The 109848-nt window shown below is 39.5% G+C and overlaps 1 protein-coding gene and 2 pseudogenes across 2 annotated transcripts; 2 read left to right on the top strand and 1 right to left on the bottom strand.

The window, feature by feature from the left end:
- Positions 1-4606: 4606 nt before the first annotated feature.
- On the bottom strand, positions 4607-85583 carry YES1 (YES proto-oncogene 1, Src family tyrosine kinase). 2 transcript variants are annotated; one of them, XM_060118113.1, is made up of 12 exons: positions 85461-85583; positions 32809-33081; positions 28901-29000; positions 24949-25047; positions 22804-22907; positions 22567-22716; positions 20392-20547; positions 20044-20223; positions 13177-13253; positions 11850-12003; positions 8526-8657; positions 4607-7663 (listed from the first exon to the last, which is right to left on the bottom strand). In XM_060118113.1, exons 2-12 carry the CDS (start codon positions 33071-33073, stop codon positions 7455-7457), a joined length of 1626 nt encoding a protein of 541 aa, XP_059974096.1. In that variant the 5' UTR covers positions 33074-33081; positions 85461-85583; the 3' UTR covers positions 4607-7454. The 2 variants fall into 2 exon arrangements, with proteins under 2 accessions (XP_059974096.1, XP_059974095.1); XM_060118112.1 differs by lacking the exon at positions 85461-85583 and adding an exon at positions 85153-85357.
- On the top strand, positions 17968-18316 carry LOC132502334 (small ribosomal subunit protein eS26-like; annotated as a pseudogene).
- LOC132503352 (U6 spliceosomal RNA) lies at positions 71230-71329 on the top strand (annotated as a pseudogene).
- Positions 85584-109848: the final 24265 nt, after the last annotated feature.

Here is a 109848-nt window from a genome sequence, read left to right as displayed (position 1 = left end):
CTACTAGAATTAACGAGTTTAGCAAGTTTTAGGATTCAAGGTCAATTTAAAATCAATTAGGGACTTCCCCGGTGGTCCAGCGGTTAAAATTCCACGCTCCCAATGCAGAGGGCCCTGGTTCAATCCCTGGTCTGTGAACTAGCTTCCACGTGCCACAACTAAGAGCCTGCATGCCGCAACTAAAATAGCCTGCATGTTCCAACAAAGATCCTGCGTGCCACAACTAAGACCCTGTGAAGCCAAATTAATTAATTAAATATTAAAAATATAAAATAAAATCAATTACATTTAATATAACTAAAAACTGGAAATTAAAATTAGAAAACAATACCTCTTTGTATTAAAAGTCTGGAATACTTAGACACAAATTTAACAACGACAACAACAACAACAACAAAAAAGCAAGATCTATACACTGAAAACTTAGACCTAAATGTACAGAAAGTTCATAATCTTGGATTGGAAAATTCAATACTGTTGAGATATCAGTTCTTCCCAAATTGAACTACTGATTTGATGCAATCTAATCAGAATCCCAGCAGGATTTTTTGTAGCTATTAAGGACTTGATTCTAAAATCCCCATGGAAATTTAAAGAACCAGAATAGCCAAAATAATCTTGAAAAGAAGAACAAAGCCAAACAATTTAAACTACTTGATTTTAAGACTTAACTATTCTAAAAGCCACACTAATTAAGACAATGTGATATTGGCATAATGATACATGTAGATCAATGAAACAAGAGTCCTGAAATAGACCCACACATATATAGTCAACTGATTTGAAAAAGATGCCAAGGAAATTCAATGTGTAGAAGTCTTTGCAACAAATAGTGCTAGAACAAATGGATAACTACCCTTGGCCGTTACCTTACATCATATACAAAAGTTATCTTGGAATGCAGACATAAACGTAAGAGCTAAAATTATAAAACTTCTGTAGAAAACAATGGAGAATATCTTTGTGAACTTGGATAAGGCAAATTTTTTTTAAGATACAAAGAGCGTAAATCATCAAAGGAAAAAAAATGATAAACTGCACTTCATCAAGATTGAAAATGTTTTCTCTTCAACAGACACCATTAAGGACATGAAAATGCAAGGTGCAGAATGGGAGAAAAATATTTGTAAAACATGTATCTGGTAAAGTACTTGTATCCAGAATACTGAAAGAATTACAACTCAGTAATAAGACAAACAACTTGGTATCAAAAGATGGGCAAAACAGACCCTCCACCAGAGAAGATATATGAATTTGAAATAAGCTTATGAAAAGACTCTTTTTTAACATAGCTGCCTTATTCATGATACCCCAAACATCCATCACTTGGTAAATGGACAAAATGAAATTGCAGTACATTCATACAAGGGGAAATTTCTAAGCCATAAAAAGATGAATCTCAAAAGCATGTGCTAAGCAAAGATGCCAGACACAAGTGACGACATACTGTGTGATTCCATTTATGTGAAAACCTAGAAATGTAGAACTGGAGTGGCAGAAGGCCCTCAGTGGTTGCCACGGGTCAGGAGTGAATGGAGAGGACTGACTGTAAAGGGGCATGAGGGAACTTTTTGGAAAGATGAAAAAGTTCTAGATCATGATTCTGGTAATGGTTTCATGACTGTATACGTTTGTCAAGACTCATCTAATTGTACACTTAAAATGGTGAATTTTATTTTATGCAATTATACCTCAATAAAACAAACAAAAAAATGTTGCGCTGGGGCTCCCTCCTCTTTTTATTTGTTGATTTTGAGTTTGAATTCTCTGAAATTGCACTTAAAACTCTCCAAGAACTTTCTCTTGTATTTATTTTGGACTGGGTTTCTTCTGGTTCCAGGAGTTTCTCAAAATTTCTGGATTGATGTCATCTTTCTAATTTTCTAGCAGTGGTAAGGATTACGAAAACAAGACAAACCAACAACCCAAGATCTTTGATCCTTTCAAAGAGTTTGGGATCGGGAGACGTAAAAGCATACATGTAGTTTGCTAATTCCACAGTATATTCTCTCAATGTTTTCGGAGACAAAGGCTGAGGCTGTCCTTGAAAACGCTAATTATAAATAGCAATTGTAAGTAAATAAAAGGACTCTCATAACATTTAAGGGACACACCACTTTAAATAATTCAGTTTTTCTATTAGGATCACTGTCACTCCTTCTGGCCAACTGCAAAGTTGTTTCTTTTTATTTCTCTTGTCCCTATTACCACTTGGGCTGGAGACAATTTTTTACTTCGGATTCTCAAAGTCCTCCAGCTTCCTCATGCTAACTTGACCTTTAAGATGTGAGTGAAGCTGTACTGAACTGCTCCCCTGTGTATGTGGGAAACCTAGTGTCTGTCCCTCCCAGTGTCTCTGAAGCGCTTGGCGGACTTTTATTTCGTCACAAGGTTTAAACTCTTTCATGTGAAATCCACCCATCCCCTTTTTTGTACCTTGTCAACCTTCTGGACATTCCCTAATCCCTTTACTTCCCTAAATGCCACCCACCCAGGGTGTGTAGCAGAGTTGAAGGAAAGTTTGTGGTAAGAGAGGAGAGCTGATCAAGCATCTTAGACATCTTGTTTCTTGAAGGTCGGCCTTCCCTGCTACTGTGGGGTTCTCATACCATTTAACTTGGCTTTTATTGTTTTACTAATTTTCTGGGTACCTCCTTTTTCTTCCATTTCCTCTTTCTCTTAGGTCAGCACTCCCACCCCCTCATTCCTATTCATTTTTCATTCTACTCATGAATTGAATGATTCATTCATTCTTGGAGTGTTACATCTAACTAGTCTGTTCAATGGAGTTTTAACATATATAGCTACCAAGTTTTGAAAAATAGAAATTTAATTGAAAAATTCTTAAAGGTTCCAATTTAGAAATTAAGAGTTTTGAATATGCTCAACATTTGGTATGTTCTCTCCATTTAATAAGGTCTTATGGTAACTTTACATTTAACAGAATATTGTATATTGCTACTGTACCAAAAATGTTACTGTTTTGTATTAACTCTCACTTTGACATATAACATAAGAGTTTCCAATTTTCTACTGATACATCTAGTGGTGGCATGATGAGCATCAGTCAGGGTCCCAGCTGGAAACAAATGGCACACTCGAATTAAGATAAATCAAGGATATTTACAAAGAGGGGGGGAAGGATAAGGGAACCACAAGAATTAATGCAACAACCAACATTAACAGAAGCACCCCTAAGGCAGAAAAGATAGGGGATGGGAGGTCCCCCAAAGGAGAGGAGGTCCCTTCAGTTGGAGGACATAGCCAGCCCAACCTCACAGGGAGTGAACCAGGGGAATAAATACCTTGACCTCTCTTTCAGATTTCCTCCGGTCTTCTGCTAGAGCTCCTCGTTGGCTCAGCCCAAGAGGAATCCAGAGCGAGGGAACCCACTGGTGAGTACAGGCCAGCCTTCCAGCAGAGTATGGCTGTGGAAGGACAAATGGAAGATACCAGGCACACATTGCTTATTTTAATCAGAAATATTCCTTTCTGTATCGACAATTTGAATGTTAATCGGGACTCTGATTGCTGTTGAAGGAAACTCAACTTGATGTCTTAAAAAAAAAAAAAGTAAAGAAAGAAAATGGAAGAAAGGCAGGGGAGGAGCTGATTTTAGGGAAATAAATGCTGTTCAGGCACTCACTCTCCTCCTCATCTCTGCATATGCTTGTTTGTTTTGTATCCAAGTGGGGACCTGGACTCCAAGAGCATTGAGCATTGGGGTAGATCTTTAGAGCAGTATAATCAGACAAAGGATGACTCATCTTCCAACTCCATGGAGAAAAGTCTCAGAGAACTTTACTAGGAGATTTATATCTTGATTAAAAGAATAAATCAAGGGATGAATAAACATTTGAATAGACAGGATGGGAAGACTGATTGGAAAGATATTATTTCTTACAAGTTAACTTATAAACATAATGTAATCCTAACCAAAATCTCACTTAAACTTTTTTGGAGTATGAAAAATAAAGTCTAAACTTCATCAAGAACTTGCCAGAATACCAAGATGAAGAAAAAAAAAAAAAAAAGAATCGCAAAGGCAACTTGCTTAATTATTAAAATGCATTATCAAGTGGTTAGTCATTTAAAGTATTATACTGACGTCAGAATGGCCAGTTAACTGGACAAAACCAATACAGTGGGCATGGATTAACCAATAATTGGTGCTGGGAAAATTAACTGTATGGGAAACAATCACGCTAGACTCATAAGTCACATTTTATACCCAAATAACTTCCAAAGGAATTAAAGAGTGATGTAAAACACAAAAGCATAAAATGTAACAGATGAGATGAATATTTAATCTTGGGATGCAAAGAACTGTTTAGGCATAAAAAAGATTTTATAACATACAAATGTACAAATTAAATGTCAAAAAAATTACATGCAAACTTAAAAGGCAAACAGCAAACTAGGAAAACATTCTTAAGTTGAGAAACTATTACTGTACTGTATAAGAAATATTTAATAAATGTTTACTAAATGATGTGTTTGTTGATTAAATGTTACTTTTCTGAAATTAGGGAAAAACAAAGCTAAAAATTTTGATAATGTAATAGTAAACGGCAATTAATATTATTACCTTATTGAAAATAACAAATGCTTTTGATTGGCCATTCATAATTTAGTATCTTATTTTCATTAAACCTATAATAGAAGTGTAAAACAGATAGAAATAAGGCTCACACATTTTTCATTTTTAGAAAATTGAGTCCCTTATGATCAAAAGTAGTTATTCTATTTTATACCCTTCACACAGATTCTTCTGTGAATAGCTTCACTTAAATCACTTAGGTTTCTCTGTATAATACATTAAAACTGTAGTTGCTGATATAATTTTTAAAAAAAACCTGTAAAAATAATGTCACTCACCTGACATGGAAAATTAACCACACAGAATGAGTTCAATAATGTTCTGAATTTCATAAAGAATTGATTTAACTCTGCTCAAGAGTCATAACTCAACACTTTTTTTCCCCAATGGAAGAAGAAACAGAATATACTTTGATTCAAATACCAATTCTTAAAACACTGATGAGAAAGTATGAGTAGTGGCTAAAAAGATAAATGGGTGCATTCAATGAAAATTTTTATTTCAATTATCCACAAAACAATATAATAACACTTTATAAAAATATTAAGTTTTAGGCTACCATTATTCATTTAAAAAAGTGTGCTAGAAGGCTGTTTTTGCCAACTTCCTCTTTTGGTAAGGAAAACACATTAAGAGGTTGAAGAAGAAAAGCTGTTGGGAAAAATCTTTAAATGTACAAAGTTGTTTATTTTTCTCAGCAATTTAAAAATACATAACCATTTAAACTGAATACACATTAAGTTAGTGTTTTATTTCCTAACTATACAATCGATATTATAAAGAACTGCTCCATTCAGTTAAAACCTAATGAATATCATCAACTTTTTCTGGCCTATTTTTCTGAGGAGAATTAGTACATAAACATATAATTTTATCCTTTTTAAAATGCTTAGAAAAATTGTAATATCATAGTTCACACAAAGCCCTTTAAAACTCTGATGTCACAGGTTGTAGACGTTAAAGGTAAGTGATGACAGCAGAATTCTTGGGAAAATCCTCTTGGAAGAGGGATTCAATACTAAGCAGGTTACGTAAACATAAGAAGCCACCACAATTTTTAGTACCAGAACTGCTGCCAACCTGCATGAAGTTCATCTGTCACATTTTAAAATGGTCTGAATCTCAACATAGATACCACAGCACAGAATTTTAAATTTAATGATCAAATCAGGTATGTGATGGTAGTCAGTAATAATATTCCTAAAATACTGGGACCTGATGAGTTGCTTTATTTAAAGTGTGACTATAAAAGAGAGTATTTTAAAATGTAAATACCAGACTTTTGTCAGATTCAGTCTCTTTGCTAGACACTTAAACCAGTGATGCTGCTATTCAAATTTGTATTTTGGAATTTTCTTTTTGAGTTAGTCATAAAAATCAGTATTATTCTGTACATTTCACTTCTGTACTTTAAATAGGCAAAATCTGTCCCCCTCTTTTCACCACTGCTATTATTCCGAATATGTTTTCCTCCTCAAATCAACTAAATTCTAGAAGGGAAAAAATGATCATCATTAAGTATATTTAAAAAGTGAATGTAGATTCAAACATGGATTTGAAAACTGGAGTTCTAAAAATGTTTTGCATAAAAAGCTGTATCACTGGAATTAGTGGGAAGCCTTAACTTAGCTATTTTGAGGCTACAGCACTCATTTAGTATTTATGTTAAGAAAGATTAGTTTTATAGTCATACCTTATAACTCTTAAAATCTCAGAAAATAAGTGAGGAGCTTTGAGTGCCAGCAAAGCCATTTTGTCACTCTGTAACGTCAACATTAAACATTACATTCCATCTCTCTATCTGTAAAACTTTCACATTTTCTTTTCTCATATTTCTTTAAATACATTTTCCTCTCTGTTAGTCTATATTCAATAAGAGCAAAAGTGCATTCAAGTCCCTGATCTAGTGATATTTTATATTTGTGGCACCCATCATTATAAGTACATATTAGCAATCTCACAGTACCAGTCTGTTTTTCAAAAAGGACTATTTAAATGCTGGGTTTATTTTTTTTCATTCTATCTAAAGATTAAAAGATTTCCCCTTGGATTGGATAGTATGATTTCAATTATATATTGCCTTTAAAAACATCAGTGCAACCTTATAAAAGATTAACCCATATTCTAGTTACCTTCATTATTTTAAACTGAGCTATTCAGAAATGATTAAAGTGAAAAATTTCTTCTACTTTCCAGTTCCATGAGTATACCGAGTATTAACATAGTGCATTATACTTTCAAATTCCACTGCTGTTGTCTGACATTTAATCAAGTTTTAGATGCTGTTTATACTCCTTTTTGCTTCTAAAGACCTGGCCCACTTCCATGCAAACAGAGGCATATATTAAGGTTGCATATTAACTGTTCAACTTAGAAAAAACTTTTAAGAATAATAAATGCAATAAATTTTTAAAAATTGGAATGGAATTGTTTGGTCCCGTTAAGTTCCATAATTCTAGATTTTATTATGGTATAACTTTTTAATCTCCCAAGTTTTGTCTATACTGATTGATAAATTTCTCTTAATTATGAGTTTGGGGAATAAAAGGTAGTGATTCATAAACAGTAGCCTTGTTGCTCTTCATTGTCATGCTATCACTCACATAGTCATCAGTATCTTAACTATACTTTCTTTGGACCCTGAAGTAAGCTGAAAAATTCATCATTGGTACTTTAGAGTTTAACACTTAGAAAAAAAAAAGCGGTTTTGTGCAACCATATCTGTAATTCCAGTTTACCATCAAAAACATGCAGGGTGAAGAAGATTTTCTTCTTTTGATTCCTGTACGTAAGGAAGCCTACACAAGTTCTTTACATTTTGGCAGATTTGTGCATATAAAATTGGCTTCTTGGATTATAAATTTTCTCCTGGCTGGTACTGTGGCTCTGTAGCAGTGAAGTAGTCTTCCAAGAAGGACTGGATATATTCAAACGTTGGTCTTTCATCAGGGTCCTTCTTCCAACAAAGATTCATCAATTCATGTAGGGACTCTGGACAGCCCTGTGGGCACGGCATCCTGTACCCTCGTTCCACCTGTTCCAGCACCTCGCGGTTTACCATACCTATCACGCAAGATTCAAACACGAAAAAACAGTGACGCCAAATACCACTAGCAAAAAGAACAAATCCCCTAACCACTAACTAATTGGAGGTATATTCGAGTGAGTTTATTTAGTGAAACGATTCTTTCAACAAAGAAATAAAGTAAATTTTAAATGTCAAAGTACATCAACAAGAGCTTAGAAAATGCTAATCTGTTTCAACATATCTTTCTTCATTCCACCTAAAATCTGGCTTTTAATACTAATGAGAATTTTAATACAATGAGAATTCAGAGTGCTACTTTGAGGTACTGATACTTTCTGATACTAACAGTTAATAATGACCAAACTTGGGCTAATGAGGAACAGTGGCAAGACAGTGTCTGAAAGAACTTTCAAACAGGAATTCAGAAGAAAGAGTGCTAGTCCTGGTTTTGCCAAATATACTAATTATGTTATTTTATATCAAGTCACTTCCTTGAAACAGTTTCCTTATCTACTGTCACCTGTTTGACTTACCTCAAGTTATTACACAGTTCCTTTCTTGTATTCCTCTGTAATCCCCACCAACCCCATCAGCAGTGCACCCTGTGTTATCACAGGGTAAGCACACCCTCAATTACCTGGGGAAGGAGAGGACTAGGATATATTTATGCTCATCTCCTAAGAGAACAGTAGAGCGAAAAGGTCCTTTTAGAAAATGCCCTAAAGGGAGAAAACTGAGCACACCTTACCCTATCTCAAGGACTGTGGCTCTCATAGACTGCTCCCCATCCAATGACAAAAAAAAAAAAAAAAAAAAGAGACAGAAAAATAAAGGTCTCCCCCAACCCCTTACACTTTTGCTCATAATAAACTCCAGTTATATGAAATGCAAACTTACCTGGATATGGCACTCTGCCCTTTGTTACCAGTTCCGTCTGCAGAATTCCAAATGACCATACATCAGACTTTATTGTAAATCGACCATATAGTGCAGCCTCAGGAGCTGTCCATTTGATTGGAAATTTTGCACCTAAAACAGTATTGACAAGCTTGCTTCAGTAATTTGTTTTTCCTCTATTTGTGTAAATATGGCATAAGCAAGGTTAATTTTTGTCACTATCCCTACTGTACATGTCATGTGTCAAATTCTTCAAAAGTACAAGATACATGGGAAAATTTTCTTTAATACTATTTAAAATTTGCATTAATAAAAATCACATTTCTTCCTGATAAGATATTCAATGACAGAATGGCTGGTGGGGATAGAAAATCATTCAAGAAAATAGAGGTGGGGGCGTCCCTGGTAGTGCAGTGGTTAAGAATCCGCCTGCCAATGCAGGGGACATGAGTTCGAGCCCTGGTCCAGGAAGATCCCACATGCCATGGAGTAACTAAGTCTGTGCGCCACAACTACTGAGCCTGTGCTCTAGAGACCGCAGGCCACAACTACTGAAGCCCATGTGCCTAGAGCCCGTGCTCCGCGACAAGAGAAGCCACTGCAATGAGAAGCCCATGCACCTCAACGAAGAGTAGCCCGCGTGCAGCAACAAAGACCCAACGCAGCCCAAAATAAATAAATTAATTAATTTTAAAAAAAGAGAGCGGTAAAAACTCTAGTAAGAAGCAACCAAATACATGGGTTATAGGATCTATAACTTTTAAGTCAGTCTAGCTCCTAGTAGTTCTAACTGTTGGTTGCCAAGAACCTATTCTATCGGTTCTAACGTCTACTGGTTTTCGACCACAATCTCCTTTCTAAATATTTTATGATATCTCTCTGGAAAATTTTATTGTACTATCATTTTTAAAAGCCTAAAAGACTAAAAAATATTTAGTCAAACATTTAGTGTATACTTACTTTTTATGCACAAGACATTATGCTAATTGTTACAGGAGACACAAAAACATAGCCTTTGTGACATTTATACACTTAAAGTGAAAATGAGATTATAGGTGTCTTAAATACTTGAAGTTGCTTGTATATGTATATAATGTTGTAAAATAGTTCTTTAGATGTTCAAACAGAAGATCAATTTTCATTAGCACAATCACAAAAGGTTTCATTTAAAAAGTGGAGGCTAAGTTTAGCCTTAAAGAATGCTTAGAATTTTTGCAGGTAAAGATTAAAGAATAGGAAGATATTTCAGCTGGAGGGAACAACACAAACATATGGAGATTGAAAAGAAAGCACTGTGTTGAAGACAGGGTTTCTCAACCTGGGGACTACTGGCATTTGGGGCTGGGTAATTCTCTGCTTGGTTGGGGCTAGCTTGTACTTTGCAGGGTGTTTAGTGGTATGCTGGGCCACCCCCAGTAGATGCCAGTAGCAGCCTCCCAGTTGTAACAACTAAAAATGTCTAAAGGGAATTCTCTGGCGGTCTAGTGGGTAAGACTCCACACTTCCACTGATCGGAGAACTGAGACCCCTCATGGTGCGTGGCGCGGCCAAAAAAAAAAGTAATAAAAAAAAATAAAAATGTCTCAAGATGTTGCCAAATGTCCCTCGGGGAGCAGTACCACCACCCCTGGTTGAGAACTGTGATTTAGGGAACAGTTCCCAGTGGTCTGTGTACCAATATAGTCAGTGACAAAAAGATACAGTCCAATGAAAAAAAGAGAAAAAAGATCACGTATCAATTCATAAAGCTAAAATCATTAATTTATAGGTATATCCTGTATTCTGAGATTACATTCTTCCCACTTGTATAGTGTTAAAATTCTCTTTCTTATATGAAATGACGGTAATAGTGGATAGCTGAAAAAAAGTTTTTTTGGGTATATCTACTAAATAAATCTTTGCTAACCTTTATGTTGGTCTTACTAGTTTGTATTGACATAGTCTGTTTATAATTCAGTTGCAGACAGACATTAGTCAGTGAGCTCCCTGACAGCAGAAATCATGCCTCTTACAGCTGTGCCCTGACGTCCAGCACGTGGAAGGACTCAAATGTTTGTTAAAGACAAGCTGGAACTAGACAGTAGGAGATGCTGAATGCCAAGGTATCTTTTTTATAGGTGTGGAGGCCTGAAGGTTTCATCAGGATGAACAACCTATGTGCTGATCTGCACTCGACCTTACTTACTCTCTGCCTGTCAAAGTTACACTCTTTCTTTTCATAGTGGACTGAGCGTCCACTATGTTAGGTAATGTCAGGCACTCTACATCTATTAATGCATTAAGTTTCACAACAATCTTGAAAAGTAAGTATTACCATCTAATATTTATAAGTGAGGAGACTGAGGCCCAGTCAAAAAGGTTAGGTAACTTGGGTGAAATCTCTGGGCTAACAGGAGATGGAACTGGAACTCAAAAACCCACACTCTTCCTGTATGCATATATTTTGCCCTTTAAATGTGTACTGAATGAGAGCTCAGAGAGATAGACACCAAATAAAAGAACTGACCTGTTGTAATTTCTGTAAGCTTCCCTCCCTCACTGTTTACAGTGTCAATCTTATTAAGTGGTTTTTTTTCTTTCTTTTTTTTTTTTTTTTTTTGTGGTACGTGGGCCTCTCACTGTTGTGGCCTCTCCCGTTGCGGAGCACAGACTCCGGACGCGCAGGCTCAGCGGCCATGGCTCACGGGTCCAGCCGCTCCGCGGCATGTGGGATCTTCCTGGACCGCGGCACGAACCAGCGTTCCCTGCATCGGCAGGCGGACTCTCAACCACTGCGCCACCAGGGAAGCCCTTATTAAGTGTTTTTATTTACTACAATTTTATATATAATAAAGAATTATTGTAAATCTGGCATGGAAATGGTTTCCAAAGCCTTTATAGAATTGTATGGTATTTCTTGTAATATAAACTCCTAGTCCTTAGTGTAGTAAAAACTGGATGGTTCTGAAGTTCGTTACAAAAGTCATTTTAAAATGTTTCTTATTTGTTGGCATGCCAAAGGAAGTGTGAAGAGGAGAATACTGCTTGCTATATTTATAATGCAAAGAACACCCACAGTCAGATTCTTCCTTGGGGGAAATAACTATCAGAAAGCCACAGTACTATGCACCGTGTATAATTTTATGAATAAAAATCAATGTTTTTATGACTTTTTTTTTCTTTTCCTTTCTTTTTTATTGGAGTACAGTTGCTAATGTTTCTATGACTCTTCTGAGCAGACCGAGAGCTGTTCTTCTTATTCTGTAAAACCCTGTATATTCAAAAGAATGGTAAGAAAAATCCATGAAAATGAGGTTACAAGCATTTATTGAAAAGTCATTTTACCTTGTCTAGCTGTATACTCATTGTCTTCAATTAACCTTGCTAAGCCAAAATCTGCTATTTTGCACACAAGGTTTTCTCCTACAAGAATGTTAGCAGCCCGAAGATCTCGATGAATATAGTTCATTCTTTCAATATACGCCATACCATCAGCAATCTTGGGAAGAAAAAAAACATATATGATACAAAGGGAAGGAGGGAGAGGACAATTCTGGTTAATGTTATGTCAGATCGCTGAAGAATCATACATCTTCAAAAGAGATGATGGTAACGGGGCATAGTCTAGCAGATACTAAGAAGAACAGAAAACCTTTTAATGGAGGGGGAGGGACAGAGGGAGAGAGAGGGAAGGAGAGAAGGAGAGGGGATAGGGGAGTAGGAGAAAGGCCCACAAAGCCTGAAGCATTTACCTGGCCCTTTCCAGAAACAGTTTGCCGGCCCCTAGTATAGAGGGGCTCAGAGCCTTGAGCTCAGGTGTGTGGACGAGGCTTGACATATGCTAAAGTCTCACAGGTATGGTTTCTTGGTATAAAGTTTCTCTAAATTGCTAGATCCCATGGACATCTGGACACTCACTGAGAGAGGAGTCTTAGACCCAATGTGTCAACCAAAGCCAATAAAAGGCCCCTTGAATACCTACCACACATCTGAATATAACTTTTAATAGTTTTCATTTATATTTAAAAACAAAAATCCAGAATAGTAAAACTATCCCATCTTTAACTGTATACTGCCATCTTAATTCTTGTTTTGGACTATATTAAATAAGAAATTCAGCATATACTTTATTTATTTATTTATTTATTTAAAGACCAATATTATTAATTATTTTAGGTATATTACTTTCCAACCTTCTATCCTGGTAGGATCAGTATGATACTATGTTGCTTAATATCTGCCTATCTACGGCATCACACTCCCAGCTTTGTTCAGGGCCTTTTGCAGCACACACTTTAGATTTCTAATATTTTCTTTGGAATAGTGATCATTCATTGTCTTAAAATTTATCTACTGAAATATAAATACATATAGATTTTATATTTGTGGATGCATATGTTTCTGAAAGGCCGTATGATACAGGACAGCACTGTACTGGGAGTTACTTACCTGATTCTAATACTAATAAGTTATATGACGTTTAGATACCTGGGTCCTCAAGATACTACAGTATCTGTAACATATGGAGTTCAGACTGGATTATCTGTAATGTTCCTCCCAGCTCTAAAATTCCATGATTTCACTATTTGAACAATAGTATCTACTAAGATTAGTTGACATTTTTAATGTACACTTGCAATTCAAATGGACACATGTATAAACACACAAGTACCTGAGCAGCCATGTCAACCAGTTGTGGGAGCTTCAAGTACTTTCCATCTCCCTCCTTCAGGAAATCTAATAAGCTCCCTGTAACAGACAGCAAGACATTCATGAAAAATACGCAAATCTTAAATCAGAATTGCAACAAACATTCCCCTACCTCCAAACAAATCATATCACAATACAAAACTTCAGCTTTTTATTCTTCAATATTTTTTGCAGCTTTGGAATTTCTGAATAATTATCTTTAAGATTCTAAAAGAGGGCCCTAAACTGAATTTTTTAAAACTTCTGATAACATGGAAAAAAAAGGGAAAATGCAATCATCTCACCAGATTACAGACATTCTTTCCTTGTTTGCTTTGATCAAAATCAGTCCAATTTTTAGTCAAGAAGTAGTATTAGATACTTATATTTTTAAGTCAATCTGTAACAAGAGCTCAGACAACTTGAGGACATCTTGGGGTACTTGAAACTAAAGCTAGGTGGCTAAATAAATGAGGTGATGTGAAGTGTTAGTACAACCAACTTCTCTCAATTTTAGCAGAAGATACCATGCAACAACAGCAAAGTACTATGCATTACAGCAGAGATAAAGGCTGGAAAGAAAATGTCTAATTGCTATTCTATTACAGGTTAAAAGCTTACCATGTACCTGAATTTAATCACGAGAAAATGTCAGACAAACCCAAATTAAGGCACATTTTATAGAACAACTTTGTTCTCTTAAAAAAAATAACAATGTTATGAAAGACAAGAAAACCTGAGGACTGCTCCAGATTAAAGGAGACTAAAGAGATGGATGACTAAAAGCAACGCATGGCCACGGACTGGATACCAGATAGGGGGGAAATTGCTATAATCATCACTGGGACAATTGGTGAAATCTGAATATGAACTGTATTTTAGGCAACAAAATTGTAACCATGTTACATTTCTTGAATTTGATCATTGTACTGTGGTTATGTAAGACAATGTTCTTGTCTTCAGAAGACAAACTGAAGTATTTAGAGGTAAAGCGAGCATAACGTCTGCAATGTACTCTCAAATGGTTCGGGAAAAAACCCTCACATTTATTCATACATATATATAGCACTGGGCGAATCTGGCTGAAACATACATGGGAATTCTTTGTATTATTTTTGCAACTTTTCTATAAGTTTAAAAGTACTTCAAAATAAAAGTAAAATAAAACAAAAAACAAGGCAAGGCAAAGAAAGCCCTTTCCGTGTTGACAGGACTATGAAGCAAGGCACAGTCATGACTTGGTCTCTTCATTTATAGAGATTCAAAGTCAGGGAATATCTCTTTTCCTCTGGTCCATCTATGGCAGGGAGGACATGTTACTGTGTTTGTCCATTTATCTGCCCTTTCAAATATTTACTGAGGGTCTGCTACATGTGAGGCACTGTAAAAGGCATAGAAGATACAAAGATAAATAAGATCTTAAAATACTATATGAAAGTATACTATATAGCTCTAGAAACTATATGCACACAAATAAATAATGTCCAGTAGGTGTTATAAAAGTTACGAAATTGAGCTATTTGTAATGAGGTGGATAGACCTAGAGTCTGTCATACAGAGTGAAGTAAGTCAGAAAGAGAAAGACAAATACCGTATGCTAACACATATATATGGAATTTAAGAAAAAAAAATGTCATGAAGAACCTAGGGGTAAAACAGGACACAGACCTACTAGAGAATGGACTTGAGGATCTGGGGAGGGGGAAGGGTAAGCTGTGACAAAGCGAGAGAGAGGCACGGACATATATACACTACCAAACGTAAGGTATAGCTAGTGGGAAGCAGCCGCGTAGCACAGGGAGATCAGCTCGGTGCTTTGTGACCGCCTGGAGGGGTGGGAGGGAGGGAGACACAAGAGGGAAGGGATATGGGAACAGATGTATATGTATAACTGATTCACTTTGTTATAAAGCAGAAACTAACACACCATTGTGAAGCAATTATACTCCAATAAAGTTGTAAAAAAAAATAAAGTTACTGTAAAACTACAGTGGAGACACGATGGATCTGGTTAATTCTATGGAAAAATCAGGAAAGGCTTCACAGAGGAGATGCATCTTGAAGAAGAATGGGGGCAGATAGGGAATTCCAGGAAGAGAGAATAACAAGTACAAAGGCAGTAATTAATGAAACGGCACAGTAAGTTCAAGGAACTGAAAACGGTCCTTCCTATGCAAGAACATGGGCCCAAAGACGGGAACTGATGAGAAAGAGGCTGCAGGAGTCAGAACACAGAAGGCCATGCATAAATGGACTTTACCTTTTTTATATGAAGTTTTATAGAGAAGCAATATGATCAGATTTATGTTGAAAAAGCAATCACTCCAATTTGATGAATGAAATTGGACCAAAATTGCATAAAAGGAGTAAGTTTAAAAGTTCCTGCAATAGTCTAGGAAAGAGTGAGAAGAGGAACATTTCCAGAGACACTTAATAAATGGAATTAACAGCCTGCAATAGACTATTATTACATAAGGGGGTGGGAAAGTGAAGACTGCGGGGCCTCACTGCCAGAGTCTGTGTTTCTAACAAGTGTCCAGGTGATGCTACTGCTGCCGCACCCAATGTTCCAGAGTCTCTTTCCCCTTCCCAAAAAGGGCAAGTTCAAGAATATTCACTGCAGCACTGTCTGTGATGGTGCAAACTAAAAGCAACCTAAATGTTCATTGGGAAAGGAATGAATAAACAATGGAATACTCACAGAGAATTTCATTCAATAGTTAAAAGTACACAAATGAGATCTTCCCTTATCCACATGAATAACTCTCAAGCACGTAATGTTGAACGAAAATAAAGCCGGTTAAATTTATGTAATTTAAAAACATACAAATACTGTTAATAGGTAACTATATATTAGTAAAAGTATATCAACATGAAAAACAGAGATGGGAAAAGCAACAACTTCAAAACTGAGGTTACCTCTGAAGGGAATGGGCTCAAGGAGGGGTAAAAACAAGGATTCAGTTAGATCTTTAATGTGTTGTTTCCTTAGTAGAAAGATCTGAAGCAAATATGGCAAAATGTAAACATTAGTTAAATTTGGATGGTAGGGACATGGGTGTTATGGTATTCTTTGTATGTTTGAAATATTCTGTAATTTAAAAAGAGTAAAATGGCTAGTTAGGAAGTAAAGATGTAATACTGTCTGTTCTTTAAAGAATCTTGGGGCTTCCCTGGTGGTGCAGTGGTTAAGAATCCACCTGCCAATGCAGGGGGACAGGGGTTCAAGCCCTGGTCCCGGAAGATCCCACATGCCACAGAGCAACTAAGCCCGTGTGCCGCAACTACTGAGCCTGCATTCTAGAGCCCATGAGCCACAACTACTGAAGCCCACGTGCATAGAGCCTGTGCTCCCCAACAAGAGAAGCCACCGCAATGAGAAGCCCACGCACTGCAACAAAGAGTAGCCCTCACTTGCCGCAACTAGAGAAAGCCCATGCACAGCAACGAAGACCCAATGCAGCCCAAAATAAATAAATTAATTAAAAAAAAAAAAGAATCTTGGCTGTAAAGGGAAGCAAAAGGTAAAGAGAAGCTGGTGAAAAGCAGATGTTGGGACCAAGAGAGGGTTTTCTTTTTAAACAAAAGGAAGGATTTAACTGTCCTTAAACAGAGGAAGGAACACTTCTTTTTCTTAGCCTGCAAGACAGACTGATGTTATATAAATACTCTGCATGACAATGCTGAATATACAGAAAGAAGCAAAAGCTACAGTTCTTTGTTTTGGGATTTAGAATCTAGATAAGGAGCCATGATCAATCCACTATGTAGAACATCATTCAGTGTAATGATATTTGCTAAAACAGCGCAAAGGCTGCAGAGCTCAGAAATCCAGGACTGGAATGTGTGTTATTTTGACAATTCTTTTTTTCTGATCTTTAACTAATTACAACAAATCCCCCCTCCCTTAAAAGTTTCTTATATCCATTTATCAGAGCATTTTGGATCATATCAGTGGGTCCTTAACCTTTTTTTGGTTATGGGTTATTTTGAGAATCTGATGAATGAGAGAGTCTATGGACTCTCTTTCTAGAAAAACATACATAACTGTGCAAAAATTGACAGAGAACTTCAGAGGAAGTTCACTGATCCTCTGAAGCTCATTCATGGCAGAGAGAGCATGTACTCGATAAGCAATTACGAAACCAATTCAGAGCAGTCCTTAAGTTTGTCTCATATACCTCTCGGGCCTTATTTCCAACCAGTTACCTTCTATACTTTCCACTACCCATGGTTTTGTTCCCCATTTCCTCATAGCTCTGCAGAAAAATACTGATACCCCTCACTATACTTATTTGTGTCCTTCATAATCTTAAAGGGTATTTCAAGACTTGTCTTTTCTACTGATATTTCTCATTTTATTCCAACCTATGTTATCTCTTCCTCAATTTCTATGTTACTTACTGAATGTGTCAAAACACCTAGAAATCCATTATGCTTTGAACTTGTTCGTTTATAGCAAGCTGTTATTTACTTTTATACTGAAAATTAACTTATCAGGTTAGGTCTTTTCTCACTTAATTCAATGTAAGTTGAATAAAGATGGCTTTATTTCTTTGATACCTTATAATACTGGCACACTGTTTATATATTAGAAGCATTCAATACATTTTAATTGTTAACAATTTCTAGAGCTTTCTGATTACAAAGAGAACACACGAAGCAATGAGTTTGGATAGATTATGGAGAGCCAAGTTCTAAGTGCCTGAATAGCAAGATGGGGAATTACAGAGTTTAAAACTAGAAGGGCTTCTCTCGCCTCCCTGCTCCCAAGATGACCAAGAAAAGAAGGAATAATGGTCGTCCCAAAAAGGGCCGTGGCCACGTGCAGCCTATTCGCTGCACCAACTGTGCCCGATGCGTGCCCAAGGATAAGGCCATTTAAGAAGCTCGTCATTCAGAACATCGTAGAGGCTGCAGCCATCAGGGACATTTCTGAAGTGAGTGTTTTCGACGCCTGTGTGCTTCCCAAGCTGTATGTGAAACTGCATTACTGCGTGAGTTGTGCCATTCACAGCAAGGTAGTCAGGAATCGTTCTCAGGAAGCCCAGAAGGATCGAACACCTCCACTCCGATTTAGACCTGCAGGTGTTGCCCCATGACCTCTGCCAAAGCCCATGTAAGACGCTAAGTCCTTAAAGACTAAAGAAATACTGTCCCCTGGAAAGACAATAAAATGGAAATTATACTTTAAAAAAAATTAAAAAATAAACTAGAAGGGGCATTTGTGATCTTGTATTCGAAACCTCCCATCTAGAAATAATCCTAACCCAGCAATCTGACAACACAGACTTCTACCATATTCCCCAATTAAATATTTCTTGAAATCAATATACAAAGCTAAACGAACCATTAGCTTTATCTCCACTATATTCTTATGCTATCAGTATCCTGACTTAAACTTTCTCCTTGTCCCTTTTCTCCCTTCTAGTTCATCTAATATACTCTGACATGGGATATTTGGCAGTTGTTTGAAGTAGAGATTCTTTATCAAAAGTGCCATGTGCTTTGGGAGCTTTAGGTAATGTTTTGGCTCTCAACTAGTAGGCTATGTCAATTCTTAACTTTTGGTTTTTCTGTTTCTTTTGCGGGGAAATATTTTCTTATGGTCAATGTGTAGCTTGTAGTTGGTCTTGTCACCGCTAGATGGAGTTACATCACTGACCAAGATAGACAAATGGTGAGGGATGACTCCATCAGTGGCTTTAACTGCAGATTAGTGACTCATTAAGACTAAAAAAAGGAGATAAAATTCAAAAGGATAAAAAGCAGGCCTGTCAGTAAGCATATTTGGTGACTTACTAGTTCCTCTTCTAATGCATCATCAGCAAAGGGAAAAAGAGAGAACACTGACAGCCTTCCCTTCTCCTTTCCCTGGCCCTAACCAACCCTGTTACTGAAGATCCCACACCTTGGGGTCTGGGGTTTGGAGAAACAGAGAAATTTCAGTTGACAGTAGTGGAAAAAAGCAGTTTCTAGGATTCCTGAGTGAGATTATATTAAAACTAGATAAAGTTAATTTTCTTAACTTTCCCTGATTTCTTTGCTTTAGTACTAAAGATATAAATAGCCTTCTGATTGCATTATTTTAAATCAACTAGTGTGAATACTTTTCTTCTTTTTCACCTTCCCAGCTATTCCACTGACTTTAGTCAAATGGAATGAAGGACTATTTACTTTCAAAATAAATTCAGTGCCTTATTTCCTTTTTAAATTCTGTACTATCATTTGGAATAACTGGAGCTAATTTCCATTAAACAAAATGTCAGGGGCTTCCCTGGTGGCGCAGTGGTTGAGAGTCTGCCTGCCTATGCAGGGGACACGGGTTCGTGCCCCGGTCCAGGAAGATCCCACATGCCGCGGAGCGGCTGGGCCCGTGGGCCATGGCCACTGAGCCTGTGTGTCCGGAGCCTGTGCTGCGCAACGCGAGAGGCCACAACAGTGAGAGGCCCGCGTACCGCAAAAAAAAAAAAAAAAGTCAGGTTTTCTCTTTTCACATGTCTACATAAAAAATCTTAAGTTAGAAAATACAGTAAAAACCTGTATGCATAAAAATAGAGATGAAGACTTGGGCCTCCCTGGTGGCGCAGTGGTTAAGAGTCCGCCTGCCGATGCAGGGGATACGGGTTCGTGCCCCGGTCTGGGAGGATCCCATATGCCGCGGAGCGGCTGGGCCCGTGAGCCATGGCCGCTGGGCCTGCGCATCCGGAGCCTGTGCTCCGCAACGGGAGAGGCCACAACAGTGAGAGGCCCACATACCGCAAAAAGAAAAAAATAAAATAAAAATAGAGATGAAGACTTAAAATTTATAATAACATGAATACCCCATGAGATACTAACATACACATACCTTTTGACATAAATTCAGTGACAATGTAAATTGGCTCTTCAGAAACAACAGCATATAGTGGAACAAGTTTATCATGTCTTAACTTTTTCATTATCTGAGCCTCCTGAAGAAAAGCTTCTGGCATCATTGTACCTGGTTTTAGTGTTTTGATTGCAACTTTTGTGGTTCCATTCCATGTTCCTAGAGAAACAACCCACATTTCACTATTTTAACCTATATTTTAAGAGATTTACAACAAACTTCAATGAGCAGCAGTAACCTCAAATATTTCAACATATCTTATCATAAATTGGGGCATTTTCATCTATGGCTAAACAATGACAAAAAACAAAAGTTCAGGCTCCTTACCCATCCATACTTCACCAAAACATCCTTGTCCTAGTTTAACCTCCAGTCGCAAAGATTCTCGAGGGATTTCCCAAGCATCTTTTGCTAGACCTTGAGTCTGGGGTTTCACAGTTGGACACACAGTTGTTAACTTATGGCATAAACCATCAGCATGTTCTAGATAAATGAATAAACTACACTGTAAAATGAATAACTTACAAAAATTAAGGTACATATAATTGTACCAGTGTTTTTAAAAGTTTATATTATAGGAAATAAAAACAATGTTCTATCAGTTTTATTACAAAAGCCCGAACACAAAAAGGGAGTTCCATAAAAGAAAAACATACAAGAAGTCAAACATTTTATTAAATACATTTTAAAAGTTATTATTTATTATATATTTATTATGTCCCATTATGCACCAGCTATTGTGCTAATTCAGCCCTTTACAAATATCTCATATAAATAAAAGAGACTTAGAAAACTTAAGCAACTTTCACAAGGTGACCCAGTAAATACATGATAGAGATGGGTTTCAAACCCTAGATCTGACTGCCTCCAAAGTTCTGCTTTTGACCACTGTGCTTCATTTCTTCCCAAAGAGAATGTTACCATTAATTGTTATTTCTAAAAACCACAAGCAAGGAACTTCCCTGGTGGCTCAGTGGTTAAGAATCCGCCTGCCAATGTAGGGGACACAGGTTCGATCCCTAGTCTGGGAAGATCCCACATGCCGCGGAGCAACTAAGTCTGTGTGCCACAACTACTGAGCCTGTGCGCCACAACTACTGAGACTGCATGCCACAACTACTGAAGCCTGCATGCCTAGAGCCCATGGTCCACAAGAGAAGCCCCTGCAATGAGGAGCCCGTGCACTGCAATGAAGAGTAGCCCCTGCTCTCCGCAACTAGAGAAAGCCCACGAGCAGCAACGAAGACCCAACACAGCCAAAAATAATAAATAAACATTTAAATAAATAAATAAAATAAAAACCACAAGCACAAAAAGCACACCGAAAATCAAGGAAAAACTTCTTTACTTAGAGGACTGATCTTCAAATAAAGGAGACACAAAAACAGTGAATCCCAAATTTTTAATGGCTTAACTTGTGAATCCTGCTCAGACAATCTTTCTTATGTAAATATGACGTGCTCCCTTCCATTCTCAACATCCACATCACATCCAATTACAACTGATGACACGGCTTGGTAACATGTTTAATCAGTGTCAAGATTGGTGATTGACTTGATAGACTTAATTTGCAGTTAGCTGTCACTGAAGAAGAAATCATCATGGAAGCTTCCCCTCCCCTAGTATTAAACATTTAAAGACTTTCAGATTCATTCATGTATCAAACTGAAGATTAAAAATTTTGAGAGAGAAGACTCTAATACTGAATACCTTTCAAAAGTCCTTGAAAGACTGATGAATGTCTACAGTTGCTATAGCTTAATTTTCCATGACAATAAAAATGCATCTTCAGATCAAATTTCATTGGATTTACACTTTAGGAAGTCTTATGTGGTTCAGCCCACGCTGAGGAACGTAACCCAACAGGACATATGATACAGCTTCTTACTTAAGTGTTTAGTTTTACCTACTTAGTAAATGTCCCGAAATAAAATTTTTGCTTTTTTATTTATTGTCACATCTATTTGGTATTTAGCTGTTATGAAATGGAACTCCGATGTAAACAAACACTGTGCCAGTAAGATATAAGGATGCAAATGATGATAGTCTGATTTAGCACATCATCCAAGAACCCAACTCAGGGACTTCTCTGGTGGTGCAGTAGTTAAGAATCCACCTGTCAATGCAGGCGACACGTGTTCGATCCCTGGTCCGGGAAGATCCCACATGCTGCGGGGCAACCAAGCCCGTGCACCACAACTACTGAGCCTCCGCTCTAGAGAAGCCACCACAATGAGAAGCCCGCACACCACAACGAAGAGTGGCCCCTGCTCGCCACAACTAGAGAAAGCCCACATGCAGCAACGAAGACCCAACGCAGCCAAAAAAAAAAAGAACCCAACTCAACAGTATTATCTGTTCCTCATTTTAAAACTAAAATACATTGGGCACATACTGGGTATAAAGTAGCATGTTAGACCTTAAGAGACATGAAGACATGGATGCTGTCCTCATAAAATTGAACATGAGGAAATAATTTTCACCTTTGAAATATTCACGTACCTGTATAGTGTTTTACCAATTTCTGCAGGGTATCAAATTGTGCTCTGGTTGTGATATAGTATCCACCATTGTCAAGTTTCCTAATTTTGTAGTGTTTCACATTGTCACCCCTTACCTCGTCCCAATCACGAATAGAGAGGGAATAAGCACCTAGAAGGGAAAATGAACACTTCTACTATACCCTTCTTAAAATACTGCCCAAGAAAAATTTTATATTTATATTAACAATATTCATACCTTTAGTAGTTTCACTCTCTCTTACTAAGAAAATACCTCGTTGATTCCCAGGATTCAGAAGTAATCTTTCAGCATCTTTTCTTCCCATTTTGCCAAAATACCATCTGGAAAAAAAAATGAGTAGTGTTCTGAGTTAGAAGGGTGTAATAAGCATCAGAAAAATTATACATAGGTATTAGTAAGAATGGAGTGGGATAGGGAGTATGACAAAAAATAGAACACAGCTTTAAAATACAGTAAAACAGAATGAAAGATCTTTCTTAAATATTACAAGTATTACTATCAGAATATATTCTGTCATAGTATTTTCATGTATTAACTACTCAACAAGTCTCTTAAACTCCACCTGGCAGTCACAGGAACCATAAATACAGAAGGAAAGGCAAAATGACAGCCTTTTAGTCAATGACAGATGAAAATATTAAGATTATAGTTGGAAGAGTAAAAGTGGTTCTCTGGCAAGTGTGATCATTTGTATTCAGTAAGATGCAAGTAAACCATATCCAAATTATTAGGGACTCTAAATTAGTGTGGGTTCATTTAATACAGTTTTGTGAATAAAAATGTAATTTTTGCTGAGGAGGAGCCACAGAATAGTGGAGAAGAAAGACCAAAGGACAAAATGGAAAGTAACAAGTGCCAAAGCAGAACAGAGAGTTATGGAGACAAATTACACATCACTAATAAAAAAGCAAACAAATATTGATAGAGCACCTACTATGTGCAAGATGCTGGGTTAAGTGCTGTGATATGAAGATGATGTATTATTTATGGATCCCAGATAAACCTGCTTTGACATAAAAGTACAGGCATACCTCATTTTATTGTGTTTTGCTTTATTGCGTCTTTTTAAAAATTGTAGGTTTGTGGCAACCCTGGTCAAGCAAGTCCATCAGAGTCATTTTTCCAATAGCATTTGCTAACTTCGCGTCTCTGTGTCACATTTTGCTAAGTCTTGCAGTATTTCAAACATTTTCTTCCACATAAGACAGCAAACTTAACTGATAAATGTTGTGTGTGATCTGACTGCTCCACCAACTGGCTGTTTCCCCAACTCCCTCTCCTCATGCCTCCCTACTCCCTGAGATACACAATGTTAAATTAGGCCAAGTAATAACCCTACAGTGGTCTCTAAGTGTTCCTTTCTCTGAGTGAAAGGAAGAGTCAATCAACGTGGCAAACTTCGTTGTTGATTTATTTTAAGAAACTGCCATGGCCACCCCAGCCATCAGCAGCCACCACTCCGATCAGCAGCCACCAACATGGAGGAAGGACCCTCTATAGCAAAACAACTATGGCTTGCTGAAAGCTCAGACAATGGTTAGCATTTTTTAGCAATAAAGTATTTTTAATTAAGGTATGTACATTGCTTTTTTAGACACAGACTGTTGCACACTTAATATACCACAGTGTAGTGTAACCATAACTTTTATGCACTGGGAAACCAACTCACTTTATGGCAATATTTGCTTTATTATGGCTGTCTAGAACCAAATCCACAATATCTCTGAGTATGCCTGTAATATGTCACTGAAGGTGAACTTTAACTTTTTGGAAGTTTTAAGAATGGTACATAGAACTCCCATATACCCTCCACCCAGGTTTCCTGTTAACATTTTGCTTTGTCATATTCTCTTTTTCCCTGTGTATGTGTGTGTTTGTGTGGGTGTATGTATTTCCTTCTGAACTGAATGATAGTTGCAAACATGCTGAATCATTACCTCTAAATGCTTCAGTGTGTACATCCTAAAAGACAAAGATACTCTCTCTCCATAGCCATGGAGCAAGCACCTAAGTCAAGAAGTTAACACTGATACAATAACATCAACAGAGGATAAATTTTTGAAGTGAAAGAGTCTGCAGAATACAAAAAGGGTTAATGCAATTATTTTAAAGTGAAAAAATAAAGGCTAGGGACTAGGCATAATACAGTATTATAAATGCAGATTCATTTATGATCCTACTGTAAGCAAATACTATGGAATTAATTATTAATTTTCAAGTAACATCTCCTATTAATATGATACATTAGCTGTATTAAGACTGGTATGTAATTGCACGTGTGTCAAGTTGTGGCTAAGTAGAATGTGCATTAAGACATTTTAAAAATCAAAATAATTAATAAAATATGAAGCAGTGCCATACTCTTCTGCCTGAATGGAATCTGCAGGGGCTACATAATTGCTAGGGATATAGCCATTCTTTCCTGTAGCAATTGATCTTGCTTCCCACCAGTCTCCTTCCCTGCAACACATAAAACAACAATTACCACAAGGTAGACCACAGCTCAGGACACGATCTATTGCAGTGCCATCTTGTATCTGAAATAGACAAGAAGTATTACTTCCATTTTTATTTATGCATTCATTTGATCAAGAATCAAACTCCAAGAAGAATATTAAAAACATAGGTTACAGGACATCACTGGTGGTGCAGTGGTTAAGAATCCGCCTGCCAACGCAGGGGACATGGGTTTAATCCCTGATCCAGGAAGGTCCCACATGTCGTGGAGCAACTAAGTCCGTGTGCCACGACTACTGAGCCTGCGCTCTAGAACCGTGAGCCACAACTCCTGTGCCCATGTGCTGCAACTACTGAAGCCTGTGCGCCTAGAGCCTGTGCCCGGCAACAAGAGAAGCCACCGCAATGAGAAGTCCACACACAACCACGAAGAGTAGCCCCTGCTCGCCGCAACTAGAGAAAGTCCGCACGCAGCAACAAAGATCCAATGCAGCCAAAAAAAATAATAAAAAAAAATAGATTACATGAATTAAGGGAATAAGGCCAAGCAAAATCACAATTGCGTTGTTTCTGTTTCAAACCAAAAAACAAAACAAAAACCCTGAAAAACAACAACAAAAAAAACACTTTTAGTTATAAAATCTCTTTTTTACGTAACCTAACCTTTCAACCTAAGACAATAAACTATGCTGAATAAAACAATTTGGGAAGTAAATCTTTCAGATTACTCAGTTTCGATGAAATGTTTTCTCATTTAAAAGCTTTACTGAGATATAATTTGTATACCATAAAATTCTCCCGTTTAAGATTTTTTAAGAGTTTTGCAGCCATTACCACTATCAATTTTAGAACATTTTCATCACCCCCAAAAGAAACCCTGTACCCACTAAGAGTTGCTTCCCTGGTGGCACAGTGGTTGAGAGTCCACCTGCCGATGCAGGGGACACGGGTTCGTGCCCCGGTCCGGGAAGATCCCACATGCCATGGAGGGGCTGGGCCTGTGAGCCATGGCCACTGAGCCTGCATGTCCGGAGCCGCAATGGGAGAGGCCACAACAGTGAGAGGCCCGCGTACCACAAAAAAAAAAAAAAAAAAAAAAAGTTACTTCCCATCCCACCCCTCCCCCACCATTTCCAACCACTAATCTGCTTTCTATTTCTATGGATATGCCCATTGTGGGGGCATTTCATATAAATGGAACGATACAACACGTGGTCTTTTTGACTGGCTTCCTTCACTCAGCATCATTTTTTCAGCATTTATCAGTTGCTCCTTCTTTTTTTATTGCTAAATGATTTTTTTTAATTTTTTTATTCTTTATTCTTTATCAGTTTTGGCTGCATTGGGTCTTCGTTGCTGCGCGAGGGCGTTCTCTAGTTGTGGTGAGCGGTAGCTGCGGCAAGCAGGGGCTACTCTTCGTTGTGGTGTGCGTGCTTCTCATTGCAGTGGCTTCTCTTGTTGTGGTGCACAGGCTTCAGTAGTTGTGGCTCGCGAGCTCAGTAGTTGTGACTTGCAGGCTCTAGAGCGCAGGCTCAGTAGTTGTGACTCACGGGCTTAGTTGCTCTGCAGCATGTGGGATCTTCCCAGACCAGGGATCGAACCCGTGTCCCCTGCACTGGCAGGCAGATTCTTAACCACTGTGCCACCAGGGAAGTCCCAATGATTTTCTTTTTAACAATGCATAAAATTACAATGTTTCTTTCTATCATATTAGGAGAAAAAACTCAGATGCCCTAGAACTACTGTAACCAAAATATTAGCAATGAGCAATAATAAAAAGATTTAATTCCTGGAATAAAGCATATTTACAAGAATGTTATCCATGAATATCCAAATAAGACTAAAATCAATTCAGAACATGAGAACTACATGTAGTTTGTAATAGATAAGCCTTGACTTTTCCAAAATTGATGTGAACGGAGAGTATATTATCAATCTGCAATGAGGAAGACATATGGGTTCTGCTACTATAGATTAGATGCATGTTTTGCTTTACCAGAGATAAGTATTGAAAATATTTTGTCTACACTGAAATTTTATAAATTCTTGAGGTGAATCTGATCTTTAAAAAATGAAATGGAAAATCCTTTTGTAATTCAAATGTTTACAAACTCATATACTTGGCTTGTAACTTCCTAGTATATATTAAGTACTTTCAGATATACAAACTGAAAACTTTGATCCTGATAATCATTCACTGATTCATTCAAACATTCACTGAATACCTTTAAGTGACAGACCTTACAATAGTGTGCTAGAAACAGGTAAAAAGTCCTTATCTTCAAGTAACTCCATCTAGAGCAGGATTTCTCAATCTCGGCACTACTGACACTTTGGGCTGGACAATGCTTTGTGGTCGGGGGCTGTCCTGTGCACTGCAGGATGCTGAGCGGCATCCCTGGCCTCCACCCATTAGATGCCAGTTGTAGCACCATGGATGTAACAAACAAAAATGTCTCCAGACATGGTCAAATGTCCCCTGGGTGATTCTTCTGCCCCCATGCTGAGAACCACTGGTCTAAAAGGATGATAGGCAAGTGATAAATTTTAATTCAAAACTGTGATGGCAGCTATAATTGAGGCTTGCACAGGTTGCTATGTAAACATGTAAGAGAGACACCAAATCCAGCAGGAGGTGGGGACTGGGCCAGGCAGGAAAAGTAGAAAGAATATCAAGAAAGGCTTCCTTGAGAAAGGACACAGGAATATACACTCTGACGGATGCATAGGGTTGGCCAGAAGCAGGAAGAAAAGTGGAGGGACAAGAAGCTACATTCCAGAAAAAAGAAATCGCACGTGTGAAAGCACAGAGAAGGGGAGAACCCCCAGTGTATTCAGAATCATAAATAAGTAATTCAGTCTGGCTGGGCAGTGGAGTGAGGAAGGGGAAGCAGCTCAATGAATGACGCCTGCTCTTATTGCTCTTTTATCTTGACAGCAGCCAGTAGCTACTGAAGGATTTTTTTTTTTTTTTTTTTTTTTTTGCGGTACTTGGGCCTCTCACTGTTGTGGCCTCTCCCGTTGTGGAGCACAGGCTCCGGACACGCAGGCCCAGCGGCCACGGCTCACGGGCCCAGCCACTCCACAGCACGTGGGATCCTCCCGGACCTGGGCACGAACCGGCATCCCCTGTACCGGCAGGCAGACTCTCAACCACTGCACCACCAGGGAGGCCCCGCTACTGAAGGATTTTAAAGCCGAGAGACAGAATCACATTTCATGTTCTCAAAAAATAATTGGTAGCAAGTGGGAACAAGGATGGAAGGAAACATGACTGGATGCAAAGAGACCATAAATGTCTATTCTGAGAAGTTACAAAGTGGTCGCTGTGCCTGCTAATGAAATTATGGGATCTATTTTCCGTAACAAGCACTGAATTTTCTACGGTGGCCCACTAAATGACAAGAAGTCTGAGAGTCACATAAGGAAACAGCAATGTAACATGGTCAGTTTGGGACTGCAGGAGGTCCTTAGCCTTTTTAATTTGTTTTTTTAAGAGAAAGAGATTAAGATCTTTAAATCATCTAGTACTTAGATAAATGGGATCATAGAACAATCTTTATAAAGGTTTTTTTAAGTAAGGTACCTACTTACATATACTCCCTCAATCCTCACTCTTAAATCTCTACTGTTTATGGCAGAACCACAGCAACACAATTTGTAGAAACCATAACTGCTGGCTCCGGCAGTAGTATTATGCCGTATGTCTAAAGAAACCAAATGTATCATCCAATCCAGTGGGCAGAGACCCACGCCCCACTACTCCCGTCTCTGAATCATCAACCAGCTCAGTGGTTTCAGTGTAAAGTAGGCTGCCGTTGGTATTTCTCCCCCGTAAAATGTTCATAACACTTACGTATTGTTAATTATTTGAAATCTTTCACCCTTCTTAAATGAAAGGTCTTCTGTCGTTCTAGCTTCATAATCATATAAGGCCACAAATACAGTAACACCACCTATTGGGGGAAAAAAAGACCAAGGTAAATTATGTAGACAAATTAACAACAGAGAAATTTAAAAACATTGCCAACACCAACAAAAAAAGCTTAAGCATAGTTCTTTTCTCCTGGTCTCCAGAATCTATTTTTAAAAGTTGGAGATTTAATTCGCTGAAGTTTTCAAGTTATTAAGATGCTATCTTAAGGCCTTCCATGAGACTACTGTACTCTACAAATTCTAAAATTCTATAGACTCAGAGAGACATTTTTAATCTTGATTCATAGCTGCAACATCTCTAGCTTGAAAAGACAAAGTTCAAATCAATTCCTTGGCAGAAAAAGCATTAACGAGTATTATAAACTAGCATTGATCATCTCAATTTCTTAAAAACAATAAGTGAACATTCCCATCCTTAAGACTAATCATTCACTGTATAGCACAGGGAACTCTACTCAATACTCTGTAATGACCCATATGGGAACAGAATTTAAAAAAAGAGTGGATATATGTATATGTATAACTGATTCACTTTGCTGTACAGCAGAACACAACATTGTAAATCAACTATACTCCAATAAAAATTAATTTAAAAAAAGACTAACAGTAGTAACTAGGGTTTTATTAAGATTATTTATTATATTTAATACAGAGATAAAAACAGCATGTTTTTCTTAGAAATTAAATGGTATGGCTGATATGGATTATAAATTCCAAAAATAATTTTGTCATATAAAGCACTGTATGTAGTTGCTTAAGACATAAGCAACTTAAATAGCCAAACTATTATCTGCAAGCGAAAGAACAGAATCTCATTTATCTGGCTTCTCCCCTGAGGCCCGGTCATATATTAACTACCTATTTGACATCTCAAGTGTCTATCAAGCATTTAAAATTTTTTAGGTACAAAACAAAGGTGTTGGGCTTCCCTGGTGGCGCAGTGGTTGAGAGTCCGCCTGCCGATGCAGGGGAAACGGGTTCGTGCCCCGGTCCGGGAAGATCCCACATGCCGCGGAGCGGCTGGGCCCATGAGCCATGGCCGCTGAGCCTGCGCGTCCGGAGCCTGTGCTCCACAATGGGAGAGGCCACAACAGTGAGAGGCCCGCGTACCGCAAAAAAAAACCCACAAAAAAACAAAAGAAAACACAAAGGTGTTGACTTTTTTCCTCTAACCTGAAGTATTACTGAAGTCTTCCCCACCTCGGCGAACACTAGTCAGGTAGTCAAGCCAAGTCCATTACCAGCACTGTCAGTTCTACCTCTAGAGTACCTTATCTAATTCCTTTTCATTTCCAGCTCTTCCACCCTAATCCACGTCCCTGTTATCTCTTACTGGGAAAGTAAGAGCCCAACTCACTTCTATATCTGGTTCCCTACATCCACCCTTCATGAAGCTGCCAGAGGGAAGTTTTTAGAAAGGGAATTCAATCGTGCACATTCTTTACTGAGATCTCTTCAATAACTTCAATAAAATCATAAAATTTGAAAATATTGAAAATAAAATTTTCAATAAAATCATTCTAGTTAGTTCCTTCGTAGTATTTATGAACCATTAATCCTCCTGTTCAGTTGTTTCTGTAATTATTATCCAACCCTCATTATAATGTAAACTCCATTAGGGCAGAAATCTTGTTTCTCTTGCTTACAACTCACTATACCTGGCACACAGACGCTCATCAATAAACTAATACCCATGAATGGACTATTTCCCGTAAATAAACTGCTTTTAGGTAACTCAAGTATGTCTTCTCAACATTTAATCATTTTGGATTACTATCTTTCCAGAACATATAATCCTGAAAATAAACTTTTACTGGTGACTGAGAAATACCATCATGACCAACTATTACTGAAGTATTTAGAGTCAGGGGGCTGGAATTAAGACTATAATTGACTCTTTGAAGTCCATAACTTCTCAAATGAAGAGTCTAACAGAATTTGTGATTGACATTCTCTGTTCACTATTTTTGGTCTGGAGGTGAGCAGAGTGAAGGGACACATTTATAGTCCATGCTTGTAGAAGAGATTCTTCTTTTGTCCCCTCATGTTGCTCAATTTGGTGCTGGCAGCTGTTTTGCCAAGCCTAATGATAAAGTGGACACTCCAAGGGCTGCAAGGGAGACACCAAAGAAACTCGAGTCCTTGATGACATCAAGGAACTGCTGGATCAAGGAATCCTGGAGCTCACCCTACTTTTAAAGCCAGTTGTGCTTTGTTACTCAAGGGAAAAGCATCCCGACAGGGGACCCTTCACAAAAGAACCATCTCTCTTTTTGAAGTTTCTGACTACGTTTTTAGAGCATTTCTGCCTCCATGAAAGGTTGTTGGCCATCACTTCTTGCTGTTCTCTGAAAGGATATTGTAGGGTAATAAATGAAGTTCTAGAATAGGGCATTAAATCTGTGCCCTCCTGCTTATTACCTGTGACTCTGAAAAAAAAAATCATTTAAACACTGAGCCTCAGGATTTTTCTTTTTTTAGTCAGTAGTATCTAATAGGAAAACTGTATTATCATCACGAAACTGCCATTTACCTAACATTTATCAAGTAACTACTATAATACTTTAATAATGGTTAGCACTTTACAATCCTCAGAAGTTGTAATATTCTAGAGGGAGGGGTATACATTTTTCAGGGTTGTTCTTTTTTGGCCGTGCTGCACGGCATGTGGGATCCTAGTTCCCCAACCAGGGATCGAACCTGTGCCCACTGGACTGCCAGGGAAGTCCCCAGGAGGGAGGGGTATACTTTTTTAAAAAATAGATCTTTATTGGAGTATAATTGCTTCACAATACTGTCTTCGTTTCTGTTGTACAACAAAGTAAATCAGCTATACATATACATATATTCCCATATCCCCTCCCTCTTAAGCCTCCCTCCCACCCTCCCTATCCCACCCCTCTAGGTCATCGCAAAGCACCAAGCTGATCTCCCTGTGCTATGAGGCTGCTTCCCACTAGCTATCTATTTTACATTTGGTAGTGTATATATGTCCATGCTACTCTCACCTCGACCCAGCTTCCCCCTCCCCCACCAGTCCCCAAGTCCATTCTCTATGTCTATGTCTTTATTCCTGCCCTGCAACTACGTTCATCAGTACCATTTTTTTTTAAGATTCCATATATATGTGTTAGCATACAGTATTTTTCTCCTTCTGACTTACTTCACTGCATATGACAGAACCTAGGTCCATCCCCCTCACTACAAACAACTCAATTTCATTTCTTTTTATGGCTGAGTAATATTCCATTGTATATATGTGCCACATCTTCTTTATCCAGTCATCTGTCAATGGACACTTAGGCTGCTTCCATGTCCTGGCTATTGTAAATAGAGCTGCAATGAACACTGTGGTACATGACTCTTTTTGAATTATGGTTTTCTCAGAGTATATGCCCAGCAGTGGGATTGCTGGGTCATATGGTAATTCTATTTTTAGCTTTTTAAGGACCTTCCATACTGTTCTCCATAGTGGTTGTATCAATTTACATTCCCACCAACAGTGCAGGAGGGTTCCCTTTGGGGTATACGTTTTTAATCTTTATATTTCCAGTGCCTGCCAGTCAGCACTCAATAATTATTTGAAAAATGAATTAGTGAAATAATTATATAACCTAGTACATAATCACCATCAGATTATTACCAAATTTCCCAGAATAATATCCATGTACACAATAAGACTCGAATTTATGTTGGAGACTTTAATTTTTACATAAACTTATTTTAATAGTCCCCCAGTAAGTTAGTTCTCTTACAGCAGGCAAACTTTATGTATTGCCCAAGGTCACATTCTCAAACCAACAACAGGATTGTCCATTTAAATCTCACCTGTTAAACCAGCAGGATAGGAACTTGGCACCCCTGAAAATGAGGAAGATGCTCCTCCAAAAGGTGTCACCCCTGAGGATCCTCCAAATGGTGTCATGGAAAGGTTGCTGAAGTTACCGGATGTGCTCTTTGTGGAGCACGTTGGTGCTAGGGCAGTGTGCTCCGCTCCATGATGGCTGACACTTGTACTGACCGGTTCTGGAGTGTTTTCTGGTCTGTATTTAATGGCTGGACTCTTGTTCTCTTTACTTTTAATGCAGCCCATTATCAAATCTACAAAGATGATAAGGCAAATTCTGAGAAGCAGTTAACATAAAGTATACTTCAAAAGGTGCAATTCAATAGGTGACTTTAAATGAGGCATTTTCCCCCTGCAAATAAGTTAACAATAACGAAACAAACCAAAAAGAACCTAGACAGCTGCAAATAAAGTCTCGCCACCTCATTTATCTTTATTACAATTCTGCTAACGTATCATTCCAATCATGTCATTCTCCAGCTCAATCTCCTTTAATGGTTCAATGACAACATGCCACAGTGTATTGGGAAAACCATGGGCTCTGATGCCAGAGGCCAGAGTTTGAATCCTAGCTTCCTACTTCCTAGTGCAGTGACTGCAGGTATGTTGCTTAACTTCTCTGCACCTCAGTTACTTGAAAAAGGAGAACAATAATATCACCTACTTCATAAGGTTTTCTCTAAGGATTAAATTTCTCACAACTTCTAGACAATCTCTGGTTCTACATAGTGGGTACTAGCAAATTCTGGTTGTTTTCCTTCTACCTATACCAGCACTGTGTAACAGAAATATAATCTGAGCCATGCATATAATTCTAAATTTTCTAGTAAATACATTTAAAAAATAAAAACAGGTAAAATTAATTTTAATAATATATTTGATTTGACTCAATAAATCTAAAATATAATTATTTTAACATGTCATCAATATGAAAAATTTTAATGAGATGTTTTATATATTCTCTTGTACTAAATCTTAGAAATCTGGTGTGCATTTTAAACTTACAGTACATCTCAAGCACATTTTAAGTGCTCAACAGCTGTATGTGGCTAGTGGCTACTACACGGGACAATGCATCTCTATATCTTTTCCCTTCCCTACCAATGGACACACTCTCAATGCTTGCCAAATTGGACTTCAATTTATCTTTCCCACTTTATCATTTCCTCACTTATCTTATGCACACATGGAGAAAAAATAAATTCCTGTTTCTCCAATACATATGCCCTGTGCCTTCCCATTTTTGTGTTTTCCCTCCTAAAAGTGCCTCTGTCAGTTAATACTCTCCTCACATCTCTACCTGCTAGTGAATTTATCCATTCACTGAGGGTCATTACAAATGTTACTTTACCATTCAGGCTGTCTCCATAACTGGTAAAATACCTTCTTCCTTAAAACTTCTAATGTACTTTTGGAGAGATTTTTTTTTTTTTTTTTTTTTTTTGCGGTACGCGGGCCTCTCACTGTTGTGGCCTCTCCCGTTGCGGAGCACAGGCTCCGAACGCGCAGGCTCAGCGGCCATGGCTCACGGGCCCAGCCGCTCCGCGGCATGTGGGATCTTCCCGGAATGGGGCAGGAACCCGTGTCCCCTGCATCGACAGGCGGACTCTCAACCACTGCGCCACCAGGGAAGCCCTGGAGAGATTTTTGTACGAGACTCTCACTTGCATCTTGTTTTTTGCTAATTCCCAGCCTACCCTCAAGTCACTGGCAACACACTTCTTAAAAGGCAAGAGTTTCTCACCTCTTATATACTGTACAGCCTACCAACATGACTTGCATATAGTATGTTTACTGAAAATACAAAATCTGCATTATTCCATTCACTTCCTGCAGAAGAACTAATGGTGATTTCATTAATTCACTTTTTCTTCCCCTGGCTGTGATGCGCGGCATGCAGGATCTTAGTTTCCCAACCAGGGACTGAACCCGCACCCGCTTCAGTGGAAGTGCAGAGTCCTAACCACTGAACTGCCAGGGAATTCCCCTAATTCACTTACTTTTTACACTATTTCCCTTCTTTTACAGCATTCAAAAAAGGAAGGAGGTGAGTGATAAGATGACTGCTTCATCAATTCTGAAAGACTGAACATTTTTACAGACTCAACTACATAATATTGATTTAAAATGTAGCTATAAATATTAAAAGAGAAACAGTCTCAGAAACTCAAAGTTGGAAGGTTTTCACATCTATCTTAAAACAGGTATATTCTGAAGACGTGACAATAAAGCACAGGATTGGAACATGACTGGGACTGGAAACTTAAATATCTACTGAAAACACTATGAGAGAATAATAAACTAAATATATAAAAGGCAGTCTTCTAAATGTGTTAGAAAAAACTAAAGGTAAGCTGTTTCATAACCTAGCAGTTGGAAAAGCCTTTAAAGCGTAAAAGTAGAAACCTTAAAGGAAAAGACAGAGATACATAATTAAGTTGGGGGGGCGCAGATGTGGACACAGAAACTCTTAAGTGAAACTAAAGACATGAGAAGTAGAGAGAATATCTTTGCACTTGCTCATGCTCTTACTTGTTCTCTCAACACATAAATGTACTCATATGAAAACTGGTTGACATTCTTAATACAGACAACTCTTACACATTAAAAAATATATATATAAGCCCCTTAGAAAAATAGGAAAGCCTATCAACAGGCAATTCACAAAGGAAATATGAAAGGCCAATTAGCATATGAAGATATGTCCAACCATCCCAGTCTTCTAATAAATGCAAATTTTTAGGGAATTCCCTGGGGGTCCAGTGGTTAGGACTCCGCACTCTCACTGCTGAGGGCCTGGGTTTGATCCCTGGTCAGGGAACTAAAATCCCAAAAGCCGCGTGGCACGACAATCAATCAATCAATCAATAAATGCAAACTTTTAAAGGTATCCTTTTTGCTTATGAGATTGGCAAATTTTGGTTCAACAGTCAAGGCTGAAGGGTGAATTTTAATCAACAATCAATATATACCCACAAAATATGTTAAACTGCAAAAATATTTTAAAGTCTATACAAGACTTTCACTATTACCTATATCCAAAGCCTAAATATTAAAAAAATATTTTAACAATTACATAGACTTTGAAAGAACAGCAGTTGTATGACAGAGAAAAAATTACGAAAGCCAGTAACGGTGCTAACATTTTAAATTTGATAACAGACCAACTGAAATACATCAATTCATAACCGAGGTTACCATAACTATTTACCCACCCTCATTTCTATTTCCAGCTTCCTTAATTCCTCATTTTCACCTTTTTCTTCACTCAGGATCTTTGCTAAGGTCTTTTCTCCCCGTAAGAAATCACTCCTAACTTAACTCCTCTTCCTTCAAAAGTCGTATCTTTTTTCCCTCACTCTACCAGTTTTTCATTACTACTGTCCTCCAGTCTCTTTTTCTTAGAGTCTTTGGTCCAGCTTCTCACATCTACCCACTTATTCTTTTCAATAGCTCCAGGACAGAACATCATTTTCAGTCCAGTTCCAATAGCACACAGTATCAATACACAGGAGCCATCACTGCTGCCCATCTCCTTTAGAAATATTAATATATATATATGTATATAAGTGTGTGTGTGTATATATATATATATATATATATATATATATATATATATATATTGGCCACACTGCATTGCTTGTAGGATTTTAGTTCCCCGAACAGGGATTGAACCCGGGCCCCTGGCAGTGAGAGTGTCAAGTCCTAACCACTGGACTGCCAGGGAATTCCCTAGAAACATTATTATAAATGTAGGATGCGATTTACATTTTTAAGTAAACTTCAGGTGCAATGAGTTATACAGATTTTAATGGACTGTCTTAGAAACATAACATTATTTAAAATATTTACATGGGAAAAGCCTCTTTCAAGTTCCAAGCTACTAACTTACAGATACATATTTATTAACAACATATATTTATTAGACACTACAAAGGGAGCTAAGGATGGCAAGAATGGTTCTTTTTCTTTAAAAAGGTCACAAATAAGTGAAGGAAAAAAATACAGTATTGTAAAATTTGAAAAATGCCAGAGTGAAAAAAAACACTAGAGCAGAGGTACGTACAGAACATCATGGGAATACAACAGAAGTTATGAGCTCTGCCTTGAGTGCTTGGGAAAGAAAATTTTGCAGACAATGTCATCTGAGCTAGGTCTTGAAGAGTTGGAGATTTAGGGAAGAAGAACTAGGATATTCCAGGAAGAATGAAGTGGGAAGAATGGTTCAGATGTTTGGAAAAGCATGGTGTATTTGGGGAACAGAAAACCCTGTGGCAGGAGTATAAGGGGGTGTTTTTGAGAATGGTGGGACGGATGGCTAGTGTTAGAGGAGAATTTACACACAAAGAGGATTATTTGCTAAGCAATAACTTTTAGATTTATCCAGGGAGCATTGGAAAGTTAAGATTCTTAAAAAGGTGAATAGCAGAAAATATGTGTTTTAGAATAACTGTGGTAAAAGGACAAATTACAGAGTGGAAAGAAAGGAAGAACGGCGGCAGTTAGTCAAGTTACAAAACTACTGCCATGACCCACGTGAGGCAGGACAAAAGCAGGAATACTGGGGCCAAAGATGAGGGGAAATGAGAGGTACACACCAAGTAAAATAATCAACTCTAGGGGATCGGCTGGGTATGGGTGGAGGAGACATGAAAAAGGAGTCATTTACTCAGTCCCTACAATTCACCAAACACTTTAAAAGTAGTTACTGTGTGCGTGCTAGGGGCTGGATGATGCCAAAGTTTCTAGTTTGAACTGAGTGGAAAGTAACACCATGAGGTAGAGAAAAGAAACAGGTTTTTCTGGACCAACCAGTTCAGTTTCAGATGTTAGTTTCAGGGGTCTGTGGGGCATGATGTTGAGAAGTCTAGTGGGGAATGACAGTAAGTGTAAAGCTCTGAAAGAGGTAGAAACCAGAGAAAAGTTAAAAATCTTTTCACAGTGTAACCACACTTTTTGGAGATAATAAAACTCACCCAAGGCACGGATTTGGAGGGGTGTGAAAAATTAATACAGTGTTGCAGGACACCTACAGATAAGGGATAGACGGGCAAGGAAATTAGGAAGCAGCAATTAAGAGTTGGGAGTGCTTTCATAAATACAAAAACACAATTGGAAAGGATAATCATTAACTTCAAGATAGTGGAAAGGGTTGGGGAAGAGTTTCAACTGTATCTGTGGCACTTTTTTTTTTTTTTTCTTAAAAGATAAATGAAGCAAATAGAGAAAAATGTTAATGTGTTAAACGTAGGTAATAGACATAATTCTTTTTGTTAGTTTGGAGTATTTAATACATTTTTAACAAGTAGAATAATACAGTGGGAATAGAGAAATAGACTTTCAAGAAGAAAATGACTAATAATGGTAAAGACCAACATGAAATCAAGTGGCATTTAAACTGATTTTAAAAGGCCAGCTGACTAGTAATGAGGAGCTCACTGATGACTTTCACAAGAGCATTTCTCAGCATCATGAAGGTAAAAGAGCGCAGTTAAGCTGAATAATAAAGTAATGACTAGGCCATGAAAATATGGTGACTTCTGGAATGCAACATCTTCCTAAGCTGGGAACATATACTTTGTATCAAAACATTTTCTATGATTTCTTTGTCTACTTCACAGATCCTTTCCTTCGCAGTCTTGGCATAATCTAATTCGGCAGACACTTAGTTACTCAACAGCCATCCTGCTTTGATAAAAGAACCCTGATTTTGTTCACCTTCCTTCATTTGTCCAGCCCCAGGTAATAAATAATGACTGATTTAAGCCACTCTTGGTCCTATCCCTTTGCCATTAACTGTGTAAGCCATGAGTATGGGCTTCTAGGAAGTTTTTCCTCACTTGTAAAAAGGAATACAAGACAGAAGTAGTCCATTTTCACTCCCTAGATGTTATTGTGTTGATGCCTAAATCTGAGACTACAAAGCACCCATGTGAAAGGAGGACACAAACATACTGAAAAGGGGAGGGCAGAAAGATGAAAGGAACTTGGGTCCCTGATGCTGCTGCTCAGCTACTGAACTATATAACCCTACAATAACCCGAGAACACAATTTAGCTCCAGAAATCTTACTATGTGAGATAAATATCTACTCTAAAAGTCAATTTTTTGTTTGGTTTTCAGTTACTTGAAGCTGAAAGGATCTTAATAAACTATTCAAATCACATGACAATGGTTAATATATTAAATCCCTTTCAACATATCAAGATTCAATACCTTGGGCTTCCCTGGTGGTGCAGTGGTTGAGAGTCTGCCTGCCGATGCAGGGGACACGGGTTCGTGCCCCTGTCCGGGAAGATCCCACATGCCACGGAGCGGCTGGGCCCGTGAGCCATGGCCGCTGGGCCTGCGCATCCGGAGCCTGTGCCCCGCAACGGGAGAGGCCACAACAGTGAGAGGCCCGCATACCACAAAAAAAAAAAGATTCAATACCTTAACAAAAATAGATCTTCTCTCCAAGTATTTACATAAATCTGAGCTATCCTTAAAGACTGTAAAATTTACAGTCCATAAAAGTAAAATTTAATTTTTAAGCAAATGATTTCATATAGATATTTGCTTGAGTATAAGATGCATGAATAAGTTGCTGAAAAACAAGGCTTTACCTCAATTTGAATATTACTGTTACTTTAAGATTTTCTGAGAAATATGAATTTAAAATTTAGATTACAGAAATTTCTTCCCTTAGACACTATCAGATATTCTTTCCTAAAATGTTCTTTTTTTAAAAAAATTAGCTTCAGGACTTCCCTGGTGGCGCAGTGGTTAAGAATCCGCCTGCCAATACAGAGGACACAGGTTCGATCCCTGGCCCAGGAAGATCCTGCATGCGTGAGGCAACTAAGCTCGTGTGCCACAACTACCGAGCCTGCGCTCTAGAGCCTGCGAGCCACAACTACTGGAGCCCGCACGCCTGGAGCCCATGCTCGGCAACAAGAGAAGCCACCGCAATGAGAAGCACGTGCGCTGTAACTAGAGAAAGCCTGCATGCAGCAACGAAGACCCAACGCAGCCAAAAAAAGAAAAAAAAATCAACTTTGAGGTGTAATTTACATACAATAAAATGCACCCATTTAAAGTGTACAGTTCAATGAGTTTCGGCAAATGTCTGTAACTGTGCAACCAATACTATAATTACAATATAGAAGATTCCAATCACCCCCAGAAGATTCTGTTGTACCCTTTTCCCAATAGGGAAAATCCCCAACCCCAGCCCTAAGCAATCACTGATTTGTTTTCTCTAACTATAGATTTACCTTTTCTAGAGTTTCATATAAATAGAATAATACTATAGTCTTTTTTGTGTCTGGCATTTTTTTTTAAATTAGGCATTGTGTACCTGAGATACTTCCATATTGTTGCATATATAGGTAGTTCATTAATTTTTATTGCTAACTAAACCCTATCATATACCATAATTGTTTTTCCATTCACTTGTTGTTCCAGTTTGAGGCTATTATAAATAAAACAGCTACAAACATCCCCATACAAGTCTTCGGGTGGGTAGATATGTGCCTCTCCCCCCTCTCCCCATAAATACCTAAGGAATGGAATTGCTTGGTCATATAAAGTTAAGTTACTGTAATAAGCTGCTAAACTGGTTTCCATAGTGACTGTACCATTTTGCATCACCACCAGCAGTGAATGTGAATTCATTCTCCACATTCTCAACAACACTTCTAAGTCTTTCTTTCCCCTCTCAGAAACCCATCACATGTTTACTTGGGTTTGGATATGATCCAAGTAGTCTACACAGATCTTTGACTTTTTATTCTATCTAAAAAGCTTTGACAGTTGAAATCTACTGATATCAAAGGTAGCTGACAATATAAAATGCATATGGCTGAATTGATGTTACACACATTTACAACATGAGCATTACCAAAATCATTAGAACTGTTGATTTACCACTGATTTTAGTTCACTGATATAAACAATGGTCAGGACTTAGGTAACTGCCAAACACCTTTGCCACCATTCAATTTGCCAATGCTATCAAGAGCATTTCAATCTCAAGCCTGCCCTCTAAAATCCAGTATTATTTCTACACTCAGATTAGATCCAATGGCAATCTAAGACTGCATGGTTACTAAGATGCAATGATGATTCTTTCATATCTTACTACATCAATAGGTCAGTTTCTCACTTTTAAAACCCTATCTTTAAAAATTAAGGCATAAATGTGTCAAATCCACTCATGTTAGTATACACGTCTGCAAGTTTTGACACATGCATACAGTCGTGCAACTGCCACCTCAATGAAGATAAAGAACAGTTCCATCCCCACCCCCATCCCATGACACCTCCAGGCACTTTTTGTAGTCAACCTCTCCCTCCAACCCCAGGCAACCATTAATCTGTTTTCTGTTCTTACAGTTTCACCTTTTCCAGATACCACAGAGCATGTAGCTTTTTGATTCTGGCTTTTTTCAGTTAGCATAATGCATCTGAGATCCACCCATGTTTTTGCAGGTATCAGTTCATTCCCCTCCCCCACCCCCTTTTTTTAGTTCATTCCTTTTTATTGCTGAGTGGTATGCATATACCACAGTTTATTCATTCCCCAGTTGATCTGGGTTGTTCCCAGTTTTTGAAAATCACAAATAGAGCCACTATGACCACATACACATAGGCTTTTCTGTGAACACAAGTTTTCATTTCATTTGAGTAAGTACTTAGGAGGGAAACTGCTGGGCTGTATGGGAAGTATAACTTTATAAAAAACTGCAAACACTTTCCCAAAGCAGCTTTAACATTCTGCATTCTCACCATCAAAATGAGAATTCCAGTTGCTCTACATCCTCATCAACACTTGTTATTGTCAGTTGATTTTTTTAGGTGTGTAGTGCTGTTGTTAAGGTTTTAATTTATATTTTCCTAATGACTAAATACCTGATATTAAGCATCTTTTCATGTGCTTATTTGCTACTCATATCTACTTTGGTGAAGTATCTGTTCAACTCAATTTTTTAATTGGGTTGTCTTCTTTCTAATATATTCTGGAAACAAGAATATTTACTAATATAATACTACTTATTATATTATTTAATATTCTAGAATCAAGTTCTTTGTCAAATATAATATTTTTTCCCAACCTATAGGTTGCCTTTGCATTTTTATAACAGTATCCTTGAACATGATTTTTAATTTTGATGCTCAATTAAGAAGTTTTAATTTTATGGTTTGTGCTGTGTCCTAATTGAGAATTCTTCACCAGAAGAATTTCTCCTGTTTTCACCAGAAGTTTTAGCTCTTTATATCAGGCCTACTGAGCCATTTTAAGTGGATTTTTGTATATGTTGTGAAGTCTACGATCCCATATTTTTAAACTGGATATACAATTCTTCAACTGCCATTTGTTGAAAAGACTATCCATTTCCCATTGAATTATCTTGATACCTTTGTCAAAAATCAATTAATCATAGGGCTTCCCTGGTGGCGCAGTGGTTGAGAGTCCGCCCGCCGATGCGGGAGACACAGGTTCGTGCCCCAGTCCGGAAGAATCCCATATGCTGCGGAGCGGCTGGGCCCGTGAGCCATGGCCGCTGAGCCTGCACGTCTGGAGCCTGTGCTCCGCAGTGGGAGAAGCCCCGGCAGTGAGAGGCCCGCATACAGCAAAAAAAAAAATCAATTAATCATAAATGCAAGAGTCTGTTTCTATACTATTAGTTCCACTGTTTTATATTATATGTCTATGCTTATGTCAATTATCACACTGTCTTCATCACTATAGCTTTACAGTAAGTCTTGAAATTAGATAAAATAAGTCCTCCAGTGTTTTTTTATCTTCTCCAAAATTGTTTTGGATACTCTATGGAAGGGGGTCAACAAACTTTTTCTGGAAGGGGTCAAAGAATAGACATTTTAAACTTTGCAAACCAAATGGTCTCTGTCACAACTACCTGACTCCACCATGTCAGTGCAAAAGTATGTTAGTGCATAGACAATACATAAGTGCTAAGTGTGGCAATGTTGTAATAAAACTATTTCCAAAAACAAACAGTGGGTCAGATTTGGCCTGAAAGTTGCAGTTTGCCTGTGCACTAGGGTCTTTCATTTCCATACAAACTGTAAAGTCAGCTTGTCAATCTCTAGAAAAATGCCTGCTGGAATGTTGACTGGGATGATATTGAATCTACAGATCAATTTGGGGAGAACCGACATCTTGAAAATATTGATCTCCTGATCCAAGAATACAGTACTCCATTTATTTAGAACTTTAAAAATTTCTCTCAGCAATGTTTTGCAATTTTCTGTGTATAGATAGGTCTTGTTCAATTTTTGTTAAACTTATCTCTAGGCATTTCATGGTTTTTGTTATTACTATAAATGGCATTACTTTATTTCTATTTCTAATGGTTCATCACTTATATAAACATATATTAATATATTAATAATATATATACTTGGTACTTACATATTGACCTCATATCCTGTGACCCTAATAATAATAAGTTCACATCTTAGTTCTAACAGCTTTTTTTTTAGTTCCATAGGATTTTCTATATTCAAGGTCATGTGTACAAATAAACACTTTTTCTCTCCTTTAGCACCTCTAGTACATGCTGAATAGAAGTGAGGAGAGAGAACATCTTTGCCTCGTTCCTGATCTTAAGGGAAAAGCATTTAGTCTATCACCATTAAGTATATTAGCTATGGGGCTTCCCTGGTGGCGCAGTGGTTTAGAGTCCGCCTGCCAATGCAGGGGACATGGGTTCATGCCCTGGTCCGGGAGGATCCCACATGCCGCGGAGAGGCTGGGTCCGTGAGCCATGGCCACTGAGCCTGCGCGTCCGGAGCCTGTACTCCGCAACGGGAGTGGCCACAACAGTGACAGGCCCGTGTACAGCAAAAAAAAAAAAAAACAAAAAAAGTATATTAGCTGTAAGACTGTAGCTGACCTTCATTAGGCTGAGGGACATTCTCTTCTAATTCTGTGTTTGCTGAGAGTTTTTGTCATGAATGGGTGTTAAATTTTGTCAGATATTTTTATGTATCTACTCAGATGATAACATGGGTTTTCTCCTCTACTCAACTGATATGGTGGATAAAACGAATTTATTTTTGAGTGTTAACCCCACCTTGGCACCTCTACATTCTTGGAATAAAACACACTTGGTTATCATATATTACCCTTTTAATATATTCCTAAAAGCTAATATTTTGGTCAACATTTTTATGTCTATAGTCAAAGAGATATTGCTCTTTAGTTCTCTTCTAATTTGTCTGTGTTTGGTATCAGGGTAATTTTGGCCTCATGAAATAAGCTGGGAAATGTTCCCTTCCTCCTCTATTATTTTAAAGAGTTAAAATTAGTATTACTTCTAAAATATTCAAAAGAATTCACCAGTGAAGCCATCTGGGCCTTGAGTTTTCAATTACAAATTTAATATCTTTAACATACAGGGCTACTCATATTTGATTTTTCTTGTGTTACTTTGGTAACTTTTTCAAGATTTGTCCAATTCACCCAAGTTATTAAATTTATATTAGCATAAAGTTGTTCATAATATTCCTTTATTAATCTAGTCTAGCACCACAGCCCTTTCAAGGTTTCTCTTAGAAGTCCAGAGTAATCAACAAGGACTTTTTCTCCTCCAGTTGGTAAAACCTCAAATGCCTCCCAACCCTCCGTGATCTCAAAGGGCCACCAGCTCACAACAACAAACTGCTCTTTGCCTGACTTTACAGTTTCACACTCTGCAGGTACCTTCCAGAATTCAGCAAAAAATCAGAGAGACTCCTATGCAGACTGTTAGCCTTATTTTTCTTTTTTTTTTTTGCGGTACGCGGGCCTCTCACTGCTGTGGCCTCTCTCCCGTTGCGGAGCACAGGCTCCGGACGCGCAGGCTCAGCGGCCGCAGCTCACGGGTCCAGCCGCTCCGCGGCACGTGGGATCCTCCCGGATCGGGGCACGAACCCGCGCCCCCTGCATCGGCAGGCGGACTCCCAACCACTGCGCCACCAGGGAAGCCCTAGCCTTATTTTTCTAAATAGTGGTCTTTCTGCTGGAATTCTCCCCTGCAATTTCCAGCTGCCTTGGCCTCCATGAATTCTGATCTCCTCAACTTATTAAGACCACTCTCAGGCTTCCCTGGTGGCGCTGTAGTTAAGAATCCGCCTGCCAATGCAGGAGACACGGGTTCAAGCCCTGGTCCGGGAAGATCCCACATGCCTTGGAGCAACTAAGACCGTGCGCCACAACTACTGAGCCTGCGCTCTAGAGCCTGTGTTCTAGAGCCTGTGAGCCACAACTACTGAGCCCACGTGCCACAACTACTGAAGCCCGCACGCCTAGAGCCCGTGCTCCGCAACAAGACAAGCCACCGCAATGAGAAGCCTGCACACCGCAACAAAGAGCAGCGCCCCCCCACCGCTCACCACAACTAGAGAAAGCCTGCGCACAGCAATGAAAACCCAATGCAGCCAAAAATAAATAAATAAAATAAATTTTTTAAAAAAGAAAAGGAAAAAAAAAAAAGGACCATTCTCCTTTGCCCAAGATCCCTATCCCTGCTCTGCAATTCAGACCATGCCTCCAGAGAAAGCTGGGGTGATTAGGTGACTGTCCAGCTTACCTCATTTGTTTCCTGTCTTTCAGGGAATCCCAGTCCTGTATTGTTATTGGTCAATGTCTGAAAACAATTGTTTCATATATTTTGTCCAGATTTTCAGTTTTTTGGTTTTGGGGGAGTGGTAAATCCATCATGGTAAATCCATCATGGCCACTTTAAATGTTCTTAAAGGGGACTTCCCTGGCAGTCCAGTGGTTAAGACTCCACACTTCCAATGCAGGGAGCATGGGTTCGATCCCTGGTCAGGAAACTAGGGTCCCACATGCTGCGAGTCATGGCCAAAAAAAAAAAAAAAGTTCTTAAAAGTTAATCCCTAAAAAAAACATTTCATTCCTTGGTTTTAATATCATTAAAGTGCAGAGAGTATTATTTCTTTTCTTTCTTTCTTTTTTTTTTTTTGCGGTATGCGGGCCTCTCACTGTTGTGGCCTCTCCCGTTGCGGAGCACAGGCTCCGGACGCGCTCCCGGACCGGGGCACGAACCCATGTCACCTGCATTGGCAGGCGGACTCTCAACCACTGCGCCACCAGGGAAGCCCAGAGAGTAGTATTTCTAAATAAATTTAAGTCAGTTTATGTAACAGATAATGGACTTATTCCTTAACAATAACCACTTTCACGGACTTCCCTGGCGGTCCAGTGGTTAAGACTCTGCGCTTCCACTGCAGGGGGTGTGGGTTCGATCCCTGGTCGGGAAACTAAGATCCCACATGTCACTCCACATGGCCAAAAAAATCATCATCATCATCACTTTCAAACAAATTAACATTTTAAGTGTTTTACTGTAATTGGTTAAAGTGTGCTGTAGTATTTTCATTTTAATTTCAAGAAATAATTTTTAAGGTAGCATTTATGTACCCACTTGGTAAGTCTAAAATTTATACTCAGCTTAATGAGTTAGGCTCTTTTAGACTCCAGAAAGTTTTTATTCTAAACATAAAAACGGTAATAGGGAAGAGGCAAGAGTCTCATAAAAATCATAAACTACAGAACAATCTAATCATACAGATTAATCCCAAAAGGCTGATGGTGTTCAAGTTTGAATGCAGGTCTTGATACTGGGTAATCATTGCTTTATTGTTAGGAGCTTATTGCTTTCCTTCTATAACGTGGATTCAGCATCTTTATTTCCATACCCTTGATGCTTCAAACAACTATATCATTCTCTACTGGGATAACAGTTCCCTACTTCTAACCCGTATTTACTGATAATTTTGATTCATTTACTGTCTATTCCAGGTTTCCTCAAACTCCCCCAGCCACTGCCTAATTCACTTATTTCTGAGTTTGCAGTAGCATGAAGAAGAGTAAAAGCAAAAGAATGTAAGTTGCTATCTCACAGCCCTAACCTGCTGACCAGATTTGACCGTCAGGTGCTCACCCCATGGTCTCCTTACGAGATTGTGGGCCTAGAAGTTACCATGATGATTAGTCTGTTCATTGTGAGCTCTTGCTTTAGTACCTAGTAAAAATACATATATTTTAGCAAAATGTACTAAAAGTAAAAACTTTTCGAACTGAAACAAATTTCTGTGTTAGATTTTTTTTCTTTAGTGGAAAGGAAGTCAGAGATATGGAAGATTAATTTGTAATGCTGATCTAGCCCCACTAAGTCACCAGCCATTACCAGAGGGTAGAGTCAGGCGGGTTAACAAATGCAAAGTTTTACTTTGATCCCTCATCACACCTAAACTATTGTACTTTCTCATCTTCCCTGGATAAAGGGCAAGAGAAGGTAGAGTGGAACTAAAAACATCAACAGAGCTTTGCTGACGGGGCAAATTCTCAAAAGCAGAGAAGTAAAATGGCCCCTTTCTATTTCTCATATGGCTGTCTTGTCATCCCCCAAAAGAACATAAATTATAGTACTCGAAAACCTTTCGTTTCAAAATGCTATAGGAAATAAAGGATTGATAAGGTAGTGACAACAAGAAGAAATGCTACCAGATATTTAAGATGGTCAGGCATTCTCTTTTCAAACCTCTGGCCTTCATAATCCTGTCCATTTCAACTTTCCCTCTTCTCTCCACACATCCCACTTATTTTGGCAAAATTTTTTCTAACTTTCCTATGTTTCTCATACTCACTTAAAATATAATCCGAATTTTCTTGATTTCTGCCAATGCTTGCTGCTTCCACTACATTAAAACTGCCCACTAAGGTCCCCAATTAACTTCACATTACTAAATCAATTCAGTCCTCATCTCACCTAACCAGTCAGCCACAGCCCATACAAGGGATCCCTCCCTTTTCCACCTAGTTTCTAGGACACACCCTCCTCACCTCCTGACATCTAAACACAGTCCTTCTCCATCTACACTCACTCCTTTGGTGGTACACCCAGTCTCATATCTTTAAATACCTGTACCATTTATACATCAACGGTTACCAAAGTCTCCTCACTTGAACTCCAGATTAGTTTTCTAAGTATCTACTCAATATCCCCACGTGCATGTCTAAAAGCACCTCAAACTTAACATTTCCAAGACTCCTAATCTTTTTCCCCAAACCAGCTCCTGCAATCTTCCCCGTATCAGTAAATGTTAATGCTGTTCCTCCAGTTGTTCAGGACAAAAACTCTGAGGTATCCTTTAATCTCTTTATTTCACATCCTATATCCAACTCTACAGCAAATTCCTAGGCTTTATTTTACAAATATATCCAGAATCTGAAAACTTTTCTCCACCTCCACTGCTAATCTGGTCCAAGTCACACAATTTTTCACTAATTCAACAACATGGAATTACTCCCAACAGCCTAGATAGTCTCCCTGTTCCTGCTTTTGCGCCCCCTCACAGGCTTTTCTCAAAGTAACAGAGCTACTTTGAGGAAGTAAACAGAGTTTATGTTTTAAAACATGAATCAGGGACTTCCCTGGTGGCACAGTGGTTAAGAATCCGCCTGCCAAAGCAGGGGACACGGGTTCGATTCCTGGTCTGGAAAGAACCCACATGCCACGGAGCAACTAAGCCCGTGTGCCACAACAACTAAGCCTGTGCTACAGAGCCCGCGTGCCACAACTACTGAGGCCACATGCCACAACAACTGAAGCCCATGCGCCTAGAGCCTGTGCTCTGCAACAAGAGAAGCCACCGCAATGAGAATCCCGCGCACCGCAACAAAGAGTAGCCCCCGCTCGCCACAACTAGAGAAAAGCCCATGCGCAGCCACAAAGACACAGCCAAAAATAAATAAATAAATTAATTAATTAAATCATGAATCATTTCACATCACTCTGTGCCACAATCCGTCCAAGACTTTCCACTGCGCTCAGAGTAAAAGCCAAAGTTCTTACGATCGCCTTCAAGATCCTACTACAGAGCCCCCATTACTTACTTCTCTTACCTCATCTCCTACTACTGTGTCCTTATTTGCCCCATGGCCTTCTTGCTGTCCTTCAGACAGGCCAAGCAACTCCCATCTCAGGCCACTGCACCTTCTTTTCTCTGCCTGGAAAGCTCTTCTGCTACATACTGGCATGGCTCATACCCTCAGCTTCTTTGGGTCTTTGCACTATTACCACCTTCTCAATAAGAACTTCTCTGACCACCCTATATAAAGCAGCAGTACAACATTCCCTAGAGTACTGCCTAATCCCCTTTAACCTGCTTTATTTTTCTTGATAGCACTTATCACTATATAAAACATAAGCGTTGACAGCATAGACTGTTCTGTTATTTGCTTATTGGATGTACAGCCAGTGCTTAAGAACAGATTTTAGAAACAGAATGTCTGGGTTCAAAGTCTGAGTCCATTGCTCAGCAGCTTTGTGAGCTTTGGCAAGTTACTCAACCTTTCTATGCCTGTTTCCTCATCTGTAAAATGGGAATAATAAAAGTTAAGACTCAAGAGTTATTGTGAGGATTAAATGAGTTAATACATGTAATGCGCCTACAACAGTGCCTAGCATATAATAACCACTAATGTTTGCTATAATGGTAATGACTTTGAGGATAATGATGGCTCTCCTCTCCAGAATCTAATGGGCAGATTTTGTTTTTAAATTTTATTGAAGTATAACACATATGCAGAAAAGTAAATATAACAAATGTACAGCTAGACGAATTAGCACAAACCAAACACCAATGTACTCGCCACCCAGATTAAGAAACAAACTTAACTGCCAGCAACCATCCTACTGGAAATATACCTTGCAGGAGATTGCTGGGTCACAGAGTACACACTGTCGAACAGTTTTCCAGGGTGGCTGCACCAGTATATAATCCCATCAGCAGATTATGAGAGTTGCCATTGCTTCACATGTTCATCAATACTTGGCATGTTCAATCTTTTAAAATTTATCTGTTCTGGTGGGTATGCAGTGGTCTCTCACTGTGCTTTAAATTTTATGTTCATAATTATTAATGAAGTGAGCACCTTTTCATGTTTATTGGCCATTCTCTTTTGTGAAATGTCTATTCAAAACACTTATTATTTTTTATAGGGTTGTCTCTTTCTCTTATTGATCTATAAGGCATTCTCTATAGTATTCCCAGAATCTAGAACAGAGCCTGGAACATAATAAGCATCAATAATATTTTTAAAATGAATGAATGCCTGCTCTGTTTTTCTTCAGATCCTAATCATCTCTGTTTCTGCAACTATGCTACATAACTGGATAATTTATAGTGATTCTCAACCTCTAAACCAATCCAAGGAGGTTCTAACTTGTGAACTGCTTAATAATTTTTATAAAGGAGACCTTGTCTAGAACACCGTCCAGGATTAAATCTTTCCATGGCTTCCTACTACCTACAGAATAAGACCCCAACTCCTTAACCTGGTACTCCACGTTAACTTCCCCAATTTACTTTCCCAACCTGCTTTCCCTACCACCTGCTAATCTTCCCAAACACAGACCTGGGGTTGGGGGAGACAAAAAAGCCAATTAGACTTTCAGTATGTAAATCAGGGAGCAGAGACTGTCTTTTAGAGGCAGAGCTAGCAGGATGTACAAAAGCCCACAGACAAGAGAGAACAAAGTGGGATTTTGAAACCATAAGTAGTTTGGTGCTGAAGTACAATGTGTAAGAGTAATAAGGGGAAAGATGAGGCCAGAAGAGACAGAAACAGGGAACAGAGCCTATACTACAAGGATCATCTTCTGCTTAATACAAATTGCTTTAGTTGCATGGGTATTCATTTAATTTTTGTTGAAAGAATAAATCAGGGACTTCCCTGGTGGTCCAGTGGTAAGAGACTCTGTGCTCCCAATGCCTGGGGCCTGGGGCCTGGGTTTGGTCCCTGGTCAGGGAACTAGATCCCACATATCGCAACTAAAAAAGGCCGCATGTTGCAACTAAAGATCCCGCATGCCGCAACTAAGCCATGGCGCAGCCAAACAAATAGTTAGAAAAAGAAATACTAAATCACCGAATTGTAACTTGATTCTGACTTAATTCTTTCCAACAACCTGCCTAACATTTGTTTCTCCCCAAAAGGCCAAGCATAGCAAGCATTCTAGAAATACTTGTAGGTTTTTCAACTATTTCCTTAACTTATCAATTCCATAAGTCAGATAAAAGTTTTTCAAATTTCTATCAAGCAGTCATATATCAGAACTGCCTATACTATATCAGAACCTGCTTTGTAACAGTATGTTTAGTAGAGCTGGAACAGATTTGAAATAATTTTTAAAATGCACCTGGCTCAATCATTAGCAAGTAACACTTCACATTGAACTTTATGTTAAGGTATTCTGTCTTAATAATATTTTACACTTTAACAGTGTTTTACGTCTCCAAAGTATTTTTTTTTTTTTTTTGCGGTATGTGGGCCTCTCACTGTTGTGGCCTCTCCCGTTGTGGAGCACAGGCTCTGGACGCGCAGGCTCAACGGCCATGGCTCACGGGCCCAGCCGCTCCGCGGCATGTGGGATCTTCCCGGACCGGGGTACGAACCCGTGTCCCCTGCATCGGCAGGCAGACTCTCAACCACTGCCCCACCAGGGAAGCCCCAAAGTATTTTTTATTATTTAATTTGACCCCATAATAATCCTAATATTACCAGGAAAAAAAAAGTAGGTATAATCTCTACATCTTTTATTTGAAGAACCTGAAGTCTGGGTGGGTGAAGTCACTTGCTCAAGGAGATGAAGCTAAAAGTGAGCACAACTGGGGAACTGGGTCTGAGTTCTAGGCTGCCCTCTTTCTACTACCCATACACCTCTGCGGAAGCTTGTGTGTAACATTTTCTGTTCTTTGATAAGTTACTAAACACCAGCCCTTTAGAAAATGTTACAAACATGATAATACTATTGGCAGCCAGCCTCACTGCTCTACCGACAACACAAATCTACTAACTCTGAAAACAGCATCCCACCCTTCTCCACCATAACCATGTTGTTTTATTATTAGTAATAGTGATTAAAAATTCTCATATGACTTAACACATTTCTGAACTCTTAAAAAAATTTAAATGTACATTATTTCTATAAACTAACTCTAGCAAGTTAACCAACTGTGACATTATATGCTGTATCCAGTAAGGGGGTAAAAAGCCCTAGTTAGACACAGTGCTCTATGGGTCATAAACATAGATTTTTTTCTCTTACTTTCATTTTAAAATCCCTTCCCTTTAGCATAAAGCACAAAAGATAAGCAGGACCATGAAAGAATAGAAAACGGACGGAGAGGAGGAAACATCACACGACTAAAGGGCGTGCACTTTGTCTAGTAAAAGCAAACAAAGAACTTAATTTCCCAAGAGTCAAAGGAGAATAGAAAATGTGAGCAATGGAAAACTGAGCTTGCAGTCTCACTGACAGCAATTTTCTACCACCATTTTTTTCTTTTTTTGCACTTTAGATGTGCAAACAAGTGACCTTAAAGAAAAAGCCAACTCATTCTAAATTCTGGGTTGTTCCGCATGGTTTCTTTAATGAAGTCTGGCACAGGATCAGCCATAAGGACCTGATGTAAAGAACTGTAAAGAACACTTAAAATTTATTGTGTTAGGAAATATAGTAACAAATTACAAATTAATGTAAAGCCCCCAGATATTTATTACTTCTAAGTATTTATAAGCATCATTCTCTCTACAAATTCAGTCAACCCTTGAAAAAATAAGCTGATTTTATACCTATATTAAGATTTTTTTTATCGCTCTTTGTCAAGATTTTGGACTTAGAAATTATAGTAAACAAATAGTTAATACTTTCAAGTCCTTATGGAAATTAAATGCTCCTCAGACACTGTATGGATTCTTCTTTAGTTGTAGTTTTAAGCCTTAAAAATATATCATTCAGGGCTTCCCTGGTGGCGCAGTGGTTGAGAGTCCGCCTGCCGATGCAGGGGACATGGGTTTGTGCCCCGGTCCGGGAAGATCCCACATGCCGTGGAGCAGCTGGGCCCGTGAGCCATGGCCGCTGAGCCTGCGCGTCCAGAGCCTGTGCTCCGCAACGGGAGAGGCCACAACAGTGAGATGCGCGCGTACCGCAAAAAAACACAAAAAAACAAACAAAAAAATTCAACTATTTCTATAATAATGTATATATCCCTTCTGTTTATCTTTTTAAGACGAAAGAGAAGAAATTAGATACACACACGATTTTAGAAACATCAGTTTATAAACCTGACCCAGAACTCTTTAGCTTTCTCCAAATTCCTGTAATATTTTTTTTCCACTATGCTTTTGCTGTAACAATATTTTGAGTTTCAATGCATGTTTTAGTCAATAAATTTAAACCTGAGACATCTATTTGGTAAATAAAATATACAACTGTAAACATGAAATTAATGCAGATCTGAGGAAAGGGAGCTTTGGCAACAGAAGCAACAGCAAGGAATAGTTAGATATATTTCAAAAATCAAAATAAATCACATGACGAGGGGCATGGCTGGAGATGAGTTTAGGGAAGCAAGGCGAGAAGCGAATCAGTTTAATCTGTTACCACTCTCAGAGAGACCAGGAACCTTTCAGACCTTTGTTACCATTTGGTGCAGGTCTTATATTCTATAAAATCAGGAATAAGCAGAAACTGTATCCTTGCCTCTCGAACTCAGGCTAGTTATTTCTACTAGTATGAAAGAAGTTTTTTTTTTTTTTTTTTTTGCTGTATGCGGGCCTCTCACTGTTGTGGCCTCTCCCGTTGTGGAGCACAGGCTCCGGATGCGCAGGCTCAGCGGCCATGGCTCACGGGCCCAGCCACTCCACAGCATGTGGGATCTTCCCGGACCGGGGCATGAACCCATGTCCCCTGCATCGGCAGGTGGACTCTCAACCACTGCACCACCAGGGAAGCCCTGAAAGAAGTTTTTAAAAACACATTTTGGGGAGTTCCCTGGTGGTGCAGTGGTTTAGACTCCGCCTGCCAACGCACAGGACACAGGTTCAATCCCTGGTCCGGGAAGATCCCACATGCCGCGGGGGAACTTAAGCCCATGTGCCTAGAGCCCGTGCTTCGCGACAAGAGAAGCCACCGTGATGAGAAGCCCGCGCAACGCAACGAGTAGCCCCCGCCTGCCGCAACTAGAGAAAGCCCGCGCACTGCAACCAAGACCCAACTCAGCCAATCAATCAATCAATAATACATTTTGATTGGTATCCAGGAATTTAATTGTAACTTGTGCATATTATATAGGTTTAAAACCATCATTTATTTAAAAACTATTGTGAAATAATTTTAGATGTATGGAAGAATTATAACCTTCTTTTTAAAACACTGTCCTTTTTAGCTTATTTTGCTAACTTCTCAAACAAGATGTTACATTACTACATGAAGCAAACAGTTTACTTTGGTTTTGTCAGAGGTTAATAGTGTTTTAAAATGCTTGCTTCAAAATTTTAATTACCAAGTATGTTAAAAGATATTTTAATTTTTAACTTCCACGAAGAAAGTTCTGTCCTGTTAGCAATAATTTTTTTTTAAACTGTGGTTTTGTCATACAATATGTACTCAATAAATGTTTATTTTTCTCTTTCCTGGCACTGATTTTGAAGGAAATAAAAGCTAATATAATTCTCTGGATATCTACTAAGTGAAAGGATACGTGAAGTACCAATTTTGCCTTTAAATAGGTTTGTTTTTTTCTTCTAAACATAAAAGTCCACAGAATAATGGTAATTACACAGTAGAATGGCAAAGTCAAGCAATGACTTTCTAGCGATTTGCTGGAAGAGACCATGATTTTACTTTTTTAAAATTAATGGAAAAAGTCTTTCAGATCCTCTAAAATACCAAAATTCATTAGATACCTACAGGCACTGCCCTCCAGAAACATGAAGGATGAAGATGAAAGACTAGTTCTCATTTTGTCAAAATACCCACTCTCTGCAGGAGGCTTTGTTAGCTGGGACAGCTAACTTCCAAGAACTCAAATTCATCACGTCCGAAATGGAACCTGCCATCTTTCCCACCAAAATCCACTTTTCCTTCTCTGTCACCCAGGTGTCAGTGAATGGTGAGTACACTGTTCCAGTCCACCCTGCTGCGCCTCAGTCAGAAACCTGAGAGTCATTCTTAACTCATACTCCTCCCACGCTCCCACACATCCACTCAGTCACCAGGAACTGACAATACTACCCTGTAATCTCCAACATTCTTCCACTTTTCCCTCAACTAATTACTACTTCCCTCGGTACTAACCATTTACTGTCTGGATTACTGCAAAAGCTTCCTTCGCTGACCTTCACTGCCTCTAGTGTTAAGAATTTCTCCAGTCTTTTCTGGGTGTAGTGTGAAGGATGTTTGTGTTTTCTAAAGAGAAAATGATTAGGAGCCTTCAATGGTCCTGTCCATATACTGCTCCCAATATAAGGTCTAAATTCCTTAATATGAAATAGGAGACCCTGCATGATTTGCTTTATTTACCTCTCCTGGCTCACCTCTTTCCATCCATCTCCTTGCTCCCCACATATGAATTTTTTTTAGATCCTCAAATGCACCATTTTCTTTTCATAAATGCTCACCACAACCTACCTCTTTCCTTATGCTTGGCTTATGACTACTCAACCTTCAGCTCTTAGCTTAAATGTTCAAGGCATCTTCCCTGACCTCTCATGTGCTCTAATAGCCCATTTTATTCCTTCCCCACAGCATTTACTAAATTGTCACTGCCTGTTGGTCTCTGTTGTACCTTGGCCCAGTGCTAGCTAGCCCACAGAAGATGGTCAATAAATGTCTTTAGAGTGAACGAATAAGAACTGACTTGGAATTAGACCACATTTCAATTCTGGTTTTCTTATTAGCTACTGGGATTCTTGATCAAATTAGTTAATCTCTCCTAAACCCGGGTTCCCTCATTTTTCTGGAGGAATGATACCTATCATGCAAGGTTGTGAGAATTAACTAATATTGTATGTAGAGCAGCTAGCAGTACCCTAACAAAAACAAGTGTTTGCTTTAGTTAAGACTATTCTGGCTACAAGGACAGAACTAACTAGAGGTAGATTAAGCAAAAAGAGCATTTTAAATAAAGGTTACAGCAGTGTCTCATGGAATCCAATCCAAGGTCATAAGAAAAAACCAGAATCAGGGGCCCAAGTCATAAAAAGTTAGTTTGTTCATTTTTCTCTCTTCCTCCTGAGTCCTCCTCTCTCTGCTCACTCCTTCCCCAACCCCCTCTTCTTTCCTCCTCTCCTCCCTATTTATCCCCCTCTCTTCTCCATTCCCTTCCTATACTTGTCTCAGTCCCTCTCCATCTTTCACCTCTGCTACTCTGTTCATCTGTCTTATTCTTTTCTCCTGTGGGAGAATGGCTTTTTGGCTCTTGACTTCACATGGTAGAACATGGCTGTCAACAGTTCCAGAGTTATGATCTTCATTTTAGAGCCAGACAGAGAATTCTAAGTATCAATTCCAAATTCCTAAAGGACTCTGGCCCATATTGGGTCAGCTACCTGCCTCTGGGTCGGTCTCTCTAAGCCAAGAGGTGGGACCACCAGCAGAAATGGCAGATCCCACTTTAACCATGAGATGGTGGAGAAGGTCCTAGAAAATGAGGGAGTCTGAGCAATCAAAACACTTGGGGTTTACTGTTCCATCAAGTGAAAGCTATTAACATTTAGAGAGAATTATTTTAGCTACAATAAGAATATATTAGTAATTAGTCATGTTTTAAGTTATACTTCTTTGATTTTAAATTTTATATGAATGGAAAACTTGATAACAGCATATATAAAAAGGATTATATTCTCTTTATTTCTAACTTCCTGAACTTCTGATCTCAATAGCTAATGATGCAAAACAGACTACTAAGGTAAATTTATTTACTTAATTTTATTTTATTTATTTATTTTTTTTTTGCGGTATGCGGGCCTCTCACTGCCGTGGCCTCTCCCACTGCGGAGCACAGCTCCGGACGCGCAGGCCCAGCGGCCATGGCTCACGGGCCCAGCCGCTCCGCGGCACGCGGGACCCTCCCGGACCGGGGCACAAACCCGCATCCCCCGCATCGGCAGGCGGACTCCCAACCACTGCGCCACCAGGGAAGCCCCTTAATTTTATTTTTTTATTGCCTCACTGCACGGCTTGTGGGATCTTAGTTCCCGGACCAGGGATTGAACCTGGGCCCTTGGCAGTGAAAGTGCTGAGTCCTAACCACTGGAGGGCTAGGGAATTCCCAAACATTTGTTTTTTATAAAGGAAGAGGATTCAAGGATATTCTAAGAACGTTTTAAAATTATACAGTATACTTAAGCTAGAGACCCAAAGACAGAGTTGAGAAAAGACGTCAAAAACACTTCTAAAAATTTTAACTAGCACACTCTAAATGCCTTCCCCATACCTTGTTCCAAATTGAACAGAAAAAAAAAAACCCTTAAGTGGAAAAACCATCACATAACCTTTTACAGCTCTCTAGCAATAAATAGGGATACAATGTTATAACAAAATTAAATCTGAAAGCTCAATTTAGTTGATTGGAAACACTAGGAAAAAACAGTAAGAAGCGAGTTAATTTCTGCTTCCCCGCCCCACACAGAGATTCTCCTGAGCTTGTATCTCATGCTGGTCAATTTTTCACCTGATAATGATATTTGTAATATACTTAGTTTTTTAGCTTTTTCCTTTAAGGATAATAAAACTGGCATGATAAATTACTAACTCTTCCAGTCGAATTTCACATTGGCAAAAAAACCCCAAAAAACCCATTTTTGAGATATATTTTGTCACACATATAGCCAAAACTTTTCTTGTAATTCTATATATTTTGTCATACATATAGCCGAAACTTTTCTTGTAATTCTAAATGTTCATAAGACACTTACTAAATATAACTTCTAATTTCTTCTTGTAATAAAATAAAGTTTTTACTTTTTTCTCTTTTTAATTACAAATTTCCTACATGCTCACCATATTAAAATTTAAATAGATGTATACAAAGTTAAAAGGTGTTGGATGCACTAACTTATTTAATCCAGACAATATCCATTGAAGATATGTCCTATTACCCCTGTTTTACAAATGAGGAAACTAAGGCCTGAGAAGCTAAGTAACTTGGCTCTATATCACAAAAGGGCCAGAAGTTGAGCGTGAACTCAGAAGATCTTGTCTCAGCGTTTTTTATTTCTATTTCTACCACAACAAATTATCCATTGATAACTTCTATTCAAATTACCTATTTCTATAACTGCCTTAACAAATTATCATAAATGTAGTGGCTTTAATCGACACAAATTTATTATCTTACAGTTCAGAAGTCTAGCTGGGCTGCTTTCCCTTCCGGAAAATCTAAGAATTGGTTTTCTCGATCCTTCCAGCTTCTAAGGGCTGCTGCACTCCTTGGCTCATTGACTACCTTCTTCATCTTCAAAGCCAGCAGCATTGCCTCTCTCTGGCCTTGCTTCTGCCACTTACACTTCTTCCTTTGACTCTTCTGGCTTCCTCTTCCATTCTTAAAACCCCCTGTTCTTACAATGGGCCCACGGCCCCCCTGAATAATCCAGGCTAACCTCCGTATTTTTTTTTTTTTTTTTTTTTTTTTTTTTTTTTGCAGTACGCGGGCCTCTCAATGCTGTGGCCTCTCCTGCTGTGGAGCACAGGCTCCGGACGCGCAGGCTCAGCGGCCATGGCTCACGGGCCCAGCCGCTTTGCGGCATGTGGGATCTTCCCGGACTGGGGCACAAACCTGTGTCCCCTGCATCGGCAGGCGGACTCTCAACCACTGCGCCACCAGGGAAGCCCTAACCTCCGTATTTTAAAACCAGTTTATTAGCAAGCTTAATTCTGCCTGAGACTGTACAGTAATTCCACTTGGCTGTGTTAACCTAATGTATTCACAGGTTCTGGGAATTAGGACATGGATCTCTCTGTGAAGCCATAATTCTGCCTGCCACTGTGCCCATATCTGTAATCAATATAGTCTCAAAATCACACTGATCTGGGGGCTTCCCTGGTGGCGTAGTGGTTAAGAATCCACCTGACAATGCAGGGGACAAGGGGTCGAGCCCTGGTCTGGGAAGATCTCATGTGCCACGGAGCAACTAAGCCCGCGTGCTACAACTTCTGAGCCTGCGCTCTAGAGACCGCGTGCCACAACTACTGAGCCCATGTGCCACAACTACCGAAGCCTGCACAGCTAGAGCCCGTGCTGCGCAACAAGAGAAGCCACTGCAATGAGAAGCCTGCGCACTGCAACGAAGAGTAGCCTCCACTTGCCGTAACCAGAGAAAGCCCGCGCACAGCAACGAGGACCCAACACAGCCAAAAAAAAAAAAAAAAAAAATCACACTGGTCTGTCAGGGTTCAGAATTTATTATGATTTAAAGCTAATCCTGTACTAAGCAACATAACTTTGCTAAATTAGGAGAATGGTTTAACTAAGTAGAACAAAGTAGTTGAATCAATCAAATGAACAACTCATTCATTTAACTAGGTTTTAAAGGGAAATAAGCCAGTAAGAGTACCACCTTCCTCTTCCCTAACAAAGGGAAGTACTAGCCTTGGAGGAAGAAATAAGAACGGGCAGAGCTGGCCTGGCTCTAAGTGCTGGAGGAGAGAGAAGCACTGTAAAAGGTCCGAGTCCTGGTAACAGGGCTGTGGTTGGCATTACGAGCAGCCTGTCTGGATGACACTCTGGACCCAACTGTTCTTTTAGTGTCCCCTGAATAGGAATTCAGTAGGAAGCTGGTCTCAGCATAGCAATTACCAAAATCACAAGGACTCAAAGACAGGAGACTAAGTGGGTGGGTGACTTCCTTGACAGCATAACACCAAACACGGAGGCATTTTCCTTTTTTCCCTCTATGGAGTGAGAGGGAGGGGGGCTTAATATAGGAGTACTGAATTTGGGTGACACATGCAGGAGAGCTAAGGAAATCTGAAATAGGACCTTTGTCTCTTGTGGTTAGCCCAGAAAATATTCTGCAACATACACTACTATAAAAATGTCATCATTAATAAATCCTCATTATCATGGATTCCATATTTGCAAAATAGCCTGCTTGTTAAGATTTATTTGTAACTCCCAAACCAATGATAATTGATGGTGTTTTAGCAGACACTTGCAAACATGAGCAGAGCTATGAAAAATGAGTTGCGAGATCCACACGTATCCAGCTCAGGGCAAGCAAGGCTCTCACACTGTAAACTAGTGTCCTTTCCACAGTCTATCTAGTGCCACTTTCTTTTCTTTTTTCTTTTTGTGTTTTTGTTGGTGATGTTACTGTTTAAAATAGTATCCCAGGTGTTGCTGCTGAAGCGCTGTCCTCTCTCTAAACACAAGAAGGCTGTGATGCACCTTATGGAGAAAATGTGTGCTGGATAAGCTTCATTCAGACACGAGTTATAGTGCTATTTGTTAGTTCAGTGTTATTGAATCAACAATACACATTAAATAAGGTGTGTTTTTAGTAGTTTTCTCCCTACTTGTTGAGCCTTCTAGGGCAGACTTAAGATGTATTACTGGAAGGAATCTTAGTTTTTTCAGGAGAGCTCAAAAAGAAGGCTAAATAACTGTAAACTTGGTGAAATCTAATTGTATTTCTCTGTTTTGCTAGATAAACTATTTGCCTCCTCCAAAAAAAAAAAAAAGGTGTGTTTTTAAATAGAAGCACACATAAAACAGATTATACATTTATCAGCTGACAAAACGTAATCAGAGGCTCACAGGGACCTAACCTTGTATTTCCTCTAGGAGCAATGGTTCAGTATTCACTAAATCAGCGTTCAAGGTGACTTTCTAGAACATAACTACTGCAAATAATGTAAACTGACTGTATATAAATACTTTGATAGAAAAGACTTCCATAAGCGAGTCAAAACTTCTACTTTTTGAAAACTGATCACATACTGCTAAATTTCCCTCTAATAAATTTTTTAAAGGAAAAATCTAAAATGCTGTACTTTTAAAATGTATAGCTTTTTGTTCTGCTTTAAAATTATATCTTTAAATGTAGTAAAGCCCTCCAACAATTTCTATACCACTTTTGCATTTTTTTTTTTTTCTTTTTGCGGTATGCGGGCCTCTCACTGTTGTGGCCTCTCCCGTTGCGGAGCACAGGCTCCGGATGCGCAGGCCCAGCGGCCATGGCTCACGGGCCCAGCCGCTCCGCGGCATATGGGATCCTCCCAGACCGGGGCACGAACCCGTATCCCCTGCATCGGCAGGCGGACTCTTAACCACTGCGCCACCAGGGAGGCCCCACTTTTGCATTTTTAAGTGAATTAAAATTCATTCAAACGAATTGTTACATTATATTGTTTTGCTCCAAATAGGAAAGTATTGAATTTGCTAGCCATGTATTTAGTTATCAATTACTAAAACAAAAATCAATAATTTAGCAAATCAAGAACAAGTAGTTAAGACATTCTTTTTTTTGTGTATCTAATACTGTGCACACCCACTACATTTCAAAATGTTTTTCTGAATAAATGAATGAGCAAAAGAAGTAATATACACAAGGTAATATACCAAAAAGTAGTCTGATTAAGCACGTAGGGTAAAATAACTAATGAATTTAATCATAACCTAGTAATAAATATATTTCTCTTAGTTAGATGACAATGATAATTTCAGAAAGAGCTAACACTTACTGAACAGTTAGTGTGTTATAGCCACTGTGCTTACCACTTAAAATGAATTATCTCATTTAATTATGAAAACATTCTAAAAAACAATTACTGTTACTTTCCTCATTTACTAATGCAGAACCTGATACACAGAGGATTAAGTAACTTGTCCAAGGTCACACGGCAAGTGCGACAGTAAGACTCCAGACCACCAGTGGTTTACCACTGTCAAATTGAACATCTTTAAAGCTTCAAGTTGTATAAATGGGTCTCTATTTCCAATTTTTCCATACCACCTGCGTGATAATGGTTTGAGGTACTTATTACAAATGAAGATTCCTGGCTCTCAGTCCAGGTTTACTGAATTAGAATTTCTGGAAGTAGAACTCAGGAGGCTACACCTTAACAGACATCTCAGGTGATGAGCAGGCACTCATTTTTAAGTAATGATGAGAGCCACCATTTTTAAGTATATGATTGACCCCTTAATTCCTATGCTCCAAGCATACCTATTTACTATAACCAGAAAGCATCTTGCTTTCTCCATCTTCTCTGTGTCTTTGTTCCTATTACCAGCTCCCTATGGAATGTCCATTTTATTTATCCTTCAAAACCTTCCCAAATCTTACCTTCACCTGGCCTCTCCTGAATGGGCCTTTCTCTTGATCTGCCATTGAACTTTAAGACTCCAATACAATATTTCTCTCAGGTTATCTAAAGAAGTGGAATACTTAATTGATAAACAAAAAGGAGAGTTTCCTTTTTACCTCCTAAAAAGCCTTATTAATATGGTGCCCTGCCTGGAGTAGATGTAAATTTTTTTTAAGTTTGCTGAATTGAATTACAGATTCTTTTCCCCATCAATGTTTAGGACTTGACCCAAAAGATAAATATTAGTCAACAAATTAATGTTTGAATCTGGTTTCTTTAACCAAAGGGAATGGAGATAAAAAGACCGTAGTACAAAAAAAAAAAAAAATCACCCTAAGTAAAAATAAATTTAGGGCTTCCCTGGTGGCACAGTGGTTAAGAATCCACCTGCCAATGCAGGGGACACGGGTTCGAGCCCTGGTCTGGGAAGATCCCACATGTCGCGAAGCAACTAAGCCCATGCGCTACAACTACTGAGCCTGCACTCTAGAGCCCGTGAGCCACAACTACTGAAGCCCGCACACCTAGAGCCTGTGCTCTGCAACAAGAGAAGCCACCTCAATGAGAAGCCCGGGCACTACAATGAGGAGTAGCCCCCGCTCGCCACAACTAGAGAAAGCCCGTGTGCAGCAACGAAGACCCAACGCAGCCAAAAATAAATAAATTAAAAGATAAACTTAATCCATAATAATTAACAAGATTAATTTACTAGTTATCTACATCTCCTTTAATCTGTGAAGACTGATAATGCTTATGACCTCAACAACTGCTCTAGCCTCAAAATGTCAGTATAAGGTAGGTGACAAGAAAACAGCAGCTATATGAGAAAGCGAAAATGCATGTTGACCATTTCCAGACATTTCTGACATCATCTTATCAATTCAAGGTAGCAACAACAATTAATAACATCGTTTTTCTGCATTATTATTTAGCAACTGCTATTACTCCACTTAGAAATAGGTAGGAACGTTATAGACACGAGTAAATGAAAACTTATAGGAAAATAAGATTTGGTACTTATCATATTTTTATATAGTCAAGCTCCAAGGACCATATCTATATCATAAAATCAAACAGATCTACATGACATATTTTCTGAAGGACTTCATTCCATTTACATTTGAATTTCCAAAGAATATCAATTTGCCTGCTTTGGCTCTTGGGAGTAAAAAATTAATGTGGAAGTAGTGTGAATGGTTTTATTATAGTCCAAGAGCTGTCACATTAAAAGGAGACATGAAGTTTTTGGCCTCTCACCTTCCGAGATGGCCCACACACTGTCTATGGAGCGTGTATCTCCGTGATTAAACCTTCTTTCATTTAAAAAAAAAAAAAAAAAGGGAGACATGAAATTTTTAATCAAAGAAGAGTTGATGTTTTCTTTCTTTCTACTTTCATATTACATGAGAAGCCTTTTACCTTAGGCTATAAACGATCACAGTCTTTAGTTCCTTAGCATGACCTAAGAATCAAAGCCAGAACCTTGGTACAATATTTCTGAACTGTTCCTTACTTCTGTGCTATACTATTTCAATCCTGAAGTCATTTTTAAAAACATGTATGTAATAACTATGGGAATATATGTCAACATTTAAAACATCTTATTAAAAAGTTAAAAGACTGCATTTGATTTTTACGGTTTATCATATAAAGGAGTACAAGTTTCCAACCAGAGCCACAAAAACTGTATTAGAATTGGTTAAGATTTTTTGCAGTACTAATACTATTTTGTGCTCTTACCAGAATATTACAGTAGTATTAGCAGTATTTGCTTGCTTAGAGCAAGTATATAAAAAAGGTGGGTTGTATTATTATGGCCCACATTTTATAGTATTATTTATTTGAGGAATGGGTATTTAAAGTTCCATGAGACAAGTTACCTATACATGCATAAACTATTTCTGACTGGAAACAATTTTCTCCTGTTTATCATTTTTGAGTATTGACAACAGAATACTATATGCTATAAAACCTAAAGAAATGGCACACAAGAGTGTTTTTTTTCAAGTTTTCCTAAATAAGATGAATACATAAGATTTTTCATGATCCAATATCTTGTGTCAAGGAGGAAATGCAAACTGAAATTATAAAATAAAAAGAATAACAACTTCCTACCACATCAGTGAGCTATAGCAAAGGTTGTATTCAGAGCAAAATTCATAGTCTTACACACCTATTACTAAAAAGAAAGACAAATAAAATTTAGGGAAAAACAACAAAGAAACTCAAAAAGAGGATTTTTACTTGTAAATCATACTGAGATTTCTTTTCCTGTTGTTTCTAATTAATTTTTCTTTTAATTTTCTTTTATTTCATTATTATAATGGAAAAACTTCCAATGTGATTTACAAATAAAAATCAATGAAATAGATAAACCACTAGATTTAATCTTAATCAAGAAATGAAAAGGGAGAGTACACAGTTTTAGGTGTGAAGAATGCTAGAGCAACAGAAGATTTGAAAAAACTATAAATGGGAACTTTAAAAATGTTTTAGCAATCCGATGAAAAGGATGACTATCTAGGCAAATGGAAATTAATAAAATTAACTCAGTTAAAAGATAGGAGACCTAAATAAATCAATAAACATGGAAAGGGTTTAAACCTTGTCAAAAATTCAATCAAAAATTGTTAAATATTTTATGGGTAAATTATCTGACACCTGTCAAGAATAAACTAGTTCTATGCTCTTTAATCTCTTCCAAAGCATACAGAAAAAAGTTTCCTTATTTTTTTTTTTTACTGACAGCCAAATCCTGACAGTTGGTTTGGGGTCTCTACAGAGCCAAGAAGTTGGGGAAACAAGGGAAAGATCTAGTGAAGAGTTCCTGAGTCAGGTGAATCTTCGCACTCTCTGGGACTGCTAGCAAATATCAGTCCCTAGCAAATTAAGAGTTTTTCTGAGGAAGCAACAGCACTGAAAAGCCCTTAAAATACCACAGCCACCAAGGACCAGCAGCAGCATGCTCTTCTAGCCCACCACCAGATATTTGATCACTGACTTAGTACTGTTTTTTAGTTTTTTAGGTTTTTTTTTTGCAGGCTTAGAGAATTTTTATTGAGAGTCTCGGACAGCCTGGAAAACGCAGTGCAAATAATAATATATATTTTCTACTTTTTAATCTCAAAATATATCTAATTTGTCTTTTGATTTTTTTAACCTTTTGATATAGATTTTTCCTAAGAGAGAAGTCCAGGCCACCTGACTTTTAGGGATGCAATTTTCTTGGTTGTAATATTTTTTCAACAGACATTCTGGATAATCAAGAAACCTCCTTCCCAATCACTACCTACGTTACTCAAAAACTCTTCATATTCATTCATTCATTCATTCAAAAATACTTACTGAGAACCTAAGAAGTGGAGATATAGCAGTGAACAAAACAAAGTCCCAGCCCTCATGCAGTTTGCGGTCATTGGGAATAGTTACAGACAACATTAGGCACTCACTATGTGCCAAGCACTGTTCTAAGTACTCCTGCACACATTAACCTACTCAATCTTTAAAACAACCCTGTGAGTTAAAGGCTTTTCCTTTTTCCTTTTCCTTTAAAGGTGAGAAAACTGAGGCACAGAGATTATGTAACTTGCTCCAAATCAAAGATAACTCCCAGGGGCTTCCCTGGTGGCGCACTGGTTGAGAGTCCGCCTGCCGATGCAGGGGACACGGGTTCGTGTCCCGGTCTGGGAAGATCCCACATGCCGCGGAGCGGCTAGGCCCGTGAGCCATGGCCACTGAGCCTGCACATCCGGAGCCTGTGCTCCACAATGGGAGAGGCCACAACAGTGAGAGGCCTGCGTACCGCCAAAAAAAAAAAAGATAACTCCCAGGCAGCCTGGATCTAGAGCAATGCTATCCAACAAAAATATGATGTGAGTCACATATATAACTTTAAATTTTCTAGTAGCCACATTAAAAAAGGTGAAAAATAGGGGAATTCCCTGGAGGTCCAGTGGTTGGGACTCCGCGCTTTCACTGCAGAGGACCGGGGTTCGATCCCTGGTCGGGGAACAAGGATCCCACAAGCTGTGTAGCAGGAAAAAAAAAAAAAAAAGGCGAAAAATAAACAGGTGAGATTAACTTTAATAATATCTTACTTAACCCAATATATCCAAAATATAATTTCAACATGTATCAACAAAAAAAGTTGAATTATTTTACATTCTTTTTATCATATTAAGTCTTCAAAATCTGGATGTATTTCACACTTACAGCACTTTTCAACTGCTCAACTGTCCCATGTGACCAGGAGCTACTTGACACATTGTGATTAACAATAAGAAGTATGTATTTGGTTTTCCTCCCTATCCCTAGCCCAGAGCTCCTAAAACCCTTGGAATTTCCTGACGGATAAGAGCAATAAAGGTGAAGGAACACCTTTTGTTATTCACAAGTCCCTGAGTTTGTGTTAGTGGTAACTAGTAGAAAGCCCCTAGGGTGAACCCACCAGTGGGCTGAGTGGTTGGAACTTTCAGCCCCACCACACACTCCCACCTCAGGGGAGGTAAGAGGAGCTGGAGCTTGAACTAAACACCAACGGTCAGTGGTTTAATCAGTGAACCCTCTGTAAAGAGGCCTCCATAAAAATCCTAACTGAAGGGGTTCAGGGACCTTCCAGGTGCTGAAGAGACCTGGAGGTTCTGGGAGGGTGGCTTACCTGGAAGCCCCACACCCCTTCCCACATACATTGCCCTGTGCATCTCTTCCATCGCCTGTTTCCGAGTTGTATCCTTTTATAATAAACAAGTAACCAAGTAAATAAACTTTTCCTGAGTTGTTAGCCATTATAGCAAATTATCAAACCCAAGGAGGTGTCATGGGAAATCCCAATTTACAGCAGTTGGACAGAAGTTGTGGGTAATGTGTAGACTCACTATTTGCAACCTTGGTATTTTCATAAGTAATGAAATAGAGATAAATGAGATAGGAAATTTTAGGTGAACTCTTAAGGCGTAATTATGTTTTAGGTATGTCTATTTAAAAATAGATTCTCCAAGGGCTTCCCTGGTGGCCCAGTGGTTAAGACTCCACGCTTCCAACACAGGGGGCCCGGGTTCCATCCCTGGTCAGGGAACTAAGATCCTACATGTCATGTGGCGTGGCCAAATATGAAAAAAATAAATAAAAATTGAAAATAAAAATAGTTTCTCCAGACTTTTGGTAACTTGAAACTTTAAAGTTTTGCTAAATTACGTTAAATGATGGGAATTCATTGAATATCCAGATCATTTCAAATAAGATAAAATACTGAAACATTAACTGCTAAACAAGTCTATATCTACTTTTGTCTTCTTATGAGAGAAAAACTAAATATGTCTGGCTTTATTAGATACATCCTGTACCACGTTGAAGAAAGAAACTATGTTATAAGAAACTAACATAATATTGTAAATCAACTATACTTCAATTAAAAAAATTATGCTCTGAGGAAATGTATGTTTCCAGAGGTTATAGAATATGTTCATAAAATTTGCCAATGGGGAAATGGTGGTATGACAAACAGGCCACAATGGCTTACTTCTTAGTTTTCATCAGAAATTAAGGTTTTTAAGAGTTGAGAATTTTAATTAATGTAATTAAAACTAAAAATTAATATGGAAAACATCTTTGTATGCAAGGAAAAAGAAGGTATAAGGAATGGAAATGCATTTTTGTTAAGGGAAAGAAAGTAGGGGACAAATTAATATGGATACAGAAAGTTGCAGAAGATTTGCAAGAGAAAATAAAGAATCCATAGAAAGGAATTCTATGGGACTTCCCTGGTGGCAAAGTGGTTAAGAACCCATCTGCCAATGCAGGGGACACGGGTTTGATCCCTGGTCCGGGAAGATCCCACATGCCGCGGAGCAACTAAGCCGTGTGCCACAACTACTGAGTCCATGCGCTGCAACTACTGAAGCCCACATGCTCTAGGGCCCATGTGCTACAACTACTGAGCCTGTGTGCTGCAACTACTGAAGCCCACGCACCACAAGAGAAGCCATCACAATGAGAAGCCCGCACACCACAACGAAGAGTAGCTCCCACTCGCCGCAACCAGAGAAAGTCTGCATGCAGCAACGAAGACCCAACACAGCCTAAAATTAAAATTAAAAAAAAAAAAAAAAGGAATTCTATGTGTGGTCAGGATTAAAATCAGAATGAATTTAATTGAGTCAATGAATTTTAAGATTAAAGGTAATATGGTACAAAACTTGAATATTTTTCTTTGTTAAGAGAACAAATTTTTTTGTGGGGAATACTGAGCTGTTAACTTTCTTTACCTTTTAAGTAATTTGTTCTAACTCTCTATATTTGCTTTTGAAATCTTTTATTGTCACTTTGTTAAGTGAATAAGTATTGTTTCATGGTGACCTATGATCTATTTGACCAAGTGTTTTGAAAGTTGGTATGCAACATTTCCATTCCCCAAATTGAGGCAAGAATACACCCTGTTTCAGCAAGAAGTAGGCAGAGCAGCTGTTGCCCCATTCCCTGAAAGATTTGGGGAAAGTTAAAACAGGAGTGGGGACTGAAACCAAATTCCCCTAAAACCAAGTTCCATTACCAAGTTTATGGTTAATATCTCTATCCAAAACTTTATCCCCTTTCTTGTTCCCCCTGACCTCAATGCGGTGCTAACTGAACACTAATCAACCAGAGCCAGATGACTAAAACTGCTGATGTAGATATCATCAGTAATATACAAACTCAGGTCATTTCTCCAGGGCAAGATGAGCTAACAGACCCCCGAGCCATGGACCACCTGGCTGGGAGAATCATAAACCAGAAACATCCTGACTCCCAAAACTATGACTGAAAAATGTCACAAGACCATGGTTAATCCCAGCCTCTTTGTTCTTCCCCTTTAAGAATATCCCTAACTCAAAGACCAAGCTGGAGTGGGCCTGAGGCTTGTCTCCCACTCCCCTGCATGGCACCCTGTAACAAATCCTTACTTTGCTACAAACTCCTGCTGTCAGAGTTTGGCTTTCTGTACTGGACACACAAGCCCTCTGCTCAGTTTCAGAGCCTGGGACATCTTAACACCAAGAAAATTAAGTACTACTCAAAACATGATGTGGATATATCAAAAGTGTACAGGAACCATCTTGAAGAGGCTCTTGCTGGCTAAATATAGGATGAATTTGAGCATCAAAATGAATGACACTAATAGATTATAACCTGTTGACTAAAAAGAAAATCCAAAAATCACTCTGCTATAAATAAATGAGGGAGAAGGGAAGATTTTCTTTCAGAATCCCAACTAATAAACATAGAAGGAATTACAGTTAGAAAAGTATTACTTTGCAGCCATCATTTCAATAATCAATTCAGGCAAGACTCATTCATGGAGTCTAAAACTATTTTCCCACATATCACTTATTAATGAAAAAGAGAAAAATGCTAACTTTACAGTGGAGAAACCTGACAGATATCACCTTACCTAAGCAGAATTAACATTGCTAATAGTGGGACAGACTAACAAGGTGTGCCTCCTGATGGGCTATACCAGGAACGACACAATACCCCTGATATATCAGTAGTATTCCTGCCCTAATTCATAATCTCAATCTAATCACGAGGAAGCACAGACAAATCCTCAATGAGGTACCCTATACAAAACAAGCACTCTGACTTTTCAAAAATATCAACATCATGAAAGATAAAGGCTAAAGAACTATTCAGATTAAAGGAGACTAAAGAGACATAACTAAATGCAGTGGGTTACATTCTGGATTTCTGTTATAAAGGACACTATTAGGACAACTAGAAAAATTTTGATTATGGACTGCGACATTAACTCCTTAGGGCTGCTGCTTAAAAATAAGTAAATATGGGCTTCCCTGGTGGTGCAGTGGTTAAGAATCCACCTGCCAATGCAGGGGACACGGGTTCGAGCCCTGGTCCGGGAAGATCCCATATGCCGCAGAGCAACTAAGCCCGTGCGCCACAACTACTGAGCCCATGTGCCACAACTACTGAAGCCTGCACACCTAGAGCCCGTGCTCTGCAACAAGAGAAGCCACCGCAATGAGAAGCCGTCGCACCGCAACAAAGAGTAGCCCCCGCTCGCCGCAACCAGAGAAAGCCCGCACGCAGCAACGAAGACCCAACACAGCCAAAATAAATAAATAAATAATAAATAAATAAATAAAAAATTTTAAAAAGGCTTAAAACAACAGAAATGTATTCTCTCACAGTAATGGAGGCTAGAAGTCCAAAATCAAGGTGCCAGCAGGACCACGCTCCCTCTGAAACTCTGGATAGAATCTTTCTTGCCTCCTGCTAACTTCTGGCTGTGGCTGGCAATCCTTGGGACTCCTTGGCTTGCAGCTGCGTCACTCCAATCTCTGCCTCTATCACATGGCATTTTCCTCTTCTTATCAGTACACCAGTCATACTGGATTAGGGCCCACCCTAATTCAGTATGACTTCATTTTAACTTGATTACATCTGCAAAGGCCCTATTTCCAAATAAGGTCACATTCACAGATATTGGGGATTAGAACTTTTGGGGGAACACAATTCAACCTACAACAATTGTCTATTAGATAACTGTTTTATAGTGATGTTAAAATTCCTGAATTCGATTTGACTGTACTGTCGGTGTATAAGAAAATGTCCCCGATTTAGAAAATGTACACTGAAGTAATTAAGGGTGATGAGAATGATGTCTGCAACTAACTTTCAAGGTGGGGATGTGGGGAGGATACCCACACACATATACAAGAAGGAACTGACAAAATCAAATGTGGCAAAATGTTAGCAACTCTTCTGTAACTTTGAAATTATTTCCAAATAACAAGTTTTTCTAAAACCACACATGAAATAATACCTATGAATAAGCTTAACAACAAATGTTCAAAGTCTATATTAAAAAAATAAAACTGTGGGATATAAAGAACCTTAATAAATGAAACAAACCATTTATTTTTAGATAGTAAGATCCATTATTATAAAGGTGTCCATTCTTCCCTAAATAAATCTAAATAATTAACATTATCTAGATCAAAAGCACAATGTTCATATGGAAAAGTAAATGTATAAGAATAGCTGAGAAATTTTTAAAAAAAGAAAAATGAGGAAATTTGTCCCACTAGTAATCACAACCTCATGGTTAAGAGTATAGGCTCTGGAGTCAGAGTTGGTGACAGTCCTAGCTTGTAACCTGAATAAATATAACTTCTCAAAACCTATTTCTTCACCTGTAAAAATAAAGATATTGAGAATACTTAACTCAATTGCTTGCTTTGGCAGCACATAAACTAAAATTTGAACGATACAGAGAAGATTAGCATGCCCCCTGTGCAAGGACAGGCACATTTGTGAAGTGTTCCATATTTAAAGACAGAAAATCCTTTCATTAAATAAGATGGCTACCGGTCAGAATATTTAAGCCAGATTTTCAAAAGAAAAAAGAATACCTAACTCTGGGTTTTGTGAGAAATGAATCAGGTAAAATATGTTAAAGTATTTACCACTGTGACTGGTACACAGGTAATACTCAATACGCATTAGCTGCTGCTCCTGCTGTTGTTATCGGGGTCATGATCAACCTCATCATCATCAAGCTATGTGGTACTGGCATAGGAATAAATAAGTAAATATCGGGAAAACAAAGAGTGCCCCAAAACAAGCCTGAGAGTAAAAGAATTTGTAAATGCTAAATGTGGCATTTTGAATCTGTGGTAAGAGATTTAGATTTAATAAACAGCATTGGTGAGTTCTATCATCTGAGGAAAGAAAAAAGGAATTGGATCCTTATCTCACAACATATATAAGTTTCAGAGTAAACAGCTAAATTATTTGTAACATAAAACAAAACAAAAACCTATAAATAGAATTTTAAAAATTATTGTCAGCTGTGGAAAGTATTCTTAGAACACAAAATTCACAAGTTACAAAAGGAAAATTATTTGTAATACTTTAAGATAAAAGAAAAACATTAAACAAAATAAAGACAAGCAGAGATATGAAGTGTTTGTGACATAAAGGATTAATATCCATTGTACAAGAAGAATCTGTAAAAATCTATAAGAAAAAGACAACCCAAGAGCAAGATTGGCAATGGTTATGAGCAAGCACAGAAAAATGCACAGTGGACTTCAACTGAAAAAGCAAATAAAAATAACTTTGAGGTATCTTTGTTCATATATATAACTAACAAAAATAAAACAATGTTCACAGATATTATGGGATAAACACAAATGCTTATCCCATACTCCAGTTTAATTTTCCTTAAAAAAAAAAATCCAGAAATACATAAAAAGAGCTTTAAACCTGTTAATATCCCTGACTCTGAATATCAAAAAGATAAAGCAAAGTCTATAGTGCCATTAGAAGACTTAATTACAGAAAAGGGAAAATAAAAGAGCAAAAAAAAAAAAAAAATTGGAAAAGGAATCACTGACCCTTGCTGTTAGAAGGAAACTAAGCTTTATCAGGTCCGACCACTCACCAACACAGGAAAGTACCACTGACAGATGATCTAGAGCCAGTATTTACTCAGACTACAAAGAGGTGGTTCACAATTCAAGAAAGCACTGCTGGACAACTAACTGTTAAAAATTACTTCTCGGGCCTCCCTGGTGGCGCAAGTGGTTGAGAGTCCGCCTGCCGATGCAGGGGATACGGGTTCGTGCCCCGGTCTGGGAGGATCCCATATGCCGCGGAGCGGCTGGGCCCGTGAGCCATGGCCGCTGAGCCTGCGCGTCCGGAGCCTGCGCGTCCGGAGCCTGTGCTCCGCAACGGGGGAGGCCACAACAGTGAGAGGTCCGCATACCGCAAAAAAAAAAAAAAAAAAAAAAAAAAAATTACTTCTCTGTAACATTCCAATTGTTTATAAATAGTAACTGTTTAACAAACTGTTACAGAATCTTGTCCAGATTCAAAGGCAACTTTCAGTGTCTGCATTTATTAAAATTCACCTTTTAAGGCATCATTTAATCATTTTTCTTTCTTTTTGAGATGTCTGTCTCTATGATTTCTTTTTTTTTTTTAATTTTGTTTTTATTTTTGGCTGCGTTGGATCTTCATTGCTGCACGCGGGCTTTCTCTGGTTGTGGCAAGCAGGGACTACTCTTCGTTGCTGTGCACGTGCTTCTCACTGCGGTGGCTTCTCTTTGTTGCAGAGCATGGGCTCTAGGCGTGCGGGCTTCAGTAGTTGCAGCACGTGGGGTCAACAGTTGTGGCTCGCAGGCTCTAGAGCACAGCTCAGTAGTTGTGGCACACAGGCTTAGCTACTCCGTGGCATGTGGGATCTTCCCAGACCAGGGATCAAACCCTTGTCCCCTGCCCTGGCAGGCAGATTCTTAACCACTGTGTCACCAGGGAAGTCCACCATGATTTCTTTCTATTACCGGTGGGGTCCTGGGAATATCAGAAATGTCTTTCGGAACCTTCAGATGGAATTCTTCTGGACCTAGAAGCCTGAAATCAGTCAAAGCTAGATGCCCTCTTACTATCTACTATCTAGTTTCTTATACTTTTTTCTAGCTTTTCCATTCAAGAGCATCCTCTTGTTACAGAAGTTAGGAGATTAAAAAGAAGACATGCTAGCTGTTTCTTATGATCTATCATTTCGACTTTCTGAAGTTGTGGATCTGTGGCTTCTTTCTTCCTTCTGGCTGTGATTATCTCGAAGAATCGTCTACGTTGTCATTAGTTTTTCCTTCTTGTAAGCATCAATCATCCTAAAAATACTATTCATCCTCTGACAACCTAAGAGGCTCCTGACTCTCTCTTCTACTTGACCTTTATTACGAGTTCCTCCTTCTGACTTAAGTTCTATTCATTAAAAAAAAAATCAAAAACAAATACTAAGCCCCAGTAGGAGTGGCTTAAGGGGGTGGGGGGAAGGGGAAGTGTGAGGTGAGACTGGGGAAAAGGAGGTTTAGCTCCATCATAATTTCCACCTGCCACTATTCCCCACCAAATTCTTTGATATGGCTATACTGTCTTTTCTCAATCACTAAAAGTGCTATCTAAATGTATTTAGATAAAAGCCCCATTCTACTCTGACCCCCTTCCCTACCAGGGTGCTTCTCAAACTTTTCATATAAAAAAGCCTGGGGAGGGGCTTCCCTGGTGGCGCAGTGGTTGAGAGTCTGCCTGCCGATGCAGGGAACGCGGGTTCGTGCCCCGGTCCAGGAAAATCCAACATGCCGCGGAGTGGCTGGGCCCGTGCGTGAGCCATGGCTGCTGAGCCTGCGCGTCCGGAGCCTGTGCTCCGCAACGGGAGAGGCCCCAACAGTGAGAGGCCCACGTACCGCAAAAAAAAAAAAAAAAAAAAAAAAAGCCTGGGGAATTCATTCCTTTAGGTGGTATATTGCCCATGAGAATCTTAAACCATCACTGTTAGTTTGCTTCTGTACTAATAATATTGTTGCCCGAATTAAGAAAATACCACCTGTGCCCACACCTTTCAAATAAATATTCTAATCATGTTTATACAACTAAATAGTGTATTTCCATATATCTAACTCATTCAACTACTAGGTTACTTGCTGTTCTCTTCTGTGGCAGAGACAGTTACGTTTCCACTAAAAATGCCTTCTCCCCTTCTATGGTGTAAAGCTGTCACTGGAAGGCAGCTGCCCTGCCAAGGACTATTTGTCTCAGTTCTACCTACAACCAGATACAAGCATATGACTCAATCAGTGTAAGGGGAAGTGATGTGTGCTACAGTTTTTAAGAAGCATGGCTGCTAGAGATATAGTTAGAGACTACGATATAAAGAAAAGAAACCCACTTATTCTTACTTCTCCTTAACATTTACGAGTCACTGCTAAATCAAATCTCAGTTTCTTCATCAGACTCAAGTAGAGTGTTTATCTGAATTCATCCTGAGCATTAATGCCATTGTTTAGCACTGGGCCTGCCATTCCAAGGAGTCTTGAGGTTACTTACTGCATGAGTTTTCAGTGAGAAGCTGGCTGCTGACACTCCTTTCTCCTAAGCCCATGATAAGCAAATATTGCCAGCGAACTGCTGTACTTGCCCATATTTTAAAACTATTTAATATGTGCCTACTATGTGCTGTTGTTCTAGATACTTGGGATAACTTCCTACCCTCGTGGAGCTTACCTAGTGGAAGCCATTCTAAGCTCACAGAGTTGGCACAACAGGGTATTTTATATATTTATTTTTTGGCTGCGTTGCGTGGCATGCGGGATTCTAGTTCCCCCAACCAGGGATGGAACCCGTGCTCCCTGCAGTGGGAGTGTGGACTCTTCACCACTGGACCACTGGGGAGTCCCTGGCACAACAGTGTAAAGCCTATCTGCTAATCCTTATGTAGACTCAATAAACACAGGCAGTGATGGAACTGTTGGCAGTGATGTGTGGAGTTGTACTGCGGATATTCTATGTGGGATAATAATGCAACAAAATCGAGCTGTATTCCCATAGAAAACAACGCTCCAGCTTATAAGAGAGGACAAAGGGTACATTCTTAGATACAACGGAAGAAATAAAAGGAAGCCAAAGAAGAAAAGGCTTCCAAGGTGGTGAAGGAAATCACTGTCAATGCAACTTGACACAGTGGCAAAAGAGTAGCAAACAAAATTTCCATTTAGAGCTTTAGATGAGGCTCTTCATGCAGAGTGAGGAATTCATGGAACAATAAGATTTAAAGGAACAAGCCAGGGCTTCCCTGGTGGCGCAGTGCTTAAGAATCCACCTGCCAATGCGGGGGACGTGGGTTTGAGCCCTGGTCCGGGAAGATCCTACAGGCTGCGGAGCAACTAGGCCCGTGTGCCACAACTACTGAGCCTGCACGCCACAACCACTGAAGCCCATGCGCCTAGAGCCCGTACTCTGCAACAAGAGAAGCCACCACAATGAGAAGCCTGCGCACCGCAACGAAGAGGAGTCCCCGCTGGCCGCAACCAGAGAAAAGCCCGTGCGCAACAACGAAGACCCAACGCAGCCAAAAACTAAAATAAGTAATAAAAATTTTAAATAAATAAATAAAAGAACAAGCCAATGTGGAAGAATTCTACTGGATTTCCTTAAGAAGGAAGTGCAGCTTTGAATGTTGGGGAGTCTGTACCAAGGTGCAGGAAACCACCATCCTACTGACAGAGCAAATCAGAAAGTGTGCTCTCTTTCTGCAGCATGTGCCTGAAACATGATAGAGGACAATTTAGACAATACAGAGCTTCCGTCTATTTCTACTAACTCATCTAGGAATAAATCATATACTTAATAGAAAAGAAGGCAATATTGCACAGAAGGAAAACTGATTTGACCATAAACTATACATATGTATATAAATATATATGGGGGGAGGCTGACTATATACATACAGACTATATATATACTTTACAAACCCAAACTTACAAAAGAACCACATTTACTCCAGTTGAGTTAGAGTAATAACCCACTTCTGCATGCTCCTTTGTTCCTTTGATGAATTTTTTCTTTTTGGCTATGCCACACAGCTTGTGGGAGGCTTGTGGGATCTCGGTTCCCGGACCAGGGATTGAACCCGGGCCCTTCGCAGTGAAAGCGTAGAGTCCTAACCACTGGACCGCCAGGGAATTCCCTGATGAATTAAATTTAGATAGGAAAAAAACTTGATTGGAAAAACATGCGAACACTGTCTCTGTAATGTGGGCTGTAGCTACAGTTTAGTTATTGTAATAACCCAATTTTTTAGCTCATATAATAGTTGACCTCGACCCCCATTATGAAATATGCACCACAAAGCTAATTCCATTAAAAAGAAAAGTGTAAGTGTTGAAAATTCTCAGCCAGATACAAATGTACAATTTAAGGAAGAAGGAAAAAGATAAAAAAATCGCCCTTCCCATCATTGCTCCTTATCCCTAAGGAAGGTGTCTTATAGGAAACAGTCTTGCTGTCAGTTATTCAGTCACATCAACAAGTCATGTAACCTTATCAAATTACATATACTTACTGATCCTCAGGTTCTTTGTGTGTAATAAAAGCCTATCTTATGCATGATTCCTCTGTGGTTTTGGAATGCCATTTCAAAGATTTAAGTTAAACGTGAAAATGTATATGAATGTATAGCAAAGCATCTGACATAAAACAGGCTTTCTTGGGACTTCCCTGGTGGTCCAGTGGTAAAGAATCCGCCTTCCAATGCAGGGGATGGGGGTTCGATCTCTGGTCGGGGAACTAAGATCCTACACGCTGCAGGGCAACTAAGTCCCCACACCACAACTACTGAGCTCGCGCGCCTCAACGAGAGAGCCCGTGTGCCGCAAACCACAGAGCCCACGTGCTCTGAAGCCCACACGCCACAACTAGAGAGGAGCCCGCGTGCCAAAACGAAGAGCCTGCGCTGCAATGAAAGATCCCGCATGCCGCAACTAAGACCTGATGCAGGCAAAAAAATTTTTAAAAGAAAATAAATAAAATCTAAAAATAAAAAATAAAACAGGTTTTCTTCTGTCTTTACTCAATACCTAACAGAAGGAGTGAATGGGTGGGAAAAAGAAAAAAGGACACAAAAAAGAAAATTATAAACTTCATACTACATCCACTTCTCATTTTTCCTCTTCTACTCTCCTCATTTTTGTTTCTCATTCCCCATCTTTTGACCTGTTTCCATTTCTCACACTGGGTCAGGGTAGGAAGCAAGTTTCACAGTGCCTAGCAAGCAGGTGGGAGGAACTAGGGAAGCTTCTGTCCTTAAATTAAGCTCAGAGTCCTAGCATCCTAATATGGAGCTCATAACAGTGATTTTTAAATAGTGAAAAGCAGGGAAGGTGGGGAGGGAGGACGACTGGCAAGGCTACACGTTATCCACTGTATAATCAGAGCATTTAGTAGGCCAAGTATTTCATGTGCTCAAAGAGCTCAGCAAATTAAAAACACACACACAAAACTTAAAATCAATCAGAACACATTTACCACAGAAACACTGTTATATCTTTATGTTAGGTTTTTACAGGTAAACTCTAATGGGCTGCTCAGAAATCTAACCAAAAAGGCTAACCTTACAAAAAGAACTTTTTCTGGGAAAAATATACTGATTTTCCACCTTATAGTTTTAGTTTCTTTTCTTTTCCTTCCTTCTCTTTCTTTCAACAAAATCTATTATGCAAACCTTAAAAAGCTAACCATTTTCAAATGCCCATGCTTATTTTGTTCTAAATGTTAACTACATGTATTAAAGAAAAATATCCTAAACAATTAGTCTGCGCTTTTGTCAATTAAAAAAGATGTTTTAATTAATGTCAGTGGCTCTTTTCCCGATACAATGCAGCAAAGCTGTCATCCAGTCATGACTACCTGTTAACTGACATCACAACTATGTGCTTCAAATGAATCATTCAGTCCTTTTCTAACTTTACTGCAAAATAAATCTGAAATGTTTTTTTAAAAGCCTTGCTTTCAAATGTGTTTTCTTATAGTAAAACTTCTGTATTGGTATTGTGGAGCCTGTGTATGTGAGTCACAAGTATCTGTAATGAACTAACATCTAGAAAAACATCAAGTCTTCCTGCCTAGAGAACTGAATTGGTTTACTTGAGGCTAAATCTATGTAGTACAAAGGGATTTACTAAAGCTTCAGATGTATCACACCCTAACACCATCAAAAATCAGAGAAGTATTCTAATGGATTATCACACTAAAAAGATCAATCCAAAAAATTTATAACAGCCTCATAATTATAGCCAGTTCCACCCAACTGTGAATTCCTAGAAGGTAGCAGTCATGCTGCAATCATTTTTATAACATCAAAACTGGCATACTATTTGTTGCACCACAGGTTTAATAAATGTCCACTTAATGAATGGAATACACTTTATTTGCCTGCGAAAGTCCAGGGTCAAGTCTGTGGGTCAGTTTTTTACACTAACTTTTACTTACCTGATATCTAATTGTATTTCAAATTCTAGACTCTAAAACATTTCCTTAAAATTTTATCAATATAAAAACTTTAACTGCAGTAGAGCCACATATTTAAATAAGGCTGAAAGAATATTAGAAAACATCTGGCCCAACTGTACCCCCGTTTCAAATGGTGAAACTGAGGCCTATGAAGTTCAGTGAATTGACCAAGGCCACATAGCTCTTCACTGTCACAAGCGGAATTAAAATCCAGATGGTCTTCTGCCTTTTAGTCTTGTCCTTATTACACCATGTTACCTTCTCTGCTCCTTTTCAAATGCCTGACTGCTGTTAATTAAAAAGTATCCATAATGTGAAAATACTAATTACATCAGAACAAATGTAAGAAATCAATAAACTTGGGACTTCCCTGGTGGCGCAGTGGTTGAGAATCCACCCGCCAATGCAGGGGACACAGGTTCGATCCCTGGTCCGGGAAGATCCCACATGCCACGGAGCAACTAAGCCCATGTGCAGTAACTACTGAGACTGCGCTCTAGAGCCCACGAGCCACAACTCCTGTGCCCTCGCGCTGCAACTACTGAAGCCCGCATGCCTGGAGCCCGTGCTCCGCAACAAGAGAAGCCCCCACTCTCCACAACTGGAGAGAGCCTGTACAGCAATGAAGACCCAACACAGACAAAAAAAAAAAAAAAAAAAAAAAAATCAATAAACTTGCCATGAAACAGTTTTAAATATTAACTTATGAAGCAAAAGCCACCAATTTTCTCCACCCCACCCCAATTTCTACTTAACGCTAAGAAACTAAAAGTTACATTAAAAAATTAGAGAAGTGACTAGCCTCTGTAATCAGTTTAAGAAAACCTAAGGTCTACATATATTGTTAGGAACAGAAGCTGAAACCAGACAATCTTTAGGTTTCAGTGGTCAGTCTTTTCCTCCCAGTACTTCCTGCCTCCACCCCCACCAATAATTCAGCAGACATACCCTATGACCTATGCATTCTTTCACAGATTACATCAAGAAAACAAGGATTTCTTTTTCTTTTTGTCTTGGAATATATGAATATTATCACAATTATAATACTGTCACTAATACCATGATAGGATACCACCCCCCCTAAATTTTTTTTTAATTTTTGGCTGCACTGCGTGGCACCAGGATCCCCGTTCTTCAACTAGAGGTCGAACCTGCACCCCCTGCAATGGAAGCATGGAGTCTTAACCATTAGACCATCAGGGAAGTCCCCCAGATGTACTTTTTTTTTACAATCTAGGATCTTGGGCTTTCAACATTCACTAAAATAGTAAAAAAACACTTATTTAAAATAAACCTTACTAGAAACTAGTATAACTTCAACTACAAAGAGTTTCCAGTTTATGTCAGAAATATCAAAATGACCGTTAAGTTCACAGTTAAAGTTTAAAAACAGTTTTATAAAATCATTTTCTAGACCAAAACTTTTGAGGGTTAAAGATCTAAAGAACTTGTTTTAACATCAGCTTCTGAAAAAGTACTAAGCTACTTTTGTAAAATTTTACTACAGTTATACCTTAAAAACATGTTGTGTGTGGGGAAAGTCTGTATACATAAACTCATATAAATATACACAGAACCACATCCCTGAATACAACTCAAAAGGATTTATTCTATTAGGGACTGTTCTCAAAGATTCATATAAAACAGTTCCTTGAGACAGTGAGTACTAGGTCAAGTATATCACATTCATGGAAAGAAATCATTAGAATGCAAGGAGAAATGTGCTTTGATACCAGCGTTCTGTGGGAGCACAGAGGAGGGGGTCAACACACCAATGTCTTGTTAAGTATGTGCCACGATAACAATGTGTACTTGTTAATGTTCAAGTGTATACAGTCTTCCGTACTTCTTCCTTCCTTCTGGTTACACCAGTTTGCGAGCTACTTCTCCCAATACTCTCTATTCCCCATCCCAAATTAGCCAAATCCTGAACCACTAAATTCCAAAGCCAGAACTAGCAATAGGAATTGTCTAGATTTTCCAACGGTAGTGGTAAACGAGAGGACAAGATGCTGCTGCTCTTTGCTTGGCACACTGAGCAACATTTCAGAGGCAGCAAAATTTGCCAGCGGCCTCTTCCAGTCTGGGACTTGCCATATAGAGCTGATGCTGTATCTGCGCTTGTTGATGTCCATCTTCTCACACCCCAGGAATAAAGAACAACAGGAAAAATAATCTAGGGTTCCTACTTGCAAACCCCAGCAGTCACAGGGGATATGCCATGTGCAGCTAGTTCTAGAAATAATCCCTTTTGAAGGTCTTCCACTTCCTGGAAGAAAAGCAGGGAGTCCAAAGAACCTGCATATCAGCTCTGCCACCCGCCAGGCAACAGTAACAGCAGCAGCACTTCGAAGAAACACGGGTTAAAACAGCACAGAGTATATGGTATACGCTTCAGAGAACCTGAAATCACATATATACTCAAATTAGGGAAACTGAAGGGCACTGCTGTCCCGGGTTGGGGGGCGGTGCGGGGGAGCAGAGGCATAGCTCAGCCCATCAGTAACCTCATTGTACGTTATCCTGTACTCTGAAATTACAGGATTCCCTTTCTTTCCTGGAGTGAGCTTCAAGATCTTAAAGAATAACACCAGGTAAACCTAACCCAGACCAGGATGTGTTGCTATCAAGTCTGCTAGTTCCAAGACAACAGTGGCGCTGCTGCAGCCAACGATTCCTTGGCACACAGACACGTTAAAATGATCCTGGCAGCGGCATTGGCTCTTCTCTTTCACCCTCTGTTGTTACTCTAGCTCCTTTTGCTAAATCTGCCTCTGAGTTTAGACAGGAGCTGGATGGTTCATAATCACCCAGCAGCTGTAGCTGAGCAATAGGCAGCCTAATTGTGGCGCCGGAGCAGCTGAGAGGAAGAAAAGAGAGACTACATACCCTACCATAGCCACACAAACCGCCGCACACACTACCAATCAGATACCAAGGTACTTTAACAGGAACAGATGATTTCCTTTAAAGAAAAGCAGTTGTACATCGCTAAAGGAACTTGTATTTGTATTACAGACCTGTTTAAACGTGAACTGAAGGTGACCTAAGCCATGTAGGGTTCCGAACAATGGAAGATCCTAACTAAAACTTCCTGTAAATATTCACACGACAAAGCCAGCACCACAAACATCACCTTTGTAACATAACTGAAAGTTCCTGTGATATAAGAACTTGGTACAGCCATGATCTTCTCTTCAGCTCTACATTACCACAATGCAAAGCAACCACACCAACAACTAACACAGCAAGCCATTACACAAAGCAAGTAAAGTAACATAAAGCAGCGATTCACAGCATTTTGGAAACTCTTAACACCATAATGTCATTTGAAACAAAACACCATTTCTTTAGGTGCTATACGGCACATCTTCATAAAGTCTGAGTAAATGAAAACTTATTTTATGCTGAGAATTTTAAGACATCCTCAAGAATATCAAATCACAGAATGAAATTACCAATCTAAAGAATTATTGTTCCAGAAAACTGAAAATGGATGAAAGACTTATTACCTTGATGCCATAGTTAAATTTTGAGTCTTAACTGTCATGTTACCATAATCTTCTGAAAAATATATTTATATATTTACATTATATATATATATTATACATATATTTATGTATTTATATTTGATGACAGAACAGTGTTCCCTAGTTTAATAAACATATTTTGATTACCTACTATTTGTCATGTACAACATACAAAACTGAAGAGGATTTAAAGTTAGTTAAACCTGGTGTCTTTCCTCAAAATATTAACATAATTAACATGTTATTTACCTGTGAAAGTAGTTACATACACCAGCTGGTATTTCCCAGTTATGGTTTAATAGGTCTAATCCTGTTTGCAAAGGGCAGCCCAGCAGTATTCTAAAGTCAGTCACCAAATACTAAGTCCTTTAGCGAAACACCTTATACACTGTAAAGTACATTACACACAGGCTTCTTTAAAAAGGAAATTTAAAAAGTTTCACATAAACTAAAACACAGACACAGAAAAGCAATCATGGCTTAATGAACTATACGACCATCAGGTTAAAGAACTTTGCCACCACTTCAGGAGCCAGGTCCCAATCAAAGCCTCCTCCCTCCTCTTTTATCTTTACTTTTACAGAAATCACTTCCTTGCAGGTTTTTAAAAAATACATAGTTTTACCCCCCGAGTTTGCATTCCTAGATACCAGACCTTAATACTGCTCTCTAAAAATTTTTGACGTTAGGCTTCTTTTTTTAATATAATGCTAATAGAAACTAATAATAAATAACGTCTACGCTAAACAGACTCACTAGATTAAGAGCTAAACATATTTATAAAGAAAAATTACATTAATGAATTATTTACTGCCTAAAAGGATGCAAATTTGAACTCTACATAAACAACTCTTAAAGCATGTGTCGGTAATATTTCATTTACACTGGGTCCTTGCTATCTTTTAGAATATTTATTCTTTTAACATTACATACCATGAAGGAGATATATTTGCATAGACGTTGATTTTTCATCTTGAGAATTCACCGATTAAAAAAAAAAAAAACTTGAACCATGTATTAATATTATACTTCAGCCATAAGACAAATTCCACCTATCCCAGAAGATAGGTCAAAGCTGTAATTTCACTTTCGGTTGAACAGAAAGGAGTCAATTTTGTGGTTTATGAAGTCAGCAAAAACGTACTGCAAAATTAAAGCTATTATAACATTATGGTGGTTACGGCAGAGTACATATTTTAAGAGCCCTTTTATACTTTATCCTGGAAACATGAATGTGAACTGCCTTGTACTTAGATTCAGATCAAAGTCATTTGTTTTTTTTCAAATTTAGGACCCAATGAATTGTCAACCAGCATTCAAAATCTCCACTGAGGTTTAGCTAATGTCCAAAAATTAAAATACAATTACACTTCCTTTTCTTAAAGGGTGGTCAACTATGGCAGGGGTCTAATATATTAGTAAAAACAGAACAAAACATAAATAATGAAATATAACTTTCTTACAGAACAGATGAAAATCTTGTATGTGACGCATACAAGATCCTTAGCTTCTAATACAAGACACTCATTCATTACCTGTCCATTCAAAATGTTTCCTGTCCACTGTGTGCCAACCATTGTGCTAGTTCATACGTTAGATTTACCACATACTTTGCCTTAAATGCCTATAGTCACATGTACCTATTTAGTAATATTTTCCTTAGCGTGTAATTTAACCACAGATAATTTAACAGGATGGTTTAAACACACTTAGAATTATCAAGTTAACTTTGCCACTGCAATTCTGCAGTTGCAATGCCCGAGTATACCACCATCATACACATGTATATGTGAGATCATTTATGTGAACACACATTCCGGTGGGAACATATATACACATAATAAATGGCTTGAACATAAAGTTTGATTCCAGTGGAGACTCAGCTTTTCATTTCTCTAACAATTTATAAATCGTCAGACCGTGTGTTATGCCGTGACTGTATTAATTAATGAAGCAGAAAATAATTCTACCAAATCCAAACCATCTTGGGTCCCACACACTACAGAACAAAAATTAAAGCAGTCCCTACCCTACATCGGATTTGATTTTCTAAGAGCTTCTTAAAACAACGTTGCCCCATGCCCAATAAAGCAAAAGCTGGAAGCAATTATCAAGAAGAAAAACACACATTAAAACAAAATTTTCTGTAACACATGTGGACAGAGAACCGAACCAAATGGGAGGCGGAGCGTCATAACACTAAAAGTGCACGCTGAACAGCATATTTCCCAACCCCCAACCCAAAACAAAGGAAAACTTTAACATGTTGCGGTTTTCAATCAAACCTAGCGCAGCGAGAGGCTCACCCGCTCGCCCCCCCTCCCCCGCCCGCTCTCCCGGCACAGTTGCCACCCCGCGTCCGCCGACAGGCAGACCCCCGACCCCGGGGACGGGAAGGGGCCGCTGCTCCCGCCCCTTACTTCGGCCAAAAGAAACCTCGCCGGCCCCTCGCCGGGCGGCCAGCAAGACCTCAGAGACGCGGGTGCGGGTGTCCCAGCGCTCCCAGGACCTTGGGTCGGACTTGGGCGGGACCGGGAAGGAATGGACTGGGCGGAGACCGAGGCAGAGGGCGAGCAGGTAGCGCCGGGAAGGACACACGCCCGTCGGGCGAGCCGGGCCGGGGGAGGGGAGAAGTTTCTCCCCAACTTCCCGACTCGGAGCCGGCGGGGAGCGGCGGCGCCTCCGGGCGCGGGCAGGCGCCGGGCCTAGCGCTGCGGGGCCGGGGTCAGCCGCCTCCTGCTCCGCCCGCGGGGCCCCGAAGCGTCCTTACCTGCGCTCCAGCGGCGCTCGCATGAGTCGCCGCAGCGGCGGGGAAGGGTGGCGGGGAGGGGGCGGCGGGCGGAGGGGAGGCCCGTAGGGCCCTCTCCGTCCTCCACCTCCTCGTCCCGGGCGACGAGCGGCAGCGACGACGGCACAGCCGGCCAGGGACTAGCTACTTCAGGAGGGAATTCCCGGGCTCCCCAACCCCGCGGCCTCACGCTCCACCTCCTCCCCACGCGGTGCCCGCCCTCACTCCCGGCCCCGCCCCCCCGTGTAGGGGCGGGGGCGGGCTACCTGCGCGCGCGGCCGCCCGCTCACCGGAGCTCGCGCCGCGCCCGACCGGGCTCCCGCGACCTCGCCTTCCGACGCCGGCGCGCGCCCCCTCGGGTTGCGGGCCGCCCTCCAGCTGTCCTGGTCGGCGGCGAGACCGAGTCACTAATCCCGACCCAACATGGCGGCGGGGTCCGGGGCGGATTCCCGAGGCGGCGCAGGCTGAGGGGGCGTGAGGAGGAGGCGCTTCTCCACACGGAAAGCAGGCCCACAGCGCCCCCTCCCCACGCGCGGAACCTGCGGCTCGGCTGCCGCGGAAGATAGGGTGGGGTGCCTCGGCCTTTCTCCTTTCCCCTCGCCCCGCTCTCTGTAGTGCCGAGGGCTTTGTTTTCGTGGGGAAGTATAGGAGCTTGGGGGGTTGGCTGTTTGCTCTTCAGTACTATGCTTCCGCACCCTTTGTCGTGGATAGTAAAATCTCAGCCCAGCCAGGGGGGTGTCACTAACACCCTCATCACCAGCCTGATCGCCGTCCAGAAACACTCGCGTCTGGCCTCCTTCCGATCCAGGGATCCTGTCCCAGCCCCAGGAGCTTCCTGTTGACTGTAGGTCGAACCAGCCTTGCCGGGAGAGGGAACCGAAGCCGAGTTTTGTTGGCGACTCTCCCAGTTAATGGTGGCTTTGGCTTGTCTTGGGACAGCGTGTTCTTAGGCGATGCTGGCAACGTCCCAGCGGAGGAATTGGGGCAGGTATTATTGTCCCGTTTGACAGCTGTGGAAACTGAGGCTGCCACCCCAACGAACGTGGAGCAGCCACAACTAGAATCCTGCTCATCTGAATCCAAGCACCTTTCCTAGTGGCCTTGCCGCCAGTCGCTGAAGCAGAAGGAAGAGGGTCCAGAAGGAACTGGGAAAAAATGAGGGTCAGTCAGTGTCCAGAACGGCTGAATATTGAGTGTCTTCTGCTGAAATCACTTCTGCCCTGACAGACTCTCAGATTAACTTCCTCTTCGTATTTCCTCTTTGGTGGCGTTATCAGAACTATTAATGTTTCCTTTGTGGTTTTTAGCGAAATTCAGAATCATCTTCGACAAATACGAAATGGTACAATCATATGTGTCAGTATTCGGGTATTCTAGAAACTTAGGAAATGCATATAAGGGTTTGAAAAAAATTTTTTTCAGCTCACTAAATGAGCCAAAGATAGGCATAGGCATTCACATTAACTAAAAGGTAACATCGTGCTTTGTATTATTTAGCTGCTAAGACTTCATTTGCCCTTGACTGTCTTGGTTATTAAAATTTTCATCTAAGTTTATATTTAGCTTTTTTTTTAACTAGAAAATAAATTCCTTGAGCTGCTACTTTTCTAAACTTCTGTGTAAAATAGAGGTAGTATTTTTTTGTCCTAAACTCTCAGCCTCAAAAAAATCAACTCAAAAATACTAGTTTACTCCAGTTCAAGGGATGAAGTGGCTTTGAAGATGTTCTGTATGGAGTTTTAAACATGGGAGAGGGTGTCAAAATCCTACATGTTTTGTTATACTCACTTACCTTCACTTTTCTTCCCTTAACCCTCATTTTAATTCTTTTTATTACTTCATTCCCTGTTTTCTCTTTTTGAATATTTGTCTAACAACATCAAGCTTCAGTCTGTAAATATTCTGGAGACTTTTCAATCTGGAGGCTCACTTATTTCCAGGCGTATTTAAAACAAACGGGACAAAGAGAATCTCTAAAGCCTCACTGAGTTTGGTATGATAGAAATTGCTTTCAAGTGAAAATCTGTTCATTTGTGGAAAGGACAAATGAAGAAGCACACCCCTGTGTCCCTCCCACACAGCAGGGAGGTCTGGTATGTATGGGTTAAGGAGTGATAAGGAGCCTAAATCATGGAATCCCTGGGCGGGTCTGCTGGATGAAAAAGCTAGGGGAAAACTTGAAATAAATTAATGAAATAGGTTAAGTCCCTACAAGAGTGAAACACATCGTTTATTTAAGTTTATTAATGCTTACAATTATTTGACTGATGGAAAGTCTGGAGGATTTGGAGTTTCCTTGGGGCCCACTCCCTCTCACCCTGGAACATGTGATTTTGCCAGGAAGTGATTGTGGCGGAATAAACCTCTCCTGCCTGTATCAGTCATCTGCTGCTGTTGCTGCTTGCATCACTGAGGCTGTGATGATGATTTTCTCTTCCTGGTAACTAGAGAGCCTGCAGTCCTACACCGGGTGCAGGCACTGGTCTCTGCTCTTTAATGACTATCCTCACTACCACCCCCTCCCCCCCAAATGCCTTCCACCATAACCATTCAAAGCTTGGATCTCCTTAAGTCTCAGTGCCTCGGGTTATCTACACAACCTCAGCCTTGCCTCCTCCACTTGGCCAATTAGGGCAAATATGAGGAGCCCTCTAAGCAAAGATAGGGAAAATCGAGCAAAAGGCAAGTTCCCTCCTTGAATGTTAGGCTTGTTGTGCCAAGCTCTGTGGCGAGATGCCGTACAATTTCTGATGCCTTCATCACCTCCAGGACTGGTGCTCACCTGGGCAAGGTCTGTCTAAGAGAAGCACTCCACTGGATGTGTAAGGACACCTCCTACAATGAATAGATACAAGAAACGGCGATCTGGATCTGTGAGCTGCAGCAAATCCAGCCCATCGTTTTGCCCTGTTTTGTTGCTCTCTCCAGTGTCTTAACTTATTGCCTGCCTGGTCTACAATCTTAGATTTCCACCCTGTGCCTGGTGTGCTTCCCCAGCTCTGGGACTATTTGTTGGAAATCTAGTCTTTGCTGTTGGAATCTACTTCGGCATCATCTAGGTTTATTTTTCTGACTTCAGTTCTTCCTAGTTCTCCTGTAGTTTTGTCCCAGGCCTGTTATACCTAGTGAAGTCCCTACCAGTGTCAGCAGCTCTAGCTCCCCGGGTACCACTCTGCCTGTTCCTAGATAGCCTTCGCCATCACTTCAGACTTTCCTGCTCTCAACTTGGTTCATCACTCTGTTCTGTGACAGCAGTTTCTAAGCTGGATGGCACTTGGCATTTTCTCACATGCTGTCCGCCTTGCAGAATATAGCATGCAGTGGACACCTTTTGGGGGTGTCTGTTTAACCCAAGGTCCTCCACTCTGAGAACCAGTCCTCTCCCAATAGCCGGAGTGTAGCCCCTTGATCTAAGTACCCCCTACTCTCAGGCTCCAGCTTGGAATTTGGAATTTTGAGGGAGTGACACAAAGGTGACTTAGAGGTTATTCATGACGGTGTGGTGGAGTTCAGGGTCCAGTGGCATAAGGTGAGTGTCTAGGGGTAGGGAGGGCCCAGGAGCAGCAAGTGTCCAGTGCTGCTGGTGCCTGCATCCTAAGCAGACCATCCCTATGGCAGGACCTGGACTCTGCCCCACCTCCCTTGGTTCCTGCCTCAGCCTGCTCCACCAATCCTCCTGTTCATTCTCTGAACTTCCAAAATTAAATTCTTTTTCTGCTTAAGTTAAGTAGAGACCTTCTGTTCTTTGCAAATAAGAGCCACTGTTAGTTTCTGCTACTTACTCATACTGCTGACAGTAAACTCAAGTGCTGTGCGGGCAGCACCTCCTGCACCCTGCACACAGTGGGGGTGGGTGAGGGCTGGGGGGAACTCGTTTTCAGGGAGACGATGAAGCAGATGCATAGTGAGAAGCTTTTCTGGGGATAAGAGCTTGTAAGACCCCAATGTCAACTCTAGTTGCCTTGAGCCACATGTAAGACCCCAAGAGTAGAACATAGCTGGCAAATCAGTCCCTCCTCCAGCTGCCAGGGGCAGCCATTGCTTTTTTAAATTTTTTTATTTATTTTTGGCTGTGTTGGGTCTTCGTTGCAGTGTGCGGGCTTCTCACCATGGTGGCTTCTCTTGTTGCGGAGCACGGGCTCTAGATGTGCAGGCTTCAGTAGTTGCAGCACGCAGGCTCAGTAGTTGTGCCTCGCGGGCTCTAGAGTGCAGGCTCAGTAGTTGTGGTGCACGGGCTTAGTTGCTCTGAGGCATGTGGGATCATCCCAGACCAGGGACCGAACCTGTGTCCCCTGCATTGGCAGGTGGATTCTTAACCACTATGCCACCAGGGAAGTCCAGTCATTGCTTTTACATCACAGCAGGCATCTACCCTTTCTCCCAGAGCACCACCACCATCCTCAAAATCCTTCTCAACACAACGATTCAGGCCGCAAACACCTGAAATTGATGTTAGATGTTGAAACCCATTTGATACCTCTGCCCTATAGGCTTATAATTTCCTCCCAAGATCTATATGTACAAGTCCTGTAGCCATTCTCAAGTGTTTGACCTGATACATTAAGCTGATGTGTGGTCAGTGTCTCTGACAGTGAGTATAAACACGACCGAAATTGCTACCAGATTGCTACTTCCTGGAAATCTTTACAAATGGGTTATAAAAAGTAGAACATAACTTTGCTTAAAGGCGAGAAGTTAGAATGTTTACCTACATCAAAGCTTTAGAAAAGAAACTATACATCAGTTATGCTCTTATCTCTTAAATTAACTAACATCAGATCATGAAACATAAAGGACTGGAATCAGGGAACTCTTTTTTATCAGATATTTTGCAAGCTAACACTGCGGTTGGGGTTTAAAAATACGTTTGGAATGAATCTATGTCTTTGAAAAGCTCTTTTAACATTGTTTTAAAGCTAGGTTTTCTTTTTGTACTTTCAGTGGTATAGATCATTATTTTTTGCATTGTGTCTGAGCAATTAAAATCTGACAAGATCGTATTATATGATGTACACCATAATGTACTTTTAGTTCTTTAGCAAAGTGTATTTACGCTTCTTTTACTTGTATATGAAGAAAGCTTTTGAGTACTTGCAATAGCTACTTAATTGCTCTTCTTTCTAGGGGAATATTTTACATAACGAATATCTAACATAAGATCTATGCTTTGATGAAATGTCTTAGGCCATGTGAATGAATTAATGTGACTGCAACACCGATACCAGGGTTGTAAAAACCATGGCTGTTTGTTATTGAGCCCTTACCATATGCCAGGTGCTTTACCTGAGTCATTCACTGAATCCTCATAATCACTCTGGAGGTTAGTAGTAGTATTCCCATTTGCAGATTGGATCCCATTGCAGAAAAGAAATTATTTTTTAAATGTATTTCAATGACTAAGTAAAACAGCATTTGTTTCTCCAAATTCTAAAATAATTAAAATTGGTAAACTGCCTTTATAATTAGGAAATATAAATAAGAAATGTGGGATTCTACAAATTTCATAGGAAATTCTTTAATGTATAATCTTGTATCTCTAAGAAAGGGTTGGGGACAAACTTAAAAGATGCATGAGATTAACCTAAAAAGAATGAATTCAATTCAGAAAAAACTATGAATTGAATATTAACTTTCTGGAGGTTAGTATTTGGCATCTATCAAGGCAGTCTTCCAATGACACCTCCCTTGAACCATGGTCTTCAGTTGAAGAACCAAATATCTGAGAAATGACTATATATACAGCATATATAATTACCTGGCCAAATAAAAAGTATGTAGGTTAAATGAATGTTAAGGTTTATATTTTAATCTGCCAAGGCTAGGTAACTGTAGTTAAGCCTTCCATGGTAACATAACTCAGTGATTAGAGTCAGTAAAACAGCTAGTAACCCAAACTAGGTAAGGTTGTTTAATATTTTAAAAATCAGCTGATTCATTCATTCATAAAGCATTCATAGACTATCTCCTGACAAATTCTGTATATTTCAGTTTATGCTGTATTAAAAGAGATCTTACGACTTTATTAACTTGAAGAATTGGAAAATTAATGGCAGTACTTTCTTTGTATTGAAATTCAACAAATTAAATATTAATAGATTTTCAAAGACTTTATGTGGACTTTTTTTTCAGGGAAAAAGGAATTAATATCCTACCACATTTAATGTTAAAATACATAGGGTTTTTTTTGGATATTCATTGGAGACTAATACAATCAGTTTTTACACTTTATACCTAATTTAATAAAAAAAATTTTTTTTTTGCTTAGAAGAGCTAGCCACTATATTTTAAAATTACCTTTTATCATCATTTTCATTTCTTTATAGTGGACTAATCTACAACCATTTCAAATTTTTGAACGCTGAGTTCTGGTCATTAATTCCTGTGGGCCTATGTCCTTCTGAATATTTGAAAGCATGTTTACTAAAGAATCAACAGCCATGCACTGAAGAATCAAAGAGTGTACAATGACTCACACTAAAGAGGATGCTATTTAAATAATCCAAATGTGACTAACTTCAAAGTAGAGATTTTTTTTTTTTGGACACCTGGTAATTTTGGCATAAAATAGAAAATTGGCACTCATGCTCATTTCACGTAAAATTAATTCCAACAAGTTAAAATAGAAGCAGAGCTGGAGACCAAGGAATGGATGTTTTGTTTTGAAAACCAGACTGGGAATTCTGTTTATATTATAGTAAGGCCCTTTTAAAATTTATTTGAACTTCTGCTCAGGAAAATATTTAGATTTTCCTTAGCCCTCTTAAGGACCTATTGTCTAGTTGTGGATTTTATTTGAAAACCTTAAAACAGAAAAAAAAAAAAATTCCTCCTTTTGTCAAAGTCTCCAAGCCTCACATATTCTCTTTAAAAATCACCAGTCTCATTTCCTTTGAGATGATGAGCTATACATCCAAAGAACAAAACATTTCCTGAGTCTGTTTAGAGTACATAGGATTAGTTCCTAAGTGTTTGTCATGTACCCTCAAGAACCTGGTAGAAAGTAAAAAACAAAACAAGAAAGCCAGAAACCTCCCAAAGAATACAGAAATTTATATAAAATCTTGAGATGGTAAATAGCACAGAATTACGTAAAGTCCTAGGAAGTATTTGATAAGTTTGGTCATTTAGACACATAAACACTTATTAAGCTTTACGTTCCTTAAGATAGAAAGCTATGACAGTGGAAAGATGTTTGGACTGGGAATAAATACTAACTCTGGTCCAACTGCTAGTGGATATGGGGTTTCTTCTTTTTTTTTTTTTTTAATTTGTTTGTCATTTATTTTTATTATTGAGCTGTAATTATTCTTTGTACATTCTGGATACAAGTGCCTTATGAGACATAATGATTCGCAGGAATGTCCTCCCATTCTGTGGGTTGTCTTTTCACTTTTTAAAAATCAATTATTTATTTATTTATGACTGTGTTGGGTCTCCGTTGCTGCACGCGGGCTCTCTCTAGTTGTGGCGAGCGGGGCCTACTCTTCTTTGCTGTGCGCGGACTTCTCATTTCGGTGGCTTCTCTTGTTGCGGAGCACAGGCTCTAGGTGCGCGGGCTTCAGCAGTTGTGGCACACGGGCTTAGTTGCTCCACGGCATGTGGGATCATCCCGGACCAGGGATTGAACCTGTGTCCCCTGCATTGGCAGGTGGATTCCTAACCACTGTGCCACCAGGGAAGTCCTGGACATGGGGTTTCTTTAGGGGTGAAGAAAGTATCCTGGAATCAGATAGTGGTAATGGTTGCACAACTTAGTGAATAAACTAAAAACCACTGAATTGTACACTTTAAAGGGTGAATTTTGTGGCATGTAAATTGTATCTTGATTAAAAGAAAATTCTGGTTGCAGAATTTTATTCCCTTCTGTAACTATGTAATCTTTTCCCCCCAGCTTTATTGAGGTATAATTGACACATAACAATGTGTGAGTTTAAGGCTTGCAAGGTGATGATTTTGATACCCGTATATATTGCGAAATGATTACCACAATAAGGTTAGTTAGCACATCAAACACCATTTATGCTACATAGACTAGATCAAAGGAATAAGTATAAAGTACATAAATGTAGGGAACTAAATGCCATTATGTAATTTGCAACGGAAAGAGTAGGATACTGGGACAACTAACTATCCATTTGGAGAAAGAAAAATTTCTCTTGAAGATTTTGTGTAAATGTATTGGCCATTCATATTTCTAATTTTGTGAATTGTCCTTTACCAACTTTGCATTTAGGTGTGATTATCTTTATGAATTTGTAAGTGCCCTATTTTGAGATTTTGAATTCTTCATTTTTCATAAACGATGGCAACATTTCCCCCAAGTTTTCATGTGCCATTTAACTTTATTTGTAGGTTTTCTTTTTTTTTTTTTTTTTTTTTTGCGGTATGCGGGCCTCTCACTGTTGTGGCCTCCCCCGTTGCGGAGCACAGGCTCCGGACGCGCAGGCTCCGGACGCGCAGGCTCAGCGGCCATGGCTCACGGGCCCAGCCGCTCCGCGGCATATGGGATCCTCCCAGACCGGGGCACGAACCCGTATCCCCTGCATCGGCAGGCGGACTCTCAACCACTTGCGCCACCAGGGAGGCCCTAGGTTTTCTTTTAATACAGGGAACTTGAGAAATATTTTATTCCATTTATCAATCTCTTCCTTTTTGGTTTCTTTTAAATCACCAGTCTTAAAATTTCCTTTCCAACCTAAATTTATTTATATATTTTTTCCTAGTATTTTTGTGATTTTTTTTGCATTAAAAAATTTAGTCTGTTTGAATATGTTTGATGTTGCAGGACATGAAGTAGCAATCTTATTTTTCTTTTTTTTTCCTAAATGGATAGTCAGTTGTCCCACTATTCTCTTCCTTCCACTAGGATTACATTTATCTCTTTTTCTTGCCTGATTGTTCTGACTAGGAATTCCAGGACTAGGTTGAATGGGAATTGTGAGAGTGGGCACTTTTGTCTCATTCCTGATTTTATAGGAAAAGCTTTTCGCTTTTCACTATTGAGTGTGATATTAGCTATGAGTTTCTTAGATATAGTTTATATTACGTGAGCTATGTTCCTTCTACACTCAATTTCTTGAGAGCTTTGATCATGAAGCGGTGTTGAATTTTGTCAAATGCTTTTTCTGCATCTATTGAGAAGATCATATAATTTTTATCCTTCATTCTATTAATGTGATGTATCACGTTTCTTAGCTATATAATCTTAAGTAAGTTTCCCAGGTTCTTAAGACTTCAGTTTTTCCACTGTAAAGTGAAGGGGTTTTATTAGAGCAATGCTTTTTACACCGTGGTTTGCAATCCTTGGTGAGTGGCAAAATCAATTTAGTGGAGGGCAACCAGCATCTTAAAAAAGAAGAAAAAGAAACAAATATCTGAGTGTATTGCATATAAGAAGTATTATTTTGCCAAACTCTTATTTCCCTTATATGCGAATACATAAGGAGTCATGATGTAAAATATGGGTTTTTTTCACTGTTGGTTACAATAAAAAAGTTAGCTGATTTGTAATCTCCCTCTTATAAAATTCTGTCAATTTACACTGTTCAATTTGGTAGTAGCAAAATCTCCAATCTTAACTGCAAACTATGAAGCAGTATAATCATTATGATCCTTCCCATTTTATAGGCAAAGAAAATGTGGGAAAGAGAAGTTAATAATTAAGACAGAAACATACAGCTAGAAGTGATAGAGCTGGTAATTGAACCCAAGTAGCTTAATTTTAGAGCTGCCACTTTTAACCACTATATCATTCTATCTAGAATTTTGGCAATAAATTTTTTTTTTTTTTTTTTTTTTTTTTTTTTGCGGTAGGCGGGCCTCTCACTGTTGTGGCCTCTCCCGCCGCGGAGCACAGGCTCAGCGGCCATGGCTCACAGGCCCAGCCGCTCCACGGCATGTGGGATCTTCCCGGACCGGGGCACGAACCCGTGTCCCCTGCATCGGAAGGCGGACTCTCAACCACTGCGCCACCAGGGAAGCCCTGGCAATAAATTTTTAAAGTTTTAAATTGACCTACAATCCTGTAGCCCTTCTCCACTTAATATTATAGAATTTTGTATTTTTGGTGAATATTGGTTTTGTATTTTTGGTGAATATTGGTTTAAAAAAAAAGAGTTTCCTTGATATTAAATAAACCTCATCTGAGAAATCATTAAAAAGGGTAGGGGAGGGAGTATCAGTACATCAGTTCAGACCATCAACTCACTTCTTAATGCCCTTTGTAGATCCCAAGATTTTGGCTGAGTAGTAGAAACTTTTCACTTAAAAACAAACAAAACAAACAAACAAAGGTGTTTCTGCAATAAAGAATCTTCCCCTAAGAATAAAGCTCCTATAATTCCTTTGCTACATTCTATTGAAATAACGAGTTGTTCAACTTTAGCTCAGTTGAATTTGGCCACAAAAATACCTAGTATTTTTCCTCAGATCAGAATTGTTCTAATTAGCTCCCCAGGAAGGCAAAAGAAGCCTGAGAAATAAGATGCAGAATTTAGATGATGCACTGAAGTCAATGTAATGAAAACAGTAACAGCAAAGGTCAAGTTCTGTCTTCCTATCTTATTTCTTCTTGATGATAGCTGTATCCTGTGACACACACACATACTCACTCTTCTACTAATTCAACAAACACAAAATTATTTTGACACGGTCCCAGCTTCTCAAGATGACTCCAATCTCTTGGCAATAAAAATTGGAAACCATCATTTGTTAAGTGTTTGTTTTTACTAGACTTTTGCCCTGATTTATATACTGATTTTTTGTTTGTTTTTTGTGATAAGCGTGCCTCTCACTGTTGTGGCCTCTCCCGTTGCAGAGCACAGGCTCCGTACACGCAGGCTCAGCAGCCATGGCTCACGGGCCCAGCCGCTCCGCGGCATGTGTGATCTTACAGGACCAGGGCACGAACCCATGTCCCCTGCATCGGCAGGCAGACTCTCAACCACTGCGCCACCAGGGAAGCCCTTATATGCTGATTTAAATGGTCTTCACCACAATTTGTGAGATAACTCCACTTTTTATTTTCATTTTTAAAAAGTATTTATTTATTTATTTGGCTGCACTGGGTCTTAGTTTCAGCACGCTAGGTCTTCATTGCTGCATGCAGGATCTAGTTCCCTCACCAGGGATCGAACCCAGATGCCCCACCCCTTGCATTGGGAGCGCAGAGTCTTAACCACTGGACCACCAGGGAAGTCCCTACTCTACTTTTTATCTTATTTTATTTTAAATTATTTATTAATTTATTTTTGGCTGCATTGGGTCTTTGTTGCTGCACATGGGCTTTCTCTTTTTTTTTTTAACATCTTTATTGGAGTATAATTGCTTTACAATGTTGTGTTTCTGCTATATAACAAAGTGAATCAGCTATATGTATACATATATCCCCATATCCCCTCCCTCTTGCATCTCCCTCCCACCCTCCCTATCCCACCCCTCTAGGTGGTTACAAAGCACCGAGCTGATCTCCCTGTGCAATGCATCTGCTTCCCACTAGCTATCTATTTTACATTTGGCAGTGTATATATGTCAAAGCTACTCTCTCACTTCATCCCAGCTTACCCTTCCCCCCTCCCCGTGTCCTCAAGTCCATTCTCTACATCTGTGTCTTAATTCCTGTCCTGCCCCTAGGTTCTTCAGAACCTTTTTTTTTTTTTAAGATTCCATATATATATGTGTTAACATAGAGTATTTGTTTTTTTCTTTCTGACTTACTTCACTCTGTATGACAGACTCTAGGTCCATCCACCTCACTGCAAATAACTCAATTTTGTTTCTTTTTATGGCTGACTAATATTCCATTGTATATATGTGCCACATCTTCTTTATCCATTCATCTGTTGATGGACACTTAGGTTGCTTCCATGTCCTGGTTATTGTAAATAGTGCTGCAATGAACACTGTGGTACATGACTCTTTTTGAACTTGGTTTTCTCAGGGTATATGCCCAGTAGTGGGATTGCTGGGTCGTATGGTAGTTCTATTTTTAGTTTCTTAAGGAAACTCCATACTGTTCTCCATAGTGGCTGTATCAGTTTACATTCCCACCAACAGTGCAAGAGGGTTCCTTTTTCTCCACACCCTCTCCAGCATTTATTGTTTGTAGATTTTTTGATGATGGCCATTCTGACCAGTGAGAGGTGATACCTCATTGTAGTTTTGACTTTTATTTCTCTAATGAGTAGTGATGTTGAGCATCCTTTCATGTGTTTGTTGGCAATCTGTATGTCTTCTTTGGAGAAATGTCTATTTAAGTCTTCTGCCCATTTTTGGATTGGGTTGTTTGTTTTCTTGATATTGAGCTGCATGAGCTGCTTTTGTATTTTGGAGATTAATCCTTTGCAGTTGCTTTGTTTGCAAATATTTTCTCCCATTCTGAGGGTTGTCTTTTTGTCTTGTTTATGGTTTCCTTTGCTGTGCGAAAGCTTTTAAGTTTCATTAGGTCCCATTTGTTTATTTTTGTTTTTATTTCCATTTCTCTAGGAGGTGGGTCAAAAAGGTTCTTGCTGTGATTTATGTTGTAGAGTGTTCTGCCTATGTTTTCCTCTAAGGGTTTTATAGTGTCTGGCCTTATATTTAGGTCTTTAATCTATTTTGAGTTTGTTTTTGTGTATGGTGTTAGGGAGTGTTCTAATTTCATTCTTTTACATGTAGCTGTCCAGTTTTCCCAGCACCACTTATTGAAGAGGCTGTCTTTTCTCCTTCATATATTCTTGCCTCCTTTATCAAAGATAAGGTGAACATATGTGTGTGGGTTTAGCTCTGATCATATGTGCGTGGGTTTATCTCTTTCTACCCTGTTCCATTGATCTATATTTCTGTTTTTGTGCCAGTACCATACTGTCTTGATTACTGTAGCTTTGGAGTATAGTCTAAAGTCAGGGAGCCTGATTCCTCCAGCTCCGTTTTTCTTTCTCAAGATTGCTTTGACTATTCAGGGTCTTTTGTGTGTCCATGCAAATTGTGAAATTTTTTGTTCTAGTTCTGTGAAAAATGTCATTGGTAGTTTGACAGGGATTGCATTGAATCTGTAGATTGCTTTGGGTAGTACAGTCCTTTTCACAATGTTGAGTCTTCCAATCCAAGAACGTGGTATATCTCTCCATCTATTTGTAACATCTTTAAATTCTTTCATCAGTGGCTTATAGTTTTCTGCATACAGGTCTTTTGTCTCCTTAGGTAGGTTTTTTCCTAGGTATTTTGTTGCAATGGTAAATGGGAGTGTTTCCTGAATTTCTCTTTCAGATTTTTCATCATTAGTGTATAGGAATGCAAGAGATTTCTGTGCATTAATTTTGTATCCTGCTACTTTACCAAATTCACTGATTAGCTCTAGTAGTTTTCTGGTAGCATATTTAGGATTCTCTATGTATAGTGTCATGTCATTTGCAAACAGTGACAGCTTTACTTCTTCTTTTCCAATATGGATTCCTTATTTCTTTTTTTTCTCTGATTGCTGTGGCTAAAACTTCCAAAACTATGTTGAATAATAGTGGTGAGAGTGGGCATCCTTGTCTTGTTCCTGATTTTAGAGGAAATTGTTTCCGTTTTTCACCATTGAGAACGATGCTGGCTGTGGGTTTGTCATATATGGCCTTTATTATGTTGAGGTAAGTTCCCTCTATGCCTACTTTCTGGAGAGTTTTTATCATAAATGAGTTGGGCTTTCTCTAGTTGTGTCGAGTGGGGGCTATTCTTCATTGTGGTGCATGGGTTTCTTTCTCTTTGCTGTGGCTTCTCTTGTTGCGGAGCACGGGCTCTAGGCATGTGGGCTTCAGTAGTTGCAGTGCATGGGCTCAGTAGTTATGGTGCATGGGCTCAGTAGTTGTGGCGCATGGGCTTAGTTGCTCCGTGGCATGTGGGATCTTCCCAGACAAGGGATTGAACCCGTGTTCCCTGCAGTGGCAGATGGATCCATTTTTTAAAAAATTTATTTATTTATTTATGTATTTATTTTTGGCTGCGTTGGGTCTTCCTCACTGCATGTGGGCTTTCTCTAAGTTGTGGCAAGCAGGGGCTACTCTCCGTTGCGGTGCGTGGGCTTCTCATTGTGGTGGCTTCTCTTGTTGCAGTCCACAGGCTCTAGGCCTGTGGGCTTCAGTAGTTGTGGCACATGGGTTCAGTAGTTGTGGCTCACGGGCTCAGGAGTTGTGACTCACGGGTTCTAGAGAGCGGGGTCAGTAGTTGGGGCACACAGGCTTAGCTGCTCCGTGGCATGTGGGATCTTCCTGGATCAGGGCTCAGACCCATGTCCCCTGCATTGACAGGTGGATTCTTAACCACTGTGCCACCAGGGAAGTCCTCTACCTTTTAAAAACTGAAACTTAGTTAAGATAACTTGGTATTAAATGATCTGGCTTAAGTTAAATCCCAGATTTTTTGGGCCAAGCCTGGTAGTTTTTCCCACTATCCGGCTCTGAAGTGTTGCCCCTCCCTCAATGCACCTCCGTACACAGCATACATGTATTTAGTATGGTTTCTGTTGTTGTGATTATTTGAAATAAATGTAACATGTTTACCCAGACATTTCCATTTTTTAGCTTCCATCTGCTATAGGATCTATGTTTTACTAATACAGAATATTTAGAAGATTTAGTTTAAACACAGGGACTTTTATTCTTTTATCTTTGGTTCAGCTCAAATCTTGATTATTTCCTGTATATTTGCAGTCACATACACATTTTTCACATTTCCTTTTTAATGCTTTGCTATGAATTGTTAAACTTAAATCCTGCAGTTAATGCCTAATGGGCCAGGAACAATGTAGCTATTTAGACAGAATTTTGCAAATTAATCGTGAAACTTAAAGAGGAATGGAGACCCCATGTTGAGTTAAAGAAAAAAAAACAAACCAACAACTATAATCCTATTCTTGGAGCAAGGCTTGAGATAATGATCCCCACAAAGAAGGTAAGTGACGTAAAGAAAAAGCATTTGTATAAAGCATAAAATAAGAAATGAACTTCAAACTTATAAAATCTAGATTTCCCTTGTGGTCCAGTGGGTAAGACTCCACACTCCCCACGCAAAGGGGCCCAGGTTCAATCCCTGGTCGGGGAACTAGACCCCACGTGACTGCTGCAACTAAGAGTTCACATGCCGCAACTAAGAAGCCCACGTGCTGCAAGTAAGAGTCAGCATGCCGCAACTAAGACCTGCCACAGCCTAAATAAATAAATAAATAATAAATAAATAATTTTTTAAAATTATAAAAACTATTTTGGAAAAATCAGATTATAAACTTCAAGACACAGGAAGAACACATTTAACAGAGATTTTAGCCAAGTAGGAAGAACACGGAACCAGTGTGAAAAATGTAATGGGTCTAGCCACATACAAGCTTTCTGGCCAATTATTTTCTAAGGCAGATATCATTAATTTCACAGTTACTAAGTGCCAGGCAAATTTCCTGTACTTTACATCATCTTACCCATTTAATCCCTCACAACAATCTTATAAATTTAGGTATAAATGAAGCTAAAATCTCCAGAGAGTTAGAACTGTTCTTTTGTGATGAATATCCTTTTCATTTTATACCAAGTAAGAAGATAGAGAATAAAATTCTTATTCTTTTTTTTGGCCGTGCCGCATGGCCTGTGGGATCTTACTCCCCCCAACCAGGTGTCAAACCCAGGCCCGTGGCAGTGAGAGCACCGAGTCTTAACCACTGGACTGCCAGGGAATTCCCAAGAATAAAATTTTAATTGATGAATTTTAAAGAAACTAAGCCTTAGCAAAGCTAATGTGTCCATGTGTGTGCAGTTATAACAAACAGATAGATTCAGTGAATTACTCAAGGTTAAACAACTAGAAAGTGAGTTACAGCTGGCACAAACTGTTTCTTTTTACTCTATTCAGATGTGAACTATAAAGTGTTACAGAATCATTATTTTTCCATTCTCCTTGTCTTTTTGGAAATTTTCTTGGATGGACCTTAAGAAGCTTGTATTAGTTAAGGTTCTGCACAGAAACAGAACCAATGGGATATGTGTGTGTAGTTGTATGTGTATGTGTGTATTGAGAGAGACACACACACATGGAGGGAGAGAGAGAGAGAGAGAGAGAGAGAGAGAGAGAGAGAGAGAGAGAGATTGATGATAAGGAATTGGCTCATACAACTATGGAGGCTGACAAGTCCCAAGGTCTGCAGGGTGACTCAGCAAACTGGGACCCAGAAGAGCCAATGGTGTAGTTCCAGTTCTAGTCCAAAGGCCTGAGAACAGGAAGAGCTGATGTTTCAGCTCTAGTTTGAAGACAGGAAAAAGCCAGTGAGTGTCCCAGTTTGAAGTCAGTCCAGCAGGAGGAATTCTCCCTTACTTGGGGGAGGGTCAGCTTTTTTTGTTCTCTTTAGGCTTTCATCTGATTGGATGAGGCCCACCCACATTAGGGAGGGCAATTCATGTAATGTTTTTAATTTTTAAAAAATTTATTTACTTATTTTTGGCTGCGTTGGGTCTTCGTTACTGTGCGTGGGCTTTCTCTAGTTGCGTCAAGCGGGGGCTACTCTTCCTTGCAGTGCGTAAGCTTCTCATTGCGGTGGCTTCTCTTTGTTGCAGAGCACGGGCTCTAGGGGTGCGGGCTTCAGTAGTTGTGGATTGTGGGCTCTAGAGCGCAGTCTCAGTAATTGTGGTGCCCAGGCTTAGTTGCTCTGAGGCATGTGGGATCTTCCTGGACCAGGGCTCAAACCTGTGTCCCCTGCATCAGCAGGCAGATTCTTAACCACTGCGCCACCAGGGACGTCCCCATGTAATGTTAATCTCATCCAGAAACACCCTCACACACGTGGTCCAGAATAATGTTTGACCAAGTATCTTGGCATCACATGGCTCAGGCAAGTTGACACATAAAATTAACCATCACAGATCTTTACCACTCAAGTCATATAGTCAGTTGAATATCCCAAATCTATTGCACTAAAACATCGTGGGCTACATATTTAGTCCTCAATGTGTATTTATACAAGTTCCTTTTGTTGAGATAGTACAGCATGGTGGTGAGGAGCACCTCTGGTTCAAATTCAAGTTATCAGATATGTGACCTTGACAAGTTACTTCTCTTAGTGTCAGTTTCTTTATCCATTAATTGGGAATAATAATTGTTCCTCCATCTTAGAGTTGTTGTTATGATAATTAAATAAAATAAGAGCATAAAATACTGAGTACAGTGCATGGCTCACAGTATTCACTCAATAAGTGATGGCTACTATTTAATAAAAAATACTAATGCAGGGACTTCCCTGGTTGTCCAGTGGGTAAGACTCCTTGCTCCCAATGCAGAGGGCCTGGGTTCGATCCCTGGTTGGGGAACTAGATCCTGCATGCATGTTGCAGCTAACAGTATGCATGTTGCAACTAAAGGTCCCATGTGCTGCAGAGAAGATCCCACGTGCTGCAACTAAGACCCAGTGCAGTCAAAAAAAAAAAAAAAGAAAGAAATACTAATACAAATTTAATGAATGTGGCATACCATTACCACTTGTTTGATTTGATCACATAAATATTCTTTTAAAATGTCATTATGTTTTTAATTTTAAACACTCAAGTGAAATAATAATTCTTAGCAGGTACCATTCATTTATATTTCTATCTTTATTTCCTAGTGCAACGCCTGATACATAGTAAGCACATGATAACAATTTTAAGAATACTTATATTGTATCAAAAAATATAATTTAGGGTGTTTGAATTCTGTCACCCTAAAAATATAGAAAATTTGAGAATAATTTTTATGCACAAATGCTAATTTGATTTGAAACGAAACATTGGGAGAGGTTATAATAGCAGAAGGCAGGTATTTTCATTTATTTAATATTTGTTTCTTTTTTTAAATTTATTTATTGGCTGCATTGGGTCTTCGTTGCTGCATGCAGGCTTTCTCTAGTTGCGATGAGTGGGGGCCACTCCTCGTTGCAGTGCACGGGCTTCTCATTGTGGTGGCTTCTCTCGTTGCGGAGCACAGGCTTCAGGCATGCAGGCTTCAGTAGTTGTGGCATGTGGGCTCAGTAGTTGTGGCTTGCGGGCTCTAGAGCACAGGCTCAGTAGTTGTAGCGCATGGGCTTAGTTGCTCCACGGCATGTGGGATCCTCCCGGACCAGGGTCCGAACCCGCATCCCCTGCATTGGCAGGCGGACTCCCAACCACTGCGCCACCAGGGAAGCCCTATTTAATATTTGTTAATTATGTTGCCCTATAAACCCGTGAGCCTATAAACAGTTTCCATAAACAACTAAAGATGACATGAACTTTTCATTGACTGAATCAATAAAGTAAATAATTTGTATCACATTTTAAAATCACACTGGCATAAATATAATGAAAATAATACCTTACATTGAATAATACTTTATACTTTTCAAATAATTCAAATACACTATCACATTTGATTCTTAAAACAACCTTGAAGAGTGGGTAAGTAGATGTTATTATCCTCATTTCAGGGTCAGGAAACTAGAAATGAGAGATTCAAATTAGTATGCCTAACACCAAGCATCAAATTAATGACTACGCTAGAAGCTTTTAACTTAGTATGCTTTCTAATACACCAAACCTCATTAGACTAAATTCCACTCTCCTAAGTAAAAAATATCAGCAAGGTCTTCAGTTAAGAACTGATTTTTCGGGCTTCCCTGGTGGTGCAGTGGTTGAGAGTCCGCCTGCCGATGCAGGGGACACAGGTTCGTGTCCCAGTCCGGGAAGATCCCACATGCCGCGGAGCGGCTGGGCCCGTGAGCCATGGCTACTGAGCCTGCGCATCCGGAGCCTGTGCTCCGCAACGGGAGAGGCCACAGCAGTGAGAGGCCCGCGTACCGCAAAAAAAAAAAAAAAGTGATTTTTCTTCAATACATGTGATTATTAGGCAGTGTTTATCCCATGCTAAAATCTCAAAATTTTATTTTAATACGAATGCAAAGTAGGTTTTCTACATATCACATCAATACCAAAAAACTATAATCACAGTAATGAATTTTATACTCTTGAGTATTATTTAAGGTAGTTTGGGTCACTAAATAACATCATATAATTTAGATGATAGTTTTCTCATATTAAAGTTAGAGTCTTGGGTTTGACACAACTGTCTTTTTCTATGTTACTATAACATTTTCCCTTTTGATGTGATACTGTTTACTGTGTTGTCTTAAACTCACCAAAAAAAAAAAAAAAAAAAAAAAATCAGACTTCCCTGGTGGCACAGTGGTTAAGAATCCGCCTGCCACTGCAGGGGACATGGATTTGATCCCTGGTCCAGGAAGATCCCACATGCTGCAGAGTAACTAAGCCCGTGCACCACAATTACTGACCCTGTGTTCTAGAGCCCGTGCGCCACAACTACTGAAGCCCGCATGCCCTAGAGCCCACATCACAACTACTGAGCCCACGTGCTGCAACTACTGAAGCCCACACGCCTAGAGCCCGTGCTCCGCAACAAGAGAAGTCACCGCAGTGAGAAGCCTGCGCACCGCAACAAAGAGTAGCCCCGGCTCGCTGCAACTAGAGAAAGCCTGCGCACAGCAATGAAGACCCAATGCAGCCAAAAAAAATAAATAATAAAAATTAAATTAAATTAAAATAAATTCTTTTTTTAATAGGAGCGAGGTATGCAGTGGAAATAATAGTTTTTGTAATTTGGTGTAAGGGTCATATCCTTAACACCAATTTAAGGGTCAACTTTTTTGTTTTTGAAATTATAATTTTGACAAGATGATAAAATAATTAGAATGACCCCAAGTCTGCCACTTTGATGGTGTAGTTATTTGGTTATCATTGCATAATTTTCTCCTGCTAGTTCATCCCCCAAGTTGGTTTTCCAAAGCCCCAACATAAATGGCTACCTGGTAGTTTTGAGTTCCAGGATCATGTCTTTCACATTATATGCCCTCTTACAGTACCCAGAACCATGCCCTGCATACAGAAGGTGCTTAATATGTGCTTGAGCAATGAATATATAAATGAAGTTCTTTTGGAAGAGACCTGGGAATACTTCTTTTGTTAGAAGTAAAGATGAATAGATACCTCAACGCTGGGACGTCAAGAACGACAGTCCCGTGCAGAAGTGGAGAGAAGCAGCAGACAGCACCGGAAGAGGCAGTAGAGGCAGCACAGAAATGAAGCCCAAGGAAATGAAGGCAAACTGGGACCCGGAAACTAAAGACAGGGGCAAGTCAGGGAAGGGGATGATGTCATCAGAACAACAACAGAGGAAGATAGTTTTGGCAGCAGCTTTTGAATAGACGTTGAAGAAAAAAAATGAGAGAGAGGGGAAAAAGGAAACGGGAAAAGGAAGTCTGCTCAGCACGCAGGATGACATTGTGGTGGGAGGAGAGCTTCCTGTCACAGCTTGATGTTTGCAACATCTGGTCACCTCTTATAACAAGGAAACTTTAGAAACTGGAGCCTTCTCAAGCAACTGGGTTAGAATATGTACGGATTCCACGGCCGTTAACAGTGCTGGCAGACAGGCACATCCGAAGAAAGAAAAAAATATAGACGGAAGACAACTGTGTCTCTTACACTGAGAACACTCCCACTAGTTTTCCAATGTAAGTATTCATATTTGGAAAAGTATATGCTTTACGTGTTTTGGGAATTTATTAGTTTTGTATTAAAATTAAAGTGTTGTAAATTTTCTCTTAATTCAATGACCTCAAATGGCGAAATAGCTAAGAAATTTGCAAAGAAAACAGTTGTTTCCAAAGCTAATGATTTTCATGACCCATTTTTCTGTCGCATTGTTTAATTTTTGCGAGATTCCATACCTTGCTTCATTTACAGTATTGGCCAGTTTTCCACAACGCAATTGTGCCCTCTAGCGTTTCTTAGTATTTAACGATGGCTACTTTGGAGTTTTAGAAAGTGGTCACAGGTAGAACTGACTTGATGAGTAGGGAAAATAGTAAGGATTTCCACCTTATCATTTGTATCAGTCAGTAGAAGTGTGGCTATGTTATGGTAACAAATCAACCCCCGAAATTCAGTGGCTAAAAACACAATTTTTTTTCCTCACAGAAGGTCCAATGCAGGCTGGCCAGGCCTGTCTACAAGCAGCATCTTGAGAATCCAGGCTTCCTGATCTTGTGAACTCTGCCACCGTGTCAGCTGCCAGACTCAACAGGACAGGGAAACAGATGGAGGGGGCCCACTGGCTTTCACCTGCTCCATCTTGGAAGGGACACATGTCACCCTGCTACTTTCCACTGGCCAGAACTAATCCCCAGCCCAATGGCAAGGTGGCCTGGAGGGTGGGAGAGGCAACTAAGATCTCACATGCCACGTGGCGCAGCCAAAAAAAAAAAAAAAAAAAGAGCAGCTGGGAAGGAACATATTAGAATATTAGAAATTCTAGCTGTGTTATTCTGGGAAATAGTTTTGATTTGAAGTTTTCCATTAGGAGACTATTCTATCAAAAAGAGAATAACAAGAGCAATTTTGATGTTCATAATTCTTCATTTTTGACACTCAAAATTAAATATCCCCTTTTGTATAATGGCAGAAGTGTAGAGACAGACTTCTGTATTACAATTTCTGTTCTGATTGACTTTTGTATAAAATAAAAGGTCCCTTGCTCCCCTGTTCTTTGAGAGAACTATCCTCCTTCTCCTGCATCTCTTCCTTGGATGTTTAAGTTATGATTTTTATTGTAATTACTTCTTTCCAACTTTAATTTGGATATATTGGAAAGCTGTTCCCCAAACTGTTGTCCTTACTGACATCCCATCTTGGGGACGTATATTGCATTTATTTATGAAATTTTACAAATTTTGTCTATTACTAGGAAAAATATATTTAAGGAAACTTTATAGTTACTTATTAAGTATTGAGCTTGATGGCTCTTCTCTTGATTTTTTTTATTGTGGTAAAATATATACAACACAAAATTTACCACTTTAACCGTTTTTAAGTGTCTAAGTACATTCACTTTGTTGTGCAATCATCACCACTATTTATCTCTGGAACTTTTTCATCATTCTGAACTCACACTGTACCCATTAAAAACTAGCTTCCCATTCCCTCCTCCCCCCCAGCCCTGGCAACCAGCATTCTACTTTCTGTTTCTATGAATTTGACTACTTTGGGTACCTCATATAACTGGAATCATACAATATTTGTCATTCTGTGTCTGGCTTATTTCACTTAGCATGTTTTCAAGATTCAGCCATGTTGTAACATGTATTAGTACTTCGTTCCTTTTTAAGGCTGAATAGTATCTCATTGTATGTTTATACCACATTTTGTTTATCCATTCATAATGGCTCATCTTTGACAATATCACATTAATTTTGTTGAGTCAGTAAATCATTAATACATCTTTTGAGAGTCTTCTATAATCTCTAGCACATCTTGATTAGAGAGACATAAAACTGTTCAACCCTTGGTCATCTGTGTCCTCTCAGACTGTATATCTGAAATATCTTGCTATTTCTACCTTTTGTTAGGTCTTCTGGCAAGGCTCCACTTTTCAAAGGAAGTTTTCTTCTGGGGATAATCAACCATAGTATTTGGCTTCCAGTATGAGCATGTTCCATCATTAAGCTTTTCCTTTTCTACTTCAATATTTAAGAGACTAGTTTTTAAAGTTATCTTAAATATGGAGATGCTGTAGAGTGACAGATACTTCATCTCTGGCTTCACCATATTTCTAAAAGTCTTTGTCATAATTCTAGTTTTATAATTTTATTGTTAATAATATTATTAACTCTCATAGAATAATAATAGCTACTAGGCACTGTTCTAAGTACCTGATACACACAGGACATGATGATACTGGCTTCTGAAATAGAAAACAGGAGGAAAAGCAGGGTAGAAAGAGGGAAAATGATAACTCAAGTTTTGGACGTGTTGGCTTTGAGGTGTTGGAGGAAAGTCAGTGTCTTGTGTAAGAGAGCAGGCAGGAGATGTGAATTTGTATCAGGACTCAGGAGCACTGCTGGGGCGGGAGGGGGATTTAGGAATGAATAATATGTAGGGAAGAGCTGAAGCTGTGGAACAAGTGAGATTTCTAAGGGAGAGAGAGAATGCAGAGGGTCCACTTAGCCCAGCAGCAGCCAGGAGCTGAGCCAGATTGAAGAGCAGGAATTAGCCAGGCAGGAAGGCAGGAAGGGACATCTCGGGTGATGGTCTGGAGCCTGCATGGCCCCTGGTGGCTCTGTTCTACTTTCCGTCTCCATGAATCTGACTACCTGGGTACTTCATATAAGTGGAATCATGCATATTTACCATGGGAGCAGGGAGGAGTGGTTCTTATCCTGGCTGTGCATCCAAATCACCTGAGGAGCTTTGCAAAACTACCCCAGAGCCAGAGATTCTGAGTCACAGGGTCTGAGATAGGCTTCAAAAAAAACAAGTGAGAACATTGTTGTGGAAGGAGACCAGAGGAGGACAGCGTCCTGTAAGCTCAAGGAGGTGAGGCTGCAGGGAGGGGACAACGGTGACAAAGAAGGGAGAGGAATGGGGCACCCACTGGGCCTGACAAACCATGCTTATCAGGAGCTTCAGTGGGGCAGTTTCCATAGAGGGATGAGGGGAGAATAATTGTCCTCTGGGACACTGAGAGACACCGGGATCAGAATTACGGGTAGAAAGAGAAGGATTCAAGGCTGGGGGGAGATGCAGATAATGATGAGGTAGAAGGGATGGAAATGGAGGGACTGGATGCCTGGTAGCTTGGGTTTTCTAAGAGAAGCTGCAGGCACATTCACTGGAGGCCACTGCTGGGTGTGTTAAGCTGTGGGGATAACACAGGCTTGAGGCTCAAACTGCAGCCCTGCCATTCCCCCACTCTGAGATCTCTGTGCCTCAGGCTTCTCATCTGTAAAATGGGTATTTAATTTAATTTAATTTGTTTATTTTAAAATGGGGATTCTAAATACTCTTTTCTGCCCTATAGGACCGCTGTGAAGGTTATGATGAGTTAGTACATGTAATACTCTTAGGACAGCACCTGGAGGACTCAGGTGTGTTCTGTGCTACGGAGGCGGGGGTTGGTGGCTGGGTATCCTCGGAGGGGATTAGAAAAAGAAACATCCAGAGGAGAGAGGTTGTTTTGGTTTGAAAACCACTGCCCTTTGGTGGAATGAATTTAGGATTGACAGTGTTGACACAAGGACTTTGATCCCGCCTTTGGCAAAGTATCGCTGTGGTTTGGGCCGAGTCCCTTACCTTCTTTGGGTGGCAGTTTTCTCCTTGGTGAAACGCGTGGGCTGCTCTCTGGCACCCCTGGTTCAGGTTCGCAGAGTGTGGGATTCCCAGCACAGCCGCGCAGCACCTTTCGAGGTTCGCGGGTGCCACCCTGTGGTAGAAACGGATAGTGTTGTCAACAGGCTCCGTGAGGCTGAAGACCCAGGGACCCAGCTTTCTAGATGGGTTTTTATTATCTATAGAAAAATCTCTCCAGGGACAAGGGACCCTATCCAGGGTGGGAGTGCTCTCTTATTAGCATAAATGGAGCATGAGTTGGACATGGCACAGTAGCCAGAATTTCATCATGGCCATGATGAATAACTTAACACACGTGAATAATTTATAGCGTGCTCAGCCCATTGGAGCAAGAGGGCCAATAACACTAGCTAAAACTTGGAATCTGTTTACTTCAGTGCATTTTTTCGTTGTTGAAACAGTGACCTTGAAAATGACCCCATCTTCATAGTTAGGCCTATCTCACGAGTTTCCCAGTAGAGTTGTAAAT

This window comes from Mesoplodon densirostris, chromosome 15 (genome assembly GCF_025265405.1).
Source record: "Mesoplodon densirostris isolate mMesDen1 chromosome 15, mMesDen1 primary haplotype, whole genome shotgun sequence".
NCBI lineage: Eukaryota > Metazoa > Chordata > Mammalia > Artiodactyla > Ziphiidae > Mesoplodon > Mesoplodon densirostris.
This window is presented reverse-complemented; position numbering and strand designations above follow the sequence as displayed.

Coding starts and splice junctions, on each gene's coding strand:
- YES1 (XM_060118113.1), bottom strand. CDS start 33,073: ATGGGCTGCATTAAAAGTAAAGAGAACAAGAGTCCAGCCATTAAATAC. Junction 22,908..24,948: donor GATTCCATTCAGGCAGAAGA/GTATGGCACTGC, acceptor TTTTTTTTCCAG/ATGGTATTTTGGCAAAATGG. Junction 20,548..22,566: donor ATTGGTAAAACACTATACAG/GTACGTGAATAT, acceptor TCATTTATCTAG/AACATGCTGATGGTTTATGC.